Source organism: Podarcis bocagei (assembly GCF_964188305.1).
Source record: "Podarcis bocagei genome assembly, chromosome: 2".
NCBI lineage: Eukaryota > Metazoa > Chordata > Lepidosauria > Squamata > Lacertidae > Podarcis > Podarcis bocagei.
In genome coordinates, this window is record NC_138126.1 from 109865246 (window position 1) to 109987141 (window position 121896).

Consider the following 121896-nt stretch of genomic DNA (forward strand, 5'->3'; position numbering starts at 1 on the left):
GGGAAAGGATTTTAATCCATTTTGTACTGTTTTCGGTGCACCACAACCACCTTTCATGTTTAAGTCATGCCTTAATGCTTGCAAAACTTGAATGAAAATTAGCATAGTAAGAAACAACCAGTGAACAGCGAGAATAAAGTTAATGTTATCAGTTGCTGTAACCCATGAAAAATCATAGTCTATGTTTTTGCCAATGTTGGCAGACTTTGGTCTTCTCAACCTCCAGATCAAACCATGTTTCACCTGAATTAAAGGCACATTACCATTGCTTCATTATTTCTATAACATGTTTACTTGCAAACAAGATGAACAATACTTGTTTCTTCCATACCTTATGAAGTAGGTACAGTTGACCCCATCATGTGTAAAGGGAAGGGACCGTTGTGGACTTCATGTTTTGAGATATATGTTATTAACCCACCAAAGCATGGATGGCTAGGAGTCTCTGGGGATCACTTGCCTGAGAGCAGAAGCCACATATGAAGTCAAACAGTCCAGAGGTCAGGGAATCCAGATGGTGACAGAGCCAAGGGTCCAGATGGAAAGCAGGAAACAGCAAGATAAGACCAGGAACCACAGGTGTTGTTTCCAGCATCTGATTGCTGCTGAGAGCTTTGTTTAAGAAGCCCAGAGTCAGCTGGTTCTCATCAGTGCCTTCTGCTCTGTGTCCTGGAAGGCTGATCTGCTGCAGCTGGAGTAACTCCACCTTCTCCCTCCTTCAGGTTGCTGTTCAGCAGGCAAAGCTGACTCCTGGTCCATGGCAGCCACAGGTTCTGCCACCCCTGCACAAAAAGTCTCCAGTGTGACACATCCTGGCTAGGTCCCTTCACAAACTCTGGGTTTTCATCAACAATCCTTTGCGTTTCAATCAATCAGCCAAGCAAATACTTCTGTCCTATTCTTCTGCTTTCGCACCCAGAGGGACGCAAAACAAACCCACACCAGAAGCCCACACCAGCATCATAAAATGTTGTTGGCATCCATCTGTCTCGAGAGGCAATGGAGTGCGCCTCCAGGGGTGAAGTCAAACCGTTGCATTAGCGGCACTCAAAGCACAAGCCTGGACAGGGTGTAGGGAGCTCCAGGGCTGCCCAGTTGACAAGACTCCACCCTCTTGGCCTCGCTGATGTGGTCCAAAGGAAAGCAGAGCAATGCGTTTGGCACCAGCTTGGCTGCAGGAGTTGCCAGAAGAAGGTGTGCAAGGCAGCATCCAACCATGTTAGGCTCCTCACTCTGGGTTTGTGTAGGGTTTGCTCCTTAGCCTTTTCTTCTTAGCCAGTTTGGTGTAGTGGTTAAGAGCGGTAGACTTGTAATCTGGTGAACCGGGTTCGCCTCCCCGCTCCTCCACATGCAGCTGCTGGGTGACCTTGGGCCAGTCACACTTCTTTGAAGTCTCTCAGCCTCACTCACCTCACAGAGTGTTTGTTGTGGGGGAGGAAGGGAAAGGAGAATGTTAGCCACTTTGAGACTCCTTCGGAGAGTGATAAAAAAGGTAAAGGTAAAGGGACCCCTGACCATTAGGTCCAATTGTGACTGACTCTGGGGTTGCGGTGCTCATCTCGCTTTACTGGCCGAGGTAGCCGGCGTACAGCTTCCGGGTGGCCAGCATGACTAAGCTGCTTCTGGCGAACCAGAGCAGCGCACAGAAACGCCGTTTACCTTCCCGCCGGAGTGGCACCTATTTATCTACTTGCACTTTGACGTGCTTTCGAACTGCTAGGTTGGCAGGAGCAGGGACCAAGCAACAGGAGCTCACCCCATCGCGGGGATTTGAACTGCCAACCTTCTGATCGGCAAGTCCTAGGCTCTGTGGTTTAACCCACAGCGCCACCCACGTCCCAGGTAGTGATAAAGTGGGATATCAAATCCAAACTCTTCTTCTTCTACTACTTCTTCTTCTTCCAAAGGTATCCCTCTAGGCAGCAGAGATTTAGGACCAGAGTTTTCCCTCTCCTCAATGGGCTACCTTCCCAGGCTGATGTGCCCCATCTGCTCCTCCTACAGAATGCAGAAACCTGCTTCTTGACCATTGGACCCACTATTGGTCTTGTCTGCTCAATGCGCCAGTGCTTGTCTTCTCATGCAGGGGAAGTCCCTACCCTCACCTGGTTTAGCCAGCCAGTTGAAGCTGCTCCCAGGGTGTGGCCGACGTCATATGCTGACAGCTTCTAGGAGCCACAGGTGCGAGCTGAGTGCAGGGTAGGGACCAAAGGTGAGCAAACTATGGTGTGGGGGGACATATCATAAAATACCATCTTTATAAAAGCAGAATAACCAACAGCAGTGATATAAAGCATTAAATATAGCCAGCATCAGAATAGGAAGCAGTGAAAACCTACACAATTAAAAGCCTGCCAAAACAGAAGCGTGTTTGTTTTCAAAGAGGGGGGGATGACAAATACCATTGTATGTGTGCTCAGAGGCACTGTGTCCTTTTAAAAAATAATACCAGAAGCCAGTTTCTTCATTCATGCTTCATGATTCAGCACCTCAATGTGCATTTTACTTGCTCTGCTGAGCACCCAGTTTGCTTTTTGCAAAGGAGGGCCACTCCCTCCTGACCTGGACAGTACATGTGGTTTGTGGCTTTCTGATGAGACAGATAGTATATAAAAGCCTTTAGTAAAAGCATCTGCTTCTTTCATGAAAATGTTACTGATGATGCATGTTTTTCTTTGCAATGTATAATGTAGCTGAATACTGCGTTTGAATGCGTATCTCCTTCATTGTTTCCCTCAGCAAGCCCATTCATGTACAAAAATAAGAAAATAGTATGGCTTCTTCTTTCCTTTTGGGCTCTGTTCCCCAAAGAACATTCAGATAATTTTAAAGTGCAAGGCTTCTAAGTATGCATTTGTATAGACTATGCTACCCTTCACATTTACAGCACATTGTTTGCAGCGCATGGTTCCTTCAGCATAATCATTTTCATGGGTCTAAGGACCGTGGTAGAAACATTATTCGGGAATGTATCTTTTCATGACCCAAGGCACAGGAAATGAGCAAGCAGATTAAAGTCCATGAACCACAACCATTTTTACTCTGCTGGGTTAGGCAAACCAAGTTCAGCTTCTGTAATTTTGCGAAGTTCCTGCGCAACACAGAATGTGCCATTTCTGGTTTGTTCCCACTTGGCATGCTTTCGCAACAGCGCACCTCAACGTATTAAGTTAATTGTTCTACTATTCAGAAGCCATATTTGGATGTGGAATTAATCCATCAGTTGTGTTTATTTGTTTCCTTAGGATTGCATATGAATAACCAGAGATTCTGACAGTCGAATCAAATATCTACATATTTACATAGTCAGGTGGAAACAGTCTATGTGTGGTGGAAAAGCAACTGCCAAGAAGCAATTTGACAAAGCATTATATCCAGTGCTAGTCCTACTCAAAGTAGACCTGTTGAAATAAATAGACACGACTACGTAACTTAGGCTCAATAATTTCAATGGAAGGAATTCAACGTGGCACTAGCAGATCATTCCTTCAGCACAAGCATTTCTGCGTGCCTGGAGGAATGACCTGGTGGTATATAAATCTAATAAATAATAACTATAATAAATAAGAACCTGACCTCTCCTTGCCCATGCACTGTTCTGGGGGACTCTCCCAACACATGAACATACACAAGCCAATTTGTGGGGGGGGGGATGAGGACATGGGGACACAGTTGTTTCGTCTGACAATTACTTTTAAAATGATGGCTGTGCTAGACAGCCTACCCTTGAGAACTTTATTTTTTTAATGTTTCTGTTCAGTTTTACAAAAGTAAGCACCAAAATCATGCTAACACATCAATAGACATTTGTAACCCCCCCAAAAATACAGTCCCCCAAAAGTATATTTAACAAAGTACATTGCACCAGAAATTGCCCATGCGTAGAGTATTCTGACCATGAAAATTTAAAGTGCAGCTTAAATTCGTGACCTTACAAAACTTGGCTTTTACAGTATAGCTGCTGAAACAGACATACGGTAAAACGGAATGGATGTGAGTGTCTGCCGAATTTTAAGGGAGTGGCTTATATTTGGGTATTGTCTTTTTTTTCTTTGTTCCCCTTGAATTTTAAAGGTGCGGCTTATATTTGGGCCAATTTGGTAATAAAAGGATAACATATTTCCATAAAATTGTTGTGAGTCTTGAGTTTCATTTAGAGCTTTCATCTATTTTGTAAGTTTCTCCAGTGACGCCACTGTCCATACCTTTTGTCTCCCTATGGAAAGTTCCAAGTGCACCAGTTTTGTGTCACCAGTTTTGCGCCATCAGTTATCGGGCTGCCACAAGTAGAAATGTTATTAGTTCCCAAGAATGTAATTTCCTTTGCTCTCTGTAAAAAATGGCCAACAAAGCTAACTGTGGTAAACCACTGTTATGTAACAAGACTTCTTTTGTTGAATACACGAGAACTTGAATGGGAATCAGGCCAAAATCCTATGCTGAAAGTAAACCCTGCGGAACTGATTAAGACTTGTTTTTGAGTAGACACATAAGATTACACAGCCAGTCATATAACTAACCTGAGCCAGTTCAGAGCTGTTGTATTCACAACATGTCAAAACACTGAAGATGGTTATGGAATCTATTGGGAATTTAAACATTTCGAACTAGTCAGAACTGGACGCTACTGTGTTTGCAAATCACCCTTCTTCTTCCATGAGTTTGTCCCCCGCCCCAATCCCCATATTCTGAATATTCTGAATCTTTCCACATTTTAGCAAGCACAAGCAGAATTAATAATTCACTGGTGACTTACTTTCTTCTTTCCTAATGTAATGGGCAACGAGTTTATACAGCTTTTCAGGAAGAATATGCAAGGAAGTTCCTTCCAGAGAGCATATCGCTGCCGGAAAAGGAAATTTGTGGAAGTTCTAATCTAAACCACCTTGGCTTCTTTGGAATTGCAGCAGTATATCCGTTCAAATCTTGCTTTACACAGCACACCCTCTGCAAGAGCACAAGTTACATCCCCTGTTACTCTTGGGGGATTAATTCAAAGAAGATTAAAAGATAAAAACGTGATTTAGAATTATATCATGAATGATTGAATTATTGAATCATTGAATTATTGAAGACACATCTTAAATGGGTCTCTTTTTAGCCCCTTGTCCGGCACAGATTTTGAAGTGCTTTTAGAACAGCAGTCCGTTAACAGATCTAAACATTTTAGCGCAAGTTTAGGTGAATTCTGTCTTCTCCATGCCAGTGGCATGCTAGTTCCTTTTTAAAGGTGAGAAGCTGTTCAGCAAACTGGTTGGTTTTACACATTATATGATTCTAGTAGTTCCCTTAGGTCTAGGGAAGAAAAACATTTCTTCCGTACAGAAATGCATTTTTTATGTGAATAAAAACAAATGTGCATTAAAGACTCTAATTCGGCTTTGTTCAGATTTACAAAAGAAAATTCAGTGGGGTGCTTAGCGTCTTGGAAATAAGCAAATCCCACTCCCCAAAACACCCCTCCAGTACTAATTGTCCCCAGTAAAGTAAAGGTAAAGGGACCCCTGACCATTAGGTCTAGTCGTGACCGACTCTGGGGTTGTGGCGCTCATCTCGTTTTATTGGCCGAGGGAGCAGGCGTACAGCTTCTGGGTCATGTGGCCAGCATGACTAAGCTGCTTCTGGAGAACCAGAGCAGCGCATGGAAATGCCGTTTACCTTCCCACCGGAGCGGTACCTATTTATCTACTTGCACTTTGACGTGCTTTTGAACTGCTAGGTTGGCAGGAGCAGGGACGGAGCAACGGGAGCTCACTCCATCGCGGGGATTCGAACCGCCGACCTTCTGATTGGCAAGTCCTAGACTCTGTGGCTTAACCCACAGCGCCACCCGTGTCCCTTCACAGGCAGCTTACACATGTTCAATAAGTGCACAACTGTTCATCGCACTGAACCCGGAAGTGACTTGGAAACATCATAAAGACATCACTGAAATGTCACTAAAAGAGTGGAACAGGGGCAGGGCAGGGCGGAATGAAGTGCTTGCAGGATTTTTCAATGGGTTTCATTGACATGTGTGGGGCCTCAGAACATAATCCCCATGTAAATGAGGGGGCTGCTTGTATCTAGTATTTGGAGCGATCTGGCACCTGGCAGTTTCCTTTAGCTATACAGTCACACCTTGGTTTCTGAACAGCTTAGTTCTCGAACGCCGCAAACCCAGAAGTGATTGTTCCGGTTTGTGAACTATTTTTGGAAGCCGAACGTCTGATGGGGCTTCTGCGGCGTCCGATTGGCTGCAGGACCTTCCTGCAGCCAATCGGAAGCCACTCTTTTGTTTCCGGACATTTTGGAAGTCGAATGGACTAAACAAATGGCTAAAACAGATGGCTCATGGTATTAAATTCTATCTTAAACAGAGATCTTGGGTTCACATTCTCACACACCATCATAGAAATAAGAATCTAACATAAGAATCTAACATTTCTTACTTTCTAAATCCTTTGCATAATTACATTAAGCCAATAAATCTCATACATAACATAGATAGCTTTTTAGAAGAAAAGGCCTCTGCAAAGTAAAAGGGAACTCAATAAAAACAGCTTCAAAAGCAGCCTCTTCAATTTACAACCTCCTTTCCCAGCCAGCTGCTTTTCCCATTAGCTCTTGCCCTTTAACCTTAGGAAAATATGGCTAGAGTCTGATGGGAGGCACATGGTATTATTTTCTGTTAAACAATAAATCTTACTATTTACCAACTCTTAATTAGTGTTTTTGCAGCTTGATTGTATTCTGTAATATGTAGGGTCAATATAACCTTTGCTCCCAGCCTGTAATTCCCTTTTGCAACTTTGAGAAATTTGTCTCCTGCTACTCTATAAATCAGGGGGGCCCTTGTCTAGGAGAGCAGGAAGATAAACACTGCCAGAGTACATAGTCAGCTGCTTTTCTGCCTGGCATGAAACATACAAACATTTGCAAATATATCTTTAAGCTCATTTTAAAATACAGGCCTTGATCAGATGCCTCATTACCACTGTAAACACTATTGCATGCAACCCCACTTCCCTAGCAGTGTGAGATTTCAGGGGTTCCAGGCACTTACCTGGGGTTCGGTTTCCTCAGAATGCAGGACTATGGAGACTGTGGCGTCTTTAGGATATATGGTTTATTTCAGGGGTCAGCAAACTTTTTCAGCAGGGGGCCGGTCCACTGTCCCTCGGACGATGTGGTGGGCCGGACTATTTTTTTTGGGGGGGGGTGAACGAATCCCTATGCCCCAGAAATAAGCCATAGATGCGTTTTAAATAAAAACACACATTATACTCATGTAAAAACACCAGGCAGGCCCCACAAATAACCCAGAGATGCATTTTAAATAAAAGGACACATTCTACTCATGTAAAAACACGCTGATTCCCGGACCGTCTGCCAGCCAGATTTGGAAGGCGATTGGGCCGGATCCGGCCCCCGGGCCTTAGTTTGCCTACCCATGGTTTCTTTACACATATACCATGGCCAGGCTCCCGGCATGAACACCCCAATAAGGTATTGCTTCTCCCATAGCCACAACCTTGGATTCAAGCAGAAATCAAGCATGCCTCTCACTCTTTGGCTTCTGCCTGATTCTAGTCCAGTTCTCTCTCACACTGCTGGCCTTTGTCTACCAGCCAGCTGAGGGAAGGGGCCCACCCGTTTGCCCTCTAGCACAAGGCCACTTCCTTTGTTACTCTAAGGACCCATACTTAGCGGCTATTAACCAAGAAGCTGGCCTAGCAATAATAATAATAATAATAATAATAATAATAATAATAATAATAATAATAATAGGTTTTATTTATACCCTACCCTCCCCATTCAAGACCGGGCTCAGGGCGGCTAACACCAGGTATAAAACAATTGATTAAAATACAACATAAAAACAAGTTTAAAATACATTGAAATGCAGCCTCATTTCAGTAGAAACTCAAATCAAAAACTTTTTGGGGATGAAAACGTCAAATCTTCACCAATGCCAACTATCTAGACTGGTCCTATGTGGGCCAGAAAAAAAGCCAACATTTGAATCTTTGCCGGATCCGGGAATTAGAAGGGATTCAGGCATACAGCCTAACTGCCCCCCCCCCCCGAAACTCACACCAATACCGTAAAACACTAATACTGATTATCTATGATATTACTGATCAGCTGTTGTAGGGAGGGCCTGAGGCAGGTAGAGAACATACCATTCACTCTCCCAAACTAAGCTAAGACATGCTGTAATTTTCTGACCAGGGTTATGTTTGCAAAGCCATGGCAACTGGCCTGCAGTACGCATGGGTTCATGCACCACCTCAATTAGGTAGGGATCACATTCAGATGCCTTCTTCTATGCCCCCTTGACAGGATGAAGCCAATTGTATTTGAGGCAATGAGACTGTTGGGGCAGGGATATCTGTAGCTGCTTATTCACCCGTGCAAGTACATAAGTACAATTTCTCCATTCAGTGCATTTAGTGTTTCTTTTAACCTGATCACTTTTTAAAATCTTCCTCCTTGCAATATACTTTTTCAGCCATTAGTAAGCTGGATCAAATGGAGGCTTAAATAAAGAGTGAGCTTCTTTTAAGTACAGTCATTAGAGTTAGGAGGGAAAGCAATTATGCATAATGGGGGGAAAGCCGCCAAGAATCTTAAACTCACTGACTTGTGAAATGTATGTGGTTTAATGGTTTTTAAAGACATGTTCCATATATAATATGTTAATTGACAGGCCAATTAACTTCATCCATCATTTTTTCCCAATGACAAACAAGTAAACAGATGGATATTTTACCTCAGAGTGAGCAGGATACATCATCTTTTTCAATATTCAGAACCATTCTGTACCTTTTTATAGAACGGTTTATATATCCCTCTGAAAAAACATACAAACGCCATTTGCAACCTTAAAATCTTAAAACAATCATGCCAAAGTAAAGCCACTATAAAATTTCACTGAGAAATGTTTCCAATTTCCCTTTGAATAGCTATTGGTTTAGTGTTGCTGCAGGCATGAGGCACAAACTCCTTTTCCTTCCCCTCCCTTCATGTTAAAAAATGTCAGTTTCTGGCTTTACAGAAAACAATAGTTTGCCAAGTTTGGACAAAAGGCCTACCATGGTTTACCCCCAAACCAGGAACAAAAGTTTTCAATTCCCAGTCATGAGGTGGAGGGGAGGAGGAATGAGCTTGAGGGCTTGTATCTGCTTGTAAACCAGTTTAACACAGCCTTCCCCAACCAGGTGCCCTCCTGATGGTTTTGGACTCCATCTCTCATCAGCCCCAAAAAATATGGCCTGGGATGATGGGAGTGACAGAGTCCAACACCATCTAGAGGGAAGCAGGTTGGAGAAAACTCCTCTAGTTCTCACCTGATTTCTGTGAAATGCAAATGTCTCCCTTTAAAACTAAATTTTATACTTGCATAGTGTTATGCTGAAGAGCAATAGAGACAATATTTTTTTCTGGCCATTTTTGTTTTGTTTTCTTTCTTTCTTTTTAAAAAAGGTGGGAAACTGTTTTCAGCCCATGAGCCACATTTATTTCTCTTTTATGAGAGTTCAAGGATGCAATCGAGCAAAAATACTCGGGGTGTAAAGGTCGGCCGACACCATTAGCAATAGCTCAGCAAAGGAAGAACCAGAGTGAACTACCCCGGAACATATGGGGATATAATACCTGGCATACAGCAATGACTGAGCATCTCACCAGACACACATACGCTTCAGGTTACAGACTCCGCTAACCCAGAAATAGTGCTTCAGGTTAAGAACTTTGCTTCAGGATGAGAACAGAAATCGTGCTCTGGCGGTGCAGCAGCAGCAGCAGGCCCCATTAGCTAAAGTGGTGCTTCAGGTTAAGAACAGTTTCAGGTTAAGAATGGACCTCTGGAACAAATTAAGTACTTAACCCGAGGTACCACTGTACCTCTCACATGCTGTAATCAATAAAGTTGTGGCCTTTTTTAGCCCATTAACTGTGTCCATGTGTCTTTCTTATCCCCAGGCAGGTGGCGGGTGCTTGAATCACAAAACACACACCCTCCTTAGATGTACTGCCGGATAAGTGTTTAATGGTTATTGCATTTATTTAAAAACCAATAAAAATGTTTTTTAGTGGGTCAGTGAGGCATGTGGCCTAGAGAGCAGCAGTTGGCCTGGGGAGAGTTCTGAGGGGGAGATAAAGGGGCCTGGAAGATTAAACTTGGTCCCTGGGCTGAAGTTCCCCAATCTTATTTTCGGAGGATGCACTCAGCATTATTTTCAAGGAACGACAAGGCACATGAAAGAGATAATACTGTAGTTCACTTCCACAAATGCTGTGGAAATTAGGAAAGCAAGTTAATTAGAAAAGTAAATTAGCAACGGAGACATGTAATTACCCCTCCGAAATGGAAACAGTTTCTAGATATGAGAAATGACTGTACCCTAAAAAACAATTTGCCTTGGAGGCAGCTAGTGGAGAGGTGATTCTCAGCTGAATACTGAGTTGTGCCCTGGTTCTGGTGTGTGATCTAAGCCTTGTTAAACCTCCCAGGAATAGTTGACAACAGTGCTGTCAATTCCAACATATACGTGTGAATGGTTAAGTTGTCAAAAGGTACAACAGGGTCACGTTTACTTTCAAAAGAGGAATCTTTTTTATAGATGAGCAGATTTGCTAAAAGGAAAGTTGAACGGGAGAGCTAAGAGGGCCAAAGCTCTTCAAGATGGGTGGAAGTTATTTAAAACCATGTCAAGATAGAATGTATACCTAAGATTAGGAAATGTAACAAAAAGTATTGAAGGGATGCTGGTGTGGTTAACGAGGAGAGTTAAGGAAGCTTCAGAGAATTAGACTTCTTTTTTAAAAAATAAAATAAAATCTGATCTGCTCACCAAATAAGGAATAAATGGAAGAGCACAAATTCTGTTGGTAATAATGCAAACAAGACTTCAAGGAGCAAACAACAAATAAACATGAAAACAGACAACAGAAACTTACTTAACTATATCAGAAGCAGAAAACCAGCTAGGCCAGGCTTCCTCCACCTCGGCCCTCCAGATGTTTTTGGCCTACAACTCCCATGATCCCTAGCTAGCATGACCAGTGGTCAGGGATGATGGGAATTGTAGTCTCAAAACATCTGGAGGGCCGAGGTGGAGGAAGCCTGAGCTAGGGAGACTCTTGCGCCACTAGATGACACTTGAGTGAAACTATTACTGAAGGGAGATTGCAAAGAAGCTGAATGAATTCTTTGTGGCAGCTTTGGCAGCAGAAGATCTCGGACAGATACTTCCGCCTCAGCAACTTATTCCTTTGCGCCTCCCCTCAGGAAGGGACTCAAAGAACCCGTCAAATAGAAGCGATGAGAGATGGCAAACCAACAAATTAAAAACAAACAAGCCAACAGGTCCAGCCAGTGTATCCAGCCTGAAAATTCAAATATGAAATGGTTGGGTCTCCCCACATGAATATACGAAACTTGTCACTAAAATCAGCTTCTGTCAGTATAGGTAGTCAGTGCAACAGATCATCTTTTTGAAAGGGTTTAGGGATGAGCTGTGAAGTTACAGGTTTGATTCTAGAATTCTTAGACATATGGGCCCCATTCAGCTTAGGTCCAAGGTGTCAAAGGGGCTGCTAAACACTTATATCCAGCTCGATCACTGAGGTCATGTACAGGAGTGCTATTGGTTGTCCCCTGTGTTGGTAAGGTTCATCTAACATCATTATAAAATAAAGCGTTTAGTGTAATTGGCCCAGAAGTACGGGGAAAGCGCATGAGAGGGGAGGGTAGGAAAATGGCTCCTGCACAGATGTGCATGGGAGATGGTGCTTGCTGCCCTGTCCATCCACTGGAACCACTGAATTGAGTTGGCCCCATCCCAAACCAGGGACGTGGGTGGCGCTGTGGTCTAAACCACAGCGCCTAGGGCTTGCTGATCAGAAGTTCAGTGGTTTGAATCCCTGCAACGGGGTGAGCTCCCGTTGCTCGGTCCCAGTTCCTGCCAACCCAGCAGTTTGAAAGCACATCAAGGTGCAAGTAGATAAATAGGTACTGCTCTGGCAGGAAGGTAAATGGCGTTTCCGTGCGCTGCTGTGGTTCGCCAGAAGCGGCTTAGTCATGCTGGCCACATGACCCAGAAGCTGTACACCGGCTCCCTCAGCCAATAAAGCAAGGTGAGCGCTGCAACCCCAGAGTCGTCCGCGACTGGACCTAAAGGTCAGGGGTCCCTTTACCTTTACCTTTACATCCCAAACCAAGTACACTGGGAGATTCAAGAAGGTGGGATCCACCCCTTTCAACATGTTGTTGCCAGCCTCATTTGACTTGGGCTACCTGTATGAAAAGGAGGAATAAGAAGGCCTCCCCTATCCTTGGAGAACCATGGGGGAAGAAGAGAGGAAGCAGTTGGTTCTTCCATATATTTTGTAGGAATTAGGAATGGGCAGATCTGTCCATTTTGGTTTCTCTCAGTATCTCATTATTTGCAAATTTAGTTTGCTTCTCTGCATTTCTATATCTATACTTTTTTTAAAAAAAGTCCTCATGGAAACTTGTTAGTATTCTTGTGAACATTTCTCCTACTATACACATCTGGATATGCAATTTCCCCTAATATACATATTTTTACATTGCAATTTCCCTAAATATACACACATTTATTTGCACACTTTACCCTAATGTATTCATTTTGGTACACTTTGCTTGGCTGGAGAAGTGTATTACAATGTTTGGATAAGGGTGAATTTCAAAGGATAGCTGCCATTCGGTTTGCTTATTGTAAGTTCGCCTTTAAATGTGAACTGAATCTAATTTCTTCCCCCATCCCTACTCACAACTAAGTCTTATGTGTTTATAAACCACATACACTGCACAGAAACAGCAGTGGAGCAAGAGTAGTTGCTCCTCCTCCTATCAAAAAACAAACAAACTGTGACATATGAACTCACCTGTGGCTGCATTAGGCATTGCCCATACTATTTGAAACCCCTTGCAGACCAAAGGACTAGAAACCTGGAGGCATGGTTTTGCTTTTTCTACAAAAGTTGAGATTGTCAGGTAGTTGAACGTTACATGCAGTAGTCAATTCCAACCAATTTTTAGGCAGCATACGAATAACTAGAATAATCTTTCATCTCTTCCATTCATATCCTTACTGGAAATGTGCTGAAATTGTTAATTTGCTAACTGCTTCGGAATAGCTTATTTATGTCATTACAGAAGTAAAAGTAGTCTAGTCTAATACTGTAGTATGTGAGACATAAAACACATTTTTCATCTCTTTATGCTCAGTATAATTAGAATAAAGTGTTTAAGGATGATTTATTTCCTAATAAGTGGCATAAAATTAGATAGGAAAGATATCAAAGCCCATAGGAGATGACAATAATCAATTACACTGATGTGCTTACAGCTTCGGGGCATTCTTAGATGTTTAATTCACACATGCACACAGCAGGGACATACAGCTAAAAGCTTGGAAAGGGCACAGTAGGAAGGGGTGGGGGAAAGCAGTGAGACATTACAATCTTAGCCTTTGATGATGGCCAGACTATATCGACATCAAAAGCTTTATTTGAGGAAGCAATGGTTTCTATTCAGGTGGAGGGAGGGGAGGGAAGAGAAGTCCGTTCTTTATTCTAGCAATGCCTTGCACAAAAGTATCTTTCAGGAAATTTTCTGGACATATCCCCTTTAAGCTCTGAGAGAAGAAAAGCTGTATGTAACATCTTGTTGGGAGATAATTCCACCAGTTAATGTGTGACAAATGGCTGAGAGTAGGAGACAGTTATTCTGAATATTTAAAAGTATTTTTTTGCTCTCCTTTCAATACCATAGCCATCTCATCTCTCACACACACAGAAAACACTCAGGTGAACAACAGCAGTCAATGAAGAGGAGGCTGCCAGGAAGCCCCCCCCCCCCCAAAAAAAAAAAAAACTAACCAGTGGTCCCATGATCCAGACAAAATGTCCATGTTTGCATGTCATGGTAAGCCATACAGTATGGCAGGCAATTAAGAAAACTTCTTTCCATAGTTCATGGTCTCAGGTTAGTTATGTGTTTTTATTATAGATATTATTGCAAGCCACTTTGATATTTTTTAATGACATACTGACGTATACTTATTGTTATAAATACAGAAATTGCATAACTTCCCTACATACAAATCAGAATGACTTTTCCATAAACAGCTGCCATCATGTAACTTCCCTGCAAACTTTGTGCAAACAAATCAGGACGAATGCTCAGTAGACAAGTCATCTGCAAGTGACCCTAGTTAATTAGAATGAGCTTCTCATTGCCTGCAAAGCTCTGTGCCCATCCCTCTTACTGGCAGAATTAGCAAATACATGCATATTTGCTTAATGTGGATAATTTATATACAGGTCACAAAATTTCACTTCTATTGGCGCAAGCTTAAGCTACTCTGGCACAGATTTCTGACTCTTCCCCCCCCCCCCAGCACAGAGTACACAAAGCCCTAGAGTATGTGCCAAAGAGATGAATCTAAATCTCTAAATTAGAGGGTGGTGGGTATATCCTGCAATAAAACCAGTGCAACTGGTTAATCCAGAACAAATTTGAGGAACATGGCCAGCAGCATTCCTCAAGTCAGTGGTCTTCAGATATCTATGGTCTTATAAAGTACGGTATAAGCTTCCTAAGAAAATACATTGATCAGTACAGTATTAGCAACCTTCTTATTGCTTCAACATACTGAGATGCTTTGATGTGTCTGGTTTTGGAAAGAACTAGCTGTTTGTAAAGGGACGCGGGTGGCGCTGTGGGTTAAACCACAGAGCCTAGGACTTGCCGATCAGAAGGTCGGCGGTTCGAATCCCCGCGACGGGGTGAGCTCCTGTTGCTCAGTCCCTGCTCCTGCCAACCTAGCAGTTTGAAAGCACGTCAAAGTGCAAGTAGATAAATAGGAACCGCTCTGGCAGGAAGGTAAACGGCATTTCCGTGCGCTGCTCTGCTTCGCCAGAAGCGGCTTAGTCATGCTGGCCACATGATCTGGAAGCTGTACACCAGCTCCCTCAGCCAATAAAGCGAGATGAGCTCCGCAACCCCAGTGTCGGCCACGACTGGACCTAATGGTCAGGGGTCCCTTTACCCTTTACCTTTAGCTGTTTGTAAAACGACAAGTCTTAATCTATGACGTTATTAAGAATATCAGTGCAGAACTCTGGTTTGGTAAGAATTTTTCACACTTGAGATGGGCCCATTGGTAGAGCACATGCTCTGTGTGCAAAATATCCCAGGTTTAATCCTTGTGGCATCGCAAGGTAAGGTTTGTGGGTACTCTTTGGTGAGTGAATGCCAGCAGGGATTTAAAATCACAAAATAGGCAATGTCTTAATGAGTGATATCTTACGTGGCTGTCGTGCTCCTTTGGGATGATGGACATGTGAAAAGTGTGTTTTATTTCGGGGTTAGGGGTGTATTACTACTGATGTTTTTCTGTGAAGTTTTGGGTTTTATTGAAAAATTTTGCCTTGTATTCTATTTTATAATTGTTAGGAATTGTAAATTTATTTTTTACTGCATAAACCCGGACACTGAGGTCCAGCTCTGAGGGCCTTCTGCAGATTCCCTCACTGAGAGAAGTGAGGTTACAGGAAACCCAGCAAAGGGCCTTCTCAGTAGTGGTGCCAGCCTTGTGGAACGCCCTCCAATCAGTTGCCATGGAAATAAACAACTATATGACATTTAGAAGACATCTGAAGGCAGCCCAGTTCAGGGAAGTTTTAAATTTTTGATGTCTTATTGTGTTTTTATTTGTTGGAAGCTGCTCAGAGTGGCTGGGGGAACCCAGTCAGATGGGGCGGCATATAAATAATAAATTTGTTGTTAGTTAGTTTTATTCATATATGTTGTTGTTGTTTAGTCGTGTCTGACTCTTCATGAACCCATGGACCAGAGCACGCCAGGCACTCCTGTCTTCCACTGCCTCCCACAGTTTGGTCAAACTCATGCTGGTAGCTTCGAGAACACTGTCCAACCATCTCGTCCTCTGTCGTCCCCTTCTCCTTGTGCCCTCCATCTTTCCCAACATCAGGGTCTTTTCCAGGGAGTCTTCTCTTCTCATGAGGTGGCCAAAGTATTGGAGCCTCAGCTTCATGATCTGCCCTTCCAGTGAGCACTCAGGGCTGATTTCCTTAAGAATGGATAGGTTTGATCTTCTTGCAGTCCATGGGACTCTCAAGAGTAGGTGTCCTAAAAATATTTTAAAATAAATTTTTTAATCTGCTCCAGAGGGTTGAGCAGTACATGAGGGGAGAAGAAAGGAAATCATTCTCTCTGGCAAGCAGGAATGCTTGTGCTGATGGAACCATCTCCTTGAATTGCTCCCAATGATTGCACTAAGATTCTTTTTGGTCTGGTGTTTTACCAATGTTTGCGGGAACCTGGGGGCACTGATGCTTTGCTCGAACTCACGGGGGCTTCTCCGAGCAGCGCTAAACCTTTGTTTAACCTTATGTGTGGCCACAGCCTTTGTGTTATTTCTGCATATTTCCCTGTGGTGATCTGCAAGTTACTGCATATGAGATGGTGTCGAGAAATAAGGCTGAAGTCAAATATTCAAAGGCATGTTTTGAATCAAAAGTGCCGCACATTGAACGAGATAAATGTTAATCAAAGGTCAACCACTTCAACAAGAGGAAAGACTATTATCAAGCTGAAACCTGGAGTATCTGTGTTTGTGAAAACCTGTTACAGATTCTGTCTGCTCTATGGAGACAGTATCATTATAATTTCTAACGGAGCTCCACTGCTAACACTCCTGCTCTCTGATTCAGACTCAGATATGGCACGTTGCCATAGTCACTCAATCTAAATGCGTTTGCCAAACTGCAATACCTTTCATTCATATTATTTGTAACAGAGTAAAGCCCTGATTGACGTATGACTTCACTGCGCTCAGACCTCAGAAAAGAAAGATGAACAACACTTGAAAATTTCTTCCACGGGGCTCTGCCACATGACAGACCTTTTCCTGACACTCCCCCACCTCACCCCCCAAAATATACAGCTTCATTAATGTGCGACTCTGAAATTCCAGGCCCCCCCAAAAAAAAAACCTGATGCCAAAGTTTGGTGCTAGCTTTGTGCTGAGACTCTGCATTTTGGGCCACCACCACCACCCCAAACGGAATAATTGACAAAGCAATTAGGAGTCACAAGTTAATGCCAGAAGTTCCAATGTTGTCCGATTGACTCCAGAAGTGGTGTGCTGATTTTGTGCCGTTTTATGACGCAAGCCCCACTTTCTGCACAGCCCTCCAAACTGAGTAATTGACACAGAAACTGGGGGCCATAGAGACACCCCAAAACCCAGTGTTGTCTGATTGACTACAAACTGGTGCAGCTGGGGTGAACTGGGATCAGCTAAATAGCTAGGATGAGCTAGAGAATTAGAGAGCTGGGATGAACTGGGATGAACTGGGATGAGCTGGCAAGATGGCTAGAGAGCTGGGATGAGCTAGCTAGAGAGCTAGGATGAGCTGGCTAAAGAGCTAGATGTCTGGGGGACCATCCATCTAGACATCGGGGGGCCTATCTGGGGCCCAGCCAACTAGATGTCTGGGGGCCCAGCTGCCTAGATATCTAGGAGACCGTCAGGGGCCTGGCAAGCTAGATGTCTGGGGGTCCAGCTGTCTAGACATCTGGGAGACTGTCAGGGGCCTGGCCAGCTAGATAGCTGGGGGCCCAGTCGTCTAAACATCTGGGAGATCATCAGGGCCCAGCCGTCTAGACAACTGGGGGTCCAGCCATCTAGATGCCTGGGTGCCTGTCTGGGGCCCACCAGGGGGTCCGGTCATCTAGACATCTGGGGGCCCAGCCATCTAGATGTATGGGGGCTCAGCCATCCAGACATTAAGCACATCAGGCTATATTGTTCCAGCAATTCTGTGAATGATTCCTGACCCCCATAGCCCACCTCCACCCCCATATCACAAAACACCTGGTGGCAAGAGTGCCTTTACCAATTCTTCCTCCCCAAGTGTAAGGTTCTTGTTTGGCCCTTGGGACTTTCCGCAATACACATCCCCCTCAATACACAGCTTTGGCCTGGCTGTGATGTTTCTTTCAACCGTGACTATGCTTTCCACTTAACTGGCAGGAGACAGTGGAGTTTAGTGTAGGAACCTCTGAAATGGAGCACCCTGTATCAAACACAAGAGTCACATTTGATGCTCAATTCCTTTCTCCCCCTGCCTGCCCCCACTACCCTGAAAGTGGCCTCTGGAACCTTGCCCAGAGGGGAGAACAGCCATCAGGGTGAAAATGGTTCTCTATTCCCTGGGATTATGGTGTGCCTTTCTCTGGTATGAGTACAGATGAAGAGTGGCCCCTAAATCTTTGTAATAACAGCCCAGCAAAGGGACAAATAGCTGCTGAGCTGCGCCCACCATTGTGAGGGCTGAGGCAGTTGATGATGATGCCTCCCCAGCTGCTGCCATTGGCTATGGGCTGCCTGTGATGTCACAAAAGCCCGTGGCAGTTGAGCGGACACTTGAGCGGCCAAGGGGTAAGCCAAGGCAGAAGCCTTTCTCTTTCCCAAAGAGAAGACAGTGGGCAACAGCTATGGCATTAAGCTCTGGGTGGTCTCCTTCCACATCAGACAAGGTGACCATCTATAGCAGCAAGATGCTATGGAACAATGAGAAGGTAAGTTCATTTGCTTTGTGTGATTGTGGCTTGAAGTTGGCTGATCTACACAGTCTGAAGCTGGATGGTGCCTGATGGTGGAAACTGGCAGATACTGGTGGGTGGAAGCCAGTGGAGTTTGCATTTGGATGTTGCTGGATGCCGCAAGGCTGATATCTGTGGGTGGAAGCTGGTTTAAATTCACCTTTGGAAGCCTGTTGACAGAAGCTGTGTGGATATTTGTGTGTTGAAGCCGGGGTTTGTATGTAAACAAAAGAGAGTGGCTGATGAGTGGAATGTGTCTGCGTGCACGTGAATGGGGAGTTTCAAATGTGCTTGAGGTGACTCATGTGTCTGTGTGCATTCAGGGGGTGGCACAATTCACCCCTCCATATGTGGTGTGCCTGGGAATTACATATTCAGGGTGTGAGGGAGGTCACCCTCCAGGGTGAATGGATGAACCAGTGGATATTCATGGGTGGAAACTTGTCAAGCCAGGGGTGAAGTTGCCAGGCAGTAGCGAGTGGAGGTGCCTGTGTGATGCTGTCAGATGGTAGACACCCCAACCACTGAGCCTGTGGTTGGCTTTCAGTGATCTCTGAAGTCTGCAAGGTTTCTCCTGAGAACATCCATGGAAATACGGAAGAGAACGGCACCTGCAATATTCACCTTTCAGTGAATGCTGAAGAGGCACCTCATTACTCTGGCTCCTGAGACGCAAGTTGTGTTTTCATAGAATCATAGAGTTGGAAGGGACTCAAGGGTCATCTAGTCCAACCCCCTGCAATGCAAAAAACCTAAACTAAAGCATCCATGACAGATGGCCATCCAACCTCAATAGGCCCACCGTATTTCTGTGATTGGGGACGTGGGTGGCACTGTGGGTTAAACCACAGAGCCTAGGACTTGCCGATCAGAAGGTTGGCAGTTCAAATTCCCGTGACGGGGTGAGCTCCCGTTGCTCGGGCCTTATCCTGCCAACCTAGCAGTTTGAAAGCACATCAAAGTGCAAGTAGATAAATAGGTACCGCTCCAGCGGGAAGGTAAACGGCGTTTCCGTGCACTGTTCTGGTTCACCAGAAGCCGCTTAGACATGCTGGCCACATGACCCGGAAGCTGTATGCCAGCTCCCTCGGCCAATAAAGCGAGATGAGCTCTGCAACCCCAGAGTCTGCCACGACTGGACCTAATGGTCAGGGGTCCCTTTACCTTTTATTCCTGTAACTGTAATCTAACCGCTTTTAATACTTGGTTTTAAATGGTTGCGCACAACTTTGGGATCTGATGCTGAAGGATAGTTAATAAATTTAATCACCATCATCAAATGGGAGGTCAATGACACCAATGAAATACAGCAAAATCATACTCAGTTACAGTATCATTCCAGACGTCACAGGTGAGACAACACCGTCTTCTTTCCCTTGTTGCAATCTTTTGCAGCTTCGCTGCTTCCTGACACATGGCACACTTTACAAACTAGTTCAGTGGATTCTCTTCCTCTCCCTCTCCCTCTTCCTTCCTGCTCATTTACCAAAGAGATTTCAAAAAATTAGACTCTACCGCTTTTGCATCCCCTTTCTTCCAGGACTGAGCAGCTGGAGGTCATCTACCGGCTAGATTTTCATATTCCTCTCTCAAGAACAGTTATGTGTGGGGAGCAAGGAAGCGTTATCATTTCCACTCATTTTCTGCAATTGCTCCACTTCTCCAGTTGTCTTGCTAAGGCACCGCTTGTCCCTTAGAAATCAGGCCTTTGCCAAATGTAAATGAAGATATCCAGTCTCTTCACATGCAGGGCAGTCTCACCTCAACTTGGAAAACATCCGGTCCACAAAGGTTTGCATAGGAAAACCTTTGCAAAGTTCCCAGAAGCAAGCATGTAAAGGGTGTGCTATGCTGAAGGCAAGGGCATCCAGCATTAGGCATCTCATTCAAATGTGGAGTATGGCAGCTGCCCTTAGTTGTGAAGCACATTTCAGTGGTACCTTGGTTCTCAAACACCTTGGTACTCAAACACCTTGGTTCCCAAACACCGAAAACCCAGAAGTAAGTGTTCCGGTTTTCGAACATTTTTTGGAAGCTAAACATCTGATGCAGCTGTCGGCTATTGTTTCCGGGGCGCCTGCACCAGTCAGAAGCTGTGCCTTGGTTTTTGAACATTTCGGAAGTCAAACAGATTTCCAGAACGGATTAAGTTTGGCACTTTTGTTTTTGCTATTTATTTTGCGGTTGTTGGGTTTTTTTGGTTTTGAGGCTCTTTTGATTAATTTGTTTTTGTGACTGTGTGGAAACTAGTTCAGGTATTGATTGATTGATTGATTGATTGTGTGACTGCAGAAATGGATAAAAGCCCCTCATCCAAACAATGACTATCATCGGTGCAGGTAATAATTTATTTATTTTTATCATCTACAATACTGTCTTGTTTATTTTATAGTACAGTACATTGATTATTGCTTCCATTTTATGGATCAATGGGCTCGTTACATAGTAAAATTCATGTTAAAATGCTGTTTTATGGGTTGTTTTTAAAAGTCTGGATCAGGTTAATCCATTTTGCATTACTTTCTATGGGAAAGCATGGCTTGGTTTTGGAACGCACTTCCGGAACGGATTAAGTTTGGAGGAGAACCAAGGTACCACTGTAGTTTCTTTCGCTATGTAAGCTATGGGGGATGTCACTTCTCAACGTCCTGATTTCAGACTAGCACCATTCCTTGTTTCCTTGTGTTGCATTTAGTAAAAGAATTTCTCTTGCTGACACCCAACTCGCCTCTTGCTGTATACACACCATGCATCTAAAGCACAGCACTCGCCCTGCAAAGAATCCTGGAAACTGTTGTTCGCTGCTCCCGGAGGTGTAATTCCCAGCACCCGTAACAAACTACAACCCACAAAAAGTCTTTGGAAGAAGTCATGCATGACACCAGTCCCAAAGTATCTATACTGGCTCCTGGTACGTTCCTGAGGACAATTCAAAGTGTTGGCGTTGACTTTTAAAGCCCTAAATGGCCTTGGAGCATCTCTACCCCCATCATTCAGCCCAGACACTGAGGTCTTCCAAGGGTCTTCTGGCTGTCCCCCACTTCTTGAAGTGAAGTTACAGGGAACCAGACACAGGGCCTTCTCAGCAATGGTGCCCTCCCTGTGGAACGCCCTCCCATCAGATGTCAAGGAGATAAAGAACTACAATGGTACCTCGGGTTACATACGCTTCAGGTTACATACACTTCAGGTTACAGACTCCGCTAACCCAGAAATAGTACCTCGGGTTAAGAACTTTGCTTCAGGATGAGAACAGACATTGTGTTCCGACGGCACATCGGCAGTGGGAGGCCCCATTAGCTAAAGTGGTGCTTCAGGTTAAGAACAGTTTCAGGTTAAGAACAGACCTCCAGAACAAATTAAGTTCTTAACCCAAGGTACCACTGTATACAACTTTTAGAAGACATCTGAGGGCAGCTCAGCATAGGGAAGTGTGTCATGTTTTATTATGTCTTTATATGTCTTGGAAGCTGCAGGGGCAGGGGCAACTCAGCAAGATAGGCGAGGTATAAATAATGAAATGATGATGATGATGATGATGATGATGATGTATATACACAGTGGATGTTATATGTATACAGTGCACTGTTTTGAAAATGAAAACCGGGTACCAAACTGGCCACTAAGTGCCAGCAGCCAAGCACACCTGCTTCCTCTCAAACTTTTAGCGCAATTGTCTTTCAGTTGAAAATGAGCAGCGCCCAGGCACAGTCTAGGTGCGCGTCAAGTCCCGCGCCTGAAGGAGAGTACCCTTTCCAAATTTCGGAGTCACAACGGTGCAGTCCTGAAACAGTTTCCTAGAACTCGCCGAAACTAGGCTGCCACCTGTTTCCTGAAAAACTGCCTCCCTTTCGCGGGAGGGGGAAAAAATCCTTCATCTTACTTGCCCTCTCCCTTTATGTCTCCTCCGCCTAGAAAGATTTCCTTCCGTCGACTCACCCTTAGAGGCGAGCGCCTCGAGGGCTGCTCTTTGGAGAGGTGTTGGCGCGCGCGTAGCCAAACTCGCGCTCGCTTCTCACCCCTCCAGTCGCGCGTGGGGGGCTTTTTGCCCAGCACCTGTGGGGCGGGGGGGGGAGGCGGAGCCTGAGCCGGGGAGGGGACGCCTCCCGAGAGCCCTCGGAGACGCCCCACCTCCTCCTTGGCGGAGTTGAGGCGGCGGGAAGAGGCGATTTGTGGCGGGTGCCGCCGTGCGCGCAGCACGCTGGGGAGAGCGCCCGCGGCCAGGCGAGGGAGCGCCCCGACCCAGCGCCGCCCGAGGGGGCTTGGCGGAGCAGCCGCTGTTCCTCGCGCCCCCGGAGGCGGAGAGCTTTTGCAGGAGCACTTTCTTTCTTTTCTTTTCTTCTTCTTCTTTCCTCTTTTTCCTTTCGAGCCTCTGGGCGCGCCTTTCCCCTGTCTCCTCGCCCCCTCCCCTCCGCCCATGTCTTGGCTTCCTAGCTGCGATCTGCGTCGATGGAAGGAGGGAGGCGAGGGGGAGCCGGAGGAGGGGGAAGAAGGAGGGGAAGCCGCCGCTCGGGCGCGGTGGGGGGAAGGCAGTGCTCGGCTGCGTCTGTCTCTTGCCGCTGCCCCCTGAGCCCGTCGGGGGGAGTATGAAGCACCATGGTGTGGTGCGACCGTGGGGTCCAGTTGCTGCTGACCACGGTGGGTGCCTTCGCCGCCTTCAGCCTCATGACCATCGCCATCGGCACCGACTACTGGCTGTACTCGAGCGCCAACATCTGCAACGGGACCAACATCACCACGGACGAGACGTCGCCAAGCCAACCCAAGAAACTCAAGGGGGACCTCACCCACTCCGGGCTCTGGAGGATCTGCTGTATTGAAGGTAGCAAGCCGGGGTTGGGAAGGCTTGAGCTCTGTGGGGCGTGGTGGACGGAGGGTGGAGAGGGCTCTCGGCTGCCTGTGTGCGTGCGCGACCGCGCGAGCGCGCGTCGCTTGGAAAGAAGCAGGCGTCGCGAAACAAAGAAAAGATTCGGGGAAAGTGTCCAACTTCCGCGGCTTGGAGTGGCGGGCGAGAAACAATGGAACGCTTTCACTCGAAACAGGAGGATGTGCGGACGGTTCCTGGGAGCGTTCGCCGTCTGACAGGCGAGGGTTTGGTGCCGGCAGTTCCCCAGCCACATCCTTCTCCTCTTTCTATGTCTCCCCCCCCCCACGCCGCGCGCCCTAGTACACACCCTCCTCTCCTCCACACACCCTCCCCTCCAGATGCAGCCGGCCGCAGCCGAGTTGGTACCTCTGATCTGATACTGTCTGGGAGGGAGGACGTTGTTGCCTTGGCAACCGGTGTCTCTCTGATTGCTATGGGAACCGGACATAGGGAGGTGATGCTTAGCCCTGGGTGTCTGCTTCTCTCCAGCCCAGCGCTGCCGAGTCGTTACCCTTTCCTGGGGCACTTCAGCTCACACGGGGAGGGAAAGAAAGACAGACAGGAGGAAGAGATCGGGGTTTTTCGAGGGGAAAGTGCCTGTGTGTGTGGCGGGGGCGGGGAGGAGGAAAGTATTCCGGTAGCACTATTTTCTGGGGTTGTGAAAGCAGAACTGTCACTTTATTTGTACATGCGTGCCTGTGAACTAGACGGAGGGAGAGCGGTTCCTCCCGCCCTTCTAGAGAACATATCTGGGACTTACAACGGGGCTTTCTTAAGATGCCCGCTTTCTTTAACAGGTCGATGTTTTAAAGATGAGAGTAAATAAATACAAAACAATCGTTTTAACAATGCCGGGCTAGTTCCAGGTTATGGGGGACTCTTTATCAGTATGTCTTTCAGGGGTCCCCTGTCTTTCCTGCTACCTTCCAGTCAGCACAAATTCCCCCACCTTCCTGCCAAGTGCAGGTGGCAGAGAGGTGCCCATTCTCTCTCTCTCTCTGGGTTGCATGATGGACAGGAGAGGATTGGGCCCATAGCACTGCCCAGAGAGAGAAAGTGGAACTTGCTGTTTCAACACCACCACCCCGCCACACACACACACACACACACACACACACACGGTGCAACAACACCCACCATCATTATAAAACCCAGAAAGAGAGATCAGATAATAAGCCAATGGGCAGATGCAGACGATCACTCACAGAGCTGCCACCTTCAGCTTCTCCCCTCTGAGTGGCATGTTGGTTGGGATGGGCCAGCCTGTGAGTCAGTCCGCCACACTGTGCTGCCCAGAAAGAGGGGGGTGAGTGAACAAGAGGAGGCTGCCGCCACTGCCGCCACAGCTGCTCCTCTCACTTGCCTGAGGAGCACCCCCTCTGGGCAGGGTAGCAGCGAGGATTGGGCTGGCTTCTGCCTCTCCCAGTTACAGGGTGAAGAAGGCAAAGGGAGAGGAGGAAGCAAGCTGTCCTTTGCAGCTGGCTCATATCCTCGCCCTCTCTCTCTCTCTTTGGGTGGCACAGAGGGGAGGAATGGGCCCTGTGGCACCACCCATAGTGTGTGAGGGGAGCAGAAGCTGCGGCTGGTTTGGTTCTGCCTTTTCACCCTATTCCCCCTCCCTCTTTCCCCCTCTGAGCAGCAACATGGGGGCAGGGAGTGCAGCTTGGTGTTGGTGGACTCAGTCCCTACTTCCTCTTGCCCAGAGGGAGGGTACAATCGAGTGAGCAAGATGGCTGCCCACAGCCAACGAACCAGTGAGTGGAAGTCATGGCTACACCATCGCATACTCCCCTGCCTTTACGCCCTGGGTGCCACAGTTGGGAGAGTTGGGTTCGCTGGATCAGCCCTCACCAACCGGAGAGAGCAAGAAAGTGCAGGTCAGCTGGCAAGAGGGTGGGGCATGAACCGCTCCTCTCCCTTTTATGTCCACGCAATCTGCCTCTAGGCATAGCGTGGCGTGGTGGGGATCTGTGCCCAGGAGGTCCAGTTGTTTGTGTTTCAGCATGGAGAGAAAGGGCAGGATGAGCAAGGAGGAGGCGCTGACAGAGCAGCCACATTTTTGTTTGGATTTGTGTGCTTTCTGGACAGCCCTATGGACTCCCGGCCTCCCTGCTAGGCTGCCCAGAAGTGGGCAAGCAGCAGAAAAAGCCCATGTGTTCAACACCAGTGCTCTCTTATCTCCCTCTGGGTGGTGAGGCAGATCCAATCCATACCATTGTACTTCCCAGAGGAAGAAGCTAACCATTGCTCTTCCATCCATCCATCCCTCTTTTATGGGCACTGGGGTGCCAACTTGAATAAAATATTGGACAGCCCAGGTAAGCCCCACCCTGCATAATCAATCACATAATGTAGTGCATGCACAACATTTATCAAATATTACATTTGTACCTCAGGTTACAGACGCTTCAGGTTACAGACTCTGCTAACCCAGAAATAGTATCTCGGGTTAAGAACTTTGCTTCAGGATGAGAACAGAAATTGTGCGGTGGCAGCGGGAGGCCCCATTAACTAAAGTGGTACCTCAGGCTAAGAACAGTTTCAGGTTAAGAACAGACCTCCAGAACGAATTAAGTTCTTAACCCAAGGTACCACTGTATATCAGAGGGACTGATGGGACCTCGGCCCCTAGGAGTTGGCTCCTATGATGAGCACGTGAACAGCAGAAACCTGCCACCTGAATCTGAGCAGGAGGAGAAGGAAATGGGAAGGAGGATGTGTGTTGCTGCTGCAGTTGGCACAGAGACACTTCCCCACCACCGCCACCATCCTTTGGGTCCCATATTTCCCAGGGACAGCTGTCCAGCGGTCAACACAAGTTGGGCTCCCTTGAGAACCTGGAGCCTTCAGCAGCCACCCAGCAGTGCCTACTACTCCTAGATGCCACCACCATTGACTTATAATACAGAGTGGAGGAGCCTGAAATCTCAAACACTCCCCGCGCCCATTCTTTGCAATGAGGCTCTCCAAGTTTGCTTGCACGGAGATAAGCCTTGGGTGGTCAGGAGATGCTTCTTGCAAGGAAACACGTGGCACGTTGAGGAAATACAGCATTGACAAACCGTGCAAGCCTCACAGAAGCAGTATCTGCTAGCCTGGAAATACGACACATATCCATCAATACTGCATGAAAGGGTTCCTTCTTAAGGAGACGCCACACCCCAGCAGCCCTTAATATTTCTCCCCTGTTAAGAGAGGAATGGCAGATAAGAGAGAAGCTTAGAAGGGAAAGCTGTTGACTTTTCACTTGACTTTAGCTCATGGAGTGGAGTGCGCTGGGGGGGGGGCAGCTTTCCTTTCCATGCGAACGCACTTGCCATATCAGCTTCAGTGCACCTAATTCAGTCGTTGCAACTTAGCACACACAAACTTTGCAAGCCAGGTTCCCCAGCTTATTCTAAATGACAGACGGGTAACACAGTAGCACAAACAAAGCTAGGAATAGTTCAGAGACCTTCGTTCATTTCGGGAGGAGGCTAAGCTGGGCTTCTAAAGCGCTATTCATGCTGTGTGTTTTTCTGCAGTGATTTAGAGGCATCATTGATCCCTGAGCTTATTTATTCAGAAGCGACATTTACTTCAGCTGAACTTTATACCCAAGGAAGCATGCAATAGGGGAGTAGCCTTGGTCTGCAGGAGAGATGATTATTCAGGCTGCATAAAACCGAAAGCTTGTGATTTATTCAAGAATGCTGCGTTCTATATATATACAAGTTTTGATTTAAAGTAGAGATGGGTGGATTTCTGCTTGTTTACCTTCTTAAGTAGCCCGGTTTTCCCTTGTACAGTGGTACCTCTGGTTACATACTTAATTCGTTCCGGAGGTCCGTTCTTAACCTGAAACTGTTCTTAACCTGAAGCACCACTTTAGCTAATGGGGCCTCCCACTGCCGCTGCGCCGCCGGAGCACAATTTCTGTTCTCATCCTGAAGCAAAGTTCTTAACCTGAGGTACTATTTCTGGGTTAGCGGAGTCTGTAACCTGAAGCGTATGTAACCTGAAGCGTATGTAACCCGAGGTACCACTGTACTTTTGGTGAAAACTCAGGAAGACCTACCCCAAAGGAATTTCCCCCCAACTCTCCCTGTTAGTACCCTCCTCTCCCCAGTCGTACCCTGTCAACAATGAGGGAGGGTGGTGTGGGGTGATTAAGCAGTGGAGAGATAATTTATAAGATCTGAGCACATGGGTGGAGGAAGGGGGTGCGGTGGGGGTGGACTGCCCCGGGTGTCTTCACTGGGGGGGGTGACATTTGGCGCGACACCCGCCCGCGACTCCCAAGCCTACCCTGAGCCGTCGGGGGAAAGGGGGATCTGTGCCGCTTTGCCAGTGGCATTTCCTCTTCCCCCTTCATTTTGACAGCTGGGAGAGACTTTGAAGTCACGGGCGGGTGACACGCCAAATGTCTGCCACTGGTGGCTCACTCCACCCCCATGGGTGGCTAGCTCCACCCCCGGCTGCGGGGCGTGCTTGCCGCTCTGTGCACTCAAGCGGCTATCCTGAGCCTGGGAGGGCACCCCGCGCCCCTCAGGAGCGCACCTGCCCTGGGCAGCGCGGGCATATGCTCCGCTGCTGCCTGAGCACACTTGCAGTGCATCAGTTGTGACTCCGGAGTCTGGGAGTTTCTTGTGTCCAGTATACCTGAAGGAGCGTCTCCACCCCCATCGTTCTGCCTGGACACTGAGGTACAGCACAGAGGGCCTTCTGGCGGTTCCATCACTGTGAGAAGCCAAGTTACAGGGAACCAGGCAGAGGGCCTTCTCGGTAGTGGCACCCGCCCTGTGGAACACCCATCAGATGTCAAAGGAAAAAACAACTACCAGACTCTATTTCCCAGCTCCCACAGTTGCAATTGATGTTCCTAAGGAGCACCCAAGTCTTGAAGAGACCCTCTGCTTCTACATAAGGCCTCCACTACCCTCTCTGAGGCCACATAACCTTTGCTGGGATAAGTTCTGGGAGAGGGCAGGCAATGGAAGTGGAGACTACCTGGCGATGTGGAATGCTGGTGCTAGGGCCAGCCGTTATCTACTATATCCAGATTCAAGGGAATTTGAGTTTGGCTCATTGTTTTCACAGTTGGCAGGTGCCATTTCTTAACTCCCCCAGTCCCAAATTTCAGTGACATCACTCAGCTGGAAGATAACTTGAAATTCCAGTCTGGAGAGGGAGGAAGAGAGATTTTGACCAGATATGATCAGATCTCAAGGATTTTTGACTGTTGAGAGAAATGGAAAATGGGGCGTCGTTTCTGTGAATTCATGCCTTTGTGGTAAAATGAGAAGTTATCCAATGGGAGTTAGCTTTGTCCTGGGTCTTGCCAGGTTGGAAACGGCCAGGACACGAAACCAGTTCTAAGCTTCAGCTGCAGTCACTTCAATAGCAGCCAACAGATTGTACAGAGTCCAGGTACAGGTTTTAGCAAAGCAGCATCAGACAGGCTCTGTGTTAGAAACTCATATATATACAGTAATCTAATCACCAAATGGCGCCTGACTCTTTTAAGGTCATATGGTGTGTGGTGTTTTGTTTTTTTGGTCACAATATTTTCCCCCAGTAATGGGTAAACATGACATCAGCAGCAGAAGTTCAGTCTCCACAAACATCTAAACAAGTTAAACTTTATTCAATTTCAGAAATGTCTTATTTGAAATTCAGATTTGGCAAACACTAGATTATTATTTTTAACGCTGCAATTCTGTGTGTGTCTTCTCGGAAGTAAGTCCCATTGAGTTAACTGGGGCATACTCATAGGTATGTAAAAGACTGTAGCCTGATTTATGGATTTGGTAATGACTTCCTGCAGATCCATTATATTTCTGTGCATGGGGTTGTTAGTTTTGCAGCCTGGTCCTAGCCATGTTTCTCAGAACCAAGACTCATTGATTTCAGTGGGACTTTTCTTCTAAGTATGTATACTTTGGATTCTGCCATGTACTTATTTTCACCTGCAGATCCATCTAAAATATAAAAATACTGCTTAACAGCTGAACATTTATCAGACTGCATGGTAAACTGATATTGACCTGGATAACAGCAGGAAATGCAAGTTCATTTCAGGCCAACTGACATTTTCTGTTTAAGTGCTTCTTAACCTCATTTATAAAATATTGGTTCGAAAACTGTTGCATAAAAAAAAAAATTAACCAAAGGATTCCCAAATGTTTTAGTAAAAAAGATGATATAACGGCATTATAGAATGGTCTCTGTTTTCAAATGCCCAACATGGTTGGTTTTCCTTAGATGTTAAAATTTAAATAGATTTCCTTTCTGTTGGGTTTGATTTGCTCTAGTTAGTGCTACAAAGCCTCGGCTATAGCTACTCCTGGTATTAGTAGCCTGTTCCCTAGCCTGTCTAGTACTGAGTTCCCAAAGATGGAAATAAAAAACATAGAAGGATGCTGATAAATGATTTTTACTTATAATTTGGCAGTGGTGTTTCTCTTAATAACTAAGAAAAATGCACTTGCTACTGCCGTCTATTCCACTAAACATATCTACTTTATGAGTAAACTTGAGCAGTAAGAAATTTGCTCTAGGGGCCAAGGATCCAACCTGCCAGATGAGATACTTCCGTCAGTCCAACAGGCTACCAAAAATCTGACCAGCAAACCAAAGAAAACATGTGTTCAGATGTTTCATTCAAATTAGTATTACTATGAATGTAGTGAAATACAGGTCCATCCTTTCTCCTCAGCCAAAGATGCATTCTGCTGTCTCACACATGTCTCACTCTGCTGGTTTTCCCACATGCATCTGCTTGGCCACTGTGACAACAGGATGCAGGATTAGACCTGATCCAGCATTGGCCTGATCCAGCAGGCTCTTCTTGTGTTCTTAAATTCTCGCATCTAGTCACGCTGCAAAATCTTCACAGAACAAACCTGCAGTTTTGATTCCTCCCTAATATTAGGGCCTATCAAGAGTGGACAGGAGAGGGAAAATTAAATTTTCCTATTGAGATTTTGTTCCAACTCCTCCCCCACCCCTGCATTTTATGTCAAAACACCTAAGAAGCATCTACAGTTGAAAAGCAGCTCATGTATAAACTGTGCTCCTAGCCCGGAAAAATGTATTTTTAAGCCAGAGCTAAAATAACCCTAAAATAAGTCGGTGTTGACAGTATACATTCAGGTAACCTTAACAAGGGGTGAGGAATTTTTGGTCCTCTGGGTTAGGCATCCCGAAACCTGGCCCTCCAGCTGTTTTGGGACTGCAGTTCCCATCATCCTTGACCACCGGTGATGTTAGCTAGGGATGATGGGAGTTGTAGTCCCAAAACAGCAGGAGGGCCGAGTTTTGGGGTGCCTGCTCTGGATTATGTTGGATTGGGCCTTCTGTGGCCTGGTAGCTATTGGGCACTGGCTACCATCCTCTTCAGAGATGTTTTCAAGGCGTTCCATCTTGGAGTTTAGGTCAAGCAGATTTAGGGACCCTGACATCTCTTGACCAAACAATCTGCCTCATAGGCAAGGTCTAAAAAAGTGCTAAGAAAAAGCTTGGAGTTCTGAGTTTCCCTCTCAAACCTCAGCTGCCTGCTGGGTGACAGTAGGCTACCAAGCTATCTTTAAGGTCCAGCCCCTCCCCACCTATGGGATGCCCCATTTAAGGGACCCGCTGGCCTCTGCTGGGTACCCTACCACCAGCCAGCGCTTCCACTCCTTTGGTGAGCTGAGTGAAGCGGAGGCCAGCTTCAAATCTGGGCAGGAGGTCTCCCTTGCCCAGTCCACCACCACCAACCCTCAGCTTGACACTAAGGATATTTGGACTGCTCTGTAAAGTCCTAAACAGTCTGGGGCCTGTGTACTTAAAATGTCGCTTCATTTCTTATACCTCTGCCTGATCTTTGTGACTGAAATAAGTCTGCCTGTGCCTGCCAGTGTCACTTTCCTCAAGAAGAAATTGTGCTTTTAGTTTGGGTGGCACCAGAGTTATGAAACTCCCTGCCTAGTGAAATCAAGCTGCAATGAGTTTTAGGTGCCAACTTCAGACTATTGGCTATTTCGGCAGGCTTTCTTATGAAAATGATTTACTGCTTTTATAATCTTCTTGTCAGGTGACCCCTTCTATACTTTGTTTTCTTTCTTGTATTTTTGCTTTCATTTAATTGGTTTTTTGTTTGTTTGTTTGAGCTGGGGTTTTGTACACTGCAGATATATGTTTTTTACATGAGTTTGCAGTCTTGAAATGAATAAAGTTATGACAATGGGACTTGTATTCCAGCAACATCAAGTTCCCCACTGCAGCACTGCTGTCGAGACTGTCACCATCAGGAAATGGGTTCCTAAACAACATGCCAACCTGTTGTTTATTTGTTTCTTATATACCCTGTCTTTCCTCTAAGGAGCTCAAAGCAGCGCCTGTGTCTTGACCCCCAATAACATCCTCACAGCTACCCTGTATGGTACTTCAGGCTGAGAGAGGATGACTGGCTGAAGGTCACACAATGAATTTCATGGTTGAGTAGTGATTTGAACTTGGGTATCCCCAGTCTACAGAGGCGTAACTAGGGTCCCTTGCACCCTTGGCCACTTGTGACCAAGTGAAGATGCCCAGGTACCAAGTTGACATGTGGCATCTCAACCATCTGGAGGTGAACGCCTGGGGATCCTTGGATCTGGCCTGCATTCACACACCAGCAACACATCTTGCAGAATTCTGTTACTTATATTTTATCTGCACAGTCACAACGAATTTCAGGAACCAAAAGTCAAAAAACGTGACTTTTGAGCCACCTGGCCCCCAAATGGCAACTAGACATTCCATTTTGGCGACTAACCCTGGTTTAAGGAGCCATTTGCTGCTTAGCTGTCAGGGAACTGCCATCAGAGCATCAGGTGGTGGAGGGACTCAGGCAGGATGAAAGAGACTCAACTGCTGAAGCAGGGACCAGCAGGGGGAGGAGTGGGTCTCTGAGGGAATGCGAGCAGGAGGGAGGGCTCAGGGAGGCTTCCAGCGAAAACAGTGGGGAGGTATCGGAGTCTCCCATAGGGAGACCCATACCTCGCAGGAAACTGTCACGCCGTGAGTCCAGGAGACGCGTTTCCGTTAAGGAACTTCTTTGTTGGAAACGCTTCCGCAGACAGCCACTGTCGGACTCTACTAGTGACTAGAGCAGACATGTCTGAGGAGCTCCGTCACACACGGAGGTTTGTGGGGGCGCACAAACTCTGAGGGAGCACGTTTTCACGCACAAGCAGCTAATCAAACCCTCACAGCAGTCCGACAGTCTTTGTACGCTGCCTGTGCAAGAGAAGGCATCATGAGCGAACCAACCGGAACCGGAGGAGCAGGGGCTGGAGCTGGTCCAAGCTTGGAAGATAGATACCGAGCGTTGGAGGTTCAACTGGCCCTGCAGACGGCGAGGCTGGAGGAGAGAAGGGCTCAGGATGCAGACAAGAAGGGGAGAGCCACTCAATTCCCCAGAAAGGTACCAGGATTGGTGCAGAAATTTGGGGGGGACCCCAAGGACTACCATGCTTTTAGGACAGAGATGCAATATGCCCTTAATGTGCAGTTCGATGAGTTCCCTGATGAGGAATCGCGAGTTGCTTTTGTAATTGGGCATCTTGAGAAAGGGGCTAGAGACTGGGTGCGACCCCTAATGGCAACGCACAATGACATACTAAAGGACACAATGAAGTTCTTTCGTGCAATGGATATCATGTTTTCCAGCGATATTGAGGAAGGGGTGGTGCGCAGACAGCTAATGGCTTGTAAGCAGGGGAGTCGATCTGTCCGTGAATATTGGACTGAGTTTACCATGCTGATTCACAGACTGAGTTGGGATTTATCGGCGGCACCCGTTCAAATGCTATTTGAAGAAGGTCTTTCTTCGGGGGTGAAAGACGAGCTGGCACGGAGCCCCAGGGCGGAGTCTATGGATCAGCTGACCAAATCTGCGCTGACCATAGGAGCGCGGCAGGAGGCAAGAGCCTTGGAGAGGCGGGAAGGGAGAGGGGAACGTTGGAAGGAGTTCCGCATTCCAGACATTCCTGAGCCAGCTTTCCCGCCGGCAGAGCCGATGGAAATCGGAACAGCGCGCGCGCGCGCATTTTCAAAAACCAGCGAGGGAGCTAAGAAGGAGGGAAAGGGCCCCCGGAAATGCTATCTCTGCCAACAGCCAGGCCACTTTGCCAGAGTCTGCCCCCAGAGGAAGGAATGGCAAGGGATGGTGGGAGCTGTTGAGGGGGGAGAAGAAGGGGGAGCGGAGCAGGTAAAAGCCAACGCCTGGTTGCCACAATTGGGGCACTGCAGCCAGGCCAAAGAGCAGTGAAAGTGCCCGTGCCAGAAGCTCCTCGACCTGCTCTAGTGATTGAAGTGTCGCTAGAGCTGCAGAATGGGCACCCCCTAAAAATAAAGGCGCTATTGGACTCAGGCAGCTCCTGCAATTTTATGAGCAAGGAGTTTGTTGCTGAACACCAGATACAGACCATCCCTTTAAGCAACCCCCTGCAGGTGACCACGATTGATGGCAGGGAGTTGTTGGGAGGAGGAGTCCGCTTGCAGACTGTCCCAATGATAATGAGGGTGGCGAGGCACACAGAACTGATAGCGTTTAATGTGGCCACCCTGGGAGGCGCTCCCATTATTTTGGGAATGAGCTGGCTAGCTCTACATGATCCGCTGGTTGGCTGGCATCAAAGAGTGGTGTCCTTTGGTTCAGCACATTGCCTAGAACACTGCAAAGGGGAGAAGGGTTCAGTAGGGGCCCAAGCCACCCTAGCAGGGACTGAAGTAATGGGAAAGGTGAAGGTACCACCACAGTATGCAGATCTCAGCGACGTGTTCAGCGAGAAGGAAGCTGACCAACTACCACCTCATAGACCCTTTGATTGTCAGATCAATTTACTCCCTGGAGCACAGCTTCCCGTGGGCAAGTTGTATGCCATGTCAGACAGGGAAATGCAGGAGTTGCGAGGGTTCATTGACAAGAACCTGAAGAGAGGCTTCATCAGAGAGTCCAAAGCAGCAGGGGGGAGCCCAGTGTTCTTTGTGGACAAAAAAAATGCGGACAAGCCGAGACTTGTATGTGATTTTAGGCGGCTGAATGCAGTGACTGAACCGGTGGCGTTCCCTATGCCCAGAATTGATGATATTTTGACCATGGTGAGGAAGGGAAAGATTTTCACAAAGCTGGATCTAAGGGGGGCGTACAACCTGATACGCATAAGGAAAGGGGATGAATGGAAAACCACCATGTTTACCCCTTTGGGGGCGTTTGAATACCTCGTTATGCCATTTGGATTACAAGCAGGCTCCGCGTGTTTTCAATCTTTTATGAACCACGTGCTGGGCCCTTTGCTCTACAAGAATTGCGTTGCCTTTCTAGATGATGTGTTGGTGTATTCTGAGAATGAGGAGCAACATGTGAGAGACGTCAGAGAAGTGTTGAGCAGACTGCAAGCCAACAGGCTGTGGGTCAAACTGGAGAAGTGTCGGTTCCATACCAAGGAGGTGGAATTCCTGGGGTACCGCCTGTCAGACAAGGGATTGGCCATGGATCCCGGCAAGGTACAGGCAGTGCTGGAATGGAAAACACCCAAAACCAAGAAGGATGTGCAGAGGTTCCTAGGGTTTGGAAACTTTTATCGTAAGTTCATCCGCAACTTCGCCCATCTGACGGCGCCCATCACTGACTGTCTCAGCAGTAAGAAGAAGTTTGTATGGACGGCGGAGGCGGGGCGAGCGTTTGAGGAACTGAAAAGGGCCTTCGCCTCTGAAGAACAACTTCTGCATGTGGATTTACGAAAGAAGCTAAGGGTTGAAACAGACGCATCTGACAGAGCCATAGGGGCGGTGCTTCTTCTGCAGCCGGGGAAGGAGGAGTCGGAGTGGCGTCCGTGTGCCTTCTTCTCGCGGAAGCTGAACAAATCCGAGAGGAACTACACGGTGTACGACCGAGAACTGCTTGCTATTCATGAGGCGTTCCGGAGATGGAGGCATCTGCTAGTTGGTGCACAACATAAAGTGCAAGTGTGCACGGACCATAAAAATCTAGAGTACTGGAGAACGGCGCGAGTGCTCAACCAAAGGCAGTTGAGATGGGCCCAAGAGTTCTCCAAATTTAACTTTGAGATTTGTTATGTGCCAGGCCCAGAGAATGTTAGGGCGGACGCTCTCTCACGCAAGCCTGAATATTTGGAGGGGGAGGGAGCACCCGAAGAAACCCATATCATTCCAGAGGACCGCTGGGTGTGTGGGGCGACTTTGGTGGGGCAAAGGGAATTGGTAGAGGGTACGGTGCAGGATGCATACGCCCAGGGGAAACTCAGGGATCTCAGAGGGGAGGAAGACAAACCCGGTGGTTTTGAGGAGAGAAACGGGGCATTGTATTATAAGGGAGCGTTATATATACCTGAAGGGGAATTGAGGGAGAAAGTACTCAAGCAGCTGCACGATAGCCCCACAGCAGGGCACTTTGGGCAACACAAAACCATGTGGCTGGTTACCAGGGAATTTTGGTGGCCCAAGGTCAGGGAAGATGTGCGGGAGTATGTGAGAGGGTGTGAACAATGCCAAAGAGCCAAGGGGGAGAGGCAGGCGCCGGCTGGTTTATTAGAACCACTGCCCACACCTGAGAGACCGTGGGAAGCAGTGGCAATAGATTTCATGACGGATCTGCCAAGGTCTAGAGGGAAAACAGCCATCATGGTTGTAGTAGACCTGTTAACTAAAATGGCCCACTTCATAGCCTGCTCACATGCGGTTACAGCAGAAGAAACCGCCAAATTGTTTGTAGAGAATGTGTTTAGGTTGCATGGCGCCCCCTTGAGGGTGGTTTCAGACCGAGGGAAACAATTTACTTCCAGGTTCTGGAGGAAGCTCATGAGCTTACTGCATGTAGAGGTTAATTTCTCGACGGCCCGTCATCCTGAAACCAACGGGCAGGCGGAAAGAGCAAATGGGGTTCTCCAACAATATTTGAGGTGTTATGTTAATGACAGAGAGAATGATTGGGTGGAGAAGCTGGCGTTGGCAGAATTTGCCTACAACAATGCAGAGAACGTGTCCACGGGGATGAGCCCCTTTTTGGCTAATCACGGGTGCCATCCCAGAGCCTTCCCAGGGGGGGAGGGGGAGAACTGGAGCGTTCCAGCTGCAGAACAGTTCGTGGAAGAAATGGAAGCGATCCATCGCCAGCTCCAACTCAACTTAAACAGGGCTAAGGAGGAATATAAGAGGCAAGCAGACAAAAACAGAAGGGAAGGTGAAAGCATCAGGGTGGGGGACCAGGTGTGGCTGTCAACCCAAGGGTTGCCATTCAAAGGAGGTTGTAAGAAATTAAGACCCAAAAGGCTGGGTCCGTTTGAAGTCATACAGCAGGTCAATCCAGTGGCTTTCAGGCTCCGGTTACCGAACCACATGAAGCTGCACCCAGTTTTTCACAGGTCGTTGCTGTCACCGTATAGAGGAGACAGTGAGGGGAGGGTCACTAGGGGACCAGCAATGGAGGAGAAGGAACACAGCTACCATGTAGCGGAGATCCTCGATTCCAGGTGGAAGGGAGATCAAGTAGAGTATTTGGTAATGTGGGAAGGGGAACCGGAGTCGGAAAACACCTGGGTTAGGGCAGAGGATGTCAATGACGAGGTTTTAATAGAGACTTTTCATCAGAGGTTCCCACGTAAACCTCAGCCTGTAGCGAGGTTCCGAAGGGAATACTTTGCCACCACCGACGAGGAAGAGGAGTTGGAGGGGTTCCCAGATTCTGAAGAGGAGGAGGATTCAGCTGGCCAGGACGACGATCGATGGAGAGAATTGTTCGAGACGTCAGAAGATGAGGAAGATTCGTTTCGGGGTTTTAGCCCTTCACCTCCCAGGGGGGAGAAATTGGGACGGGGTGAGGGGGGCCCTGGAGGGGAGGTGGATGTCAGGGAACTGCCATCAGAGCATCAGGTGGTGGAGGGACTCAGGCAGGATGAAAGAGACTCAACTGCTGAAGCAGGGACCAGCAGGGGGAGGAGTGGGTCTCTGAGGGAATGCGAGCAGGAGGGAGGGCTCAGGGAGGCTTCCAGCGAAAACAGTGGGGAGGTATCGGAGTCTCCCATAGGGAGACCCATACCTCGCAGGAAACTGTCACGCCGTGAGTCCAGGAGACGCGTTTCCGTTAAGGAACTTCTTTGTTGGAAACGCTTCCGCAGACAGCCACTGTCGGACTCTACTAGTGACTAGAGCAGACATGTCTGAGGAGCTCCGTCACACACGGAGGTTTGTGGGGGCGCACAAACTCTGAGGGAGCACGTTTTCACGCACAAGCAGCTAATCAAACCCTCACATTAGCTTACATACCTGAGTTTCTAACACTGCTGATGGGAGATTTTTGCACATACCCCTGGGCGTGGGCCCCCGGCAGAGGCTGGTTTCACCAACCCTTAGGTTTGCCTCTGCCATTCTGACCATTACACCACACTTGCACTCATGAATCCATGCTGACGTGATTTATTTATTCCATTACTCACTTCCCATGAGGCATCCCAGAGCTGACATGCAACTTCGATGAGACAGAACACCCTTAATTATGGCACATATTAAACTGTATTGCTTGTGCTAGCAAATAGTGCCTTTACAGTGACATCCTATGCATATAAGCCTCAGTGAGATCAAGTGGCTTACTCCCAGGTAAGTATGTATAGGATTGCAGCCATAATATATCATTCAGTGCGTCCCTTTAGAATCAGGCTGCAAACTGCAGGTTTGGAATGCTTAATGGGGTGCTTATGACACACATTTAAAACTAGGAATTGGCCATTAACAATTTTCTATATTATTTTTTATCATTTACTGTATAGACCTTTGCATATTGCGCTGGCAGAAAAAAACAATGTTCAATATGAAATCGACCAGAGGAAAGGCAAAAACCTTTTACTTTTTTGCTACCTGGGAGCCCACTCATGGAATACATTAATACAATGTCTTCATCTTTCATCTAACTTCCATGAAAATGTGGAATGTTACCTGAAGTGGCTTTTGCCCTCTGCCTTTTAGATTCTTAAAATCTCCTACAGTGGTGCCTCGCAAGACGAAAAGAATCCGTTCTGTGATTCTCTTCGTCTAGCGGTTTTTTCGTCTTGCGAAGCAAGCCCATTGAAGGATTAGCGGATTAGCGCTATTAGCGGCTTTTAGCGGCTTATCTGCTGATCAGATCAGCTGATAAGCGGCTTAGCGGCTTAGAAAAAGGGGGGAGGGGGAAAAAAACAGCAGGAACTCACAAGACATTGTCGTCTTGCGAAGCAAGCCCATAGGAAATTCGTTTTGCGAAGCACCTCCAAAACGGAAAACTCTTTCGTCTAGCGAGTTTTCCGTCTTGCAAGGCATTCGTCTTGCGGGGCAACACTGTACTTTGGATATCCGCAAAAGCTTTTCAAGTACTTGTTTTTCTGTGCATGGATGGGAGGGACTTCCCTGTTTCTATATAGTTGCTTTCTCATGAAAATCATTTGCTTTTAATAATTGCTGGGTTGCAATTAGCCATTTGAACTGTCACTTGTTTGTCTTCCTTACCGTGCCTTGATCAGAACATCTCTGACCAGACGATGTGAAACATTAATGGACAACAGGAAAGCTTATGTAAATTGTTTGCTGATAACAGTTGCAAAATATGTCTGACACTTGCAAAATTAATGCCTTGCCGCTTGTTTATGTTGCCGAGAAGTGGTGCAAATTAATTTACGTAAGCAGAATTCTGGTGTATGTAGAATGTCTGTAAAAATGCTGCCTTTTGTGCAAATTTGCATCTGTGCTGGACAATTGTCAACACAAGTGCAAAGTAGTTAGTAGTCACAGTTCAAAGCACTATATTGGCACAAGGGTGTGTTTGGCTTGATGTGGTTCTTATGCACTTATGAGGAATTATGCCTTGAGACAGTCAAATAGGCCTTGGCACAACATTTGGCTTCCACAGATGTTCTAGTTAACTAAAAGTAATTGCTTGAACAAATGTTTGTGACAAGCTAATGAAATGGAATTAGCAGTAAAGGTGATCCCGTCAAGCCATGCTTGTAGATCTGCTCAGCCAAATAAATTCCGGGGAGTTTCTCAAGTATTTACTCAGCAGCAGTTATAAAGTCATAGCTGCCCACAATATAATTTCAAAAAATAAGAGCAGCTCCCGATGAAATTCTGTTTTGGTTAGATTAGGGATGTGACTTGACCATTAACTAGTATTTATTTCTTACATTTATATCCCACCTTTCCTTTCAAGGTGCCCAAGGTGGTGTTCATCCCTCCCACCATGGTATTCATACAACAGCCCTGCAGAATAGGTTAGGCTGAGAGACAATGATTGGCCCAAGGTCACCTAGTTGAGCTTTATATTAGAGAGAAGGGGGGAATTGCTTTGATGTTTTGGATAGCTGGTCAGTTCCCCTTGGTCCACTTTGGGCAAGATCCAGTTTAATTCAGACCAATGTGGGGCCTTGATTTCTGCTCCCCCCCCCCCAAAAAAGACTCAAATATCTCCCTCGTATGTAAGTGCAGATTTGAAATGTGCTGTGTCCCTTGGCTTGCATAAGGCTAAACAGAGGCTGTACCTCAGCAGTGGTGCGGTGGGTGAGAAAGCCCATCTTTCACCAATGATCCTGCTGCCCAAAATATAATTCCCATGTGTCGTTGCGGCAAGGGATGCTCCTGAAGAAGGGTAGGCAATGTGGTGCCCTGTGTTGTGTTCAAAGGGACTTTTATCCAGGTAAGTCTGTATAGGTTTCCAGCCTAGAAGTCCAGACCAGCATCAGCAAGTAAGGACCACCACTGAAAAGAGTCTGTCTCTTCTGCCCTCCAGATTAATTCACTCTGATGGCAGGACTGTGAGCCGAGCCTCTGTTGCTGATCTTAAGGACCGGGCAGGTTAATTACAGGTGCAGATAACCTGGTCCAAACTATTTGAGACTTTAAATTGGGCCCAGAAGTACAACCAGTGTGATAGCAGATGGGTTGCCATTACAGTGGTACCTCGGTTTTTGAACAGCTTAGTTCATGAACAACTTGGAACCCGAACGCTGCAAAACCGGAAGTAGGTGTTCCGGTTTTCGAACATTTTTTCGGAAGCCGAACATGCTCCGTTTTGAGTCCCCCTGTGTTTCCTGTTGCGCTGCTAATTTGTGTACCCCCCACTGTAATTCAAGCCTTCCTTTTTCCGTGTTTCCTGTTGCGCTGCCAATTTGCAACCCCCCTGTGTTTCCTGTTGCACTGCTAATTTGTGTCCCCCCCCCCATTGTAATTCAAGCCTTCCATTTCCGATTACAATGTTCTGAGGTGATATTTGGAGCTTATATTTGATGCTTTTGTTTTTGCTATTTATTTTGCGTTTTTTGTTTTGAGGCTTTTTCAGTTAATTTGTTTGTGTGACTGTGTGGATCCCAGTTCAGCTATTGATTGATTGATTGATTGATTGATTGATTGTGTGACTGCGGAAATGGATAAAAGCTCCCCATCCAAACAATATCATCAGTGCAGGTAAGAAAATAATAATAATTTTAATTTTTATCATCTACAATACTCTTATTTATTTTATAGTACAGTACATTGATTATTGCTTTCATTTTATGGATCAATGGTCTCATTAGATAGCAAAATTCATGTTAAATTGCTGTTTTAGGGGTTGTTTTTAAAAGTATGGAACAGATTAATCTGTTTTGCATTACTTTGTATGGGAAAGCGCATCTTGGTTTTGGAATGCTTTGGATCAGACTTCTGGAACTGATTAAGTTTGAGAACCAAGGTACCACTGTATCACTCTTCAATGTGTAGCCTCCAGAGAGCATATTGCATAGGATAGGGAAGGAAACCCACAACCAGAAGGGAGGCAGAAGAACTAAAGAAAACACAGAAGCATCAAACAATGCGGAGACAGGGTAGGGAAATGCACAGTGTGCTGACATCATGACAAGAGGTAAGTGATAACGAATTGGAGAGTATGTTCTCCAGGGTAGCCTTGTGCCCAGCATAATTATAACATGAGATTCTGCCCTAATTCCGTGAGAATGGAAGTCACAAGCAGGATCCGAGGAATCCAGCCAAATGCAAAGTACACTGGCAGTGGGCGTCCCACAGTTTCTGCTCTTTGTACACATACTGCTGATCACATCAGCTGTGCCAGTTTAAGCCGTAGATAATAAGAAAGAAAATGCTAATCTGACAAAATATTACATCTAAAAGTCACTAATAAGGCATTTTGCATACATATGTGTGAGCTACTGTTCTAAAATAAAAATCACTCTTTAAAAAAATCCTCTGCCCCTAGGCCTTACTTGGGGTCCTGAGAACCCCAAGCTATTTGAAAGTCTCAAGTATAAAGCTGAAGAGGCAAGGAACTTTCCACCTTAGAAGTGAAGACAGGCCCCAAAATCCAACTATTCTGGACAACAGCCATAATAGAAATACAGTGGTACCTCGGGTTAAGAACTTAATTCATTCTGGAGGTTCTTAACCTGAAGCTGTTCTTTACCTGAGGTACCACTTTAGCTAATGGGGCCTCCCACTGCCACCACGCGATTTCTGTTCTCACCCTGAAACAAAGTTCTTAACCCGAGGTACTGTTTCTGGGTTAGCAGAGTCTGTAACCTGAAGCGTCTGTAACCTGAAGCGTCTGTAACCCAAGGTACCACTGTATGCAAAGTAACTAAGCAAGTATTAGAAATCACCCCAGAACTGGCCCTACTAAACATCTTCCAAGACAATAATGCCCACTCACATCACAAAGAACTCATAACCCACCTACTTTCAGCAGCCAGAAACATAATAACCAGACACTGGAGAGACCTGTCAGGAGTAAGCATGGACGAATGATAGCAAATAGTATGGGAAACAGCCCTACTAGAAAAATTAACCAATAAACTGAAACTGACACAGGGACAAATGGCTCCCCTTTATCACATATACAGCCCAACAAGACAATGACAAGAATCCACCAACAACATACGAATCAATATGGCTAACCTGATCCAAAAACACCCACCCCACTCACACATGAGAACAAAGTTCACCACAGCCAATCACAAACAAACAACCACACCCTAGGCCAACCCCAGCCTCTCTCACTACCAAAGGAACACAAGCGAATAGCAAAGAGAACCTGCACAAGCGACGCTGACACAAAACCCCATTTTATTAAGTAAAATAGAAACATTGCCACCTGACCCCAACCCCACTCACCATTCCCCCCTCCACCTCTTCCCCCGTTTTCTTTCTAATGTAACACTAATGTCTCAACAGATCTGTAGGAAATGTAACTTGAAGAAAGAGACATTGCGTATACTTTTGTAAACCAGTAAATCTTTAATAAAAAATACAAAAAGAAGTGAAGACGGGCGTAACCCTTCACACACACCCTCCTGCTTTATGCTGTCTTTATCGTAATGCGCTCCAAGCTCTCTGTAGCCAATGGTTATTTCCCAATACTCCTCAAAGCATTTCAGCAGGAAAAGCTGCAGGCATACCAAAAGGGGATGATGCAGACATTTTTTAAAAAGCAAAGGAATTGTCTACAGCATTATCGGCAGTAGCACAGAGTTGGAACTCCGGGGTCGTCTGTTCCTTTGCAGAAACAAATCTCTGGGCCATTGGGGCAACGACTTGTGCCCATGTAACTTCATCATACAGCATAACAGGGTGAGTAATAATGTGACAACAGGAGCAGCTAACACACACCTGATGCAGGTGAGGCCTTGGCAGAGATAACTTGTTATCCATGGCAGTGGGTTGCATCCAGCTTAAGTTCTGTTCAGAGCAGACCCCCTGAAACGAATGTAGCCAAGTTACTTTGTTGTTGTTGTTTAGTCGTTTAGTCGTGTATGACTCTTCGTGACCCCATGGAGCAGAGCACCCCAGGCACTCCTGTCTTCCACTGCCTAGCCAAGTTACTTACGTCCATTAATTTCAATGGGATTAATGTTAGATTACAACCTCAGTGTCTAGGTAAGGGAACCTCATGCGTATGGTTCACAACATGGTTCCTTTCCAAGCAGATTCTCCCTGCTGTGAAGATGCCATCCAGACTGACCATGGGGAAATCTGCTGCTGTGGTGATGTGTGGATCGAATATGGGTGCAATGGATTTGAAGTGCAGGGGCTTTTTGGACCAATGGACACATTTCAAATGCTGAGAGTGCTAGAGAACCAGTCAAGAAACATGCTGTGTGAGGGCATGGCATAGCACAAAATTAAGAGACAGCCACCCCTGGCAACCTTATCTATGTTTTGCTATTCCGGATTGTAGAGATGATGGGATATTGATTTCACACACACAAACATTGGTACTGTTGCAATCTAACAGCAGCACAGAGCATTCCACGGTATACAAGGTGGCCACACTCACTCTCATTTAACATAAACCAGTTAGAAGCAGTGGCGTAGCGTGGGGGTGCAGGGGGGGCCGGCCGCACCGGGCGCAACATCTGGGGGTTAGGGTTAGGGGGCGCAAATCCATGGGTTAGGGGGCACAAATCCACGGGTTAGGGGGCGCAAATTACTTGCCTTGCCCCGGGTGCTGACAACCCACGCTACGCCACTGGTTAGAAGGTACCTGCATATTTTGCCCCATAACTGTCTTTCTAGGAGGGCCAGAGATTTACTGGGGGGGGATTATTATATTTTCCCCCAGCCACGGGGCTGGGGCGGGGGAAGCCTGAGCTTCCCCCGACCCCAGTCCCCAGAACAAGTCCAGGAGCGGCGGCAAGATTGTGCGCAACCTCGCCACCACTCCCAGAGCTTGCGGGGCTGGGGACGGGAGAAGCCTGAGCTTCCCCCGACCCCAGCCCCCAGAACAGGCTGCTATCCACAAGCCTTTGGAGCCCGGCAGGAGTTCCTGCCACGCTCAGAAGACTTGCGGATAGCAGCCTGCAGCCCGGGGAGCGCCAATGAAAACCTTTGCAGATGCTGGATTGGCAACACAAATTGTAATGCAATGGATATAAAATTTGTCATGTTAATCTGTCTGCTATGGACTCCTGGACATCTGTTCTGCAATACCTACAGATTGCAGAGAATTCTGGGGCATGTTCTTGGGTGCGTTCTAAGTTGACATGGGTTGGTAGGTAGGCTTGGGCTTTGGGCACTGCTCTTAGGTCTTCATAATAAAGCACAAGCCTTGGAAGACGCCGAGGGCTTAGTTACAATTGCATATATTGCAATGATTATTTTTTTATTATTAACATACCATTTGGAAACTCCCAACAATGCAAATCTGCTCTGTCGCAGAACTATACAAAAGGTATTAGATGACAGAAGATGTAAAGCCCCAAACTGCCAAATGGCAATTGAAGGATATGATTGTGTGCCACTATACACAGCCGATTAAGGAGGAATATAATATTGCAAAGAAAAAGACTAAGCCCCTGCTAAACCCAGTAAGGCACATGGGAAGGACAGAAAGCAGCTTTTTGCTCTCTGCTGTTTTATTTATTTTATTCATTTGTTTGTTATTTAAAAAAAGTTTTTCATCTTCCATTAAAAAAAAAAAATTATTGCCTTGCTCAGTTTTTTAATTGTCTCATTCAGTTGCACTCCACCATTCAGCCTTGGAAACAGGTGCCAAGAAGGGATGCAAGGAAATGATAAGAGTAAACAAAAGAAGCAAAACATTCCTGTTGTGTCTTAGAATTAGCGCTTTGCATCCGAACCATAGCTCTTTAAGTCTAGGCAAGATTCTATTGGTAAGAAAAGAAAAATGCTCCAATTGTTCTGCTGCTCTCAATAAACAAAGCTGAGCTGGAAACTATTGGGAAAATGCAGCTGCCTCATACTGAAGCAGTGGGGCAAACTAGTTGGGGTTTTATGAGCACACATGACTAAAATCTCCTTCGGAAATGTATCTACATGGACATGAGGGTTCATAGAGCCCAGCTTAGATGCAAGGTGTCTAAACACCTGGTGTAGTCCCAGAAAAGCAATGCTGGTGTTCCCTGCCTCCATTGTACTTCTGCACCATAAAAACATAATAGCTCTGCTGGATCAGACCGAAGTCCCATCTGGTCCAGCATCTGGTTCTCACAGTGGCCATGCCTATGGGTAGCGCACAAGAGCATTCTCTAAACTTGCACACCCTAGTAAATGGTTTTCAGATGTTCACTACTTCCAATACAGCTGTCATGACTGTTGTATGACAAGTACTGCACAGTGGTACATCTGGTTACGAACTTAATTCATTCTGAAGGTCCGTTCTTAACCTGAAACTGTTCTTAACCTGGGGTACCACTTTAGCTAATGGGGCCTCCCGCTGCCACCGTGTCGCCACCACATGATTTCTGTTCTCATCCTGAAGCAAAGTTCTTAACCCAAGGTACTATTTCTTGGCTAGCAGCGTCTGTAACCTGAAGCGTTTGTAACCCAAGGTACCACTGTACAAAGTTTTCCAAGTGCGGCCACGCAGCAGATTTGTACAGCGGCATTCTGTTTTAATATAAATCCCTTCCTGAATGATCCCTAACATGGAATTCACTGTTTTCCCACTGGGCTGGCATTTTCATTGAGCTACCCAGCATGGTCCTAAGTTCAGCCCTATTAAAGTATAGGTGAGGGTAAGGAGTTTTTTTTTTAATTTTATTTTTTTTGCTCCAATATGCATTCTTCACAGTTGTTTACATTAAACTGCATTTGCCATTTCAATGTCCATTAATGTAATGCCCAATGTGAGCATATCCTTTGGGAGCCCCTCACAAATCCCCCTTTTGTTCCCTAAACAACTTGGAGTCATCAGCAAAGCTGGCCTTCTCCCTGCTCACTCCTAGCTCCGGATAATTTAGAAATGAGTTTAAAAGCATCAGTCCCTTAGGGGACCCAACTCTTTGGGGATCCTTCTTTATTAGAACAGTCCGTTTATTGCAGTGGTTCCCAAAGTGGGTGGTGCCGCCCTTTGTGGGGCAGTGGGAATTCCTCAGAGGGGTACTAAGAGGCAAGCAGGTGGAAGGGGTCGTTGGAGGCGTAAAGGACTATCGGACTTTGAAAAGCTGGTATCGCTAGATCAAGTTCATCCATTTGTTAAATTGATTAAACTAAATAGTTTTAAACTGATTTTGAATGGATGTGCCATTAATTGTTACTGTTTTGTGTTCTTATCTTCCTAATGAGTCATTCGAACCACTCTTATGAATAATACTTTTTTTATATAGAGCAAAGGAGCACTGGGGATGAGTTTATGGAACCAAGGGAGCAGTGACCCAAAAAAGGTTTGGGAGCCGCTGGTTTGTTCCAACACTCTGCTTCCTGTTTTTGATTCCTAAAGGGACCTGTCTTGCTATCCCAAGGTAGCTAAGCTTACTGAAGAGTCTTTGATGAGGGACTTTATCAAGAGTTTCTTGAAAGTCCAGGTGCACATCAACTCTATCCAAGCAAGTTTCCCAACCTATGTCATGGTTAGAAAGATGCTCGTTTTATATGTTACTTTATATTTAAGAACCACATTGCCAGGATTGCTAAACTGTTGCTGTTATTAGCCTTTAATATAAGAATTTTCAAACAGAAATACAGTAATGTAAAAAAGGTAAAGGACCCCTGACAGTTAAGTCCAGTCGCAAATGACTCTGGGGTTGCGGCGCTCATCTCGCTCTATAGGCCGAGGGAGCCGACGTTTGTCCACAGTCAGTTTTTCCGGGTCATGTGGCCAGCATGACTAAGCCGCTTCTGGCGAAACCAGAGCAGCGCATGGAAATGCCATTTACCTTCCCACTGGAGCGGTACCTATTGATCTACTTGCACTTTTTGGCATGCTTTCAAACTGATAGGTTGGCAGGAGCAGGGACCAAGCAACGGGAGCTCACCCTGTCGCAGGGATTCGAACCACCAACCTTCTGATCGGCAAGCCCAAGAGGCTCAGTGGTTTAGACCACAGTGCCACCCACGTCTCATGATTATGTAGCCCTTGGTAAAACATGCAATGGTGGTGCTGTTAGAGAGAAATGCTCATTCAGCGCAGTCACAGGAAGCGAACAAGCCCCCGTCCCAGCTACTGAGAGTGGGGACTTCAGTCTTTTGCCCAGTTTTTCATATGTAGTAGTGCTACTGCCAATCTATTTACTCATGTGGACTAATGCACATTTGTCTTCAATCAGATCACAGTCCTTCACGCTCTCTCTACAAGACTGCTCATGCTTAATGTATATTTTTGTTTGTCCTTGTGTTCTTTCTGTAGTCTGCTTTCCTGTTTCCCCATGTCTCCTGAACTGCCATGTACGCTGCCCAGCATTTGGTCCTGTTTTCTCAAAATACGCTTGTTTGCTTCTGCTTAACAAAAGCATACAAAGCAAACAGATGGTTGTAGTCTGTGTTTTCATTCAGAATGGCATTCTGAATTATATCAAAGTGACTATTGCTGGTCTGCACTGGATCTGAGGAGTCTATGAATAGAAATGCTTTGTTCTTTCCCAATATGACCACTGTTTGATTTCTTGCCAGCTGTAGCAGCCCCTGGATGAAATTAATGGATGTTAATGAAGTGGCACGTGATTTCTGTAACTTAATTTGGCCCTAATTCTCTTACATCAAGTTACCAGAATGAGCAGGCCAGTTTTGTATTTTCTCTTGTTGCTTCTTGTTGACATTCTTCCCCATCCCACCACCCGTGTCAGCAGTAAAATTTGTGTATTTTTAAGGTGTAGACTTAGGGTTGCATCGACATAGCTGTCTTCACTGTGGCCAAAAACCTGGAGGGTGGTTGGCAGAAATCCTTGTTCAGCCTTAGTGGAACCCACTGTATCCAGCTCTAGTGTTGTTGTTGTGGAGATTTGTGCATGTATATTCTGTGTAGAGGGATCACTCTGCGATAATCATTTATATGGCAAAGTGAGGGGGTGCATGCACAAGCATCCCTGAAAGGAATATGTGTTACTTTTTGCTTGTTCTATGTGCAATTGCTATTCACACAGACACCACAGGTACCGTGCTTGCAGTGTATGTAAACCTAACAGAACAGACAAGATGTGGCTATAGGCTGATGCCAGCAGCAGCAGCACTAGTTCCTTCCATTTTGAGTCTTCTTCTTTTTTGGCGATCACTCATAGCCGAGTAAGATTGTCTTCCATGAACACGGTCTTAACAGTGAGTCCGTAAGTGACTGTGGAGGCCAATTCTGGATCCACACATTCTTCCACAGCGGGGATCATGGTGAGGGTTTGCCAAAGGTGCCTTCCTCTTAGCACATTTCTCCCTTTCGTCCTGAGTTCGAGAGTCTTCAAAGTCCATGATGCCTTTGATAAAGGCTTTTCTCCAAACTGGATTACTCTCAGGCCAGTGTTTCCCAATTGTCAGTGTTTATACTACATTTTTTTTAGTTTTGCCTTGAAAGAGTCTTTAAACCTCTTTTGTTGGCCACCAGAATTACGCTTTCCATTTTTAAGTTCAGAATAGAGTAGTTGCTTTCAAAGATAATAGTCAGGCATCTGAACAACATGACCAGTCCAACGAAGTTGATGTTGAGGAATCATCGCTTCGACACTGGTGATCTTTGCTTCTTCCAGTACACTGGCATTAGTCCACCTGTCTTCCCAAGTGTTATGTGGAATTTTTTGGAGACACTATTGATGGAATCTCTTGAGTAGTTGGAGATGCCGTTTATAAGTTGTCCATGTTTCACAAGCATACAGTAAGGTTAGTAGTACAATAGCTTTGTAAACGAGCATCTTGGTTTCCCTGTAAATGTCCCGGTCCTCAAACACTCTGCACTTCAATCAGGAGAAAGCTGCACTCGCAGAGCTCAGGTAATGCTGGATTTTTGGCATCGATGTCAGCCCTTGTGGAAAGGTAACTGCCCAGGTAGGAGACGTGATCGACACTTTCCAACGTTACACCAGGAGACAGAGTTCAGAGGAAATGTTGAAGAAAATTAGCAAGTGAGATAAAAGAGTAATTAATAATAAAAAGAAAGCTGTTATAGGATGGAGAATTGATAAGGCACAAGTTGAGTGTGAAAGGAGAATGAGGGAAGTAATTACAGGAGATGAGTAATAATACTTGGAGAGGTATGTGGGGTTGCGAAGGGAAAAGATATAAAAGAAAAAGGTTTTCTCCCTTAAAGCCTCTTGATTAGCAAATTCTGCCTGAAATGGGGAGGCTGACATGCAGTATTTCCAGTGCAAATGTCCATAGTTAGCTTGGGGAAGGCAGAGCTGTGAAACTCCTTGCCACAAAGAAAATGCAGCATGAAAGAGTTCGGCATTCTCCAAAGATGGAATAGCTATCAGGAGAAAGTGATGTCAGTAATTACCCAGCTGATTATACCAAACTCTGCCTCAACCTGCTATCTATTCTGTGACTGGCTTTGTCCCTACACCACCATTTTGTGGCTGGCAAGCCTCTGTAATTTTCAGACGTCTCAAGTGAGCCCAGGGGGTAGGAAGTTTTGGAACCCCTGCGTTATCTGACATTTAGCCTGCATTTGCTAATGGCATGGCACTATTGTCTTTAATCTTAATGACAGCTCTGTCCTTCCAGATGTTTTTGTAAAATGAAGTTATATCCCCAGTCTCAAGCTAACACCTTCTAAGCTAAGTGGGCCCCATTCTTTTCAAATTTTGCCCATAAAATGAACCTTCCTGTACAGTGGTACATCGGGTTAAGAACTTAATTCGTTCCAGAGGTCCGTTCTTAACCTGAAACTGCCCTCAACCTGAGGTACCACTTTAGCTAATGGGGCCTCTCGCGCCATCGCCGCACAATTTCTGTTCTCATCATGAAGCAAAGTTCTTAACCCGAGGTGCTATTTCTAGGTAAGCTGAGTCTGTAACCTGAAGCATCTGTAACCTGAGGTACCACTGTACTGCATAATCATCACCACCGCCTTCTTATTTGTGCCTTCCTCCCAAAGAAAGCCCAAAGCAGTTAATGTACTGCCAATTTTTTTTAAAAAAAAAATCCTATAGCATAATGCAAACAGTGCTAAGCATTATTTGACAATTCTGTTAATACCACAGCCATAAAACAATCAACAACAAGGGGAGAATGAAACAGCCACCCCTATCTTAGCCAAAATGCACATTTACACCCTCACTCCAGCAGCCGATACATGAAACTGTTCAGCTTTAACGTCAGAGATGACAAATCCACCCCCAAGCCTATGGATTAATCAATAAAGGTAATCACACAGAAACACTGTATGCAGGGTTTTTGTTTATCCGGAATTTGCCAGAACTCAGTTCCGACCCCTCTCAAGTGGGCGCCATTGCCATTCTAAGAGAATGATGGAGGTGTTTGTGGTGAGTTCTCTTTTTCTAGAAAAACAGCACTGACCATACTCTATTGTCAGGGACCATGGTGAGAAGGGCTGCACTGAGGAAGAATAGTGGGAGCCACCTTCTCCCCCTGATCCTGACCCTGAATCCTCCCAGGAGCAGGAGAGCAGTATAGATTTGGAACAGTGGTTTGCAGAGGGGTACAGTTCAGAAGGGAGAAGCTGGGAAATATTGGGTGGGGAACAGCTAGCAGAAGAAACACTAGAAGAGAGAGAGTTAACAGATTTGCTGTCTCTGGATAGTTCCACCCCCCTTCTCCAAGGACAAGGAGAGCTCAGAAAGTGTCAGAACAGAAAACACAGAGGCCCCAAGCTCAGATGATGAGACATAGGAGTGACGTACATTAAGAGGGACGGAGGGGGAAGTGAACTTAATTGGGAGCACCGCCATTCTAGTTAGATGCTTTCTTTGGTCCTTCACTGTGTTTATTAAAGAAACTAACAGGTAAGAATTCCCTTTTGCATGATCTGCTCATTTATGGCCACAGGGAAGGAAGCCAATTCACTGAAGCCTGATATCTACCCCCCACCCTGATAGGAAATATGTTCTCTCAGCCACAGTTCGATAAAGGCAGAAAAAGAGGAGGCTGCTCAGAAAGAGAGCCCTCCTGGATCAGGCCCATCCAGCCCAGCACCCTATTCTCAGAGTGGCCAGCTAGAGGGAACCTACAAGCAGGACATGGGCACAACAGCACCTTCCTCACTTGTGTTCCCAAGCAATTGGCACTGAGAGGCACGATGAGGAGCCAATGATAGTTTGCACTATCCTCATGCCAGTCTCATAGATCACGGGTGGTAGAGTCAGTGGCTCAGCAGAGCCCAGGCACTAAAGTCTCAGCCGCTCACCAAGGCCGATGTTTCAGATGGCAGAGGCAGCTTCTCCTACAGGCATTCTAGTTGTGCCTTGTTTCTACTCCGGCTTAAATGCCTCCACACTGGACATTTACGTCCACAAGAATCATTTCCCAAGGATTTATGATTCAAGGGCTTGTGATTGAAATATCAGTTGAAGTTTTCCCCCTCTCCTTGCCTTATCTGATCAGGATGATCTTGAGGCAGGGTGTGAAAGAGAAGGAATGTTATTCTAATCTTATTAATGAGTATGACTTTCCTCCCACCCTTCTCCCAAGATTAAATAATTAAGGCTAAATCCTATGCACATCAAACTACCTTCTGAGGACATTTGCATAGGGGTTGTCGGAGTAGGAACTTGACTTTGGGCATGCATCCTCAGAGCTAAATGAGTTTCATCTGTCTGTGCCTTGTAGTATGAAAGCAACTTACAGAACAAGGATGAGAAAGGCATAGGAAGGAAGAAAGGGAACGTTCCCCTTTCCTGAAGACTGCTGATTCGCTTTTTTAATTTTGACAGTTTTCTTAACTTGTTTCCTGTATTCGCACATACCATTCCGTTATACCCTTTGAATTGCTTTTGTTTAACTGATCTCATTGGATTTGAGGTGAGGAGCATTTTCAAAAGAGGGAGCCAGCTTTGGAATTATGTTCCTTCTTCCCATCAACTTCTCCACAGTTGACCAATAATGAAGATTTCAGATCAGCTCTTTTTCTGCTCACAAGCCTTAAATAAAACGTTTTGCTAAGGATACGGATGGTTGAACATTTACTCTTGTCCCAAATTGTAACGTTCAATACCGTTAAGATAGCAATTCTGTTGTCTTTGCTTCCCAAAGGCATAGTCTGTGAATTATTGCATTGAGATATTAGATAAAAAATGTGCCGGGTAACAATTAAAACACAAAACAGAATATTGCTCAGGGGTGTCATGCTTAAGTGAAATCAAATCTAAAATGAAACATATCACATGCAAGTTTTATGGCTCAATGAAAGACGCTAATTACCGTCGCCAGCAAATTTCTGGACTATTTTAGTGTGCGATTTTTCTTTCTGCATCACTTCCTGCTATTTAAACCGATACTCCTATTGAAATTATTTGTTTCATTTATGAACTGCTTTCCATGAGGCATTCTGAAGCAATTCTCAGTGCAACAAGATATATACAACAACATTTATTTTTTAAAAAAACAACAGTTCAAACAATTGCATATATCAAAGCAATTATAGCTATAAAGTAAAGGTAAAGGTACCCCTGCCTGAACGGGCCAGTCTTGACAGACTCTGGGGTTTGTGCGCCCATCTCACATCTATTGGCCGGGGGCCAGCGCTGTCCGGAGACACTTCCGGGTCACGTGGCCAGCGTGACAAAGCTGCATCTGGCGAGCCAGCGCAGCACACGGAACGCCGTTTACCTTCCCGCTGGTAAGCGGTACCTATTTATCTACTTGCACCCGGGGGTGCTTTCGAACTGCTAGGTTGGCAGGCGCTGGGACCGAGCAGCGGGAGCGCACCCCGCCGCGGGGATTCGAACCGCCGACTTTTCGATCGGCAAGCCCTAGGCGCTGAGGCTTTAGCCCACAGCGCCACCCGCGTCCCAAAATTATAGCTATAAAAACAGGTTAAAACGACACATACATAAAATCAATTCAAATCCAAAACAGGTACCAACTAAGATAAATATTTTAGAATCATAGAATTGTAGAGTTGGAAGGAACCCTGAGAATCATCTAGTAAAACCTCTCTGAAACACAGGAATATGCAGCTGGCCCATGTAGGGATTGAACCCACAACCTTGGCGTTATGAGCGCCACACTCTAACCAACTGAGCTAACTGAAGCTTGGTGAAAGAGGAATGTCTTTAACAGGTGCTGAAAAGATAACAGAGAAGGTACCTACCTGGTGTGTTATATGAAGGAGATCCAAGGGTAGATGCCACCAAACTGAAGTTCTGACATTGTGCAGAGTAGACCTCATCGTTGGATGTTATCTGCATGATGCCCTCCCCTGCAAAACACAATGATGGATTGGGTACATAAGGAATGAGATTATCGTTTAGTTAGCCTGGTCCTTTCTACACCAATACCTTGGACAGGGAGCGGGGGGGGGGGAGAGCCCTTGAAGATGGCATTAATCTTTGGCGGTGAGGTCAAATTCTTACAATTTTCATAGAGGCAGGGGGCTTACCATTACAATTGAGGTGGCTGTTTTTTTAAAACTTGTCAGTGCTTTCTTTCCTGGCAAGGTTTTCAGCATATGCTTAACAGTTAAGCATGCAAGATTTGCACCTGGACGGGTTTGGCATCAGATGACATCAGTGGAAAAGACAATGCCATATATGCAGGAGGACTGGCAATACTGCCCTGGGGCTGTTTTGCACCTTGAGGTGCAAACAATGTGTGCACATAACAAAGATCTTAGGTTTGCAGCACAATTTATGACCGCCAATCATTTCAAATCGTGGCATGAATAGGAAATATACACAGCTACAACTGAGTGGAATATGCATATACAAGGAAGGAGTGTGTGTGTGTGTGTGTGTGTGTTACTGTTGCTGCTGCTGCTGCTGTTGCTTTTCAAGCACTGATGCACACCTGTTTTGTCATAGAACTTAACCAAGAAGTGTTTTTTTAAGCCCTCTGTTAAAATAGGCACTAAATTCAACAGACATCAAACATGCCATTAAGCACCTGCCTGACAGATGCAATACAGGATAATGAAGGTGATGTCTCCCAATAGTAAGCTTCTTCTCTCTCTTTTTTTTAACAAATATTCTTGCTTGAAATGGACTAAGAACCAAGTGAGACTGTTGTGTGTCACCAGTTTATAATTAAAATGTAGCGCTTGAATCTCAATCTATTGTAACCTTCAATTAGCCAGCACGACCCGGCTTCCGGCTTTACTTCCCACTGAAAAGCAATGATAACAAGCTCACATTTATTATCAGAGTGGGTCTCTCTCCCCCCCCCCTTGAGCAGTGCATTGAAACATGCTCACATCTGAGCCCTTTCACTGAAGACATTTTTTCGCTTCAGCAGCTTGGCATGCCGTACAAAGGCTTCTCTGATTTTTAGCGATGTTCACCTCCTCCAGCATAAAAATGATTTCTGTTTCACTATACAGGCATATTCATTCGGTGCCCAGGTGCATGAACTACCCAAACACTAAATGGGTCATTAACTGTTTTTATTACAGCCTAATAACCAGGGGTTTCTTACCAAATTGGGCATTAGGTTATAATCAACAAAGACAGAAGATACCTGCAGCATGAAGGAGCCGCCTGCCAAAATGCAAGGAAATTCCCTGCAAAGTTCTTTCGTGCCACCATTTCGTTAAGAGAGAATGACAAAGGGAGCCTGCAACAAAATGTTGCAGTGCGGTTCAGGATTCCAGCCACCCTCTTCCATTCCCCCAACACTGATTTTCCATTCTCCACACTGCCCACCCACCAGTCAACCCGTACCCATTGAGCATGCTCAATTTTCATTGAGCTGTTTGGGAAATCTCCATCTTTAGGGTTTCTTTCTAAACATTTTGGTACCTCTGCAGTCCTTGGGGCCTCCTCAGGGCTGCTGAGACCTCTGCGTATCTGGTGCCCTATTGGCTATGTCAGTGATCACTCACAGCCTGAACACAGAGAATACAGGGATCGGTTATTCCTACTTAAAATGAATTCCTAATATCAGTATTTCTGTTCTAGCTAGTGGGTCAGCTAAGGCTGCAGTTCTAAACCCAACTTACATGAGTGTGCCAACTTGAATAAAATCAGGGCAGTGTTTAGCAAAGATCCACCCAGCGCCACCAGTTTTTTTAGGGGGGCAGCTCAAAGTTGTTGAGCTATTGGGGCAGCTCAAAGTTGTTGCGCTTTTAAGGAGGGGAACAGCGAAAACCGCTAACATGAAGAAATAAAAAAGCGGCAGCAATAACTCCGTTTTTGCGATCATGTGGAAATGAAAGACACCACTAGGGGATGGTGCCGGATACATTGATTCTGCAGCTCTTCCGCAAAAGAGAACAGAAATGACCCATCGACCGAAATCAGCCAGGGATTTCGGTTAAGAGCTTAGGCGGCTTCAGTGGCGGGTGCTCCCCCTGAATTCAACGCCCGGGTGCACCTCTCCCCTTGCACCCCCGGGTAAAGACGGCCCGGAATAAAATACCAGGGAGCCCAGGTAATTCTTCGTTTGGCAACACTGCATGAATTAAAAGAAACTCTTAAGCAATACACCCTTATGGCCCCTAAATGTGGCACTTGCTGCTGGAAAGAGCTGGGTGGAGACTTGCCACGGCCACCCCCCTGATCTTCACCCCAAATGACTCTTATTTTAAGGCTGCAGGCTGCTCTTTAAAGCAGGGGATGTGAGGGGGGCGGAAATCATTTTGACCTTTAAGATTTAAAAACAAAAAAACCCTGACTTGTGCTCTCATTTTTGGTTCAGTGAGTGATGAATGGACTGGGTTAAAGTTATGGATATGCTGGGTTTCATTCGATGTTATATTTGCAGAGGATAGGAGAATGACCTCTACAGCACATGCCAAGTGGCAGCCATCTCTCTTGATTGCATTTAATAACTAACCATGGAGAAAATTACACTTTACTGAAAAGGCCAAATTCACCCTTGGCTTAACCCCATTGATACTGGCAAAATTATACACAAGGAAGAACTCAGCCTGAAACTCTTCCTTCCTTATGCTGATGGTCAGCAGGTGACCTATAGTAATCCGCTTGAGAAACAAGATATAGGGAAGAGTGGGACTGGTGGGTGGGATCACACATGCTTTTAATGGCAAGACATTTATATTACCATCTCCCATGCAATGTGGAATTTCAGCTCTCTAGTGCTGTGAGATGATCAGTCAATATTTATACAGCAGCAGTGTCGAGACCGTGTTAGCACATTTCGAACCCTACCTTTCTATTATTCCAAAGGAGAATTTTAATTTTCCTCCCTGTGTTGCCTCGTATCATGTACTCTGTATTTATGCTATCTGGAGAACTACCCCCCCCCCCTCATATATGTAGCATGGAACAATGAAGATGTCAAAATGATGCTCGGGGCATTGGGGAAATCTAATTCTTGAAACACCACTCTTGTTGCCATGGAGGAAATGCGCTCAATGGTGCACTGTGCTTCTTTGCTAGCCAACAGGATTAAAGGGCACACTGCCTCCTCTCCACTGCACCCCTGGTTTCTCTGAACATGCTTTGTCAATGCATCAGGGCGTAGTAAGAACATGTGCTATTAATTTAATTAACAGGGGGTCCATATTTTCCTAGGGTGGGGTGTTTTATGGTAACTGGATGGAAACTGCAAACTAGAGATTCTCGTTCAGGATAGTTATTATGGAAAGGAGCACCGAAGGGGATGCTTATTTAGATTAATGCAAACAATACACAACACACATCTTTTGATATCTTTTGTGTTGTTGTTGTTGTGTGGAAAATACTAATAAAATTTATTTTAAAAAAATAGATTAATGCAAACAGTGTTAATGTGGAACCTACGTGGGCATTGATTTGGGATGGATGTGTTGACCCCACAGCATTCCTGCAATAAGATTTGGGTTTTTAATACCCTCACTTATCAAAATGGAAACCTATCATTTTTGTTTGCTTATTTAAGATTTTGTTTGTTTGTTTACTATTTTTAATACCGGTGTGTGCAAAATAAACAGAACCTTTTTTCATATCTGGAATGCTTTTGAAACGTGACCCTAATCGAAAGAGAGAGAAGGGTGTCAGGAGTGGAGAGGGAGGAAAAGGGAAAAGTAACCTTTCTAATCTTTTAAAAACCGTTTTTAAAATGTTGCTTTCTTGAATTATTTATATGTAAAGTGTCCAGTTCATCGTTTCACAGGGAAAACAGCGAGGAGGGGTGCTCCATTTTGCACGGGGCATGAAGGAATTCTTGAAGCATAAAGCCTGTTGTGAATTTGTGTGTGTGTGTGTGTATATATATATATATATATATATATATATATATATATATATATATATATTTAAAATGCAGAGTGGAAGGCTAATAGATTGTAAAGGCTTTTTACACTGTTTTGAAATCAATCTTTTAATGGCTGATATTCACAAGCCCAGACTATGGTATAGGCTTGTGAATATATGTGGGGTTTTTTTTCAATTTAAACACTATAGGTGAGAAATAATTTCCATATTCCCATGCACTGTTAAAAAAAAGTGAATTTTGGAGCTTCAGAATCTTGTAGCTGGAGGTTATTGCTGTCTGCTTGGGCTCCAGAGAGCAATCTGCAAGGCATTCTCAGATGTCAAGAACTGAAAAGGATGTGGAAAGGAGGAATTTCCATCCAATCAGCGGAAGACTTTTATCTGTATCATTGGGCAGCCTCTCTGTCCAGCCTGATGTGGATGATCCTTGGGGTGCTGCCTTATTACTCCCATGCTAGTGATGGCCTAATATGGCATCAAGGGATGGGGGTGGTCTAAACCACTGAGCCTCTTGGGCTTGCCGATCGGACGGTCAGTGGTTCGAATCCCCGCGACGGATTGAGCTCCCGTTGCTCTGTCCCAGCTCCTGCCAACCTAGCAGTTCGAAAGCATGCCAGTGCAAGTAGATAAATAGGTACCACTGTGGCAGAAAGGTAAACTGTGTTTCCATGCACTCTGGCTTCCATCACGGTGTTGCATTGTGCCAGAAGCTTAGTCATGCTGGCCACATGACCCGGAAAGCTGTCTGTGGACAAACGCCAGTTCCCTCAGCCTGAAAGCGAGATGAGCAGCGCAACCCCATAGTCACCTTTGACTGGACTTAACCATCCAGGGGTCCTTTATCTTTTTTTTTTACTTTTAGTATGGCATCAAGTGCACTTTTTATTTTAAATGGCCCTCTGCAGACTCTTAGCATTCCCAACGCAGGTGCACACATGCTAAGAAGACATGGCTTCAGATTCTCATTGAGCCACAAAACTCTGCGGCCCTGGACAAATCTCACAGGGTTGATGTACTGTAAGAGGTAAACAGGAAAATCCATATATGACCTCCCACCCTGCTCTCCTCAAAGGAAGAGTAAGATACAAATGGGACTAGGACAAATTATCCCAAGTTCTGATGCTGAACATATGTGGGTTTTAAAGCCATTGAAGTCTAAGCACAGACCAAGAGCTGCATGCATGGTTTATCGCTATTTATCGTACATATGTAAGATGTTCAGCACATCACAGCATTTATGGTTTGTTGTTTGTTAACAGTTTTGTGGTGCATGCTGTTAATTGTTCACTTTATGCAGCAGTGAATTTGAGGTGGTTGTCCAAGTAGCGAGGTTTGGATTTAAACCCAGGTTTGGTACTTCAGCTTGCATGCCTACTTTAGAAGACATTGGGTGGTAGTCAACTAAATTTTACTCAGATTAAGCCTGTTAACATAATGAACATGACTAAGTTAAGTTAATTTCAGTGTGCCTGCTCTGAGTAAAACCTAGCTGATCATGACTCATTATTTAGTGAAAATGGAAACCTGCCAAGTCTAAACACAGTTACTTTGATTTGTATATGTATATGTTGCAATGCTTGATATGCTCAGCACTAGCTAGTCTAGTCAGTGCTACATAGAGTAAAAATCCTTCTGAATTAGGTCCATACACACATCAGCTCTGATCATGTGTGTTGGGGTTAGGAGGATTTCCATTCTCTTCTTCAGCAGATTAATGCACTGCCAGAGCTGATTCACACTTGCATTATTTAGGCCTAAATTATATATTGTGTAGGTGGTACAGTGGCTGCTAGGAAATAAAACTGCATTGGTTGTAATGCTCTGCATATAAAAGGTAAAGGGACTCCTGACCATTAGGTCCAGTTGTGGCCGACTCTGGGGTTGCGGCACTCATCTTGCTTTATTAGCCGAGGGAGCCGGCGTACAGCTTCCGGGTCATGTGGCCAGCATGACTAAGCCGCTTCTGGCGAACCAGAGCACCGCACGGAAACGCCATTTACCTTCCTGCCAGAGCGGTACCTATTTATCTACTTGCACTTTGACGTGCTTTTGAACTGCTAGGTTGGCAGGAGCAGGGACTGAGCAACGGGAGCTCACCCCGTCACGGGGATTCGAACCACCAACCTTCTGATCGGCCAGTCCTAGGCTTCTGTGGTTTAACCCACAGTGCCACCCGTGTCTGCATATACCAGCTTCATTAATCCGTAAACTAATCTGCCATCCCTTGAGTCCAAATTTATTAAGAGTGAATCATATCTACTCACAGGTTTTCATCAACATTTTCCAGAACATAAAAAAAGAAGTCTCCTTCCCCCACCCCAACCATTTTTTCTACCTGCTGCCCTCTCTTGCTCTCGCTTTCAGTTGCCTTCACTTGTCCTCAATAAGGTCATCTTTTAGCCAAATTTGATTGGCTCTGTAGAATCATGAAATCATCCTTTTAACTATGTGATTGGTTGAGATCACTCCTGTTACGGATCAAGGAAGCAGAAAGAAGAAGCCTGAGAGTGGAGCAGAGCACCAAAAAGGGCTGAAAAGGGGGGGATATTAAGATAAAAGTGGTTTTCGGTGTTTTCCCTAGCTTTAAGTAACATCATCTTTTTAAACAAAGGAACTAGTAAATTGCAATGTTTAAGAGGCTTCACTTTGGATATCACATTGCACTTTCCTCAGCCAGTTAATAAATAAATCACCACTTATTTTGCTAGAGGGGTCAGTGCCCATGGTTTTTAATAAGCAAAACAAACAAGAGAATAGGGCAGGGGAACATTGTCATCCTGGCATAATCATGTTTTATACATTTTCATTTTTCTTTCTTCCCCTGAATATTGCAAAATCACCAGTGTCCAACTGTACTATGTCCCACAAAAGCCTGTAAATGCATAATTAAGGCTGCCACTTAAACATTTGCCTTGTTGCGCTTCTAAATATTAACACTATATTCTTCTAATAATAGGCTCTGGGCACCACTCCAGCCACATCATTGCAAAAACATTTCAAAGCATTTGCATGCTGCTGTTGCTCAGATCAGCGTCTGGTGCTACATGTGCAAATTCCTGAATTTGCCGCAGATCTTTTGGAAGGAATTCAACACCATGCCAAGGTGGTTGTTCATCAGGATAAGCGTTTCAGTATTCTGGGTGGAGTGTTCTTCCCTCTTCTCCCACCCCTGTTCTGTTCCACAGATTCTCCTGACACACAGACACCCGAGCCAGTGGCGGGGGGCCTGGGAGGAGGGGAGGAGGAAAGCCCCGTTTTGTAAACAGATGTCTTTGCAGAGGGCTTCCACTGGTGGGACTCTTTAGCTGAAACCTGCCCTGTGCCCTATGTCAATGGATTGTCCTGAAAATAATATGTGCTTCCATAGAAACATAGCTTGTGCAGAGCAGCTTACTGGGCCTTCCTATAAAGAGATACAGCTTTAGCTGTGAAATGCAACGTGAATTGTTAGAAGCTCAGAATATGCCTCATCACAAAGACCCTATGCAAGTATTCTGGAAACTCCCTTCCATCAGATGTCAAGAAGATAAAGAACTACAGTGGTACCTCGGGCTACAGACGCTTCAGGTTACAGACTCCGCTAATCCAGAAATAGTACCTCGGGTTAAGAACTTTGCTTTAGGATGAGAACAGAAATTGCACAGCTGCGCGGCGGCAGCGGGAGGCCCCATTATCTAAAGTGGTACCTCAGGTTAAGAACAGTTTCAGGTTAAGAATGGACCTCTGGAACGAATTAAGTTCTTAACCCAAGGTACCACTGTACACAGCTTTTAGAAGACATCTGTATCAGAAAGTTTTCAATTTTTGACGTTTAATTATGTTTTTTATATGTATTGGAAGCTGCCCAGAGTCACTGGGGCAACCCAGCCAGATGGATGGAGTATAAATAAATTATTATTATTATTCATTTAAAGGTAAAGGTTCCCCTGACCATTAGGTCCAGTCGTGGACGACTCTGGGGTTGCACGCTCATCTCACTCTATAAGAGCCTCTAAGCCGCTTACAGAAAACTATAAGACAAAGGCACAGCATGAAAAACACACCCATTATAGTAAAACCATTGCAATGATCCATAAACACACCTAGAAAAACTTCGGTAGTGAAAAACTAGTTAGCAATAAACAGCAGTACACGCATCTCAGTCTGTCAAATGCCTGGCACTGAAAATATATTAACGATGGCCTACTGGTATATTACACTTTTAAGTGTTTAAAAACATCTCTTGGGAAGCTGCCTTGGATTAAATAAGACCATTAGTCCATCTAGTTCAGGACTTTGGACAGGAATCTTTCCAAAACATACCCGGAAATGCCAGGAATTGGACCCAGGACTTTCTGTGTAGAAAGTATGTGTTCTGTCATCAAGCCATGACCCCTCCCAATCTCACAGACTGTAATTATTTTGGTGAGGTCTTCTCCTCGGTGGCCTTGACCTCGTACATTCTACCCTGGTTGCTCAGCCTGTTCTCTAGTGCGGCCTCAAACCAGTCTCTGGCTTCCATATCATATCATTATCCACAACTTTCATATTGGACTATCTTAGACTGACGACTTCAGCATGCTTTCAGCACAGCCTCCTCCTGCTTTCTGTTTCTGCTAGATCCTGCTCACCATCCGTTACAAAGCTGTAGCTGAAATAAAAGCATGAGCACCATCTCACCACAAAAGAGAATCCACCCAGCACTCATGGGAAAATGTGGTGTAATCTCTTAGAGCAATCAAATAATAATAATAATAATAATAATAATAATAATAATAATAATAATAATAATAATAATAATAATAATAATTTATTATTTATACCCCGCCCATCTGGCTGGGCCTCCCCAGCCACTCTGGGCGGCTTCCATAAAAACCAAAAATACAGTAAAATGTCACACGTTAAAAACTTCCCTGAACAGGGCTGCCTTAAGATGTCTCCTGAATGTCAGGTAGTTGTTTATCGCTTTGACATCTGCTGGAAGGGCGTTCCACAGGGCGGGCGCCACTACTGAGAAATGAAATGTTAACACACAGCATGGTAAAAGTCTGTGATTCTTATCAGGAAAAGTGGCTTGTTTACTGTCGTAACAATGGTTTTCTCAAAACTGTATCATGAAAATAAATAAAAACAGTATCAGAAGAAGAAGAAGTCCTGTATACCTGAAGGAGCGTCTCCACCCCCATCCTTCAGCCCAGACACTGAGATCCAGCACCAAGGCCCTTTTGGAGGTTCCCTCATTGCAAGAAGTGAGGTTACAGGGAACCAGACAGAGGGCCTTCTCGGTAGTGGCGCCCACCCTGTGGAATGACCTCCCTTCAGATGTGAAAGAAGCAAGCAGCTATCCTATCTTTAAAAGACATCTGAAGGCAGCCCTGTTCAGGGAAGTTTTTAATATTTAATGCTGTATTGTTTTTAACACTTGATTGGGAGCTGCCCAGAGTGGCTGAGGAAACTCAGCCAGATGGGCGGGGTATAAATAAATTATTATTATTATTATTATTATTATTATTATTATTATTATTATGAAGAAGAAGAAGAAGAAGAAGAAGTGCATCATCTGTGTTTTTTATACTGTTTTTGTTTCGGTTTCTGTGCTGTATAGGAAGACAGACATACAGTATACATATGAAACAGACAATATTAAGAAGAAAGCATTCCATCCTAGTTGTTCATCTACATGGATTTTTAAACATAAGTGAAGGCTGGTTCAGTAGGGGAAATGAGACAGTGCTCCACCCAATGTTAGCCTGTCTTCAGCCATCTTCCCACCTGCCTATCGTCTCACAACCAGTCCAAGGCATGGCACCACCTGCCAGCTTCCTACTGCTTAGTGTCAATGCTGGATGAGGACAATACCAGAGATAATTGGCTCTGCTTGCCATTTGGTTCTGCTTTAGGGTTGCCCTTTGTTCTGGCAAAATACAGGATAGAGCAGGGCAGGGCAATTTTCCCCCTCACTTGGTGTTGAAGTGACTCCAAAACAATCCATTAACATTATGGCAGCCTAACAGGATGGTCCCTCTGGAATTTGTCACACACACATGTGCACGTGCACACACACACATGCACATGAATTTGCAAATCTGTCTGTGCTTGGCTTCCCGGAGCTTAAATACATGACCTTTCAAGCATCCTTTCAAACACATTCATTTGGAGAGGATCCCTATCTTGGCAGAGGTGGAGAGAGAGAGGACCTGAAATACAGGACAAAACCGTATCAATACAGGATGTAACATTCTACATTGAAATGTGTGACAATGGATTGTCAGCCACCACTGGGATACATATGTGTGAGTGGGTGTTCATATATGGTATGAAAGAGCATTGAATCACATAAGCTCCCCCAGTGATTTGAAACGGCACAGCCTAAACACAGGTTTAGTACCCCAGTGAGTATTAAGCCTTCAGACTTTCCCTTTTCTTGTCAAAACTGCTAGGTAGTAGATGATCCTTCAGGATGCTGTGAGCGTTGCTCAAGACAAGCCTGATTTTGCATCTCAGCGCAAATTCCTCCAGACAGCTGATTCAAAACGTCAGTAATCACCCACCATCCCTAATTGTGGCCATGGGTACAGAGAAGAGGCGGCCACATCAGTCAATGTTGTTTGATGGCCATGTGCATGAGGTGTCCAAGGCCCAGCAATGACATTTTCCGCGCAGCGTTGAATCACGAAACGGGACATCCTGCCCACATTTCCCTCATCTCATTTATTTACTCCGCATCTTTTCTAATACTCATTAGTTGAACTGCACCTCATTAGACTGTGAATTATAGATACTTGCTAAACCCTCACCAGCAGGATCAGCTCTATGGGATCAATTAATTGGGAATATGCTTAGTTTCCTGATTAACTTAAACCCATGGGCATATTTATTTGCTGTTCAAGGAGCAGTTTCCTAAGGCATCGTATTTGAGAAATGGGATAATGTTTGTTTTAATAATTGTAATGAGGGAAGGACCACCATAAGGGGAAGGAAACAGGGGCTTTGCTTCCAGCACCCTTGCACTGTGTGTGTGTGTGTGTGTGTGTGTGTGTGTGTGTGTGAGAGAGAGAGAGAGAGAGAGAGAGAGAGAGAGAACGAACGCAAACCAGAGAGTGAGAGAACCACTCTATCACTGTGAGGCAATGTTTTTGCACAGTCCTCACAGTGAGTTCCTGATGGAACTAGGTCATCAGCAGGTATCAACATGAGACAAGCAGTTTTCAAAACTGATGGCTTCCCACCCCGTGTTGGATAACGACTGAAATATTTTGGAAGATTTTCACAGCTAGGAGATACACACACACACACACAGAGAGAGAGAGAGAGAGAGAGAGAGAGAGAGAGAGAGAGAGAGAGAGAGAGAGAGAAATAACCTTGCCGCTGAAGAACTGATAGTCTTAATCACACTTAATTACATATTTTAAACAAAAGGTTGTCGGCATAAGGTGTTTGGGATGCATTTATTTACATCTTCATATAATATGGGATTCTCCTGGTTGCCTTAACTTTCTCAGAGGTCAAGCTGTTTCCAGGAGAGTGCACCTTTTGCTGGTGCAAATCCAAGCTAGTTTCTTGGGGTTTCAATAAATCACTCTGTGTACTTTAATGGCAGAATGCAACTGTTTCCTTACATATGCAGCTGTAAACAGAAAGCTACTCCGAGTTGTCAAAAAACATGACGAAAAACGGAATAAAATGAATGTTAAAGCCGAGCAGCAACCTAGAATATATTCATCCATTTATCATTTCTGAAGTTCCTGTCTCTCCTGTTTCTGTGCCACAAGGCTTAAACTGCAGATTTCCACCCCCCTTTTATATTATGTTTACTTTTCTAAGAATAGATCTCAATTTGTGTGCATGCAGAAGGGCAATACCGCTGAAAGAGCATTTCTTTTAGCACACTGACTTATAGTGTACATTTCTTTAAAATGCTTCTTAGACCAACTTTTAAACTTTTAAAACACACTTTGTCGAACTGGTAACACACACACAAAACTGCAGCTTGCAGGTTGGGATTTCTTTGGAAAATCTCCCAGGGAAATATATTTATAGTTCAAGCCTCCATCTAAAATAGTCTCTTGTATCTCCATTTTCTGGGTTGATATACTAAGGAATTTAATCCAGATAGGAATCCAGAAAGTAGTATGGGATATGGAAAGTTACTGGCTGAGCGGAGCCTAGGGTTGAATAGGCAAGTGAGACCAACTGAATATTAAGTACAACAGACCCTTTATGCCTGAAGACTGCAAGGACAGAGACTATAACTTTAGAGAAAAGTCTTGACACATGCGGTATTTCCTGTGTCTGTTGACTGGCTCAGAAATAATGGCGTCAGTTTGATTCATTGCATTGGTTTCAAAGGGGAATTGGACTTGTTTACGAGGGTGCAAGGCATTTTAATTAGAACAAGTTAACCTGGGGTAGGCAACCTGAGGCCCGTTGGCTGGATGCGGCCCAATCACCTTCTCAATCCGGCCCACGGACAGTCCGGGAATCAGCGTGTATTCACATGAGTAGAATGTGTGCTTTTATTTAAAATGCATCTCTGGGTTAATTGTGGGGCATAGGAATTTGTTCATTCCCCCCCAAAAAAAAAATATATACTTCAGGCCACCACATGGTCTGAGGGATGGTGGACCGGCCCACGGCTGAAAAAGGTTGCTGACCCCTGAGTTAACCCACCCTGTGGTAACTTATCCAAGCTTCGTAATGCAAGCCAGGCACTGCCATCCCTGTTGACACTATTGCTGGAGTTAAGAGAAGCATGGCAGGATGTTCAAAAGCATTGATGTAACAAGGGTAACATGTGCAGAGATGCAGCCGTCATGCGGAGTGGATGTGAAAGACAGGCCTTCCCAGATCTGAGCTGCACTCTAAGAAGGCCCAGCACGAAGTTGCACTCTTATGGTGTGGTGGTGCTAAGATTTTTCAGTACCGACAACTGAATGAATATTGAACAGGGATGTGTTTACTTACATGTGAGCACACTGCTACAAAGGATCATAAAATCCATAGAATTGTAGAGTTCAAAAGTCCCCCAGGGATCACCAAGCTCGAACCCCTTGCAATGCAGGAATCTCAGCTAAAGGATCCATGACAGCTGGCCATCCAACCCCTGCCTAAAAACCTACAGCCTTCCAAGGGAGACCATTCCACTGTCAAACAACTCTCGCTGTCAGAAAGTTCTGCCTGATGTTTAGTTGGAATCTCCTTTCTTGCCATTTGAAGCCATTGGTTCAAGTCCTACCCCCTAGAGCAGGAGAAAACAAGCTTGCCCCCTCTTCCATGCGACAGCCCTTGAGATATTAGAAGTTGGCTTTCATATATCCTCTCAATCTCCTCATTCCCAGGCTAAACATACCCACCTCCTTCAACCTTTCTTCATAATGCTTGGTTTCCAGACCCTTGATCATCTTGGTCGCACTCCTTTGCACACGTTCCAGCTTGTCAATATCCTTCTTAAATTGTGGTCCCCAGAATTGGACACAGTATTCCAGGTGTGGTCTGACCAGGGCAGTATAGAGTGGTACGTTTATGGTATTATTACTTCCCTTGATCTGGACACTATACTTCTGTTGGTGCAGCCTAGAATAGCATCAACTTCTTCTTTTGCTGCTGCTGCTTCATCACACTGTTGACTCATATTAAGGTTGTGGTCCACTGAGACCCCAAGATCCTTTTCACATGTACTGCTAGTAAGAGAGGTGTCCCAGATCTTATATAGGTGCAGCTGATTCTTCTTGCCTAAGTGCAGAACCTTACATTTGCCTGTATTGAAATAAATTTTGAAAATAAGCAGATATGAATATGGTCAGCAAGCTGTAAGGGAAACCAGCAGGAGCTGTGCATAAGATGCAATATTGCTTTTAAAAAGAGAATTGAAGGCGCTAATCTTACAATCTTTTACACAGAGGCAGGTTAGGAATCAGGAAGCGGTGGCTACCTGAAGCTGTGGATTCACATCTCTCCCTTTTGCAGGTGATCACAATGGAGCTAAATTCTAGTTTCCTACTAGAACAATAGCAAAGGAACAAGGGACCATTCTTCAGAACAAGGAATAATAATTTGGATAAAGATACATATTTCCAGGTGGCATTCCAGAGAAGCTGGTCCCAACCAAATCAGGCACATTCAATTATTTGCTGGCAGGTTAAGATTGTCGGTGCAGAACAGAATTATATTTCGAAGAATATGCAAGATTCCAGCTCAGTATGTTACCCACTTTCTACCGAAGAATAGTTACTTATTCATGAATACATGCCTGTTGCAGTGGCTGGAGAGTTACAAATTCCTGCAGAAATTCTGCCTTTCCTTTGCCTACGTAATGGCCAGTTTCATACCTATGATTTGCATACTTGATAGGGTACTGTTCTCAGAATAGTTTCATTTATATCCTATGTTTTCAATCACATTGCAAACCATCTCATGGGGAGAAGGTGATCAGCAGCACAGTCTGACCAGCATCCTTTCCTGTAAATACCTGTGTTATTCTGGGGAAAGATGACAGACCATACTCGCATCAACCATGTTCAAGAGGCAAATTATCCCTACACTGATGCTGGACCCCGTGGTGAGAGAGTAACGGCCTCTGTGAGTCACTGCAGTAAGTGGCCACACTGCAGTTCATGCTATAATCGCTGACCGCAACTTTTAGAAAAGGCACCATGACTTTGGAAAAGTTGGGTAGTCTTGATTGTTATGAAGATTTAAGGCCAAAGTCTGGCCTACTCCTCACTTTTATTTTTCTACATGGAGAGGTAGTTGTGGGAATTACAGCTAGAAATACACAGATGCTCACCTCTGGCGTGTGCAACTTTTAGTCTGGGAAAATAAGACAGATCAGAGAAGCCTGGGAAAACTTGTGCCATTTTCCAGGCTTAGGAGATCTTACTGAAACAGCATACTAGGCCTCCCGGGCATTGTACTGGACCTCAGGGAGGACTGAAAAACAATGAGGCTGCTTCCAGTGCACCAAACTAGATGTGATGTTATAAACTTCTTTTCATTCATTGTGCGCATTTTTTTAAAAAAAATGCAAACAGCATTTTAAAGGGCTGGTGACAATCACAGCAGGAGTGAATGAGAACTTTAAGGGGGAAACTTCCTCTGAAGCTGCTGTTTGTGTTGTGAATAAATCCCCTTTGAAAAAAGGTAAAGGACTCCTGACAGTTAAGTCCAGTCGCAGACAACTCTGGGGTTGCGAACCGCCGACCTGATTGGCAAGCCCAAGAGGCTCAGTGGTTTAGACCACAGTGCCACTCGCATCCCTAAAAATCCGCTTCACGTACTGCATTTTGATGCTTTCAGGGTGTTTCTGATTTCAGATTAACTTGAGGGCCATGTCCCCACTTCTCATTAAACCAGCGAAAGAGCAGAAGGGTAGATACTGGTCATCACAGTACCTAATTATATATGAAAACGTAATGCAAGAACCATATGACAGAAGGCTGTGAGGACCGCTTCTTGCAGTGTTTTTCCTACCTGGTTACCGCTGTTGTTTTTTACTCGCCCTTCACCCCAAGGTCCGAGGGTAGGTTACAACATCAAAGCACAATATTGAAACAGTTTGGAAATAGTTTAAGACAACTCAAAAACACAGAAACAAGGTGTGTCCTAAAAACACATACATCTCAAGTGTCAAAAGCCGGGGTAAAGAGTAATGCCCTCTCCTGGGCCGCCACCACCCTTGAACTTCTGAGGATGGTGGAACAATCAAGAGGGCTCCCTTTGATGATGCTAACACCCAAGATGGTCTGTAGGGAAGCACGTGTTATTTGGGTCCTGAGTCATTCATGCTTTAAGCACTAATGAAATCACCTTAAAACAGGCCCGAAATAAACTGGGAAGTAATGCATCTGTTTTAAAACAGGGGTTAGTTGAGATCTAATGGAACCCCATCCAATAATCTGGCTGCTGCATTTGGGACCAGTTGAAGTTTCTGAGACGTCTTCAAGGGCAGCCCAACATGGCGTGCATTATAATAATCCCAGACTTTGCCAATAGTGCATTGCTTGTGCCCTCAAGGAATCTTCATTCCCAAAACTGGGTTTATCCACTGGATGAACTTATAATCTTATATCTGGATGAACTTATACTTATATCACCTATAGAAGGAGATCTGAGGCTGCGCAGTTACATTCAATTACTGTACCCGTCTTCTGGGAGATTCTGACCTGAATAGCATTAGAGATCCTAGCAATAGCACGAAAGATTTTTCACAAGCTTGTTCTTCAGAGACAAGAGATGAAGTCTTTATAACTCAGCAGGTGATGTGGCAGAGGGACCTTTGTGGCTTAAACAACTTTATATATCTTTATAGCTCAACATTTTTAAAGCCACCCTATGGTGTAGGATTTTTTTAAAAAAAAACAACTTGCATTTTCACTGACCTTTGGACCTGTTTTTTTTGTTGTTCCCATTTGATATCTGGATATCACATGTGGCAGATAGGAAAGACTTTGAAGGTGGAGAGTAGAGAGAAAAGCACTTCCAAGTGCTTTCTCTGTCTACTAAAAGCATCTTTGAGGGTCACAACTCAACATGAAGCTAGGAGAATCAGCAGGTTTATCGAAGGTATTATTTTCCCAGCACAGGTGACATTTTGATTCACACAAGCATTTACGGAACCTCTCCCTAATACCAACAGCCCAGAATTTTTATACTCACAGGTTGCAACTACCGTATCCTTGGAGAGGGGGTGTGGATCCTGCATTCCCTAGGCAGTGGTCTGTGGGGCTGAAAGCATTTGTCCCACAAATTAACACCCTCGCAAATGGCCAGGTCCCGTAATAACGCTAGAGCCATCTAGCACCAGTGTAAGGAACAGATGCACCACTTTACATGCCAATATTTACATATGGAAGACAAAATGCAACATTTCAAGATGGAGACCTTCTTTCGTACAACATGGCAACACTTTTAGTGAGCCGTCCCAGGGGAACACAAGCTGGACTTGGTTTTCTTTGATGGGAGATGATGGGAGACCTTACTGCAGCATGTGTGCGTCCGATTTATTTACCAGTGTGCAAGCATAAGCAGAGAAAACAGTAGACATTCCTACAAGGCAGCAGATCTGGTAGCCAGCAGTAGATTCCTGTGCAGAGGCATTCAGTGCGTTCAGCCAACCCTTTCCAACTCTGCTTCTCTCTCTCTCTTCATGTTACCTTGCCAAACTCTGAATACGGCTCTTTCTACACACACACACACACACACACACACACACACACACACACACAGCTGCTCCCCCTCCACTCCTTAGTTGGAGAGAGCAGGGTGTAAGCCCTTCCAAGTGCTCTGGTGATTTTCCTGTTCGAACTAAAAAACTGCACACACTCTTCTTAAAAATTTGACCCCTTGAAGGGTTTTATCTCTTAAAGTTACCCTGTCATTGGGTGATCAATCCACTAAGATCACTGGAATAGGGAAGAGAAGGAATGCCCAAACAGTTTTGAATCTCACCTTCTATTTCAATTTGTGTGGCAACCTTTACATTTTTAATTTTCTTTTCCGGTCTAATGTTTCTTATCTCATGCTCATGCAAGGAGGAGGGCAGCCCCATTTGTAGCTTTTTAGTCTTTTCGTCCTTTTGGTGGTGGTGGTATTTCTTCGCTTGGGTGGGGAGTTGATGCCAGCCAGTGTTTCCTCTACCTTTCCGTCCTGTTGTTCTGTTTCCCCTCCAGACCCTAAACATTAGGCAACCTTTAGAACAGTGTTTTCTGTTATCTGGGCCTCTGAGCTGCAAGACTTCTCTTTCCAGCAGTTCTCAAGTGGCAGCCTTATCTCTTTCACTTCCCATTCTCTCCATTGTCCTCTTCTGGGGCCTCTAACATCTCCCACTAGCATCTCCTAAAGAAGCCTTGGCATAGCATTATGCTTGTTTAACTCCTTACCTTCAGCTCCTTCAGGGGGGGGGGGAACCCTCTTACCTACTCTAGACCAGGGGTCAGCAAATTTTTTCAGCAGAGGGCCAGTCCACTATCCCTCAGACCCTTGTGGGGGGGACTATATTGGGGGGGATGAATGAATTCCTATGCCCCACAAATAACCCAGAGATGCATTTTAAATAAAAGCACACATTCTACTCATGTAAAAACACACTGATTCCCAGACTGTCTGCGGGCCGGATTGAGAAGGCGATTGGGCCGCATCTGGCCCCCAGGCCTTAGGTTGCCTACCCCTGCCCTAGACCCATTCTATCTTTATTCATTTCACGCTATAATCGTTTTTGGATGTGCCTGTCTCACAAACATAAACTCTCAAGAATAGACATCAACAGACCATTCTGTAATGAACCATTACAGTGGTCTTGAAAGACCTCCATTGGCTCCCAGTACGTTTCTGAGCACAATTCAAAGTGTTGGTGCTGACCTTTAAAGCCCTAAACAGCCTCGGTCCAGTATACCTGAAGGAGCGTCTCCACCTCCATCGTTCTACCCGGACACTGAGGTCCAGCACCGAGGGCCTTCTGGTGGTTCCCTCACTGCGAGAAGCCAAGTTACAGGGAACCAGGCAAAGGGCCTTCTGGGTAGTGGCACCCGCCCTGTGGAACGCCCTCCCACCAGATGTCAAAGAGAACAACAACTACCAGACTTTAAGAAGACATCTGAAGGCAGCCCTGTTTAGGGGAGCTTTTAATGTTTGATGTATCACAGTATTTTAATATTTTTTTGGAAGCCGCCCAGAGTGGCTGGGGAAGCCCAGCCAGATGGGCGGGGTATAAATAATAAATTATTATTATTATTATTATTATTATTATTATTATTATTATTATTATTATTATTACCAGCAGAACACTCAACAAAACAAATCCTAGATAACTCTACTGTAGTTGAAAGCACTGAGATACTTGTGCTCTTTGTTTCTCTCCACCAGTACCCAGCTTGCATGGCCTTGAACCAGTCAATTCTTCATTGTTTCCATTTCCTTCTTGATTGTTTATTTCCTTTGTTTTCAACCTTACGTTCTTTGGGCAAGATACCTTTTACCCAGTGCATTTTGCTTGGGGGGAAAGGTGCTGATACCCTCTTCCCCCTTTTTTCTGTCTCACGCACTCTCCTGTCCCCCCTCAATTAATTCAAGCCCCGTTTTGCGTACCCCTCTCCCTTCTCCAACCTCTCCCTCCTCACCTTGCCCTGCCTTCTCTTCACACCCACCAGCATCCTGCCCTCCCCTTCTCCTCCCTTCCCCTCCTCCCAGCGCCCAGCCGCACCGTCTGTGCTCATCTCTACAGCTTGCCCCAGCCACAAAATGGAGGACGGCCGTGCTAGCAGCAGAGGCTGCTGCCTCCTCTCCCTTCTCTCTCTCCCCCTCCCTCCCTCTCCCCTGCCCCACAGACATGGAAAGAGCGAGCAGAGATTAAAGGGAAGCTGCACTTGGTGTTTGCCCAGCCGCTCCCAGCGCAGCGAGGCAGTGGCATAGCAGCTCCTCCAGCAGGAGCGAGCGCTTTGCGGGGCAGCCGATGGGGAACGGTGCAACCTGTTGGGCGAGAGCAGCAACTACCTCTGGATGTGAACGGGATCCGTTCTGGAGCCCCATTCGCATCCTGAACAGAACACAACCCGTGTCTGCGCATGCACGAGCGGCGAAACCTGGAAGTAACCCGTTCCGTTACTTCTGGGGCGCCGCGGAACACAACCTGAAAACGCTCAACCTGAAGCTACTTTAACCCTAGGTATGACTGTATAGTCCCTTTTCCTCGCCACTGTCGCCTCAGCCTCCTGCTTTTTCGCAGTCCCCTTTTTAGCCACAGTTGCTTGCTTGCTCCTTCCGCACCACTGTCCATTTACCTAATCTCAAGATTTGTGTATCGTTGAGCACTACCGGGGGTTACCTCTGTTGCGGGTTTGGAAGCTTCCACAAACACCTTCGTTGAAACAAGTTTTCTTATAAACAATGGAAGGAATAACTTTTCTCTAGCATATAATATCTTTACAAGACTGCATCCTTTCTTTCTTTCTTTCTTTCAATATATTTTTATTAGTTTTAAAATATAAAATTATAAAACATACCACAAAATTCATCACAAATACCCTCTTATTAGACTTTCATCAGCACCTCTGACAATCCTCCATCTTTTTTTTAATAATAATTTTTATTAACAGGCCAATCAAATCACATTAATTCCAAATCACATTAGTTCCAAATTATACAGCCAAATTTTTAAAATTTTATTGGGGGTACCCATACTTCGAGCTCCGAAAGGGATCCAAACATCACTCTTGTTGCTGCTTTAATTACACAGTTCTGTCCAGTTCTGTCCAGATAGTCTCTTTGTTATTTTCCTCATCTTCTTGTTGTTATCATCATATATTCCTTTCTTTGTGATCTCTGATAATCTTCACAAGCGGGTTGAAAACAAACATATCCTGTGTGGATTTTACACTCTCCAAGAGCCATATCACATAAAGGACAGACGCCATTTCCACACCTCCGCAAAGAACATTCCCACAGTCTGTCCGTTGATTTCCACAGGCCTGCGAATCTGTATCTCAGGGGGCCCTGCCAGGTCAAATCCACATTCCGATAACCATACATTCACATTCCAATTACCATGGTCCTCCTCCCCCTCATCCTCCTGTAAGCAGGCCTGTCTTAACAAATCTCCATTTGAAACTGCGTCACAAAGCTTTCTTTCCATCTGACGTTCCCACCAGTCCTCTCTTTGATCAGTAATTCATTTCCACACAGTTCTTAATCTCCTGCTTGTGATTAGTAATTTGCAACGATTATTTCTCTCTGGGAGGGAGGATTATTGGGTACTCACATAAGACAAAAAAAAAGAAAAGTTTTTCCTCCCCCCCCCCTTTCTGTTTCACTCCGACATACCGATCTTTTAATGATGAGTCTTCACTTGATTTATTGTCCAGCCCGTCGCTCCACTCACAGAGATCCCATTAATCAGCAATCTTTACTCCCGATCTTCACTTGAAGTATGTGCATTTGCTTCTATTTCCAATTATATATTTCGAGCTGATGCAAACCAGTGCGCGATTCGGAGACAGCGTCCAGGAGAGCCAACTCCACCCGAGGGCTTCATGCCTAATGTCCTCACCCCCTTCTTTCGAATCTGGGGGTGAATTATGGACACAGCAGGCAAGGCAGTACCCTCCATTCCCTTGGGGGGCAAGGGAGGCTGCATACTCCCATATCAGCCTCTTAATTACCTCGTGTGGGTCGGAGAGATGTTATTGTCGGCCATCTTCCAATGCGCCCCCTGGTGGCCCCCTGACAATCCTCCATCTTAATCACTTCTTACGCATTTCCTAACTTAATATTGCCTTTACATTTTTAACACAACTCATCTCCTTCATTTTTGCAATATTTCTAAAATTAATCCTCACAGAGCTTCTTGCAAACCTACAAATGTCGTCTGCTCATCGCAAATACTTTTCAAATAATCCGTAAATTTACTCCAGTCCTCGGTAAACTTCTGGTCCCGCCGGTTTCGCATCCTTCCCGTTAGTTTATCAAGTTCCGCATAGTCCATTAATTTCATCCTCCATTCTTCAATCATTGGTAGTTCTTCTTGCTTCCATTTTTGGGCCAATAGTATTCTTGCTGCTGTTACTACAAGACTGCAACCTTTCTTAAACAATACAGTGGTACCTCTGATTGCATATTTAATTCATTCCGGAGGTCCGTTCTTAACCTGAAACTGTTCTTAACCTGAAGCACCACTTTAGCTAATGGGGCCTCCCGCTGCTGACACGTTGCTGCTGTGCGATTTCTGTTCTCATTCTGAAGCAAAGTTCTTAACCTGAGGTACTATTTCTGGGTTAGCAGAGTCTGTAACCTGAAGCATATATAACCCGAGGTACCACTGTACTGCTATCTCTTCCCATCCATTGACTCCCTTACGATGCCCCACTGTTACCTGGGTGTTCTGTGAGGAGTCACTGGCTCAATTCACACCATGCATTTAAAGCACTATGATGTCGCTTTGAATGGTCACAGAGTTTGCTAAGGGCGCTGAGAGTTGTTACAAGACTCCTATTCCTCTCGGACAACTACAGTTTCCAGAGACCCTTGAGAAGAGGGATTAATTGTTAAACTTGCTCTGGGAATTATGGCTCTGTGGTCGGAGCAGAGTGTTTCATAACAACTCTCAGCACCCTTAACATACACCTCCCAGAATTCTTTGGAGGAAGCAAGGAATGTTTAGAGTGGTATCACAGTGTATTTAAACGCATTGCAAGAGCAGAAATATTGGGACTTTGTGTGCATTGACTACCACACAGGAAAGACCAACCTTACCTATGTTAAAAGAGGAACAGCCACGGTGGCTGATTCTGAGGGGTGTTCCCTTTTGCCTTTTGTTACTGCCTTCTAAGCTGCTTGGCAACCTATACTTTCTCTACTCTGTGGTTTCAGCATAATAGTAGATGAAAAAGCATTGAAAACAATAGGTTAATGTGGCAAATTCATCTGGATTTTGAAAGAGATCTGTATGCAGCATATTAAATTCCTGCAGAATCCAGCACACTGATCTTTTCTGAAAGACCATATGGGAATTTTACCCCCAACGCAATGGTTCCATGCGAGGTTTCTTTTCCCCCTTATGTTTTCTTTCACGCTGTTATGTCCTAATATAGCTCTGCTATGCAGTTGTCTTCATCTCTCATTTTCATATGGGTCTGCGCTTCAACTCAGCAATAGCCACACTGAAGACAGAACCAGCATGTTTCTTGGGAGCTTAGGGATAGAGTATTACACCTTTCCCTCAGCAGTGTAGTAGCAAATTCAGAACTGCAAGGTCCCTTCATTGTAGTCACAGCCACACCCTCTGACAGCCATGCAAAATTGTACAACCTTCTAAGATAATCTTATCTTACAGTTATACAATAACAATAATTAGGGGAGGTGTTGCAACAATTAATGCAGATCTCCATGTGTTGCCCTTCAGCTATAGTGGGGTAAGAGAATTGGGGGGGGGAATCACATCTGGCAACCAATGCACCCCTTTGGTTTCAGGTAGAACATGGGTAGCTGAGTCTAAAAAGCCCAGGACAGCTAAGCATTGGAGCATACTGCGGCTAAATACCTCCCGTTTCATGCTGATTGAGCGCTTCTAGGAAGCTGGAGGCAGGGACCGTGCTGCAGAAAAAGTACCAAGTCTTTGACACCCCGCCCCGCAACGAGTGCATGACAACTTTCCCCGTTTTCATGGTGAAACAGTGGCTATACTTATTTCAGAAACAAAATAATTTACAGCACTAGCTCTTTATTCTGGGGCAGTAGCCACAACTGTTAATGTGACAAACTTGAGTGTGTGACTGCCTTCGTGCCCTCCTCATACGCACATATAACAAGAGGCCTTCTGGATCAGACCACAGAGCTGCCATTGTCAATATGGCACCCTCCCAAGTGTGTTGGACTGCAACTCCCATCATCCCTGACCACTGGCCATGCCGACTGGGGCCAATGGCAGTTGCTGTCCAACATATCTGATTGGAAAAGACTGCCATACATCAAGCCCAGCATCTTATACTAAGGTCACCAGAGACCACTTCTGGTCGGCTACTGTTGGTAACAAAATATTGGGCTAGACAGAAGCTGGCTTCACCTAGCAAGTTCTTTTCTGTTAAGCTGTGCTTGATTACATTCTTGCAAATGAATTAGTTATCTATATCAACATCTAGTAATGTAGCAAATGCATGCAAGTGATCGCTCAAACTCGCAGTACTCTGTGTCAATGAAAAACTGATCTGGTGCGTGTGCTTTGAATTCCAATAGCTCTGCACCCTGATAAACATGCCTTTTTTGAGTGGGCTGGGAATTTGGAAGTCTGCTCTTCTGCTGAATGATCCCAGTAAGGCTGTCTGTCAAGACAATTAGGAAGCAACAGAGTGAGGGGGCTGTGCCCTGAAAGAGTATATGTGCCGCTGTTAGTCTCAGCATGTGGAAACCTGAGCATTTCATGTGCAGCCTTTCTATGGAGAAAGGAAATCTGTTATACGTTGAAACTACAGTTGCTGCAAACTCAGAGAAAAGTTTGGAGGAAGAACTTTTATTACCCGTACATCCTTGCATTTGTATGTTCCTCCCACCCCAGCCTACCTGACCATCTCTTACTAACACAAGCCAAGCTAAATAAGATTTGTCTGAGAAAATAAAATGGGGCGCATAGTCTAAGCAAGCTATGGGGAGGAATATTTGTTGATTTTAAAATGACATTCTTTTTAGATTGTGAGGTGTTAAGCATTTGGTTAAATGTTATACACTTAATTATATGTTCTTTCAAATACAAGAAAAGGGGGTTTTATGAATTCTGCACAAATTAAGGTGGACCACAAACTATCTTAACAGGAAGCTGTCCACAATACGCCAGCAGAGAGAGATGTATGAATGGGATTTTCTTTCAAAATGGATAAATCATTCTGCTCTTTCTGAAGGAGCCAAGCACACACAATATCCATTAAACTAAGTGAAAAAAGCACTACATGATGTCAAGAGGGTTGTGGCTAGGATTGCCCACTTCTTATACAGGAATCCAAAGCCGTTATCCAATATCCCACAGGCACTGTGCTGCATATTTGCAGGAGATCAATAAATTCACAAAACAAAACTAGGCAGTGACCATTAAAAACTAGGTTGATTTCAGCTATATGTAAGTATACTTTACCTTCCAATATACAATATGGAATCCTGCTACTCTGAATTAATTCATCAGGAATAACTACTCCCTCTGACTGTTCAAGCAATCATTATCATGGACTCCAATCACTGCATGGTGATTGGAAGGAAATCCATCATCCACAATCTTACCACTCTCAAAAAAACACAATCACACATACCTAGAAATGAGAACTGTCAGATACTGTAAGAAATCTCAGTCAAGTCATCATTTCAGGTCAACTGATTTATTATATCGGCATACTTTTGCCCATAAGAAAATCAATTAATTGAGTCCAACTGCAGTCCTGTAAGCCCCATTGAACTCATGAGACATTTGAGTGGACACACGTAGAAATGCACTGCAAGTGACAATGTGGCAGCTCTAATTGAAGAATAAATACTGTACTCTGTGATAATTTTGTTATGAAGGGTGGGATAGAAATGTATTAAATAGAGACAAGGATAATTTGCCACTCTTCCAAAACTTCATTTATTTGTGTTCAGCACCATTGTTTTTTAGCTGTGCTGATGCCTCACAAAAAAGTCATGCAACATTCCGGAATGGTGAAACCTGGCTTTAGGAAAAGCACACCACAGATCTCCACGGGGCAGTCCTATGTTGATGAGCCCCATCTGCCTCTCATTTTCCTCTACAGCATGTTCAGAAACCACCTTCTTGACCATTAAACCTGTTGTTGTTGTTGTTGTTGTTGTTGTTGTTGTTGTTGTTGTTGTTTAGTCGTTTAGTCATGTCCGACTCTTCGTGACCCCATGGACCAGAGCACGCCAGGCACTCCTGTCTTCCACTGCCTCCCACAGTTTGGTCAAATTCATGTTGGTATTTTCGAGAACACTGTGCAACCATCTCGTCCTCTGTCATCCCCTTCTCCTTGTGCCCTCCATCTTTCCCAACATCAGGGTCTTTGTCAGGGAGTCTTCTCTTCTCATGAGGTGGCCAAAGTATTGGAGCCTCAGCTTCAGGATCTGTCCTTCCAGTGAGCACTCAGGGCTGATTTCCTTCGGAATGGATAAGTTTGATCTTCTTGCAGTCCATGGGACTCTCAAGAGTCTCCTCCAGCACCCTAATTCAAAAGCATCAATTCTTCGGTGATCAGCCTTCTTTATGGTCCAGCTCTCACTTCCTATTGGCCATACATCAAGCCCAGCATCCTACACCAAGTTAACCAGAAACTTCTGGCTCAATCCGACAGAACCTGTCTTCACATGCAGGGGAAGTATCTCACTCAACCAGGTTTGAGACCCCTTGGCTACTCTCACCTGGTTTAGCCAGCCAGTTGAAGGTGTTACTTGGATGTGGCCGCTGTCACACACTGACAGCTTCTAGGAGCCACATGTGAGAGCTTAGTGCAGAGTGGGCACCAAAGGTGGTCAAGCTACCCCAGAAGGAGCACAAGAGGTAAGACCCCCTGCCCTAACATGCCATACGTCCCAAAGTCTCTCCATAAGATATCATCCCAGTTACTTTTATCAAATATGAAAGCATTTGCTAGTTGATTCTGGCACAAAAGAATGCAAGAGGAGGGACTCTTTATCAACACTTTGTTTTGAACTTGCAAGTGTAGCACGTTACAATTCACTTTCCGTGCATTACTAATTTGCGGCTAAAATAGACTGATTCCATTGATTAGTTATATTTATTTGTCATCTCATAATACAGGTTCTCTGGGCGGTAAGTACAATCAGTTCTCATTTCAGAGTCATTAATGATGATTGGGGGGATTGCTCCAGATTAATCTTATAACTGTGGAGCGTTGCATTTCTTAGTTTGTTAGCAAACAACATGCAGACCCAGGAACAGCATGCTTAAAAGCAATGCTCTGAATCCGTAAAGAGGGGGAGGGAATGCATCCAATGAATAATTAAAACTAAAAGGGCACATGCTGCCTTTTTGCTGCCTTTTGTTCATATTTGGAGCACCAGAGCTTGCAATGAAAGTCAGCAAGGACTTCAATAAGTGCTGTTCCTTAAAAGGAGGAGGGGGGGAGAGAGAACTTATTGGCCATGTGCGGTCAACTGTTGTTTCACTTGTTAGCTTTCATGGTTTAATTTAACTGTCAGGCTTGGGGAATTAAATGCTTCAGTTGCAGATTGTTAATTAGCACAGGCCAGGAACACCTAGTGATTCACGACGCTATGGGGAAAAAGCACGGGGGGGTGTCATCACAGAACAGTGGGATATGGCATATTCACGCACATTTCTGTACACACGTTCAGATCGCAAGAGGCGGCCAGATAAAAAGAAAAACCCGAGATCAAAGGCTGCCATCTGGTTGCTCCTTCTCCACAGGCTCTGCCAATCTGCCACATTGTCTTGAGCTTTCCTCTTTCTTATAGCTATTAATATCTTCCTCCTTCTCCCCAAACATCAGTGAAATGTGGCCGATGTGGATTTCATAACGTGGTAAATGAATGATGAGCAGCTATTGTCACAGCCCCACCTAGACCCAATGCCCTGGATAGTATCCCCAGCATGCAGAATTCCTAACTAGATGGAAGTTTAGAACAATCTGGTTATAAAAGTTTTTTTTAAAAAAAAACTTGCTCAACAATAATAATAATTTATTATTTATACCCCGCCCATCTTAAAATGCAGAGACATCACCTTGCCAACAAAGGTCCGTATAGTTAAAGCTATGGTTTTCCCAGTAGTGATGTATGGAAGTGAGAGCTGGACCATAAAGAAGACTGATGGCCAAAGAATTGATGCTTTTGAATTATTTTGCTGGAGGAGACTCTTGAGAGTCCCATGGACTGCAAGAAGACCAAATCTATCCATTCTGAAGGAAATCAGCCCTGAGTGCTCACTGGAAGGACAGATCCTGAAGCTGAGGCTCCAATACTTTGGCCACCTCATGAGAAGAGAAGACTCCCTGGCAAAGACCCTGATGCTGGGAAAGATGGAGGGTACAAGGAGAAGGGGACGACAGAGGACGAGATGGTTGGACAGTGTTCTCGAAGCTACCAGCATGAGTTTGACCAAACTGTGGGAGGCAGTGGAAGACAGGAGTGCCTGGTGAGCTCTGGTCCATGGGGCCATGAAGAGTCAGACATGACTAAACGACTAAACAACAACAACTGGCTGGGCTTCCCCAGCCACTCTGGGCGGCTTCCAACAAAATATTAAAATTCCGTTATGCATCAAACATTAAAAGTTTCCCTAAACATGGCTGCCTTCAGATGTCTTCTAAAAGTCTGGTAGTTGTTGTTCTCTTTGACATCTGGTGGGAGGGCGTTCCACAGGGCGGGCGTCACTACGAAGAAGGCCCTCTGCCTGGTTCCCTGTAACTTGACTTCTCGCAGTGAGGGAACCGCCCGAAGGCCCTCGGCACTGGATGGGTAGTGTCCATGTACAACGATGGGGGTGGAGACGCTCCTTCAGATATACTAGACTGAGGCCGTTTAGGGTTTTAAAGTCAGCACCAACACTTTGAATTGTGCTCAGAAACGTACTGGAATAAGTAAGTCCTGCTAAGAACTTTACTTTAGTGCCTTTGTTGCGCTTCATCCTTGAGAATCGGAATTAGGGCAAAAGCCACAATTTAAGGCATTACATAGCATGGGTTGCCATGTTGCCTACAGATGTTGGATCATAACTCCCAAGTATTGGTCATGCTGGATGGAGTTGGTGGAGATGTAGGCTGCAATCCTAGACATCTCTATTCAGAAGAATGACCCACTGAATTCAAAGGAGTTTAGGGTGGCAGGTGTAGTCCAGAAACATCTGAAGGGTGCTACCCTTGTGGTATAGAGTGAGTCCTGGAGAAGAACATTCTTGACCTCATCTTTTATGTTAGCACTTGGCAAGGAAAGTTGTTAGAAGGGAAAGGCATGTGAGTGAGTGAGGGAGAACATGTCGTTCTACCTGGTGTTCTTAGGAAGCTGACTGTCCCCTGAGACATGTCAATTTGGACTGGTTGCTTTCTGGGTGTTCTTTGCAGTGCGTCCAGTCCTTACAAGCCACATACAGGACAAAAATAGGTGGAACACATCTGCTCAGCTCAAGAACTAATCAATGTTAAAGATCAATAATTCTGCCACCGCATACCGCATCATTATCTTAATTTTCATATCCTTATTGAGCACTCCCAGTTTATGCAAGCAGGAGCACAGAAATATTAACACGCTTTGACTATATTTTAGTAACTGCCTCCGATTATTAGCTACTGTTAATGTATCAACTGTAATCCTGTGACAAATCAGAGGACAGCTTTACATCTTTCTCTCGTCCACAGTCCCTTTTTAATACTTGTATGCGCATTGAACTTTCAGGAGCTATTTGATCCCTGTTTTCTTTTTTTCCTGCACAAGAGTAATCCAATTGCTGCTGCAGAAGAGGGCAGATTTGGCATAGATTCCCATGAGCTAGGCCAGTAAGGAGATTTAAGTCCCAGGCTGCCACATTGATTGGTTGGTGCCATTTCACAACGTTTGTTTTCCCTCACAGAATATCTTACATCATTTCTAAGACTATGCCCCTTTTTGGTGAAAACGTGTTTTGTTGTGTATTACGTCGATTTCTACTTAAGCCCTCTTGTGTGCCCCAATAAGTAGGTGGAGTATAAATTGAATAATAATATTAATATACAGAAAAAGCACTAGTGAACTACCTGGTTATCATATTTGCGTGTGGGGTTTGTGCGCTCAGCACAGCTCTCCAGGGGTTTGCAAACTTTTAGCTCCCTTGTTCTAACCATCAGCATCAAGCTGGAAGCTTGAAAACCCTTAGTTTCTTCCCGCCCCTTCCTCTAACTTTAACCCACCTATCTTCATCCACATTGTGCCATCAATCCCCAGGGATTTTGCCAACAGGAACATAAGACAATGCCTTAGATCTGGAATGAATGGAGGCCCCAAATCAAGGTCATTGCATTATGAATCCAGACTGCATATTGAAAGCGCTCCTTTCAATTAAAATGATTTATGGTATGACAGCTTCCTCTAACTTCTTGAATGAAATAAACCTTTCAGAAAGGGCTGGTATCTGGTGATGGATTGCTTAGGGCTGGGCAAGTTTTATAGGAATCCAGGAGGATCCAACCCCTTCCTAATCCGATGATGAATGTCCTTCTACATGTTCTTAAATTTAGCATCCCCACAGTAGTCTGTTACAAACTGCAAGCTTATATATATATATATATATATATATATATATATATATATATATGCATTTTTTGCCAGAAGATGCTATCCTTGTAACTTGAAACTGCAACCAACTCTTTCAGTAGATCATGCCTCATTTTCTAGAGTTCTATTGAATATATTAAATAACTTTTCCCCCTTGCACATTTTCCCCTTTGCATGTTTTTACCATTTGCGGTTTCCCTATTCTGACTACATGCCGTGATGCTGGATTTTAGTTAGTCAGGGAAAGCGAGAGGCCCAATGGCCCTGGGACCAGGCACCGAGGGAAATCCAGAAAGTAGGTGAGCAGAGAAGGCAGCAAGTCCACAGAAGAGCCAGGTCCAGTAGCTGCAGTCAAGACTGACAAGCAAAGGCCAAGCTTGAGCTAGGAAGCATTGTTTATGCCTGTATTGCCAAGGAAATTCAAGAAGCTGCTAGGGAACAGGGGGCTGAGAATCTATGGAAGCAAGAGGTGGCATCTTAGACTGAGAAACCTTCAGCTCTGTAGCTTATGATGGTTCATCACACAGAGCAAAAGAGAACCCAACCAGAGGTTCCAAAATCTAGCACCAGTAATTCCCCAAACTATACTTCACCAAGGCTAAAGGCTCTAAAACTACGTATTTGTTTAGGGGGGAAATTATAAGCCCCTTTTAATGACCCATCCTCCCTCACACTGCCTCTTGACTACTGTATATTTCCATGTATAATATGATGTGTTTTTACTGGAGTGAAATGATAAAATTTGGGGGTCGTCTTCTACACGGATAGTGCAGGGGGGGGTGGGCGACTGGTGGCAGCCGTGAGCTGGAGATTGTCAGTGGCAATTGAGTGACTGGTATCTGAGGCAAGGCATGCAATTGGCAGCAGCAGTCTGGTGGGTGAGCAATTGTCTAGGCACAACAACTCTGGCCAATCCCCCCCATTGCCTTAATTTCGAGTCCCAAAAAATAGGGGTTGTCTTATACACGGGGGCGTGTTATACATGGAAAACTACGGTAAGTCTGGAAACAAAGTGCTTACACTCATTTATTTCAGCAAGCCTAAGCATGCCTAACTCTACATAGGATCTGTCTGTGACTTGCCTTGGGGAGACCCATGATGACCTCATTAGCAAAGTCTGCAAAAGGATTTCATAAGAAGACTGAACCGCTAGGATTTTAGGGAGCGGTTCCTGGAAAAGGTATACAGTGGTACCTCGAGTTAAGTACTTAATTCGTTCTGGAGGTCCGTTCTTGACCTGAAACTGTTCTTAATCTGAAGCACCACTTTAACTAATGGGGCCTCCCACTGCTGCTGCGCCGCCACTGCACGATTTCTGTTCTCATCCTGAAGCAAAGTTCTTAACCCACAGTACTATTTCTGGGTTAGCAGAGTCTGTAACCTAAAGCGTATGTAACCTGAAGCGTCTGTAACCCAAGGTACCACTGTACTAGCTACTTGAAAGAATGAGAGTTGTAGCATTGCAGCATAGACAGAGGGAAGACCTATGACTACTGCCTCCCATTGCATTCGGAGTTCACCCACCAGATGGCTGTTGCTTCCAATGGTGGCAATGTGCAGGTGTGGCTTGTGTACTCTGTACATCCTGGCAGGCAGCAGTTGCATAATCCCACTTAGAACGTGCTGCTGGGCAGGGAGTCAGGATGGACGGAGTATTGTCTGCAAGCACCCATGTATGGAAGGAGACATTTTGCTTGGCTCTGAGCTGCAAAGCAGGAGGTGGAGGCAGATGGCTTCAAGACATGTATGAAAACAAAAGAAAACAGGGAAATGCGAAAGTAACAGTGCGCACTGTGCGCTTCAGAAGGTGGCAAGCCATGACTGGTGCCTGAATAGAGAAAACAAGGATGACTTCTGGAACGACACAGCTGTCAATTCATTTATCTTTTCTTCTGAAGAAATGATGGGCCTTGATGCAGGCTATAGAGACAAGCCCATCAGATCATGGGTGATCACCATATTAATGAGAGAGAAGGGATGAGAGTCTGGAGGACATGAAACCAAATGGATGACAGCCCATCCCAAAGGGAGGGAGAACTCCAGTACTGCTGTCTCACTGGGTTCGGGACACAGTTTGACAGCATGGAAATAAACACGGATTGTCACTCGAAGGATATGGATGCTTCATCAAGCAAGGAGACTACCACTCGTGGCTTCATCAGACAAAGTTTGATATTTCAGGGTTTTCTTATGTGTATCTGGTAGACTTGCAGAAGGAGCAGCTTCTACACAAAATAATAATGTGGATGCAGACATAAAACAAGTCCGCCTTCAGAAACTAGTGAGAGCATGTTTCAGTCTCCCAGGGCTCTCTGTTGAGGATATAATATAAGAAGAGTGCTGATGGATCACCCCAAAGGCTTAACTTAATCCAGTTTTCTGTTCTCTCAGTGGCCAACCAGATGCCTACAGGAAGCCTTCAAGCAGAGGCCAATGCCACACCATTCTCCCCACTTGCGCTCCCCAGCCACTGGTATTGAGAAGCATTCCACCTCTGATACCAGAGGCAGTATGCAGCCATCTTGTTATTGCTCTCTAACAGCACCTGTTAAATTAGCACAGCAAGGCTACGAATAGTGTACCGCATTGCATTTTACTGCCATTGTGAATTTGCTTTCCATACACATCGAAGCACTGCACAGCATTGTGAGAGGCTGCACAACTTTCATTTCAGGGTCATTTGAAAGCACTGGTTACTATGCCTACGTGTGCATAAATAGTATTTGTAAACCATAATTTCATCCTGCTTTTTACTTAATGGATTTTTAAAACTGGAAAGTTCTTGGTTGTTGTTTTTTTAAGAAAAAGCATTTTTAGTTGTTCTGAAAATATTTTTCAGTAGACAGGTGAAGCCACACCAAGCTCCTTTTACTTTTTATCCTATGTAACAAAGAATTTTAGCAGATTTGACTGTGGTTTTATTGCATACGGAGTGACTGTCGATGTTTTTGGCTGGTGCCATGGCCTTTGGCTAGTGCAATAAAGTTTGTGGTGATGGTGCCAAGCTCCTGCATTTTTCCAAATTCATGGAGCACGTACCCTCCTTTGCAGGAGGCGCCATTCTCACATACTTAGAACTGTGATGCAAGGATATGTTCATCCCAGGTCTGCTTTCTCAAGTACTGGAAGCCACAAAGTCATAAGGCTCTGCTTAGTGTCAGAATGCGACACTGAAATCAAGATCAATCCATTCCTGGGTCTAAGAACATAGATATATCTTTTCCACTCAAGCAGTGAAGAGTTACAGGTCCCTTCCAATGCTTACTAGGAAGATCAAGTGATGAAGACTCCAGGTGACAGGGACTGGGCAGAGGAGGAATGGTGGAGACCGCCTCCCCAGCCTGACCCTTCCAGAGAAGAAGAAGAGAGTTCAGAATTGTTGTTGTTGTTTAGTCGTTTAGTCATGTCTGACTCTTCATGGCCCCATGGACCAGAGTACACCAGGCACTCCTGTCTTCCACTGCCTCCCACAGTTTGGTCAAACTCATGCTGGTAGCTTCGAGAACACTGTCCAACCATCTCGTCCTCTGTCGTCCCCTTCTCCTTGTGCCCTCAATCTTTCCCAGCATCAGAGTCTTTTCCAGGGAGTCTTCTCTTCTCATGAGGTGGCCAAAGTATTGGAGCCTCAGCTTCAGGATCTGTCCTTCCAGTGAGCAATCAGGGCTGATTTCCTTAAGCATGGATAGGTTTGATCTTCTTGCAGTCCATGGGACTCTCAAGAGTCTCCTCCAGCCCCATCATTCAAAAGCATCAATTTTTCGGCGATCAGGCTTCTTTATGGTCCAGCTCTCACTTCCATACACCACTACTGGAAAAACCATAGCTTCATTCATGGATCACTGCCTTGCCGTGGCGAAGGGGCTTGAATAACTCAGAGAAGCTATGAGCTATGCCGTGCAGGGCAACCCAAGATGGACAGGTCATGGTGGAGAGTTTTGACCAAACGTGATCCACCTGGAGCAGGAACCGACAAGCCACTCCAGTATCCCTGCCAAGAAAACTCCATGGGCAAAGTTCAGAATTACAACAGGGGTTTGAGGGAGATCACAGCTCAGAGGAAGATGAGGGGGAAAGCTGGAAAATACAGTGGTGCCTCACAAGACGAAAAGAATCTGTTCTGTGATTCTCTTCGTCTAGCGGTTTTTTCGTCTTGCGAAGCAAGCCCACTGACGGATTAGCGGATTAGCGCTATTAGCGGCTTTTAGCGGCTTATCGGCTTATCGGATCAGCTGATAAGCGGCTTAGCAGCTTAGAAAAAGGGGGGGACCGCAGGAACTCGCAAGACATTTTTGTCTTGCGAAGCAAGCCCATAGGAGATTCGTTTTGCGAAGCACCTCCAAAACGGAAAACTCTTTTGTCTAGGGAGTTTTCCGTCTTGCGAGGCATTCGTCTTGCGGGGCATCACTGTAATGGGAGAGGAGAAGGAGGTGGAAGAAGCACCAGGAGGGCAACAGCTGATGGACACAGTGGCTTTAGAAAGCATTCCAGACCCAACCCCAACCTCCAGAACCCAGCGAGCCTTGAAGGTAGTAGAGCAAAGATCTCAGAAGCCAAGGGCCCTCAGCGCCACCCATAGGGGAGATGATGACAAATGAGGAAGTGGGAGGAAAAGCAGGTGGGGAGTCACTCAGGACAACGCCATTATTCTAAGAGGCTGCGTTCCAAGCCTCTCTCTGTAAATATTGACTAAATGGTAAGGACGTTTCCTTGTCTTACCTGCTCCTGGCAACCTGCAGTGGGGCTTGCTTCCTCTGCTGCCTGACACCAGAAGTATTAGGGGGAATAGAGTGTTTCCTCCATCAACAAAAAGCTGTTGTATCAACAGTTCCTATCAAAATAAAAAAAAATTCCTTCCAGTAGCACCTTAAAGAGCAACGAAGTTAGTTCTTGGTATGAGCTTTTGTGTGCATGCACACTTCTTCAGATACACTGAAACAGAAGTTGCCAGATCCTTCTATATAGTGAGAAGGTGGGGAGTGGTATTACTCAGAAGGGTGGTGGGAATGGGAGATTGGCAGGTAGCTGAGATGAGCCTCTTGACGACTCTTAACGACTGCAATAGGTCTTACAGGAAAAGGCAAGGGGTGAGAAGGTGAAAAATGGCTTAGTCATGTATAATGAGATAAGAATCCATTCCCACCAGCCTTCTGAGTAATACCCCTCCCCACCTTCTCACTATATAGAAGGATCTGGCAACTTCTGTTTCAGTGTATCTGAAGAAGTGTGCATGCACACGAAAGCTCATACCAAGAACTAACTTCGTTGGTCTTTAAGGTACTACTGGAAGGATTTTTTTTATTTTGACTATGGCAGACCAACACGGCTACCTATCTGTAACTAGTTCCTATCAAGTTATAGACATGGAGGGAGCACAAAAAGATGTTGAGTCAGAAGGGGGAGGAAAGACCAATTAAAATGGTGATATGATAACAAAAGATCCTGAAGGTAATCTTTGAAGAATGAAAGCATAGAAGGAATGAACCAAACCTACCCATTAGAGAAGGTTGGCCCACGCATAACATGGCAAGCCAATAGGATGCCCTCATCACATTTTGGGTGTTGTCACATATTACAAACATCTTTCTAAGTGTGAAGCTACTTTGAACATACATCAATTACATTGCCAGTCCCTGTTAACCAAGAGACTATCCTTCTGCAATCATGCTTATGGCAACACTGGTCCAACTCTGAACCAATGTTGCCCATGGAAACAATTGCAGAAAGAATAATCTTTCGATATAGCATGCATTAGCAGTGTAATGTAATTTGTGTTTTTAGGCCAAAGCAGCAAGTACAGATCAGCCCAAAGCTATTCCATGTTTAGTAAGAGAATGACTTCATTGACCAACCATAAACATGTTTACTTGGGGGATTGCCTCATTTAATCCAATAAGACTCAGGTCCCCAAAGCCCCCAACTTTTATTGATGGAATGGTATTAATATCAGTTGCATACAGTACATTTTTAAAAAATTGATGTGCCAATCAAGAAAAGGACTGGGTCTCTCCCATGGAGTTCATTAGCAAGAAACTTGAAAATTTAGACATACATGTGCTTTTTTGTTTTTTTTTACTATTGATGATTCAATTTATGTTTTCCTACTTAAACTCAAGCATGCTTCTGATATAAAAATTCAAAGTGTGAAGTGGCTCTTAATTGCAGGTTAGTGTGGACAAGGGTGTAGCCATATTGTTTTTGCACTATTTAAGTGACTGTTGCTTAGGCTCAATTGAATCAAACAGTGTTAATTCTAATTTAGTGTGTTTTCTTTTTGTATTGAGGGGGGTAGAAATCAAAGGGGTTGCCATGCTTCAACTACATAAGCTGATAGAGCATTAAAGAGAACAGGGAACTCATGAGCACAACACATTATGTATCGCTTTTATTGTGTTTTATTGTTATTGCTGTTGGCATTATTGTACACTGTCCTGGGATCTGCTTGGACAAAGGGCAGTGTAGGAATGTAAATAAGCAATGGATCTGCAGCCCAGCAAGTTTACTCAGAAATGAGCCCTATTTACATCAGTTGGACTTTCCCCAAGAACAAACAACAAAGGCTGCTGGCAGCTTAAAAACTAACAGATTTATTATGTCATAAGATTTCTAAGTGCTGCCATAACAAATATGTTTGTCTGTAAGGTGCTACAAGCCTCTTCATTGTTTTGCTAACACAGACTAAGGCGACTACCTTTGTGGAAGTTATTCCCAAGTGTCTGTTGGATTTCAGCTGTAGCCTGTTGCTCTTTATGTCTGCGAGAGTTGTGCGTCCGAGATAGGTAAAGGACCCCTGGATGGTTAAGTCCAGTCAAAGGCGACTATGGGGTTGCGGCACTCGTCTCGCTTTCAGGCCGAGGGAGCCGGCGTTTGTCCACAGACAGCTTTCCAGGTCATTTGGCCAGCGTGACTAAACCGATTCTGGTGCAACGGAACACCGTGATGGCAATGGCGCCCACCTGAGAAGTTCCAGAACTAAGTTCCGGCAAGTTCCGGCTGGGAAAAAAAAGCCCTGGATGTACATATGTAAAAGAGATTAGCCCTTCTTGTCATCATGAGCCAATTTACAACTTTGGGGGTCAAAATGACAAAGCAATCATATCCAGTAAATGGGGCAAGAGAGATCTCTAAGTTACATCCCACTGTGCTACAATGCAGCCAGCGTGGATACAGTGAGGTGTTAAAGAGCATTTGAAGTAAACATTTTATATATATATAAAAAGAAAAGAAAGATGTGAAGGGGAAGATAACAGGGGTAAAGATATAATAGCTTCTGACAGTGAGCCTTTGTGGCAGAAAAGGCTCACAAGGAAACATTCAGCTGAAATGAGAGGAGGCAAGCTTCTCAACCCCTTCTCAAAGACCCGATAGATCTGGGAGAAAAAGATTATTTCAGAAGGGAATGTATCAGAATTAGAAATGGATGTGCAATGGAGGCCAAGCAGTTTGGGGTCAGAATTCCAACATGGAATGCATTTTCTAATAAATGGGGCAATGGAAGAGATGAGATACAGCTGAATTCTGAGCTTCAGTGAATCTGTTTTAGTGTAATATAACTGGGATTTTAGGAGATCAGAATGCAGCATTGCAACATCGGTTGCTGGCGTCCAGGGTGGGGATGCACATGCACACACACTGGGGGTGCCAGGTGAGTGTTAGCCCAGCCCTCACCCCCCCCCCCACTGGAGCAAAGCGGGGCTATGCTGAGCCGCTTGCCTGCCCACACGGAGTGGTGAGCCCAGTCGGCCGACACAGCCCTGTGCCAAGCCACATTGGGGGCACCTGGGAGCACCTGGTTCGTGTCCCCTCAAATATTGTGCACCCAGGGCCACGGCTCCCCTGGAACCCCTCATGCCACACCTCTGGCAGAATGAATTTTGTTTGCACCACAAAACTTTCCATCCCTTTAAAGCCCTAAACGGCCTCGGCCCAGTATACCTGAAGGAGCGTTTCCACCCCCATCGTCCAGCCCGGACACTGAGATCCAGCGCCAAGGGCCTTCTGGCAGTTCCCTCAATACGAGAAGCCAAGTTACAGGGAACCAGGCAGAGGGCCTTCTTGGTAGTGGTGCCCTCCCACCAGATGTCAAAGAGAACAACAACTACCAGACTTTTAGAAGACATCTGAAGGCAGCCCTGTTTAGGGAAGCTTTTAATGTTTGTTGTATTACGGTATTTTAATATTTTGTTGAAAGCTACCCAGAGTGGCTGGGGAAGCTCAGCCAGATGGGTGGGGTATAAATAATAATTATTATTTTATTATTATTATTATTATTATTATTATTATTATTATTATTATTATATCCCAAATCTGCTCTGGGATATGGTTGAATTCCACCCACCACCAATGCTGGCACACTTTTTCTTCCACGAATTTTCCTTTCTGTGATATCATTCTACCAAACCCCAGGATTAGCTTTTTGTATTTTTTTAAAAAAAAGGTGTGCAGATGAATTTTAAAAGTGACAAGGAAGCTACTGAGAAGAATTATCGCAGGATAATCATTGTGCGTGTGCTCACTTTTAGACTGAGGCTAAAATCAATAATCTCATTACATGCAATGAGCCATGACGGGTTTCTGCATAGGCTGTCTCTTGATGTGTCTTCAGTAAATGGAAAGCAAGGTTCCAACATGCTAGGTGGGCAATGAAGTATCTACTGCAAACACCCCCGGTAAACGCCGCTCCATTTACAAAAGTCCCAGCAAAGATAATGAAGGTCTCAGAAAGACCCTGCTGTTCACGCTGCCTGGAATCAACCCGAGACAATGATGAATGCAAAATGAAGTAGGTCACATATAAAAAGGATTTAGTTCATATGCAGCAGATCACACTCTCAACTTGAGGTTTTTAAGAGAAGCAAATGCTTGGCAGATGAAATGATCCTCTGTCCCTTTTAGGTGCAAAGAAATAGCAGTAATATATAGGAGGACATGACAAGTGTAATTGGTTTTACTAGTGAAAGAACACACACACAAAAAACAGTTAACACCTCAAGACAACCAACAGACACAAAGCCCTTCCCACAATCTATTGTAATATTGTAAGTGTTTGTTGGGTTGCAGCCAACCAGCAGTTAAGGTAAACCATCATAGAATCATAGAAAGTAAAGTTGGAAGGGGCCACGGCGAACATCTTGTTCTACCCCCTGCAATGCAGGAATCTTCTGCCCAACGCGTGTTTTGAACCCATATATAATTTTAACCCATAAAATGACTCCTTTACAATAGGTATTATTGAAAGTTCTGAAACTTGTGGTTTTGTGTCATCATAATTTGTATGCCGCCTTTCCATATCTTGCCACCACACCCACAACATGAAAAGACATAAAACCATGTAGTCATTAGCAATTGCGGGTGGTGCTGTGGGTTAAACCACAGAGCCCAGGACTTGCCGATCAGGTCGGCGGTTCGAATCCCCGTGATGGGGTGAGCTCCTGTTGCTCAGTCCCAGCTCCTGCCAACCTAGCAGTTCGAAAGCACGTCAGAGTGCAAGTAGATAAATAGGTACCGCTCCGGCGGGAAGGTAAACGGCATTTCCGTGCGCTGCTCTGGTTCGCCAGAGGCGGCTTAGTCATGCTGGTCACATGACCCAGAAGCTGTACGCCGGCTCTGTCAGCCAATAAAGCGAGATGAGCACTGCAACCCCAGAGTCGGTCATGACTAGACCTAATGGTCAGGGGTCCCTTTACCTTTACCTTTATGCCTTCATCTTCTTGATAGTAAAGAACAACCTATATGTACATGTGGTTTCGGGGTTTTTGTTGGGAGTTTTTAAGTTTTGAAGTTGTGTTTAATGCACTTTTAGGAGAGGGTGTGTAAACTGTTTTTGCTTTCACCAGGAATGAGCCTGATTTCCAAAAGGCTAGAATTTTGTTTCTAGTCATAATAAGACTTTGCAGTTTTCGACTTTCATCAATCAGTTTACGGAACTAATATGCATGGCTGCATATGAGCTCAGGACAGCGTGGAAATATTATGCCACCTCTACAGTCTAACAGCAGGAGGGTTTTCTGTGCAAAGGGGTATTTGTGTAGGTGTGTGTTTACATGTACACAGACAGTATAAGCTAAATTGGTTGGAGAATGGTATGCTTCTTCAGAGAAATGATGAGGTAGAAATACTGAGGATGTGTTTTAGGAGTTGCTAGACACATTAACTGACCTAGCAGAACATTTGTGTAGTTGAAAAAATAATAATACAATGCTTTGTGACAGGTAAGTGTTGCTTTGGTAATGTTATGAAAAAGCATTACATAACATTATGAATGGGGAGGAAATTCAGTCTGTTTTGCCTTTTAATGTGAATCGACCTAATTACGGCTTCCTGAAACAATGTGTGAACTGAAAAACAGCTTTGAAATTCACACTTCTCAGGATTTCTTGCGATACAGTTCTCCAACTGTATACCAAAAAACTGTATACCAAAATATAATGAATTGAAAGATGTTTAAAATAACATTTGTAAAACAAAAACAAAAAAACCCAAAAGCCTTTTTTTCTAGGAATTATAGGGATAGAACTACCAAAACAGTATAGAAATTTATTCATGTATGCGACTACAGAAGCAAGAATGTTATTTGCCCCAAAATGCAAAGAAGCAGTCCCAGCGAAAGAAGAATGGATACAGAAACTTATGGCCTATGCAGAAACTGGCCTATGCAGACTTGCTGGAAAAATAAGAAATCAAAATAACAATTATTTTTATAAAAGAATGGAAATGGTTTATTGAATATGTACAAATAAATTGTAAACAGATAAGGACATTGACAGGATTATTGTAGTAACCTCCAGTTTCATAAGTGTAAACAATTAAAGTAGATGAATAAAGTAGATGAATAAGTTGAGTTAATTGAGAATATGCAGGAAATGATAAAATAAACTTAAGGAACCACAGAAAGAGGAGGAAGGAAGTCGAGTTTTGAAATGTTAAAATGACTGTAAAACTATTGAAATGTATATAACTGAAAACCTTAACTATATTTTTTTTTGGGGGGGAAGAAAGATGGGGGGGACTGTATACCAAAATGCATATGTTCATAAATATGAACTGCATTATATTAGGGGGAATTACATACAAAATGTGTTAGAGGGGGGAATTCACATTAAAATGCTGGTGAATTTTCAGGAGAACTTAAATTAAAAAATCACAAACTGATGCAGAAATGTGGTGAATTGGACCTAAGAATGGAAAAAAGGAACCAGATAAACTGTGATTGACAGATTCAAAATGATTTGTCCAATTCCCACATAGTGCTGTAGCACTTACTTAAATGTTATTTTTGATGAATGGAACAGCCATCAAAAAACTTTAGTCCTAACAAAAAACAACAACCACAAAGTCTCAGATCAGATAGGAAGTATTAAAAAAACACGATTAAGCTAAACAAAATTGCCATATACTTTTTTGTTGTGTAAACTGTGCCTGGAGGTGCTATTATATGCAAGCCACTGTGTGTATGCAAGAGATTTGTTACTCCAGAGGGAACGAACCACTTCAAGCAGCAAAGACTCATAATGTTGAATCTGGTGTCTGCCAGTATATTTTCTGTTGCTACCTGGTGGCAGTCTGCTTCATTTTAATTAGGCAAAAAACCCAACACATAGTAGCAGATATCTTGTTTCACATGGAGCTTCATGCTTCAGAGAAGAGGCAAAGCCCACCCACTAGGAAAATGTATAATATATCTTTCAGAAGGTCTCATCCTAATTCAGACCCTCCGAGTGCCCCTATTTTCCAGGAGCAGTCCCTGATTTACAGAAGCCATCCCAGTTTCTGATCAGATCCTGGAATGCCCTGCTTTTCCTTACAGGTAAAGGTAAAGGAACCCCTGACAGTTAAGTCCAGTCGCGAACGACTCTGGGGTTGCGGCGCTCATCTCGCTTTAAGGGCCAAGGGAGCCGGCATTTGTCTGCTTATGCAGACAATTTTTCCGGGTCATGTGGCCAGCAAGACTAAGCCGCTTCTGGCAAAACCAGAGCAGCGCACGGAAATGCTGTTTACCTTCCCGCTGGAGCGGTACCTATTTATCTACTTGAGCTGCCGTGCTTTCAAACTTCTAGGTTGGCAGGAGCTGGGACCGAGCAACAGGAGTTCACCCCGTCACGGGGATTTGAACCGCCAACCTTCCGATCAGCAAGTCCAAGAAGCTCAGTGGTTTAACCCACAGCACCACCCGCTTTTCCTTAAGGCTTTTCCTTAGGACATCCCAGTTTTCACCAGAGAAATGTTGGAGGGTATGGGGCTTTGTGGCCCCTGAGCCAAGGAGATTGGTAACTATACAGTGGTGCCCCGCAAGACGAATGCCTCGCAAGACGGAAAACCCGCTAGACGAAAGGGTTTCCCGTTTTTGAGCTGCTTCGCAAGACGATTTTCCCTATGGGCTTGCTTTGCAAGACAAAAACGTCTTGCAAGTGTTCCAATTTTTTTCGCTGCCCCCCTTTTTTCTAAGCTGCTAAGCCGCTAATGGCCTTTTAGCCGCTAATCCGCTAATCCTTTAATAGCCACTAAGCCTTTAATAGCCGCTAAACCGCTAATAGCGCTAATCCGCTAAGCCGCTAATAGGGTTGCTTCGCAAGACGAAAAAACCGCTAGACGAAGAGACTCGAGGAACGGATTAATTTCGTCTTGCGAGGCACCACTGTACAACCTTTAGAAGACATCTGAAGGCAGCCCTCTATAGGAAACGTTTTTTTAAAAAAAATATTTAATATTTTGTTATGTTTATATATATGTTGGAAGCTGCCCCAAGTGGCTGGGACAACCCAGTCAAATGGGTATGGTGGTATTATTATTATTATTATTATTATTATTATTATTATTATTATTGGAATAGGGCATCCCAATTTTCATCAGGGAAATGTTGGAGAGTATGCTATCTGCAAAGGCTTAGAACTGTTAGTCATTTAATAATATTGATTATTACCACAATCTCTTTAAAAAACAACAACCACCTCTTGGTAATCCGGGCAGGTGTCCTACCTGTGGTCCTTTAGATGTTGCTGAGCTACAACCTGAATTATCCCTGACCTTCAACTATGGTGACTAGGGCTGATGGGAGTTGGAGGCAAGCAACCTCAGGAGGACCTCAAGTTATCCATCCCTAGTGTGAGTTGGTATATTATATCAATAGCCGAGCTCAGCAGTCTTCATAATTTATTGCAATATAAAAAGTTATATTGCATCTGCCAACACTATCAACCAGAGCCCTCTGTATAAGCAGTGAAATGGATTGACAGGATCAGGTTCTACGTTTGGGACATACAACTGCAGTACTGCCATGAGTGAAAACAGGACAGGATTGGGGGGGGGGGCTCTATACTTTTTAGACATATATCAGTCTCCCTTTCTAAATTAACACATTAAAGAACTTTCAACATATTCAACTTCTTCCAGTTTCACATTGTTTTACGATGGATCTCCAAGTATGTCCGTAAGCTGCCTCGCCATAACATTTCTGGTTACAAGCCAGTACAACTGGACCTTGCGCAGAGTAGTGCATTGGCTCCCAGTACGTTTCCGAGCACAATTCAAAGTGTTGGTGCTGACCTTTAAAGCCCTAAACGGCCTCAGCCCTGTATACCTGAAGGAGCGTCTCCACACCCATCATTCACTGAGGTCCAGCTCCAAGGGGCTTCTGGCAGTTCCCTCCCTGCGAGAAGTGAGGTTACAGGGAACCAGGCAGAGGGCCTTCTCGGTAGTGGCGCCCTCCCATCAGATGTCAAGGAAATAAACAACTATCTGACTTTCAGAAGACACCTGAAGGCAGACCAGTTTAGGGAAGTTTTTAATGTTTGATGTTTTGTTGTGTTTTTAATATTCTGTTGGGAGCTGCCCAGAGTGGCTGGGGAAACCCAGCCAAATGGGTGGGAGTATAAATAAATTATTATTATTATTATTATTAGCAACATTTTGTGCCACTGCAAGGAAAGCAGCATCCTGAACTAGGAAAGCAAGGAGAGCAATGCCCCATGTCTTTAACAACACCTGCCACCCAGTACCTTTTTTTGGCACTAAGGAGGAAAGGCTGTTGGCCATTACAATGGCAGTCACTGCTGCCAGTGGTCAGGGAATTGGGAAGAATTCTAGCACCACAGGAAGGAGCCAAATTGTTACCATACATGTTTCTGGTCACCTCTACAAACAAAATGGGAAGCGTCAGCCTCAAATCCTGCACTCAGTCAAATATTAGAATTACAAACACAGCAAGAACAGACATTGTCGGTAACTCCCAAACGCTTGTCGTTCTTCTCACTGCTACGCTCTGTTCACCCCCTGACGATTTCCACAATCATGTCACCAGCATCTGCAGGCTGCACATGTACACTGTCTGCAAGCCCTCTTCCTTCAGCACTGATTGATCAACCCACTAATCTCAGAGCCCAAGGGACGGGCTGACCGGGGGAGAAGCAAGCAAGCTTCTAACAGCAGAGGCCTGTATTTCTTGTCTCGTGAGGGTCAGATGCAAAGGAATCCCAGCATTTTTGCATCCGCATAAGCGAGACCTCTTTCAGATCATAGTTAGCCTTCTTGGTGAATCACCAGAATGAAGGCACAGGCTCAGTTTTAAGCTTCAGCTTGTACGGTATCTGACATAACACCAGAAAGAAAATTAGCGGATCGAAATCTAATGACTGCAAGAGTGGAAGGCAGCTTGCCCGACCAAATTTTATCTTGCCCTCCTCCCTCTCCCACTCCTTGAGAAGCTCCTCCAGTAGGTTGGAGACGCTCTTCCTAAATGGTGTGGACTGTACTGTTATGTGGCTTGCAATGAGAAGGGGAAATCACCTGAAATTGGGTAGGAAAATCCGGTACAAGCAGAGCTCTGCAGCTGCAAGATTCCTTTGCCTGATTTCAGGGGTTATTTCGCCTCTCATTCAGCCCCAACAAGACAGCCCACACTGTTCAGGAGGACTCCCAATTCTCTGGATAGGCTCTATGAGGGCATCTCTCCTAGGAGCTGCAGATGGGGAAGATATTGATTTCAATAAAACATTGATTGTGTGAGGTGCCTTCTGCTTGCAAAGCCATAGGAATCAATCCAAGGTGCTTAAATATTTCAATCCAACTCTGTAATTACAAGGAAGTGCCAGGGGCTCCATTTAGACAGGGCCGTCTTACCCATAGGTGCTAGGGGTGCGGGGCACCCGGGCCCCAGGCTCTCAGGGGTGCCAGGCCGAGAGTCCGGGGCCCGAGAGTTGAGTCCGGGGAAGAGCTCGCCCGTTGGTCGGAGCACCACAATGGGCTCTTCTGCTGCACTGCAAGTTCGGGGGCGACCGAGCCAGCAAGACACTGAGGCAGCCAGCCAGCTCTGCCCTCCTGCGCACCTGGGACTGGGCAACCGGGGGGGGGCAGGGGGACCTTTGCACCCTGGCGCCACATATCCTTAAGACAGCCCTGCATTTAGACATGATAAAGACCTACAGTTTATAGTTACATGAACAAGCCTCAGACTCACCAGACGCTTTCCTAAATTGTGTTCACTCTGAACTGTGGTTTACCGAAACAAGCCAGCTGCAAACCATTGCTTATGAAGATGCCTTTCAATAAACCATAGTTATAATTAACCACAGTTTAGGGTTTTGGCTCAGTGCTAACTGCAGTTAATTGAAAATGGCTTCCAGTCGCCTCGCAGTGGCTCCATAGGCAGTGGGAAGGGGCAGAGCCTCCCGTTTCACCGCGTGAGGTGAAACTTTCTGGTAAAATGCTACTTTGTAAAGCTAGGCCTCAAAGACAGAACGTGTGCAGATAAGCGGCATGTGGACAGGCACTTGAGTAAGTTTCACAACTCACCAGGTGCCAGACAGCAAATGGCTGATGGCAACCACTTATCCTCTGTGTATTTTTCCTCAAGAAAGCTTAATTTCCTGCCCTACGCAGCAACTGCCTGCTTTCAGAGCATCAGTACCAAATCAATGTGTGTTTTGCCTCCTGATGTTCTCTCCCCTTCTCCTTTCCACCTCTGGCAGCTGCCTTCACCCTGACCACCTACGTTATTAAAGCCGCCATGTGATGCTTCCAATTTGTGCACCGCACGTTCTATGGACAGCTTGAATCACCTGGCGCATGGCTTACGTTGTAATGACAGCATTAAATGTCTTCTGACAGAGACTCACAAAACTGGCACTCAAATCTAGACGCTTAAATTAGAGCCCATCTTAAATAACAGTGGGAAAGGAGCAGTCTTCCTCTGCATGAGATCAGCAAGGAGGAGAGCTGCCCAAAGGAGGCCTGCTTTGTTATGAGCTGAAAATGCACAATTGTAGCACAAAATTATGGTGGAAATGTGAATAAGGACTCTGAAGAGTGTAGCAGAAAGTGGAGAAGATGGATGTTATCATGGACTGAATGTCTTAAATACTTTTTTTTGGGGGGGGGGTTGTAACCAACAGATGGAAAATTGGAAGTCCTTTTATCTTTTTTAAAGGTTTCTTTTCTTTTGTCTCTTTATTTCCCCCACCCTTTCTCTCTCTTTCCTTTCTTCTTCTCGTTTCTTTTTCTGGCCTTTAATTTGAATTCAGCCTGATCTTTTATTTCCCTTCTCTTCCCTCCCCCTCCCCTTTTATGAAGATTACCCGCTCTGAGACCCCACAGCTAATTCTCCCCTGGTCTCCACGCTGGCCCAATTCAGCCAGCTAGCCCTGGTGATTATCTAATGCTTATTTCCCCTAAATTGATTTATGAACTTTGAATTTTATTGTTATTCATGTTTTTATACTGCATTTTATGCTGCTTTTACAATTAAGTGCTTTAAATTTGTTGTTAGCCGCCCTGAGCCCGGTTTTTGAACTGGGAAGGGTGGGGTATAAATAAAAAATTCTTCTTCTTCTTCTTCTTCTTCTTCTTCTTCTTCTTCTTCTTCTTCTTCTCCTCCTCCTCCTCCTCCTCCTCCTCCTCCTCCTCCTCCCCCCCCTCCTTAGGGGTCCTATGTTTTAGTCCTTTTTTAAGGTCCAGGAATTGTATATTCAAGGGGGGGGGGGTTGATGGAGGGACAGTGAGTGGGTAGCAGCAAAATGTTGCCTTGTCTCTCTCTCTCTCTCTCTGCTCTGCGAATTATGACACCTCTCCTTTTTCTGACATGATTTTGCTGATGGGTGATGGAGGACAAAAGATGGGAAGAGGTGCACTGAAGAGGCTTCATAAGTAGGAGGGAAGCAGGTCCTGCTAGCTGCGCGCCTGAGGTGGCATCCTCCTTTGGGCTCCAGCCCCTCAGGGTCCCAGGCTTGTGGCACACCTGTCAACCTGTCATGTGCATAGACCTGTGCCCACACATCCCTTTTGCAGATGTCCATACTAAACATGTGGCTATCAAGAGAGTGTGGCTAGCAAGCAGGAGTGTCTTGGTGTCAGGCAGGGGCAGGGCCTACGGCAAGGGACTCGTTTTCATATATACAGTGGTACCTCAGGTTAAGTACTTAATTCGTTCCGGAGGTCCATTCTTAACCTGAAACTGTTCTTAACCTGAAGCACCACTTTAGCTAATGGGGCCTCCTGCTGCCGCCGCACCGCCGGAGCACAATTTCTGTTCCCATCCTGAAGCAAAGTTCTTAACCTGAGGTTAGCGGAGTCTGTAACCTGAAGCGTATGTAACCCGAGGTACCACTGTAATGCACAAAGGAGGCTGCAGTCTAGCAGAAAGACACATGAAACATGTCTCTGTGCAACTTGGAAGAGACATGTGGTATTATGCCGACAACAATAGAGTGGCTTGCCAAATTATTGGAGTACTACAGTATATCCAAAACAATGGGAGAAATTGGAAGGATCTCAAAAGAGAAGATAGGCAGGGACTGGAAGGTGTTTAAAGGATACTTGCAAAACCATATTGAAAAATCAGAACTCCTATTAGAATAAACAAGTTCCGTTTTAAATACTGGAATACCAAATAAGATGGATAACAATGTGTAATAGAAAAAGAAGCATGAAATTAGGTTAAAGATGTGTGAAAGAAAGTAATAGATGTGGAAAGAAATTACAATTGAGTAGATTGGAAGTCTAACACAAAAGTGGGGTGAGGAGTGGTGGATGGTGATGGGAAAAGGAATTATCTGTGGGATTGAGTGTAGGTATGTTTGAACATTTTTAAGGATTGTATGAAATGTATGTTTGTATATTCACAATATGTGTGCATTAATGCTGAATTATTTTAACAATAAAAACTTTTCAAAAGAAGAAGAAGAAGAAACCCATTGTAGAACAAACAAAAAGGAAGAGACAACTTTCCATAGTACCATAGTGTAGGGAGGAAGTATCGCCCACCCCCATGGCTGTTGACATGCAATGGGGAGGGTGAACAGGTCACTTTGGGGTTCTCTCATTCTTCCAGCCTTAAGTTCACCTCTCCACCTTTCTACATCAGTTTTGTTTTGTTTTATAAAGGCCTCCTGAAAATTCAGCAGCATTTTGGTATGCAATCTTGCCTAAGGTACAGTTTCACAAAGCCTTTCGCCCTTATGTAACATGTTTTTGTATGTTGTTTTCTCTAATATATGCATTTATTTATCTTTTGGTCGGCGGTCCTTGAGTTCCCGTATTGCTTTGGAAAGGGCAGATCCTGTAACTTTGCATTTAAATGTGAACTGAATTCAACTTTCCCTCTCTCCATGGTCATGCAAATCCAAGCGATGCAGTTAACAATGTAAAAGCAGGAGCGTAAAAAGGAAAGGGAATGTGAAAGCAGAACTAGATCTGGATGAAAAAGACAGAGCTACTTTCAGAAATTGCATCCTCCCTTCCCCCGTGGAATATGTAGGTGTCATGATGGACTAAGATTCCAGTCTCACAGGAACCATTTTATGCAAGCTTTAACTTCTCTTGGTTTGTTTAGCAGGGGACAGGGCAGGCGTGAGGCAGGCCTCTTCCAAGCAAGCTCCAATCTGTTTCTTTTGTGTTTTTCTTCTCTTCCAGGGATATATAAAGGACACTGTTTTCGAATTAACCACTTCCCTGAAGATAATGATTATGATCATGACAGCTCTGAATACCTTCTCCGTAAGTGAAATATCCAGCATCTTAATCATTGCCGTTCTAACTTCATCTTAAATCAGTTTTATACACTGAAAATGCATAAAGGAACAAACCTAAGTTGTTGGACTTTTCCCAGATGCCTGCAGCACTGAATGGCAATAGGATTTCAATAACTTGGAGTAAAGGTAAAGGGACCCCTGACCTTTAGGTACAGTCGTGGCCGACTCTGGGGTTATGACGCTCATCTTCAGCTTCCGGGTCATGTGGCCAGCATGACTAAACCGCTTCTGGCGAACCAGAGCAGCACACGGAAACGCCGTTTACCTTCCCACCGGAGTGGTACCTATTTATTTACTTGCACTTTGATGTGCTTTCGAACTGCTAGGTGGGCAGGTGCAGGGACCGAGCAACGGGAGCTCACCCTGTCACGGGGATTCGAACCGCCGACCTTCTGATCGGCAAGTCCTAGGCTCTGTGGTTTAACCCACAGCGCCACCTGCGTCCCTTTAATAACTTGGAGACATGCAACCAAATATTTGCCTCGCTAGTTTTAAACAAGGGGCAAATGGGGCTTGTCAACCTGGAAAGGTAGGTCATCTAGGAGAAGGAAAACGGGCCCTAAATCTCCTCTGTGTTGTGGCACTTCTTCAGGTAAAGAAAAGGCTAAGGAGTAAACCCTACACAAATCCAGAGTGGAGTCCCTAAGTCTCCTTCCAGCAACTCCTGCAGCCAAGCTGGTGTCAAACGTATTGCTCTGCTTTCCTTTGGACCACATCAGTGAGGCTGAGAGGGAGGTCTTGTTATCTGGGAAGCCCAGGAGCTCCATAAACACCGCCAAGGCTTGTGCCCCAGGGAGGTCACTTAGGGCTTCACCCCTGGAGGTGCACTCCATTGTCTCTCGAGACAGATGGAGGGCAACAGATTTAGAACAATACGCATCATTCACCCATCACTACTACCTCTGTCTCTCCTCACATAAAGTTGTCTGTTTAGTCTGGTCCCCAGATTTCCCTCCTGCCCTTGTATGAAGTCCCCCGCTCCTAAATATCTCCCTGAGTTCATAGTAGCATTCTTTGTGCCTACTATTTCCTCCCAAGTTTCTGCTCCCACCATCCTCCTTTCCCTTCTTCCCGGAGAGCCAGTTTGGTGTAGTGGTTAAGAGCGATAGACTCGTAATCTGGGGAACCGGGTTCGTGTCTCCGCTCCTCCACATGCAGTTGCTGGGTGACCTTGGGCCAGTCACACTTCTCTGAAGTCTCTCAGCACCACTCACCTGACAGAGTATTTGTTGTGGGGGAGGAAGAGAAAGGAGAATGTTAGCCGCTTTGAGACTCCTTCGGGTAGTGATAAAGCGGGATTTCAAATCCAAACTCTTCTTCTTCCCTCAAATCCTTGCTTCCACACAGCAAGTTATTTTTCAAACTGATTTTTCGCTTCCCGCACAGATTTGTTAAATATTTTTTCAGCATTCTGTCACTGGCAGCTTCTGCTGGAGAAGTTAGAATGTTTGTGAACATTCCACAACACCCTAGAAGCTCGACTTTTTATGCATAAGGTAGGAGGAAAGGAAGTGGCACTTAACAGTTGATAGCAGATGTCATTTTTTAAGCTAATTGCATACGATAGTTACAGCTCCCATAATACCGATGCCCCAAGAGAGCACCAAAAGCGCTTGGAAGGAGGGGGAGAATAAACAATGAAACTGAAAGTTGTTCAGATAAATTGGTACAACTCTAATTGTGTATCCAAGTTAGGACAGTTGCCAAATAATCTATTCCATCTCTTTAGCTGCTTAAACTTGTGTGAATGGAGAAATTCAGTCCTGTTTATTTGTTCCCTTCTAATTCAAGTTTATGGGACGTGGGTGGCACTGTGGGTTAGACCACAGAGCCTAGGACTTGCCGATCAGAAGGTTTGAATCCCCGCGATAGGGTGAGCTCCCGTTGCTCAGTCCCTGCTCCTGCCAACCTAGCAGTTCAAAAGCACGTCGAAGTGCAAGTAGATAAATAGGAAACGCTCCAGCAGGAAGGTAAACGGCATTTCCGTGCACTACTCTGGTTCGCCAGAAGCGGCTTAGTCATGCTGGCCACATGACCTGGAAGCTGTACGCCAGCTCCCTCAGTCAAATAAAGTGAGATAAGCACCACAACCCCAGAGTCGGTCACGACTGGACCTAATGGTCAGGGGTCCCTTTACCTTTTTAATTCAAGTTTAATAATGAGAGTAAGATGTTAATTAACAAAAAAATATAATGGTCATTTTCTGTCTTGCTTGGATCTGAGGATATAAGTGTATGGGCAATGATATGAAGGGAATAACATGCTGTGTCATAAAATTGAGGATATTGAGGTGAAGAGACATATAGCACACAGATCAGCAACCAGTTTGGCCTTGGGCCACTAGTCCTTATGATTGCTGAAAAACAGAACCATGTGCTTTCATTATGCTTTCAAATCACTCTTCCGAATTCAAGATGAAAGGATAGGACAAAAACTGAAGTTTAAAGCGGAAAAAGAACAAACTCTCCTGCCTGCAGATATCCTATTAAGTTTCACGTGTTCCATTCAATAACTGCAGTAAGAACTGCCACTTAAGTACAACCAAAAAGATTATTCTTTTGAAACAGGGGGAAAATATGTTTAGAAAATTAGAGATTCCCTAACTCCTAATATTCTCCCTTTTCCATGCCAATTGATATAGTGCACATGTTGAACGATAGGAGAACACTTTCCTTTCCTACAAACCATAGGATCAAGTCAAGCTGAAAGCAGGTCAGCTGAGAGTAATTTTTAATTTTAGTAATAGGAGCAAAAAGCTATCAAATTTTGATATATGCTAGAGAAAGATGGTCGTTTCTTCAGAAAGCTTAAACGTGGTAAGATAAGAGGCATTAAAAGACTAATTTTCTTGTTCGTTAAAAGTCTCCCAATGTCTTCTTTCCTCTATCTACAAAACAATTCAAGATGAATCACAACCGCAACGCCTAGCTGATTCTCTTTTCAGGCACACAATGGCCTCCAATCTATGGATTCTAACAGTTTATTCTCTTCAGTGTACTGGAACAGACATTCACTATGCACAGTACCTAAAAGCAGCAAGTTCTGTACTGTAAAAGGCAGGAGCAGGTCCTTTTAGTTTAGCTAGGCCATATATTAAAATGAAAACGGAATAATCAAAGCACAGTTTTATGAAATTATTATTTTCTACAGCATAGTCATTTCGATATTATCTCTGAGGGCCAAACTAGGTGTGACATCTGTCTCACATATGCCGCCTAGTTCAATCTTTGTAGACTTTTTATACACTGAATAGCTAAGTGAGGGGAGATGACCATGTTGTGGGGCAGAGAATCAGAATGCTCCCGCCCCATGGACTTGTCTATTTGTGATGGGAGAAGAGCTCCTATTGGCCCTAGACCAGGCATAGGCAAACTCGGCACTCCAGATGTTTTAAGGCTACAATTCCCATCATCCCTGACCACTGGTCCTGTTAGCTAAGGATGATGGGAGTTGTAGTCCCAAAACATCTGGAGGGCCGAGTTTGCCTATGCCTGCCCTGGACACTGATCAGTGGATTTCAGTCTCCTTATAATGTCAGACCTGGCACTAGGCACTTGAATCCAGAGCACAAAATTGCTCTAGAAAGGCCTTGACGCAGTTTTCCGTTTACTATTTCTTGTATTAGTTTACAAGGTCCTTAACAATTCGGGTCCAGGATACTTTAAGGACTACCTGACTCATCACATCCCTGCCGGATCACTGAGGTCTTTGGGGGAGTCACTGTTAGGGATTCCCCTCCCCCCACGGCTCAGTCATAGCTGTTCAGGTTTGCATGAGTCATAGCTGTTCAGGTTTATGGAACTCCCTTCCAACTGAGGTCAAATAGCCCCTCTCCTCGCTGAACTTCACTTATTTTATTGCAGCGGGCAGTATAACTGAATTCTGATTTTCTAGTTTTAACCAATTTTTGTCTGTGGACTCAGCTACATTAGCCATGCTACAACGCTATAACTGCATTATAAGCATGCAACACCAGATGGTGCCGTAGAGCACAAAACTTTGTCTATGCAGTTTTACAAAGAGGTGGTCCCCCCCCTTTTGTTATAATGGTTTAATTTGTGACTTATTTATAGTGGGATTTTCCCTGAGTGTAGATCCAGCCTGTATTGTATTGAGTAACTCAAACACTTCTTGGGGATAACTACAATTAAATGCCGTGTCAGAATCAATCAGTAATGCTGGAATAATGCACAGGTGGAACATTCTTTCATTTTTATAAATCCATATTATTTGTAAAACAATTGTTTCTATGAGTTAATACTTTACTATCCCTTTGGAGCTGTGCTGTTTCTTTGTATTTTTGTTCTTCCAGGCGCTGATCCTTTATGGTTTAAATACAGTGGTACCCCGCAAGACGAATGCCTCGCAAGACGGAAAACCCGCAAGACGAAAGGGTTTTCTGTTTTGGAGGCGCTTCGCAAGACGAATTTCCCTATGGGCTTGCTTCGCAAGACGAAAGCCCATAGGGAAATCTCCGGGGACCTGTTTTAAATTGCTGGCGGTCGGGAGCAAAGACTTTCGCCCACAGCCGGCCTTCAGAAGAGGTTCTGGACCTCTTCTGAAGGCCGGCGGGGGGCAAAAGTCTTTGCTCTCCCCCCCGCCTGCCTTCCAGGGACAGCGGAGACTTCTCCGCTGCCCCGGGCGATCTTAAAATGCTAGCGGGCGGGAGCGAAGCGTTCGCTGCCGACCCCCAGCATTTTAAAATCTCCCCGGGACAGCAGAGAAGTCTCTGCTGTCCCGGGCGATCTTAAAATGCTGGGGGTCGGCAGCGAACGCTTCGCTCCCGACCCCCAGCATTTTAAAATCTTTGGGCGAGTGTCTGCAAGCCTCGCGCGCCCGGCAGGAGGTCCTGCCGGGTGCGCGAGGCTTGGGGCGGCAGCCTGTCACCCGAAGCACGGGGAGCCCTTCGGAGAGCTCCCCTTGCTTTGGGCGAGTGTCTGCAAGCCTCGCGCGCCCGGCAGGAGGTCCCGCCGGGTGCGCGAGGCTTGGGGCGGCAGCCTGTCACCCGAAGCACGGGGAGCCCTTTGGAGAGCTCCCCTTGCTTTGGGCGAGAAGTCTCTGCTGCCCCGGGCGATCTTAAAATGCTGGCGGGCGGGAGCGAAGCGTTCGCTCCCACCCCCCAGCATTTTAAAATCTCCCCGGGACAGCAGAGACTTCGCTCCCGCCCACCAGCATTTTAAAATCGCCCCAGGACAGCAGGGGCTTTTAAAATGCTGGCGGTCGGCAGCAAAGCCCTCCTGTCCCCGGAGCTTGCGGGGCGGGAGGTGGGAAGAAGGGCTTTTTTCCCACCGCCAGCCTTCAGAACAGCCCCCCAGCCTTCAGAAGAGGTCGGGGGACAGACTGTCCCCAGACCTGGTCTGAAGGTGGTTTCCCTAGGAACGCATTAGTTGATTTTCAATGCATTCCTATGGGAAACCGTGCATCGCAAGACGAAAAACTCGCAAGAAGAAAAAACTTGCGGAACGAATTAATTTTGTCTTGCGAGGCACCACTGTATCTGATTCTTTGCTTTCTTTCTTTGCACTTTTTTGGGGTTAACAAATCAATAAAATCTTAAGCAAAAATCAATCAATGCTTCTAGCTAAATAAAACCACCAGTGGCAGGTGGAGCTGTGTGATTCATATGTGCACAGGAGCATAAGGAAGATATTTTCATGCCCAAAATACATCTGGTGATGGGTTTGTTTCCAAGCAAATGGCTCTCCGTTCCCTTGCCTGCAGAAAGATTCAGCCAACGTTATTGCAATGTTGCACTGTGCTTATTAGACTGCAGCGTGATATCTGAAGGAGCCTGAATAGAAGTGATGATATTGGACATCATGGAGACTGAGGCCAGTTGCTTCTTTGTGGTATACAGCAGGTGCAGCTACACTGAAAACAATCTTCTTTCAATTGTGCCCAGCCTATCACCAGCTTTAAAGAGCTACCTTAGCAAGCCTTGATCGCTAATCTTGCCTTTTCGTTGTAGCCTGGAAGCAGAGTGGAATGTGCAGCTGCCACATTCTGCCAAAGATGTGTAATGTACACCATAAGCTTTACTGGGACATTTACTGGAGTGTGATTTGCACACACACACCCCATGTCATTGGCCATCGATACATACCAAAATATCTGCCCTGCAGCTGTTTTTAGAAGATGTTAGCCGGTAATATGCAACACACACACCCCATGCGCACACAAGCAAGAACTGCAAACCAGGATGGGGAACCCCAGTTGTGGTTGTGGCCCTCATCATCCCCATGGGAAACTGGAGCATTTAAACTGCAGGAGTTATGGGTTGCTTGCAGAACAGGAACACAGCTCCATGTTTCTGTACCCTCTTCCCAAGAGGCATAATGAATAAGTGATTCTAAAATGTTTGCAAGAAGGAGGAATGGAGGAGGAAGGGCTCTCTTTACATATTCTGATGTTTTGACGTTTTATTACCAGTAAGGAGAAACATGTCAGTGCCACCCATCTCAGTTACTTGTGAGCTGATGTAGACAGACTCAAAAGATTGAATTACTATAAGATTCAGTCAGGATCGGGGTTCAGAATTTTGCATCAGCGCTCACAAATCCTTTGTCCCCACTCACTCCTGGTACTTGGACACACTCCTGTTGCATCCTGGACTTTATTTTTCTCGTAATTATGTATGTGCCGCACGCAGAGTCACAACCAGAAAGCAATTACTACTGTTATTATATTTATTAAGTACCTAAAACCTCCAGGTGCTGCACAAAGATTAAAACAGTTAAACAGGATTGCCCGGAGGCTCACAATTCTGATTTCCATCTCTTGCACAAACGTTTTGACAGCCGTTATAATACTTCGGGGGCCCTTAACTCCATCCTCCAGGACAATTTTGATATGACGGGAATATTAAACATGGTTGAACATCCCAACAGTTATTAGTAGCAGAAAGCAATGGTGTCTCTCTCACACTATCTGTAGGAAGGTTTACCCCAGCCAATGCAATTGTCTAATACCACTGGGTGATAAGAAAACCGCAGCCAACAGACTTGTTTTAAATGAAATCTCCACCACTGTTAATCCGTTTATGCAAGCGACACGCAGGGTATTTGCTTTGGGTCATGAATATGAGCCCTAAGGGTTCTCTGGTTGACAGACAACCTGATTATAATGCAATATTCAGACACAAAACCAATGTACTGTACAGCGGATCACCGGGCTGCTTCCTCTTAGGATGTTTGACCATTTACAATATTTAAATATAGCCAGGCTGTATTTAGAAAATGTATCACCTGTGGAATCTTAATTTTGGTGGCCCTTTGTAGATGTCAGCCTCTGTGTCCCTCGCCATGACAGGTGTAACTAAATATCTATGATATTCCTTAACATGCATATCCTGCTGTGTTGCTACCAGAGGGTCAACAGAATTATCGTTCGTATTATCACACACAGCAGTTGCCATCTTTCTACATAACGATCGAGGCATAAAATAGCCCTGTGGCCAAACTAGCCCAAGGCCATTTTCAGCCATTTTATGGTATCCTTGGGCCTTGTGTGCCCAATACATTTCCACCCCGGTTGCAGAGCCAAGATGTGAGTGTGGCTTAGCCTCTGGGTAGTTGTGCGCCTTCCACTGATGTACTTCACCTGAAAACCAGTGAGCATTTACCGGGGTAAGTACAGCTTGCCCTTTAGGATAATAGACACAAAGACTCCAATTGCCCCATGGTAAAATCCACCCAAAAGAACGCTGTGAAAAAGCGGCAGAATATCCTTAGGAGTATTGATCCCTCTTGTTATGGTCCCATTCCTAGGCTTGAGATATATTTTCTCTCATCCTTCAAAGGATGCTGTCTTGCCCTCTGCCACCTTTTCCCGTATCATGAATCCTCACTGCAATTCATTCTCTCTCGCTTTCTCTCTCACACAAATGCATTCTCATTCTCCCTCCCTCTTTCTTTGCCTCCTCTTTGGTCATCTCCAGTTCCTTTTGCTTTCAGCCTTTGAGCAGGTAAAGGACCCCTAGACAGTCAAAGGCGATTATGGGCTGTGGCACACATCTCGCTTTTCAGGCCAAGGGAGCCGGCATTTGTCCACAGACAGTTTTCTGGGGTCATGTGGCCAGCCTGACTAAACTGCTTCTGGCACACAGAATACCATGACAAGTGCCAGAGTGCACCAAAATGCCTCCAAACACACACACCATCCTCATGCTTCCATGCCCTCCAACATGCCTCAGAGGAAAATAATAATAATAATAATAATAATAATAATAATAATAATAATAATAATTTTATTTATACCCCGCCCTTCCCAGTTCAGAAAACCGGGCTTAGGGCGGCTAACAACAAATTTAAAACACTTAATTGATGCAACAAAAATATCATAACATACAGTATAAAACGTGAATAACAATAAATTCAGAATTCAAAAATCAATTTAGGGGGGAAATCCCTCCAATAAACATCAGATGATCACCAGGGCTAGCTGGCTAAATTAGTCCTATTTGGGCCAGCGAGGAGACCATCGGAGAATTAGCTGTGGGATCCGAGAGTGGGTAATCTTCATAAAAGGGGAGGGGGAGGGAAGGAAGGGGAATAAAAGATGAGGCTAAGTTCAAATTGAAAGCCAGGCGGAATAGCTCTGTCTTACAGGTCCTGCGGAAGGAGGTTAAATCCTGCAGGGCCCTGGTCTCATGGGACAGAGCATTCCACCAGGTTGGAGCCATCACTGAGAAGGCCCTGGCCCTGGTGGAGGATAATCTGACTTCCTTAGGACCTCTAAACTATGATTATTCACGGACCTTAAGGTCCTCTATGGGGCCCTAAACCACAGGGACATTTCTCACTTCCCTGCAACCGATCCCCCTCGACCTCCCATTCTTTGTGGTCCCACCTCCCCTGCTGCCACCGCAGAGCAATTTCCTATCAAAAGAAGGGCGAGTGCCACCACCATTTCACCAACAGGACACAGCACACATGCCCTCCGCTGTCCTGACAAATAGAAAGGGGCAATATGCAATGCGAAAGCACAAAGCATTTTTTAAAAAATCAAGACTCCTTATGCTCCACTCCTCCTTTCTTCCTGCCAAGGGCGATCCTGCCCCTCAGAGCCAGCGTGTCATGTGGGGCTGGGCCTCAGCGGCAGCGGCCTTTGCTGCTGTTTGCCTGCTCTCTAGTAGCCAAGGGAGGAGGCCAGCAGCAGTGGCCAAGGAGAGGCAATGGGGATCTTCCCTCACAGCGCCAGGTCATCCCTTTTCCTGAGCTCGGCGGAGGCAACACTGGCAGGGAAAATAGGGGCATTGCGGGATCAAATCCGAAGCCAGGACGGCTTTCGTAATTCCAGGGCTGCCCCTGGAAAATCAGGGCATTTGTTCTGTTCACTGAGGCAGAAAGGATCTGGCCTTAAAAATAAAACACCAAAATAAGAGACTGGATAGAATTACCGTATATTTTGCTCTATAAGACTCACTTTTTCCCTCCTAAAAAGTAAGGGGAAATGTGTGTGTGTCTTATGGAGTGAATGCAGGCTGTGCAGCTATCCCAGAAGCCAGAACAGCAAGAGGGATTGCTGCTTTCACTGCGCAGCGACCCCTCTTGCTGTTCTGGCTTCTGAGATTCAGAATATTTTTTTTTTCTTGTTTTCCTCCTCCAAAAACTAGGTGCGTCTTGTGGTCTGGTGCATCTTATAGAGCGAAAAATACAGTAAACGGTAGAGAACAAAACGAATCTGTGTAAGTATGGACCTAGCAAAAACTGAGGAACAGATGATCCCAGTTACGGTTCAGAAAGGAACTGGAGCAGCGTGGGGCACACACAAAAGACGCACGTGCACCAAATGCTCTTTTTGCATCTTCAAGCCCAAGGTGTTCTGGCTTTGTTACTTTTGCAGAGGAGATGAATAGAGAGGGTGCAGGGAGATTCCAGTACAGCTGTCATATAGTCAGCGAGCTTGATTATCTACATTCACATGTATCAAGTGGCAGCTCACAGTCAGTAGCCCTGCTCATACATTTTTCATGCCTCTTCCCTGCATTAATTTGTGGGTTATTCTTTATAACCTCTCTAGCTGGTAGCTTGCCAGAAAATGTTTCCACACAAGGCGGCTTTGGAAAGCTGATTATGGTAATGGCCCCAAATTTTCCGGCAGAAATGGCAGAGTGCATTAGAAAAACTAAACGGGAGGCGCATTTCCCCTTGTGGAGACTCTCCAATTGTTACCCTGGTCGTTCCCCTCAAAAGACCATGTTTATCCAAAAACTGTATCAGACTTTTAAACTTCTGTTGATGCGTCTTCCGTGAATTCTTTCAATATCATTTCTAACGCTTCTTTTGCAGATTTGCCATTTGCAGCTCATTTTAAGGTAGTCAGTGTTTCAAGGTGTGTTTAATACATTGTCTTTGGTTGCCTTGGCAATACGTTTTAAAGGGTGGGGTATAAATCTTAATTATAAATAAATGGTCCACAGGGATAGCTGTTAACATTTTCAATTGCCACAAAAGCGCTTATTCTTCTTCCTTCTTTTTTCCCCGTAAGGAAACAACAAAGTTGATAAATCATCTCTTGTGCTTTTTCATTTCTCTCCTCCCCGGATCTCAGGTATTGTCCGGGCCTCTAGCGTGTTTCCGATTCTAAGCACAGTATTGCTGTTGCTGGGAGGGCTCTGTATCGGAGCTGGGAGGATTTATAGCAGCAAGAACAACATTATCCTCAGCGCTGGGATTCTTTTTGTTGCAGCAGGTAGGTCATCATTTATTCATTTTATTGATGAATCGCTTCCCACGAAACGCCTCAAAGCGAGTTAACAATAGAAGAAAGCATGATTTCTGTAGGCCAATGAAGATTAAAAGCTAGGAACAGAAATCTCCAGTTAAAAGGCTTGTTGGAGGAGGAAGGTATTCGATACACTTCGAGAAAAGGCAACAAAGATGGTGCCTGTCTGGTAAGTAATGGGGGGGGGAGGTCCCAAAGGGCAGGTGCCGCCACACTAAAAATCCTCTCCCTGTAGCAAAGGCTACCTGAGGAGATTGTATCTTCAGACAGCCCTTTCCTGCATCAGTTGGGTGATCATCCCTCAGTGATCAACTGGGTTTGTAGGGAGTGAGGGGATCTTTTGGGTATCCTGGTCTCAAGCTGCATAAGGCTTTGCATCCATCACTAATGCACTGAATTCAGCCCAGGAGCTAACTGGCAATAATAATAATAATAATAATAATAATAATAATAATAATAATAATAGTAGTAGTAGTAGTAGTAGTAGTAGTAGTAGTAGTAGTAGTAGTTTTATTATTTATACCCCGCCCATCTGGCTGGGATGTCCCAACCACACTGAGCGGCTTCCAGCACATACAAAAACATAATAAAACATTACACATTAAAAAGCTTCCCTATACAGGGCTGCCTTCAGATGTCATCTAGGGGTTGTATAGTTACTCATCTCCTTGACATCTGGTGGGAGGGCGTTCCACCGAGAGGGCACCACAGCCGAGAAGGTCCTCTGCTTGGTTCCCTGTAACCTCATTTCTTGCATTGCAGGAACCGCCCGAAGGCCCTCGGAGCTAGAGCTCAGTATCAGGGCTGGATGACGGGGTGGAGACGCTCCTTCAGGTATACAGCCAAAGCTGTTTAGGACTTTAGAGGTCAGCACCAACACTTTGAATTGTGCTTGGAAATGTACTGGAAGCCAACATAGGTCTTTCAGGACGATATGATCCCGGCAGCCGCTCCCAGTCACCAGACTGGCAGTCGCATTCTGGATTAGTTGTAGGTTCCAAGTCACCTTCAAAGGTAGCCCCATGTAGAGCGCATTGCAGTAGTCCAAGCGGAAGATAGCCAGGGCATGTACAACTCTGGCAAGACAGTGCACAGGTAGAGGCGTACCAGATGGAGCTGGTAGACAGCTGCCTTGGACACAGAACTGACTTGTGCCTCCATGGACAGCTGTGAGTCCAAAATGACCCCCAGGCTGTGCATCTGGTCCTTCAGGGGCACAATTGCAAGTCTTTCTGCAGTGGCATTGCATGGTGATGATATTCTGGCCCACACAGAGTGCATTGCTGTAATCTAACCTGAAGCTTACCAGAACCAAGGAGGACCTAAAATACATATTTTGCCTTCCTTTTAATCAAAGGTGTTGGAGAAGAGAATGCAGCAGAGAAGACCAATAACAAGTGTCTTGCAATTACTTACCTTTTTTTCCCCTTCCCTATTTCTTATTATTATGATGTGAGTCCCCAAGAGAATGGAGCATTCAGTGCAAGTCTCAATCTCTTTTGTCTTAACAAGCAGACCACCGCAGCTCCTCATTAGGCGAGAGCTCAGAGATTAGAACATCTCCCGCTCGTGCTAGAAGTGACCCTAAATATCAGGGTGCTTATTATTCTAGGAACACATCGCTAGATTTTTTCAGAGCACAGGACTTTTAACATACACCGCGTGGGTGTACGAGCTTCGCCTCCAGTTGCCGGGGGCTTGAGAAATCTCCCTGGATAATTACGTAACAGCAGTGACTGACACACATAAAAGAGAGGATGTTATTCCTCACCCTCCCCAACAAGGTAATTGTGCATCTGGGCTTGGCTGTCTCCTCCGTGATTTGCCGTGTGACACACTTTCCAAACGCAGCAGATGGGTCACTGTTTATCAGACGATCTGACTGTGCCCGTTTCATGGATTTTCTTCGCACGGTAGTATGGGCAGGGAGGGGCTGGGGGCTGCTTTCTGCAGTTGTATTTACTGTGGAAAGGCAGCACGTGTCTTTGCAAAGTTTCTACAGTGAAACATCCTCTTGGGGCCAAATTTCTATCCATCCTTCCCCAGGCCATGCTCTGACAGATGGAGTGAGTAACAAGAATGCAGCTCTTGCAATATATGCAGAGAAAGAAAACAGTCGAGAGTTTCTCCTGTGCAAAAGCATCACCTTATTTTCGAGAAGAATTTAAGAAGCACTTTAAACATCTGCTGTGACAGATTCAAGATACAGGGTTCATTTGGGCAGCTCAATAGCCCACAAGCCTGATAACACCAAGATTGCAAGTTCAATTCCCATACAGGGCCACCTGCTTATTCTTGCAATGTAGGGGACTGGACTAGATGGCCCTTGTGGTCGCTTCCAACTCTACAATTCTATGATTCCAAGCCACACATTATCCTCCACTAGCTTCTACATATTCTGCAGCCCAGTCAAATCAGGTGGGCAGTGGCTGGAGTTGCTGGACTACAATTTCCATCATCCCTAGCTAGCAGAACCACAGGGGTGATGAGAGTTGTAGTCCAACAACAGCTGGGGACCCAAGTTTGAGAAACACTGCCTTATAGCTTGGTCAGGCTACCTTTGAAGGTGACTCGGAAACTACAACTAATCCAGAATGCGGCAGCTAGACTGGTGATTGGGAGCGGCCGCTGAGACCACATAACACCAGTCTTGAAAGACCTAAACTGGCTCCCAGCAGGTTTCTGAGCACAATTCAAAGTGTTGGTGCTGACCTTTAAAGCCCTAAATGGCCTGGGTCCAGTATATCTGAAGGAGCGTCTCCACCCCCATCATTCTACCCGGAAACTGAGGTCTAGCACCGAGGGCCTTCTGGCGGTTCCCTCCCTGCGAGAAGCCAAGTTACAGGGAACCAGGCAGAGGGCCTTTTCGGAAGTGGCACCGGCCCATCAGATGTCAAAGGAAAAAACAACTACCAGGCTTTTAGAAGACATCTGAAGGCAGCCCTCTTTAGGGAAGCTTTTAATATCTGAAGGGCTATTGTATTTTAATATTTTGTTGGAAGCCGCCCAGAGTGGCTGGGGAAACCCAGCCAGATGGGTGGGGTATAAATAATAAATTATCATCATCATCAAGTGCAGGGTATCAGTCAAGGTCTTCTTACGAAGTAGGCAGCAAGTCCTGGGGGTTGTGGGGGGAGCAGAAGTGGCATCTCCCCAGCCTAGCCATTCCTCCTGAGCTTTCGCAGCCATTCCCCTCCATTGTGGAACAGGTGTGTATGTGTCGTATTCAGCCTGAGGCATAAAGCCAACTCTTAGGAGCCGATTAGGCAAATGATTAGGCAGGGCAAGGCTTACCTGGCTCCCCCATATTTTGTTCAAGTTGGCACTCCTGAATGTAGGGTACTGTCCCATTGCCAGTGATACAGTGAGGCTGAACGGTCAGCCTGATTGTCTTCTGTATGTGGAATTGGTGTGGCGGCAACCCAGTCTACCAAAACTCAGTGTTGTCTACACTGACATGCTGTAGCTCTCCAGGGTTTTTTCAAGCGAGGAGTCTTTTCCAGTGCTACCTGTAGATTATTATTATTATTATTATTATTATTATTATTATTATTATTATCTGTACCCCGCCCATCTGGCTGGGTTTCCCCAGCCACTCTGGGTGGCTTCCACAAAGACCAAAAATACACCAAGATGTCACACATTAAAAACTTCCCTGAACAGGGCTGCCTTAAGATGTCTTCTGAATGTCAGGTAGTTGTTTATCTCTTTGATATCTGATGGAAGGCCGTTCCACAGGGCGGGTGCCACTACCGAGAAGGCCCTCTGCCTGGTTCCCTGTAGCTTTGCTTCTCGCAATGAGGGGACTGCCAGAAGGCCCCTGGCGCTGGACCTCAGCGTCCGGGCAGAATGATGGGGGTGCAGACGCTCCTTCAGGTATACTGGGCCGAGGCCGTTTAGGGCTTTAAGGGCTGTTTAGGGACTGGGACGTTTCGCATGCAAAGCAGGTGCTCTACCGCTGAGCTGCAGCTCTTCGCCCTGGCCTACACCTTTGCCTCGGGAACCAAAACAAACCCAGCCAAAGATCCAGGAAAGACAGAGGCTCTCAGCCGACGTTTTGAGATCATCGCTGCTCTGAGGGACTATGGTGAAAAGCAGAGAGTGGGGAAGAAGAGGAAGGGACATAAAGGCCCTTTGCTGGATGTTGGAAGCATCTGGGTCACCGACTTAAGAGAAACAGCCCAGTGGGGGAATATGGGAAGGTTCGCTTGCGAGATGAAATCCTTTCAGTGAGCGGACAATGGATGGTTGGAGTAGATATTGGCAGTGCAAGAATCAGCAGTGAAAAGACATGTGGAGTTCTCTGGAGGATGACTTGCAATGTGCTTGGGAGAAGGTGTAAGCTCGCTGAGTGAAAAGCCGTGTTTTACTGTCTTTATGTTTTGATTACCGTATTTTTCCGTGTATAACACGCCCCCGTGTATAAGACGAACCCCAGAGTTTTTGGGCTTTGGGGGAGGGGAATTGCTGGCAATCGCTCACCTCGCAGAAGCAACCAATCGTCTGCCCAATCGCCCACCCAATCGCCACAGTAGCAGCCAATCATCAGCAGGCCTTGCCGCAGCCACCAATCACCCGCCCAATCGCCGATGACAATCTCCTGCTCGCAGATGCCACAAATCACCCATCTCCCCTCTGTGTATAAGACATGTATAAGATGACCCCCAATTTTTAACATTTTTAACAATAAAAAAATAATCTTATACATGAAAAAATATGGTAATTTTAGTATGTATTCTGTGCTTTGATAGTTTTTAATATGTATTTTGTGCTTTGTATGCTGTAACTTTGTGTTGTTAACCAGGTATAGGCGGTATACACAAAATAATAATAATAATAATAATAATAATAATAATAATAATAATAATAATAATAATAATAATAATGGGCCACCCATGCAACAGATTGCTGGTCGTATATTGCTTCACTGTGGTTAAATCGTATCCTTACCAACCCAAGGGCTTGTGATGAGGATAATTTTGTTATGGAAGTATTCTCTTGAGCTGGCTAATTTCCCTCTTTCTTTCTCCCTCTCCAGGATTAAGTAACATAATAGGAATCATTGTCTACATATCCAGCAATGCAGGTGATCCTAGTGACAAGCGGGATGAGGACAAAAAGAACCAATACAATTACGGCTGGTCTTTTTATTTTGGAGCCTTGTCTTTCATTGTGGCAGAAACAGTTGGCGTCCTAGCTGTGAACATCTATATTGAAAAGAACAAAGAGCTAAGGTTTAAGACCAAGAGGGAGTTCCTTAAGACCACTTCTTCTTCTTCCCCTTATGCCAGGATGCCAAGCTATAGGTACAGGAGAAGGCGGTCCAGATCTAGCTCTCGATCTACAGAGCCTTCTCCATCCAGGGATGTTTCGCCCGTTGGCCTGAAAATGGCAGGTTCCATTCCCATGAACGAAATCTCCATGTACACGCTCTCCAGGGAGCCCTTGAAGATCACCACAGCCGCAAGCTACAACATGGAGCAAGACGCGGGTTTTCTTCAAGTTCACAATTTCCTTCAAAAGGAATACAACGAAGGACTTCATATCAACATGGTCAACAGGAGAACAACACCTGTTTGAAGAGGGGACTGTTTGCTTTTCTTTAAAACTACAACGTGAAGCAAAATCCAGATCTTTTTATACGTGAAAAGCGTGTATTTTTTAAACAAAAGCTCTTGCATACCTCAAGAGAAAAATCATATGGAGAGGTTGAAGAGATTCTGAAATGACCTGAAGATACGGAACTATACATTTCTAGCTGATTTTTATAATAAGCTCTTTCGAAAAAACAAAATTTGTTTAAAGTTCTCAGTGTCACCAAAAGGGAAGGAAAAAAAATTAAAATCAGCAGCTTCTTTCCCTGCACTTTTGTAGTATGTGTAGTGTAACTTGTGAAACGGAAAACATTTTAGCTATTGTAAGGTTCTGAATTTTTCAGTGTGGGCTCCCCCAATAATGCTGTCTCTTAGTATAAACCCAGAACAATCACAAACGCTGCCTAGTGCTCTTGTTTCCTTTAAGCTGACAAAAGAGGGAGGGTTTTTCCCCCCTCTCTCTCTCCTAGGGAAAAAAAAGGCAGGGTACCTGAAACCAGCATGAGCTGTGAAACTGTAGCATATCATTTTTGCTCTGGACGGATTCAAACATTGCAGAACTCTTGACAGGGAACCAAATACCACAAAAGTCATTTTGAATCACAATTCTGCTATTGAGCCGGGGGGGGGGATAAGTCCAGGTTCTTAATTAAGCTGTTTCTCTCCATATCAAATCCCTGTGGAGAGTGAGTGGCTGAAGTAAGATTTGCCTGAAATTGGCCTGGTAATGTGAACTTTATTTCCCTTACTTCTCCCCCTGCCCACCAGACTGTTAAAACACCCTTTTGGATTTTGTACAACTTTTTGGCCTATTCACACTTGAGGAAATATTATTTTTTAGATGAGGAAGCTCTTTTTAAAATGATTAATCGTAATAATAATACTGTGCATCGCCCACCCCATCCGTTAATGCGCACGCAGTTGAAACCGATGGCTACCTAAACCCAGCTTCACAAACAAGCAGGCATAGGAGAATCGAACTAGAATCCCATACAGTCAAGGGAAGAAGAAAAAAAACTGCCTTTACTGAATCAGATATTGAGCCTATCCAGTCCTTTCTAGGGTCTTCTGGATTCCTCCAGCTCAGCTTCTAAAATTCCCAGCTGTTAACATATCGAATCATGTAACAAGTCATCTAGCATCATTGAGCTGTAGCCCCACTTCAGTCATCAGTGAAGTGCTTAGAGACCGCAATCAGAAAACCCTCTCGGAAATTACATCAGTGGCTTAAGCAGTTAACACAGACTAGTACCGCTGCAGCTTTACTGAGGGAAAGTAGAATCTTCCCCATTCAGTTACTGGGCTCCCATGCAAGGCCTTTTAAGATCACTCTCGAATCCTTTTGTGCTGAGTTCTGTCTCCACTTTGTAGTAATATAAGCTGACTCGGAACGAGGCAGTTTTAGAAACATTCACAGAGCTATGCTTGTTTTTTCTATATTGAGCTACTTTGACAGCTCAGAGATGCCTTTTTTAAAAATAAAAAAATGAAACAAACTATGACTGAAATGAATGTCAGGGTGGCAGTGCATCTGAAGAGCATAAAAATGCCCCACCGGATCAGGCCAAGGTCTGTTGACTTTAGAGTTCTGTTTATCACAGGCTGGCAATGCCAAAACTAAGGCACGGTGAAGCTATCCCAGGTGGCTAGTCCTCAGCACTTAATAAATCAGAGAGGTTTCTTGCCTCTGACCATGGAGATTCCATCTAGATATCATGGCTGAAAGTCATTGATAAGACTGATCTGCCGTGAATTTATCTAATCCTTTAAAAACGAAAGCCATCTAAACGAGTCGCTGACACCACATTTTCTGGAAAAGGATTCCCTGTGTCAGTTTTCCTGTCTGTCAAGAAGTGCTCTCTCTTGTCTGTCCTTATCTATTTTCATGTTTAAAACAAAAAGGGAAAAAAAAGTCTCTTTGCAGGAGGGGAGAAGTAGGTTTCATGATTTGTTAAAAATGCTAGAGATCTGTTTGTATACATGTCTATGCTTTCAAATGATAAATTATTACTTTCTTTGGGAGGCTTCTCTAAAAAATTAAATAAGGCTTATGATAAGGGTAGACAAGTACGTACAGAAGCAATTTGTGTCACTCGTGTGTCATACTTAAGTGCTTACTATTTTATACCTCTTCTAGTCATTGTATTTTCAAGTGCGAGTTCCCTGAATTTCCCCACCCCCATTGTGTTAATAAACTAACAAGTAGAATTTAGTCCGCATTTGTATTTGCTGTAATTACAATATCCATGTTTATAGATATTATTTCCTTTCCAAGCAAGAGACTGATGTAGGCTTGTCTTTCTAAAGTTTTTCTGCATTGAAATGAAAACTGACAGTGTGAAATTCAATGGATTTTTTAAAGAAAAGAAAAAAAAAGAAAGAAATATACAAAACATATTCTGCCAGTGGGAGTGTTTCCAGTGAGACGACCAGGGGAGAATTAGCTGTGGGATCCCAGAATGGGTAATCTTCATAAAAAGGGGAGGGGGAGGGAAGGAAGGGGAATAAAAGATCAGGCTAAGTTCAAATTGAAAGCCAGGCAGAATAGCTCTCTCTTACAGGCCCTGCAGAAGGAAGTTAGATCCTGCAGGGCCCTGGTTTCATGGGAGTGAGCATTCCACCAGGTTGGAGCCATCACTGAGAAGGCCCTGGCCCTGGTGGAAGATAATCTGACTTCTTTAGGGCCCGGGACCTCTAAACTATGATTATTCATGGACCTTAAGGTCCTCTGCGGGGCATATCAGGAGAGGCGGTCCTGTAAATACGAGGGCCCTAAGTACACACAAGCCAAATAGTGGTCGGACTTTCAGAGACAGATTAATGTTGTGAAAGCATGTATGTATACCGTTATTATACGGGGGAATCAGATGTTCTTCAGCAGCATGCCCAATCCCCCAAAATCACATGAGCCTCCAGCCCACAGTACCGGCAATGCAGTTTTCAAAACTTCTTACTCCTGGCAAGAGAGCATCTCACCTAGGAAGACCCATGACTCTCAAACAACTGTGAGAAAGATCGGGAACACAGGACTGGAAAGCCAGGGGGAGCTGGCTCATCACTCCTCAAAAATGTTCTATGCTCAAAAGCCAGCGCTTCCAGTACAACCAAAGTTAGCTGTGAGCGACTAAGTTGAGAACAAGGGAACCTGCATTAGGCACGATGACCTGTTTGTTTTGCTGGTTGGAAAGGAAACTGGTCACAACAATGAACTTTGGCTGAGCCAGGGCAACGTACATATTAACTAAAGTGATCAACATCTCACACATCCACATTCATGTAAGCATCCTTCCAC

General features: G+C 45.1%; 1 protein-coding gene across 1 annotated transcript; it reads left to right on the forward strand.

Annotated features, from left to right (window-relative positions):
• The first annotated feature begins 22280 nt into the window (after positions 1-22280).
• On the forward strand, positions 22281-120816 carry CACNG4 (calcium voltage-gated channel auxiliary subunit gamma 4). Its single transcript, XM_081181499.1, has 4 exons — positions 22281-23471; positions 102167-102250; positions 112837-112977; positions 118049-120816. Exons 1-4 carry the CDS (start codon positions 23246-23248, stop codon positions 118588-118590), a joined length of 993 nt encoding a protein of 330 aa, XP_081037625.1. The 5' UTR covers positions 22281-23245; the 3' UTR covers positions 118591-120816.
• Positions 120817-121896: the final 1080 nt, after the last annotated feature.

Bases quoted from the DNA above. Each gene is read 5' to 3' on its own strand.
- CACNG4 (XM_081181499.1), top strand. From the start codon at position 23,246: ATGGTGTGGTGCGACCGTGGGGTCCAGTTGCTGCTGACCACGGTGGGT. The intron at 23,472-102,166 runs GTAGCAAGCCGG...CTTCTCTTCCAG, and splicing joins GAGGATCTGCTGTATTGAAG to GGATATATAAAGGACACTGT. The intron at 102,251-112,836 runs GTAAGTGAAATA...CCCGGATCTCAG, and splicing joins CAGCTCTGAATACCTTCTCC to GTATTGTCCGGGCCTCTAGC.